The sequence below is a fragment of the Numenius arquata genome, chromosome 11 (genome assembly GCF_964106895.1).
Source record: "Numenius arquata chromosome 11, bNumArq3.hap1.1, whole genome shotgun sequence".
NCBI classification, from domain to species: domain Eukaryota; kingdom Metazoa; phylum Chordata; class Aves; order Charadriiformes; family Scolopacidae; genus Numenius; species Numenius arquata.
In genome coordinates this window covers 31,427,246-31,571,424 of record NC_133586.1, presented here as the reverse complement: position 1 = coordinate 31,571,424, position 144,179 = coordinate 31,427,246, and positions in this window count along the sequence as shown.

Below are 144,179 nucleotides of genomic sequence, written 5' to 3'. Positions count from 1 at the left end.
GAATACTCATGTATCAACCAAAAACATCCTACAGGGAAAGCTGCTTTGTTGCCTCTGCACTGCACTGTAAACCAAAGCGGAATGGAACAGAGTAAGCTAATGACATGGACATCCCCATCTAAGGTGCATCATGTGGATTGTTTGGTTTTAAACAAATGGCCTTGAAAATGGAGGTTTCACCTCTGGCAATGTTTACACTACAAGCTTATTTTTTCTGTTAAAATCGGCAGTCTGACCAGCTAGTCACTGGTTTTCTTGCAGGGGTTACATATGTTTACTTTTCTGTATGCATCACCTTCACTCTCTGATGTCAATTTCAGTGCGTTTCTGTTCACGATAGTTATGAATTCACGTGTTAGTGTTTCTTGTTAGTAGAAATGCTGTCTTACTATATGTTAACATTTCTAAACGAATTCATTTTACTCTGATTTTTAATGCAGGGAATTTAAAACAAGCTAGATAAGTTAAAAAGCAATTACTTTTATTGTGTTTGTGTGTGGACAGCCACCATTTTGAGAAATAAGAGAATTTTGAGTCCTAATAAGGTTAGGAGAAATGTGAGTTGTCCAGCATTGGTGTACAGTTTATCTAAGCATGGAAAAGTTCCAGGATTTCTACTTCCTCTTCCCTTGCAAAACATGCACCTTCAGGCCAACATCTTGTGCAGTGTCCAGTGTCACTGCAGGATGGTAGCAGTGCTTAAAAACATTTGCATCAAATGTGGTATGGAATTTGCCACAGAGATGCTTTATATAGATAAAAGTTCCAAATGACATGGGAGGGATTGAAAAGTACGTCTCTTCAAGGAAGCAAGCGGGGAGAAAGAGAGTGGCTTTCTTTGATAAGATTCCTGGGCTTAAGGACAGATACTTTGATTGGCTTTGGGGACAGGGACATTGTGGTACTTGCATGAGGATTGCTTTAATTTTTCTATTTCAGCTAATGTAGATTGGTATTTTCCTGATGGGTGACTCGAGAGGACATCTGTCACTAGGGGGCTGGTTACACTTCCAGCAGTAAGCAGCCTGGATTTTGTTGGGATGACTCAAATATGTATGTGAAGATATGTAAAACTGTGCTGATCAAAGGCAGGACCTGCCACAACATGTAATGGCATAACGATTGGCTTTGCATAACTCATCTCCAACCACTATAGAGAGAGAATGCGGCATTTGGTTACTTGTCTCCTGTGTTCTTTCTACTTGTCCTCAGCATTTCTTCTTTTGGAAGGTGAATCGTTGCCGTTATGCAAGATTTTGAGTATCTTGGAATGTTTGTTCCTTTGTTTTTTAAAATACTGCCTTTGCTCTGGTGCCAGTGATGTACTTTAAGAAGGTAGAATGTAATTTTAAAAAGGTAAAATAGTCTTTAGAAGGTAGAATCTCTCACTAAGAACAAAGAGCTGTAAAAAGGTTACAAGGCCGTGTGAAACTAGACACTTGGTATAAACAATAAATGCCTTGCTAGTGAATATACCCTTCAAGAACAGAAGGCTGATAACAAGGGAATATCCCTCCACAGGAGGTGCCAAACAGCTGAAAACAGGACAGCTCCTGGATAAAGCCTAAAGTCAACAAAGACTTGCAGTAATTGGGGGAAAGCTAAAGGTGGCAGTGGGAGATCGTGACCACCACCTCAATTAGAGGTGCACTGGACTACCACCCTCACTCCCCCTGGTACTGGCGCATGTGCATATCAATTAAAGGACCTTGTAACTTTAAATGAAAATGAGAAACTGTACTAACCAGTAGAAATTGTTAAGATAAGCTGCTAACCAATAATTATAATTAAGGGTGTGTATTTCTGTGTTTTCAACTGCATAAATATTCCTAAGAGTTTATAGGCCTGTATACTAGCTTTGTGGATTACCGCTGAGCACCCATCTTGGCAGAAATGATTTAGATAAATACTACCTCTACTCTGTATGTATATTGGTGTCTGCACACCAGGTAAATGACCCTGCTTAGGGACAACACCAGGTTAGACTGTGTAAACTGTAGAAAAATCCAACCTAACAACTGTACTGAGAACTTAAAATGTTATTGAATCTTTTAAGTGCTGTAAAACAGTTCTCTATTTTTAAGAAGTGCAGCCCATTGACACTACAAAGAAAACTTAATTAGTTGGCATTTATCACCCCTGCCTCATGGTAGAATAAGCTAAAAAGCTTTATATAATCAAGTAATCTTGAATTTAACAAACATGTTTATTTAAACAGTGTATTTTTCAGAGAAATCCATAGTCTACTTTGTAAATTCTTTTCAGATCTTTTTATTTTTATTGATTTTGATTAGCCAAGTAATTTGTACTTAATCAATAAATGTGACTCTGATTAGCTCATTTTGAACCCTTAGCATAGAAGGCTGAGATGAAGAAGGGATTAGCAAAGGGTTTTGCTGACATTCCAATCTATTTTAAGTGAATGCAAGCTTTCTAGTAAATATTTAATGGGTAGTTGTTTGTGGTTTAATAGAATTAGATAATTCTATTAGAATCCTGTTCGGAGATTTACATGTACCATACATCACTGCTGAGGACATGGTTAATAATTTAGGCTGACTAGTAATTAGAAACACAGTCAGATTAAGCAGGGACTTTTTTTTTTGGTCATTCAAGGATTTAAATGGCTATGTGTTTGCTATGTAACTGCAACTCAATTCTTAGGTTCTGTCTTGAACAGAAGAACTAATTTGGTGAGTTTGGGACAAGCCTTAAATGTGATAAAAAAGCATGAGGCCCCTGGGGTTTATTTAATATCTTATCCTCTGAGTTAATGAGTTGGAAAATAGTTCACTGTTTATCTACAGTAGATTGAGCAGATGTTGCCAATTCAATTTTATGGAAAGTAATCTCTGAGAGATTGTCTTCTGCCCATTACTTTTTCATGGTTTGAATCTCTGCTGTCCTCTTCTCAGCTTCAAGGGAATGTTTCCCACACTGGTCATGGAGTTGACAAAAGATTAGCGCAGCAGAACTTGGTGAAGCTGGTTAATATGAGGAGGCTTTGCGAAGATTGTTTGAAAATATCCTGAATTTAGTGTTTTATACTGAATGGCAAAGAAAAAGATAACCAATTGAGAGGGCACTGAGGAAAGTTAAAAGTAAATAAAATATAGTGCAATTATTTCTTTATTGCTGTCACATCAGCTTTGGTTTCAGGTGAAGCTTTAGGAATGGTGATGCAATGTGCACAGAAATCTCTGCAGACGCTTAATTTAGGGCTAGTACAGACAAAACTGCGGACAGCTGCAGTAGGGTACTGGTTTTAGTCTAGACCTATCTCACTGGATCTCAGTGTACGTGGTTTGACAAAAAAGATGTTATTTCATCTGCTGCAGCAGTCTTAGATTGTGAGCATTAGAATGCATAGCTGAGCCAAGGGGACATGCCCAGCAAGAAGCTTTGCATCCCATCTGGCCCCTTTGTCCCTTGAAATGAGCAGGCTGTCACTCACCTCTTGCACTGACCAGCAGGTGAGCTCTTGGTCTTTCCTCTGGTTACTCACATTATAATATCATCACTTCCGTGCTTCTCTCATGGATTACAGAGTATTCAGTTACAATCAATCCCATGAGTGTAGGAGATGCTGACCATATTTTGTGAGGCATTTGTTCTCACATATCTATGTTTCTGTAGACATGTGTTTTCCATTGGAGAGCCAGAGGCTGATGTTTTCAAGCTGACCCAGCACTTATTCAAAAAACACTCATTTTGTGAGGCTGTGTAGTTAGGATTGTGGTATGTGAGCGTTTGATAAAGGCTAAAAATTCAATCTTTCAAAAACTCATTTTTTTTTTTTTTTTTTAATTAAAGGTAAGCTGGTTGATCAGTGTGACTAAATAAGTATGTAGATTTGGGGAGCAGCATGTTATTGGCCGGTTACACAGTAATGTCATGTAACGTACAAGAGGATAGTTTCACAGGAATCTTTAACTTGGAAATGGTTGTATAATGATATAGGAATGTGGAAATTCAAAGTAGCACTGACAGTATTTTTTGTTTTGTTTGCATTTTTACTTTGTCCCATAGTTGTATTATTAGTTCTCAAGGTTCACTAATGTGTTACTCTATAACTCTGTTAATGCAGTAATACTGGCTTGATCTGGAGATGTGTACTACTCTGAAGACTGCCAAGCTCAGAATTAGACCTCTAGTTTGGACAATGGTTTCATTTCTTGACAAGCGTGGAGTGACTTCTCTGAAATTGCTGTCATTCCTTGAGTTAAATCTACTGGAGCTGAGACTTGAATCTGGCCCTGACTTCTAGCATATGTATATGTGTGTGCATGTTCGTAAAGCAGGTTTTGAGGCATTGCTGTTAATGCTGTACTCCCTAGGAAAAGTGAGGTTAATAGGCACTGCATTGGCACAAAAGACGGGATTAAAACTATTATTTTGGGATGTTCTTTCTTAATCTTCTCTTAGAGTGATTCTAGTCCTTGCATGGATAAAAGCGTCAGCCTGGATCCTGTGCTCATCCTGAGTTTGTCTGCTTCATTCCAGTATTATTTCTTATGAGGTGGTGATATGTATTGTGTTCTCTGGAGAACAGTTGCATTATTGTGAGCTGTTAGTTCCACTCAATATTCACTCCTTGGAAACAATGGTTTGATGGGCTGGGCCATGGTTTGTTATATTAAGCAAGAAAATAACTTGAACTGCTCCTGTAATTACTTTGCATGCAGTTAGAATTTCTGGCAAGCTCACCTTCATTTCTATGTATGTAATGTTACAGCACTTAGCATTTCTGTAACATGGCTTTACACCTTCGAATTGTTTTATAGTTATTAACTAATTAATCTCATAACACCCCTGTAAGGTATATCTGTTTGTTTCTGCTTGGGCGACTATGTGGAGGATAATAATATGTGGCTTGAATATTAATAAACACTGAAGTAGTATACTGCATTTGTGGTTGCTGGAATGGTTTTGTGTGGTTGTTTTTTTTTTAATCAAACTTGCTTTGTTAAACTTTTTCTGGTTTATCTCTAATGATTACTGTCAGAGGCAGTGCCAAAATGTAGGTTTTGAAAGATATATATATATGGTCTAATTTTTGGCTAATGCTAATGATTGTTTGCACTGCTCCAGTAATAAGTCAGAAAAAATAAACATGCTGCAATTGTGGAATCCGGTCATTATTAATAATTAGGCAAAGATTTTCATGAGAAAGATTAAATGATGGGCAGACAAACAATTAGGGGAGGTGTTTGTTATGGTTTAACCCTAGCCAGCAGCTAAGCCTCACACAGCTGCTCTCTCACCCAGCTGGATGGAGGAGATAATCAGAAGGGTAAAAGTGAAAGAACTTGTTGGTTGAGATAAAGACAGTTTAATAGGTAACACAAAGCTGCATGAACAAATCACAAAGAAAAATAAGGGATTAATTCATTACTTTGCATTGGCAGGCAGGTGTTCAGCCATCTCTGGGAAAGCAGGGCTTCATCATGTGTAATGGTTGCTTGGGAAGACAAATGCTGTACCTCTGAACATCATCCCCCTTCCTTCTTCTTTCCTCCAGCTTTTATTGCTGAGCATGATGTCATATGGTATGGGATATCCCTTTGGTCAGTTGTGGTCAGCTGTTCTGGCTGTGTCCCCTCCCAACTTGTTGTGCACCCTCAGCTTACTCACTGGTGGGGCAGTGTGAGAAACATAGAAAGCCTTGAGGCTGGAGTGAGCACTGTTCAACAATAGCTAAAACATCCCTGTGTCAACACTGTTTTCATCACAAATCCAAACCACAATGCCATACAAGCTACTATGAAGAAAATGAACTCTTATCATAGCCAAAACTGCTACAGGCTTTAAATTTGGTTCAGTTACTGTGTTAGTACTCGGCTCTTGGAAGTAAAATAGTCAACTCACCAGAGTGAGTTAGATGTTTGCTTCCCACCAGCGTCTTTGCTTCTAATGTGGAATATTGACTTGTCTGACCCTAAAGGCTGAGCACAAATGTGCTTTTTACGCAAGTGAGTTGTCCTGCAGAGGTCAGTCTGCCACAGCTGTGCAAGGGAATATTCTTCAAGAAACCCAAACCCTCACAAAATCTCCCTCCTCTTCAAAGGAAAAAAACAAAACAAAACAACCCAAACCAATAAAACAAAACACCAACAAAAGGACCCCAGAAAACCAAACCAACGACCCCACCTCCCCAAACAGCAGTATAGCTGGACTTTAAATGTAGAAAGCACTTTATTTTGTAGGTCAAGTTCTTTTTTAATGTGTGGCAGGAATCTTATCCTGGTGTTTCCATGACCTCACTCCTCAAAACTAGCAATAATTTGCCAGCTTCTTGTGCAATTTCGGTGTCCTCAAAATCTGAATCTTTGCCATATTTAGTTCTGTACAGTGCCCTTTTGCAGTAAAATTATAATTTCAGATAGGCACTGGGTTGCTGTTATAAGCAATTAACTGAAACCAGTGAGTTTTTTTATTTAATATTTTTAGAGTTTGTATCAAGTAGCACCATTTATCTTCCTGTCATCCAAAGAAGAAAAATTTGAGACACTCAGTGGAACTACAAAGAATTGTATATTTACTATGGAGGACAGACAAGGGACAGCTAGAGGAAGTATTGACTTTCATGAAGTGCTATGGCAGCTGTGTTGATTATTAAGAATATCTGTTTTGGCAGATGAGTTGCAACTGAAGTTACCAAGGAGTAGTTTGAGTAGAGACAAGCATCATTAGACATTGTTCTCTCAAAGGTTTTGGCTAGGTCACTGGACTAGCTGTAAATTTGGGTCAAGGACCTGAGTGTGTAAGGTAGCCTCATTTATCATCAGCCAAGGTTGAGATAATAATCATCAGTCCATTTGACTCTAGCTGAGAAGTGAACAACTTATTTTGGTCTAGTAATGATTTGAGAGACTCATCAATAAAATCACCAATAGTCTTCAGTGCAGTAATCTGTCCATGTCTCAGTGGCCACTGTGATTTCTTGGCAGCGGAGAAAGGAGAGCAAAGTGGGCAAGCTGGTTAAGGTTCCTTTTGTTTCCTCTTGCTTCCTCTGCATAGAGACACCTTGGAATCTCAGGACTAATTCAACAATGTCATCTAAGATGGGATTCTCTTATCCTACAAAATGGTCCGATCTTGTTGCATTGAAATAATTGAAACCTATATAAGGTATGCATACTGTCTAGCTTTATGCAGAAATTGTTCTTAGAATACTGGTATTGACACTACCATTCCTGCTTGTTTTGTTTAATTATGAACAAAATGTCTTCCTCGGAAATATTCCCACTTCATGTTGACATAGGCACAAATTTAGCTAGGCCACCTCAGCAGGACATGGTGTTTTGCTAACGCAGCTGTGGAACTCCAAACCAGGTAACCTCTGACCAGCGTGGAGGGCAGGCAGAGCAAGTCTGCATTTCTTTGCATGTAATTTGCTGTTATAGCCTGACTGCGTCTGTGTTGAGCTGTAACTGTAGACAGAGACACACTTGGGTTGATTTGAACTAATTGAGTTGATAAAGTGTTGCCGATTAGTTCAATTTGCACCAAGTCCCGCTTGTCTTGTCTTCACTTGGAACAACAGCAGCAAATGAATTACCACATCAGAGCTCTTGTTACATATGGACAAGAGAGGGATGCATTGTTTCTGGACTGGGAGACTGACTGACAGGCTTTTAAAAAAAATTTGGTCATTTGCAAATTTGACTGACCCTTAAGAGGTTGTGTTGTTTTGGTTTGTTTGTTTGTTTTTTTAACTACCATGGAGAGTTTTCTTTTCTGTAGACTACTAGTGTCCCAGATGTAGATTTTAAATAGCGGTGGTTGAGTAGCTATTGTACGCTATATTTTTCTGTTTGGCAGGTGTTTGGTGTTTGTATTTCAATCTATGCTAATTGGAAATTTTAATCTATGTTAATTCTACATTTATGCATTTTTTCATTCATGGCCCCGCTTGCCACTCTCTAAAGACATCAGTAAAAATATCTTCATATTTTCAGTGTGATTTTTGCTCTTCTCAGCTGATACACTGTAAGGAAGAAATAAGCACTTGACAAATGCTAATGATAAAAGTTGTACAACACCTCAAAGCATAGAGATAACGTACTAATATTCCTATTTTACAGAGGGGAAACTGAGACAAAGAAGGGTTAAGTGTTTTCCTTTAAGTTATGCAGGAAGATGAAGTTTAAGATGGGAATAGAAAGAAGCTAGATACTACACTGAGTACGGGGAGATGGCCTTCAAACATTAGTTCATCATTTCCTCACTAAGACTGCCTTGTTCCTGTATCTATCTTAATATATTACAGAACTGTCATATAGGGTTAAACTTCCTGACATAATTCTGGGTAACTAATAGGTTAAAGTGTTGGAGTTTTTTAGCACTGGAGAAAGGGATCTCTTCTAAACCCTAGTAGGCCAAAACCAAGAATGACCATAAATGCCAGAGAAATTTTCTTCCAAAAGTCCTGCTTGTTAGCTGCATTGCACTCATCTAAAAAGAAAGCTGCAATGGCGATTGCCTGTACTGAGTGAAGGGCCTTCGGCTGCCTTACATCAAGCAGGTGCTCACTGCATCCGCTTCTCCCTTGGCTAACTTGATACTAAAAGAGTTTGGGATGCAGCTGTATGAGTGCAGAAACACACACTCTCAACTGATTTTATTTTTATCTGAGTCTTTTTTATGTGGATTATTTCAGTTCATGTCAGAACAAGCTGTACTACAATATTTGGTACTTGAGAGTTGTCTTGCAGTCATAGCTTCAATGGAACAAGGATTCTTCTCCCAAAGTACCTTTGAAGCCCCTTCCCTTTTTTGCAGTGGAAGAGTTTCATGTCATCATTAAGGTGCATATACCCTACTGTTTAGTCTATAAAAAAATGAAACTCTTTTTAAACATAGCTATAAATGGAACAGATACAGAGTAATTTTACTTGAAATTTTGGCAAGTGTGTGGTAATGCACACAATGCTACATTTTATGATCCTTACTGATGATGTTCAGTACTTACATTCATTGATCTATAGTTTTCTATTTAGTGGGACTTTGGGGGGACCAGAATTTGTAGATGGGAGTAAATGTTGCCTTCATGCAGATCTGCCTCTTTTCTTGGGCAGGGTGGAATCTTTAAGGAAGAGCTGTAAAACTCAGCTTAAAATCAATGAGCTAAAGTTTTAAATTTGCACTGGAAAAATTGTTTTCAGTAAAACCAGTTTGTTGGAAAAGCAAAAAAAATTGTGGAGTGATCTGTTTCACATATTCGTTTCTTAAAAAAAGAAAAAGAAAAAAAAAAAAAGAAAAAGCTTCCACTCCCTTGCCTCCAAACCAAATGCTTCTACTGAAAATAAAAAATATTTTGAAGTCTCATGAGAGCTGACATTCAGTTGTTTTACATCTCCCTTCTGCTAACTGCATTTCTCACGTTGTAAAATATTTAAACACCTTGTGCATTGTGGAAGAAATAGTTGGTATGTTTTAATTTTTGAGATAAATATTTTGGTTCTTCTCCAGTTAGCTACCCCCAAAAAGGGTGAAATAGTCTAGAATTATTTCTCCTTTTGCTTATTGCTGTTTTTCTTCTTCTGTCTCCATCTGAACAGTTCTCCTTCCGCATTTGTGAGTAGTGCACTTCCCTAATCTTTTCTTCAAATTCATTGCATCTGGAAGATATTTTTCTTCCTACTTTCTGTGTTTGACAGAATTCAGTGCATAGGCAGTGTTGCTATTTGTCCTTCATGTCAGTGAACCCTCTGTGGTTGGGGTTGTTGGTTTTTTTTGTGTCTATCTTTCATGTGGTGGCATAGGAGACAAATATTTAGAAAAATTAGAAAACAGTGATTTTGAAAATGAGGAACCCCTGTTAGGAAGACCTAAGGGCAAATGTAGTACATAAAACTATCTGAAACTCTTCTTTAAAAAACAAACTAATGAGTTAAAAATGCCCAACCAACCAAAATTTGACTAAATTACAAATTGTCTCTGTCTTTTTAAGGCAAATGTAAACTCCCTCTGAAAGGAGCAGATGGCTTTGCCTTCCATTAACACTTTTTTTTTTTTTCTTGCCAGTATGTACAGCTGCCTATAAAAAGATGTGCTTGTGCTTTCTCTTCATGAAGCAGATCTTTACAGGTGGAGTGGAATGTACTGCATATGAAAATTTGGGGGAATTATTTATTTACAGTTGTGGTGAGTTGACCCTGGCTGGATGTCAGGTGCCCACCAAAGCTGCTCTATCACTCCCCTTCCTCAGCTGGACGTGGGAGAGAAAATACAACAAAAGGCTTGTGGGTCAAGATAAGGACAGGGAGATAACTCAGCAATTACCATCACAGGCAAAACAGACTCAACTTGGGGAAACTAGTTTAACTTATTACCAATCAAATCAGAGTAGAATAATGAAAAATAAAAACTAAATCTTAAAACACCTACCACCCACCCAGGCTTAACTTGACTCCTGATTTTCTCTCCCTCCTCCCCCTAAAGGGTGCAGGGGGACAGGGAATGGGGGTTGTGGTCGGTCTATCACATGTTGTCTCTGCTGCTCCTTCCTCCTCAGGGGGAGGACTCCTCACACTCTTCCCTGCTCCAGCCTGGGGTCCCTCCTGTGGGAGACAGTCATCCATAAACATCTCCAACCGAGTCCTTCCCACAGGCTACAGTTCTCCATGAACTGCTCCAGCATGGGTCCCTTTAACGGGGTGCAGTCTTTCAGGAACAGACTGTCGCAGTGTGGGTCCCCTGTGGGGTCACAAGTCCTGCCAGGAGCCTGTTCCAGCGTAGGCATCCCATGGGGTCACAGCCTCCTTTGGGTGCATCTATCTGCTCTGGTGTGGGGACCTCCATAGGCTGCAGGTGGATGGGTATCTGTTCTGCCATTAACCTCCATGGGCTGCAGGGGGACAGCCTGCCTCTGATGGCTGGCTGATCTGATTCCTGGAGCACCTCCTTCCCCTCCTTCTTCACTGACCTTGGTGTCTGCAGAGTTGTTGCTCTTGCGTATTCTCGCTCCTTGCTCTGGCTGCTCTTGGTGTTGTGCAGGCCTTTTTTTCCCCCTTCTTAAATACGTTATCACAGAGTCACTACTGCGGCTGCTGATGGGCTTGGCCAGCGGTGGGTCTGTCTTGGAGCCGGCTGGCATTGGCTCTATCAGACATGGGGGAAGCTTCTAGAAGTTTCTCACAGAAGCCACCCCTGTGGCCAAAACCTTGCCACACAAACCCAGTACAGCAATTTATGTGCTTGTTGGATATTTGCATCCAGATAAGGTTGCCCAAGAAGAGTCAACCCAAAGCTGAATCACAGTTATCAGTAACTCCCTTGTGCTCTTCCACATAAAAAGGGGATGGGACATAGTCATGTTCTGAGAATATGAGGTAAGCCTGAAGGGTTGGCCTTGCCTGTCTCACTGTTACAGGAGAATGGGAGGAGAGGAGGTGTTAACCATGGTCCTTGCTTTGTGCTGTAACTATGATGTGGCAGCACTGATAAAAATTTGTCTTCTAAGGTGCTGAGGCTTTGGATGTTAATGGTATTTCTGATGGTCTTTGGCCCAGGGCAGCTGCTTATTTTGCCTACTTGAACAGCCAAATGTTGCCAGTGTTATGTTGGAAGTGTGCGGAGGAGTTGGGAAATAGCTGAGATCTGCTTAAGGAAGTTAAGAGTATGTTGTCCAGTGGATTGAGCACTGATCGCAATACTTTGTGCCTGTGGGAGCAAGTTAGCCAAACAGAGCCACTTACGCTTGTGAGAAGTATGCCTGGTCATATCTGTTCAGGACTGACTGACATAGGGTTTGTGCAATGCTTTTTCCTATGGCGGTAGTGTATTTCTGGGGGCCTTTTGTGGGAAATACTGTACTGTCTTCTTGTAGTGTATATTCAGCACTCCAGATTACCCCATTCTTAAAGCTGTTACTAACAAAAGAAAAAAAAGTACTATTTTTTGTTTATGAAATAAATGAAATATTTTGTGGTTATTTCATAATAAACAGTATTAATAAATCAGTGTTTAATTTTGATCTTTTTATGCCTTGGAGGTAATCTCTTTTCAAAAATCTTTTGTTAAGGTGGAACAAATGTATTACTACAGGAGCTTTAACAGCATGGAGCTTGTCTAAGCTGGTGGGAGCACTGTCTTGTGTATCACTGTGCCCAGTCAATACTCTATTATTGCACATTAAGTGGTTTGCTACAGTATCCTGTGCAAAGGGTATTAGAAGGGATGTTATCTAATTTTCTAAGCAATAATGGTATAAACAGTATGCATTTTTTATTATTAAAAAAACAAACTATTGCCTCCACTGAGGTAATGCTTCTTTTATATACAGTTAGCACCCAGGAGACTGACTCATAAATCAACAGAGAATTAAATGGAAAGTGCAAAGTTTTGGAAAACTAGAATTTATTATAGACTCAGAGTCTTTGACTCTACCTGCAAACAAACTTTTACTTGCTTAATAGTATTTTTATTTGACTATTGTGTTCTTTATTGATTTTGGTCAATTAGAAAGAAGTCCAAAACGAACCCTCATCAACCTGTAACAAATAACAACATTAAAATGGAGAGGAAAAAAAACCCCATGATTTTATATTGGATGTTTACTGCTCCTTTGAGTGTTCTGTCAACTTCTATTTGGATGGTTCATACAAGCACCATTTTTATATGTTTTTTATACTATATAGTAGGATCTTTGTTCATGGGAGTAGTGTGTATTATTTTGAAATTCATATTTGTAGAGGTTTTTTACCACTCCCCCCAATATAATGACATAAAAGTGAAACAATTTGTGATCTTAAGTTTTGTTTTATGAATTTAGCTGAGGTATGTGGTTTGTTCTGTACAACTAGTGTTTCCCATCATAGGAATCATGAGACATGAAAGTTAAAATGTTAATGTCAATACAAGTGTGTTTTGGATTTGTTACTGGGGGCCCAGATAAGGGAGTCCTAATGTTTAAAACCTCAAATTTTCTAAAACCTTGTCTTATAGTTTCACTGAATTAATGTTTTGAGTTCAGTTTTTTTCTTCTCCCCCCTCGCCTCTATCCTGCCCAGGTTCATACTGCTGTTAGAAGTGGGGAGGCACTTAAAAGAGCTCCTCACAATTTTCTCTTTTGTTACGAATCATGGTTTACTTTTAGGTGAATCTGAGCAAAGTCATGGATTTGCAGTGAAAAATCATACTAGTGTTTGCAATATGGAAATAATACATGCTGGTAACTTGCAGGTAAAATAATAATAACTGGTTTTAAAATGCAGTTTTTGCAACTAAGTAATTATAATTTGGAAAATGTCCTTAGTGAGCGTAAATCCACCCTTTCACATTTCGGAGCAGTAATTTGACTTGAAAGGATGTGTGTCTGCAAGACAAATGATGGTAAGCTGCTGAGCTTGATGGGAGTTTGTTCTTCTTGGTTTACAGTGGGATGAACAGTTCAATCCAACCTTTATGCTTTAATAGTAAAAGCAAATAGAAAAAAGGCTAAATGTATATGGGAATCAAGGGCTTTTTGGCACCTTGAAGGAGTGCCAGTAATGGCTGTAGAGATGTCATAAATCAAACCTACAAAACAAAGGTTGGCCTTAGCTCAAGATATCTTAAGTTGGTATTCTTTTCCTGGAAAAATACAGAGAAGCTGCTACTAAAAGAATACCTTACATCTACCTTTATGGCAAAAAACCTGAGTTCATTGAAAACCTGGACTCATTTTCTAATGAGTTTCTAGAGGCTAATCCTAAAGCTGGTGCAGATGAAAACGTGTCGTCTTAGAAAAGGCTTTCCAGGGGAAGGGCTGTCTGTGTGCAGCATCAGAATGCATGAAGGCTTTCTGTCAGAGATTTCCAGGACTCCAGATGCATTACTTTCTGAGGCAGGACTGCAGTAACTTGCCAAGAGTTTGTGTTTTAATTACCTCTTCCCACTGCAGCTTCTTCATCTTAAAACAAACAAATAAAAAAGCTCTGATCCTAAACAAAAAAAAAAAAAGACCATCCCAGAACAGCACCACCTGCAAAACTATTGGTAAAGGTTTTGTTTTAAAACTGCACCAATCCAAAGGTTTAGAATAATTTTTAAAAGAGCCATAAGGAAAAGGGAAGAACCTTATACGAGAAATGGTGTCAACTTAGTGAACTTGGAAGTCTAATAACTGTATTGAGGAGAACTAGAAATGGAACTTCTGCCAGACTTAGGATTGGAAGAACTGGCCTGGAAGAACTGGCGAGACCAGTAGGGAAGAGAAATATGGTGAATTCCATGATACTTTTTTTTTTAACTTCTTGCAAGCAGATAAGATTATACTGGATGTAGTATGCTTTTGAGTTTGTCAGAACATGGTTTATTTTTTTCCAGTTGTATTTGTGTGACAGGCTGTTTTATCACTTGAGCATTAGTCTGGGAATTCTACACAAACTTTGCTGAGGAGCAGAGAGAGAGACATAGGCTTTGCTTGGAAAGGCTGTCTTAGGCAGTGATTGACTTTCTGATGTGTCAGTAAGACTCCAAAGTCCAGGAGATCCCCAGGAGTTCTATTAGAGTACCAAAGTAATACTGCTTGCTGGAAGTACTGGAGGAAGGTTTGTTTGGGTAACGTACTCTGATCTGGTTTTGTGTCATCAGCAGTCCTGTGTTCTACAAAAGGAAGAGATTCCAGCCAGATGTGTGCATCAGCCAGTGTGTGTGGTTACCATGGCCCACAGGACAGTATAATTCTGTGCTTTGTTCAGTTAATCACCATACAAAATGCCTTAACACTTGACCAGCTTGTGAGAAGAGAATAGCATAACAAATGGGATCTTCAAGGCAATGCAGCTGAGGTTTTGAAGGTGGAAAGCCAGGAAAGCAAGTCACATGCCTGTGAGGACATTACTTACTTCAGTACACAATATGTTAACTACATCTGGATTTATCATAATCATCCTTGACTAATTTGAAGAGAAGGGAAAAGGTTTAAGTGCTGAATAAATAAATTACTTAATTACATGTTATCAGAGAGGAACAGATGGTCAGTGTGTTTTCTGACTGCTTATGCTTTCAAGAGAGGGTAGATCTACACTGATTCTTTTACTGAAGACTTCCCAGTGTCAATAATTCATCTGTGTGTACACCAAACAACTTTTTACTGTTACCTTTTAAGTGTCCCTTATCAAGACCTATTTTAGGTGACTGAAGGGTCTCAATGTCATCAGGAACTATCATTTTACAAGGCTTTCTCCTTTCCTTGTATAGTAACTGTGTATTTATTGTAGTGCTAGTTATTCTGAAAGGTGAGAAATGGCTCAAGATACCACACCGGAAGAGTTGGATGGCTGCGTATCCTGTCACGTGGATGTTAAGAGCAAGTAAAACAGCAGAAGGGAAATTCTCTATTCTAAAGCAACAGTAATAGAAAGCAGGTTTGTTGCTATCTTCTTACGTAGTGAAAAATACTTCTCTATTACCTATTGTTTCTTAAAGGTAGCATGTTTAGTACTTCTCTCTCTCTGTGCGTATACATCAAAATAAAATGCAGTAACAAATAAATGCTTGAGCCTTATTAATACAGGGTGTTCAAACTCTGAACTTTAATTCAGAATCCATTCTTAGAATCAGCTTGATTTCTAAATTTTGGTTTTCTCCTGTTAATCCTTTATTTCTCTGATTAATCTTTTTGGTGTGTTGTTTTTTTTTTTTTTTTTAATCCTCTTTCTATATATATATATATTTTTTTTTTTTTACTTGGATTTAATTTTGAGATAAAATCTGTTGTTGAGGATCAAACCAGAAATTTAGATAGCAAGGAAAGCATTGGGCAGGAATGAGTGCAAATACCAGGTCATCACCTAATCTCAGCATCCTTAATTTCCACATTCCTGCTCTATGCCTTGAGTATCATGGCACTGGAAGTCAGGGCCCTAGTATTCAGGGCTGCTGTATTCCATGTACACACAACTCTTACAGGGGATACCTGTTTTCTAGCATGCCCGGTGTTTGGAGACAATAGCGTAAGAAATAGAGTATCAATTTCTGTTATGTAATTGGATTAATGATTAGTGTATGTGACGAGGCAGGCTCTTTATTGAATTAACTTAAAATGGGATTGCATCAATGAGTAGCAGGAAGAGGAAGGCCATGTTAGCTACTGCTTGCTACAAATACTACTTTAAACTTCTTGTTCAGTACTTGTATTCTTTATGTAAATTTAGTTGATTATTAAAGTGGATTGCACTGTAGTTTTTATTGGAAGTTGTAGTAGATTTCTGGATTGTATCCAAATGAGTGTGGGGTGGAATCCTGTTGTGTTGTTTGTTTGCCTTTTTCACTACATCTTCTTTATAACTGGCAGCTTTCAGTCTTCTCACTTGCAAAACACCAAAAACAAAACACACCACCCAAACAGCAGCTTTGAGTCACAAGCTGATTTTTGAAAGGTGAAAGACAGATGGGTTGTCTAATTTTTGATGGAATGCGTTGGAAGGAGCTATACTGAACAGCTAATGCCCCAGTGAATCCACAAGGACCTAAAGTGACTGAACATGTCAGTGGAAGATGTCAAACTCCTATCAAAAGGAAAGACCTCTGTGGGATTTGTATCTCTCCTTGCCTGCCTTGGTAAGGAGCCTTCATGGAGGTAGAAGAGTACATAGATGCTGAAAATCTAGTTATAAAGCTTTTGCAGCACTCTGATCTCTTCCAGGAGTCTCTAAAACTTTTTTTAAAATTCAGTTTTGCCTGAAAAATCTGCATACAATTTGAATGAAATTGAATATGTTTCAGGGCTCAAGCAGTGTGTCTTCCATCTGAGGCAAAATGGAGATGAATTTCAATTAGATGTTCCCTTTCTAATCTGTCTCCACCTGTAGTTTTCATCAAAATTGCTAGGAAGTGTGATATAATGTATGATCATGATTTGCCCACTAGCACAGTGTGCCCATTATCTTAGTTTAAAAAAAAAGTGCAGAATAATTAGTGTGATGCATGAGTATGTGTGTATATATATCAACTTCTCACAGTGAATGACTTAATTGTGACAGGTAATTTGTATTGGATTTGACAGTAGATGTATATGTATGTGTTTTGTGTGTGTAATATGTATAATTGTTTATATTCTTTTCATCTTCATGATGATACAGATTACTAATTAGGTTGATTAAGTGTTTGAAAAGATTTATTGTGATGTTGGCAGAGTAATCAGTAGTTACTTTTAAATTTCTATTTTGTAGTGGTGTTCTGTTCTGAACTTGATTTTTATTTGAAGTTCTTTATGCACTAACCCACAAAGTGAATCCTAACACCTTAGTATTAACTCAGGCTTATGGTCCACTCATGATGTGTCTGTCAGCAGCATCCCCCGTCAGTTCTCCACCAATTTCTGCCTTACCAGGGCTGTTGCCATGCAGGGATGTTGTGATGCTGTGAAATGGACTCTCTCTACTGCCATTTAATACCCACCACTTCCACAGTTGGGGGATATCTACTCCACGCAGGTGATGATAAAATAAATTAAGTTTCCATCCTTTCTCACTGGCTTATACAAAGAGATTTTTGAAGATGTGTCATGCACATGCAGATAGTTCTTGAATAAGCAATAACTCAGACTTGTGTTTCAGGCAATACTAATTTCAAGGCCATGTTAAAATTACTTGGTGTCTTGGGTTCCTAAGATGGCAATTGTGTTAATTGGTTTCATGACAGTAGTATGATTAAAAAGTTCCATTAGTACATGGAGTGCTTGTTTGTCTGCATGTCTTTTTCCTGAGAACGCTATAAGAGGTGTAGCTTACTGCCCTTACCCTGTCAAGCTCTTCTGGGACTGTTTAAGTATAGTGTACTAACACTGTTCATCTGCTGCATCACTTTGGAAGGTTTTAGATGTGCTATTTCTTTGTATTACCTGTGATGTAGCACTTGTAGAAGGGAGAAGTGAATTACTGAGTACTGCAGTGCTGTTGAGTGGGCTGCGTGTATTCAGATCAGCTGTAGTGATAAGAAACAAAGGTGAATGTAGCTGTGGTTCTGTATTGAAAAGAGAAGGGTAAAATTTGGTGTTGAACTGTAAGTGTGGAAAGGGAGATATTTTGATTATGTTAATAAAGTGTTCCCTGTTCAGAGAGAATTGACAGAGCTCTTTAGTTTGTTGGTGGTTTCTGTTAGAGGAATGGGGAGTATTAAGTGGAAGATGCAAATTATTATACTTCAAGAGAGACTATGGGTGCCTTGGGAATGCCATATGAAGTCTGTGAGGCTGAATCAAATCGCTAATAAGTGAATAAGTGCTTGGATTTTAGTGTGGTTTGTTTTTTGTGCCTTATACCTGAGAAGGTGGAGTTGGCCCTCTCTGCTGCTGAACAAATTGGCATCTGCTAATTTAAATCATCTTTTGTATTTTCATTGTGGGTTTCAAGGAAACTGCGCATCCTTGTGTTTGATATTGCAGGGTGAATAATATCTTGTTCTGAGCTGCCACTATGAGGGCACCAATCATTCCTTCCATCCTTCCTTATTCTGATAAATGCAATAGTCCCACTGATGGGTCACTTCACTGAAAGTCAGTCTTATCTAGTGGAGGTGTGTGCTGCAGGCTGGAGCTGACTCTGGAATTCCTGTGTATCATAGCTTCGCCAGCTGCTCACACACATTGATAATAGACTTCTTGTTAAGCAGCAACTTTGATAGAAAAATCAGGTGAGCTTAGGTAAGTGTGTCTATCTTGTGCTCCAGTGAATAAAATTCACCTGCAGGCTTGTGAGTGAAATAAGGAGAATTCAGATTTCGGTATATGCATGATGAACTTTTAGAGATGGCAAAAACCTCAGTACCAGCAACCAAGAAAGCAGGAGCAGATAAGGCAGGCATTCCCCTGAACTCTGTCATCTAGAATATAAATGTTAGAATTGTCATCCTATCCCTGCCTCAAGGAAGAAAGTGCCAGTGATGTGTCTTCATTGAGACAAACATTGCAAAGAAAACCCAGCCCAAAACAAAAATCCAAATCAATAATAAGGAAACGTGGTATGAATTCAAAGGGCCTGAGACAGTACTGGTGGCATATAGTGATGATTTTCAGCCTGCCTTACAAGGTAAATGTTTTGTAAGAAGGAGCTTGTAGCACAATGGTCTGACTGAAGAGGAAAACAAAGCATTGCTGCAGAAGAAACGAGCAGCAAGATTTCACTGAGGCCTAAGGCTTAGCAAGATTCCAAGAAATGCTGGCTGGAGAAGGTCGTCCAGAGTTAGCAGGGGTATATATTTTAAAGAGTTAAGTGGATTTTTAGAAGCTATAGGAACTGTGTCCCTGGGTCAAACTTCATTAGGGTTTGGGAGGAATTTAACTGCCTTCTTCAAGAATTCTTCTACTTCACACTACTGGCCTGTCGTCAAATGAAAATACGGGATTAAGACAACTGTGCATCTAACTGGATATATCAGCTTTCACTCTTACCACTGGATCACAGTTTTAAGGCTTTGGTGTATCATACAGATGCATGTGTATTTTCTTTTCCTTAGGCAAGTCAGGAAAATAACAAAGACATCAAGGGAAAGAAAAATACTGGTTCTTTCACTTTACCTGTGAAAAAATGTTACATGCAAACATCCTGAAGCAGATGCTCTTAAACCATTAGAGGAGATGTGAACCTAGTGGCAGCAACTAACAGGGAAAATGTCAGGAAGTATTTGCAACAGAATGTAAATTGAGGGTTTTGTAGTGACTCGTAAACACTAAGAATACTCAAGTAAATATGGTGTTAGACCCAAATGCTCAAGGTAAAAAGACAGCTCTTGAATTATTTCAAATGACCTAGTAGCCCTTAACATGAATTATTTGTTGAACAGCTTCAGTGTGTCACACTGCTGAGAACAAATCTATCTCAAAGCACCTCCTGTGCAGGGTAATGGAGAGTGGAGCATGCTCTGGATTGCTGGGCAGCATCAACAGCAAGCTTTACATGTTTGGTGCCAGCATTCTGGTCTTAAGGGGGTGTTTTGTGTTTTTTTTTTTTTTGGTTGTTGTTGTCTTTTTGTTGTTGTAAGCATTTGGATCTTCTTTAGGTAGAAATGGTTGTGTTAGCATTTCCTAAAGGTCTTCCTGTACCATGTGTTCACAGAATGTAAACTGTTCTGTCTGGGGGAAGTACAAAGCACTTAAAAATAAGGTCCAAAGAGTAGATTCAAATGGATAATTGTAAGTACTAATATCTAATGATAATTTTGAGTTGGCACATCGTCTGTCTTTCTAGAGTTGCCAAAATGTTCTTAATGGAAAACCTCACAGCTGCTGATACAGAAAAAAAATATTCGTGGTCAAGTGTTTTGGCATTTTCTTTTATTTTCCAAAGCTTCTGCTAGAAATGCTTATGCTGCTTTCAAGTGCTTAGGAAAATCTTCAGTGAGGGAATAAACTGTCCTCAGTAAATGAATAGTCTTAAGTTTCTGTTGTAATAAATACAACTCCTAAATGTTTTTTAGCAGCTGAGGAACAACATCAGTTAGTAGTTATAAGCTTGTTTCTTCCCTAATCGAAAAAAATAATATACTAGAATTAAGTGTGCTGCCGTTGAAATGTTGGTACCAAGATTTTGTTTCATTTTATTCCTTTTTGTTTTGTTCCTGACAAGATAAAACCAAATGATGTAGAGGAAAAATGTCGGACAATAAAACCCCCAAACAGAAAGTAATTTTTCTTTTTTTTGGACCATTGAAAAATAAAGGTTGCATGGGAGTCATTTCAGTGATCAAAATTTTTATTCGTGGGTTCTGACTGAAAAATGATTACGATTTTTGAGTAACCACAGGTTCTGGAATGAAACAGAGGTTTTAGAAAAACAAATTTCTTAGTCTACAGCTTCCTCAAGCTGTATTTCAGTCCTCCTGCTACTACTGGCTGTGTTTGCGTGCGGTAGGAAAAACAAATTTATTTTTTTTTTCTTCTAAAGTTGTTTACAAAGGCTATTCCTGGGTGCCTTCTGTCCTGCTTAACAAATAGAGGTCTATTTAGAAATTCATTATGGGCCCTGGCTCTATATTGCCTATTCACATCCTTCAATTGTTTTCGAATCCTTTAACCTCAGCTATTCTGAAGAGTTTATTTTGGTTTGTGGCTGTTCTGAAGTAAGGAGTTTATTTAAACTGGCCAGCTCCAACACTTAATACAGCATCTCTGAAACTGCCAGTGAACCTAAATTAGGTTGTCAGAGTCAACGTACCCATCTAGTGAGCCTATTAAAATCTTAATAACTTCTAAAATTGGACTCTGGGTAGCAAAACATTGTCCTTGTGCGTTACATTGTCAGTAGATAAATCCATTAAACTACATCATATCACGTTCCTTCTTTCTCTGTTAGAGACTGCCCAAATAAGAATTTTTAGAAATCCAGTGAGTACCTGTAATACTGGAACACCATAAACCAGTTATCATTGGACTACGTTCAACTCACCCAAATAAATTTTGCTGCGTTAGGAAAATTTTCTGCGTTTCTTTGGGTCATCTTACTGATGGAGTTTGGATTTCTGTGCCTGAGAGAGAGGTAGTTTGTTTTAATAAGGCAAAAGTAGAGGGAAGATAGCTATAGTGCTTGTTTGTTGCTTATTATTTCTGAGCCCATAGTTCGTCCTGATCTTAGTAAAGGAGCTGTCAATTACATTTAAAATCAGACTTCTGTTGTCTCAGCTTCAGTTCTGTCTTGAAGACATGCTTTAAGTCCTGTAAAGTTGTATTGCTTTCTTCTTCTCCCTCCAGTAAAGTGACAGATAACTGACAGGTGACAATATCTATAATGCATTGCCATAAATTGGAATTTCCTCCTTCAATATACTCTGAATGGGAACGAAAAGTCCTCTTATGCCATGATTCTCACATATCACTTAAGTTTTCCTTCACTAATAGATGTGAGTGGGAGGTCAAAATGGAACTTTTTAATGGGAAGAAAGTTGCAGCCTTAATTATGGAGAAAATTGTAGATTACTCATAATAATCAACTGAAGTTTGAATGTTAAGTTTGACTGGCAGAAAAACATCTGTCATCATTATTACTATGTATGAGACCAAAGCCATTTGCAGACAAGCAGCAAGTGATTAGACAGAACTAAGAGAAGTAAAAGGATATTTATGAGAAACTCCTTGTAATTCTTTTCTTTCAAGAAGGATAATTAGTGGCCTTTCGGATATTTCAGCCAGTTGTAATGCTCTCTGAAAGCAAATTAAATGAAACTAAGCATGGTCATATATGACAGCAGTGACTGAAATGAGCCATTCTGCTCTACTGTCCTCTAGTCTTTGCATTGTGTATCTCTGTGCAAAGTGGTTATTAGCAAAGAATCTAGGGGCTTTTTGCACAGCAGTTAACAACTAAAGGAGATGCAAAAGGTGGGGTATGTGTAGCACATGTGACAGATGAGTAATTATTGATAGTAAGCAATGTCTTGGAATGCAGTTGTCAATTCTTCTGTGGCAGTGTCAGAATGTGTGCTTTGAACTTTGAAGAGAATCATAAAATGTGAATTGAGGAACAGGGTAGGTAGGCAAAACTAAGGCAAAATAAATATGCCTGACCTGAGAGTCAGTCATTGAAGACTCTGAAGTATATATCAGCCTTCATGAGAATTATTGTTTTCTTGAGTCAATATTAACAGCTGCAGTTGAAAATGCCACTAAACTCACTGAGCTATTTTCAGTAAATTTTTCTGCCTTAGTACAAAAGGGTGAACTTGACTTGGGGTCTCTTGAGCAAATGCAAGTTTTATCAGCTAAGCAATCCAAATGCCAGCACTTTGTTGTCATTAAAGCCTAATTATTAACAAATTTGCATCAGAGGATATTAATGACACTATATTTTGATATTTAGACAAAGCATTCTATTACAAGCTCAAGTGAAAGAAGAAGTGATAAAGACAATTAGTTCTGCCAACTGTAGTCTGGTAGCTTATCTATGGATTTCCTCCTTACATGGTGGAATATTCCCTCTGCAATTTAGGTTTCATCCAACAAAGAAGATATGATTTCAGATAATTCTTCTGTTAAGAAAGCAATTGGTACTTTAGTTTGCCATTCATCCGCATCCACTGATCCCAGGATAAGCACTCATTTACGAGATAATTCAAAATAAAGCAAAACATGCAACTTCCCATTTACAATAAATTGGTAGGTAGGTTTTTTTATTCTCAAACACTTACCTCTCAGTGGCCATATCTCCAAGGAGATGAGTGCTATTGTAAAATATTATTTGAGTTTCCACTTCTCCAAGGAAGTGTAGCTGTTGTTGTACAGTTTATAAAATGACTGTATACTAGCCTCATTGAACACTGGGATATTTTTCTGTGTTTTTTCCCCTCATTGTTTATAATGACCAAAATAGAAGCAACAAGGCATCTGTGTCTTTGCAGACAACACAGTCCTATTACCTTGTTACTTTCAAAACTCTGATAATAAATAGCAATTAGTAGGAAGCATGGCTCTTTAGATTGTGACCCTGTTGTGCTCGGTACAAATACACTACATGAAGCTCATAATTTACTGCAAATCTTTTATAATCTAAGCATAAAACTCGTCAGTAGTGAAATTGGACAAATGGCTGGAGTTGGTGGAGACGGGAAAGTGATGCAGCAATGGGCTTTAGCGTTGCTGCTACAGGCTTCATTCTTTGGCTTGTAGAAGGTTTTGACTTGGGGCAGAGGAAGCTGTGCAGTCTGGGACAGAAAGTGAAGGTGGTGATGCCTCAGATGTGGCTAGTCTTAGTAAAGCTTGGGTTTAAGCATGAGAGAATGAAGCGAAGTATGAGAAATCTCACAAAAATTAACTGCAACACTGTAGAATACAGTATTTATAAAAAAAAACAAACAACAACACTAAAAAAACCTAAAAACATAAAACAAACAAAAAACACCCTTACTGGAGGGTCTCCAAGCAGCTTGCAAATATCCATTAATTACCTCTCAGTGGGAAATGATACAAAGATCATTTCACTTGTTTTGGAATTGGAAATCAGTTGTTGTTAATGTGTAGATCAACATTGCTACCATCTGTTAAAAGTAGGAAAGAAAGTAGAGCTTATGGACAAAGCATTAATTTGCAGTTGGACATTCATACACAGAATGTTGACCCACCTGACCTTGAATTTAAATTTAAAAAAACCTACAAGACGTTTAGTGGTTTCATGTAGTAAAAATCTTCATAGCTCAGATTTTGCGTCATCTGACTTGTGAAGTGAAGTTTGAGCCTTGCTACCTGGAAGCCAAAAACCTGCTTATGCTGGGACACGATTGTGTTTCTAACAGCCTGTGCAACCAAAAGGGGTCAGAAACTTCAGGGACTTATATGGCTGCTTGAACCTCTGAGCCTCTGCTGTTTTTCAAATTGCTTAAGTGAAATAACCACCAGCTGCAGTCTTGGGCTGTCATCTTTACATTACTAGCGTATTATAAACCTGCCCATCATTACTGTTGATGTATTGTGTACAACAAAGACCTGCTTTAATAAGGCTCCGTGTTTCAGTTCCTCACTTCTCCAGAACTTGTTTTTCTGTAAATACTGAAATAATTTGTAAACTGTGTAACTGACCTTGTCTGTGGCTTTTTGATTATACATTCGCCCCAAGACATCTATTCCTCTCTTTAAGGATCTGGTCATGATAGTAATCACAGTTACCTTTTTCAGATTTGTGAGGATATTCAGGCAGTTTTGGTTTTAGTTACTGTTCCTATGACAATGACTTTTCTATTATCAACATATCAGTTATACGAGGCAAAAGGTGAAATTGCCTTTCACTACTTGAAAAGCTGGGCCAAAGTAGCTAACAAATGTTTAACTTCAAATACTTTGTTCCATGTGAACAAGCACTTTTGTCAGCGCTGCCTGGGTAAATAATAGCTCCTATTAGGTGTTAGCCAGTACAAATGCATGATGAAAACAATCTCTCATTTTCTATAGAAATAATGCACTGGTGCCCTTGAAATAGCTGTAGGGTTTCTTTATTGAGAATGACAGCATGGGAATAAGGGGATGTGTGTGTGTATGCGTGTGCTTTACTACTCTTTTTTTTTTTTTTTAATTGTTATTCATGGAAATACTCATCTGTCTTCCTCTTCTGTTTCTCCAGGTTTGATTAGCAGCCCAGTGTATTGTAGGGAGGAGGAGTGGGATGAAGTGTATGGCTATTATGACTAACCACAGGGAAAAATCCTTTTTGTGATTTGATCTTTGAAGGTGCACAGTGTTCTTGGTTTTGGTGGAGGTTTTGGTTGGTTGGTTGGTTTTCGTTTGTGTTTTTTTGTTAGTTTTGTTTATTTCTGAGCTTGCAAGAGAAGCAACAACGTGCAAGACATTTTAAGAATGGGTGTGGTGGTGCACGTGTCACAGATGCTAGAAAGGAGTCAAATAAAGGCAAAGGTGCTCCTTTCAGAGTGTACCAAGAGCTTTAATGGCTCTGGCATGGAGGATTGGGTAGCCTTGAGTGTTAAAAGTCAAACTGTCTGATAAAGATTAATCGTGGATGTATCTGGTCATGAAAATTTAGGATACCTTAGTTCACTTCCTGCTTATTACTGACATTCATATGCTTTTTGTTGACTTAGTAATTCTGAACTTCAATCACTTAGGAATACTCTGTGGGAAGCTCTACCCCGTGTTAGTTTGTGCATGTGTGTGGATTAACTAGGATTTCTAGTAAATCTGGACTCCCCAGTAAAAGTGAGCCGCTGAGCCATTGTATTTTAACTCATAATACGTCAAGTGTGACTTCTACTGCAACTGAAGAAATACATAAGACGACACAAATTCAGCTGCTCACCACTTGGTGCCGCTCTAGCTTTGTGAACTACAGTCTCACCAAAATAACAATATCTTTCTTCCTCTAGGTTTGCCAAACGCTGTCTGAAATACGACACTGAGCAACCATCTTTCAGCTATGTTGGTCTGAGTCAGAATAGATGGTGGCTGACGGGCAGTTTTCTGATATTGCTCAGAAGGGAAAGGAGATGGTGGTATCTATCATAGGGATTTTAAACTTGAGTGTATGGGTATGAAAGCACTGCAGGTTTTTGTTTTCTATGCTGCTGTCAGTTCAAACCTGAAACTGGACTAAACCATTTCAGTGACTGCTCTGAGGCTGTTCTTTTCCTGAAGAGGAAGAGAGACAGCGGTTGAATGTACCTGCAGGTATTTGCATAACAATTACAGCGAACTGTAGCATGTGTGTTGTTTACTCCCATTTATTTAAGTACATCTTACAAAGCACATCTGTCTGCTTAGACTCTAGGATCTTGATCTGAAAGGTGTTGTGCAGCATGGGTCATTCCTCTACAGGCAACTCCATTGTCTTTGTTTTGTTTCCCAAGTGTGCAATTATACAGAAGGAGGCACACAGCCTTTTTCAAAGGGTAGTGAGGAGTCTGAAGCTGTGTTGATACTGAGAATGTATCCTCTTGCTACAAAGTTCTGTAAATGATAATGGCAAAGAAGTGAAGATTTCTTGCAAGTAAATGCTCTTATTTGCATGTTGAGTAATAACAAATTGCACTATCTGAATTGATGAGGAGCCACGTTGTGGGACAGTTGATGATGAGGAGCCATAAGACTGGCGGGACAAGAGGTTTATGACTTGGAATGGGAGTAGTAAAATCAGAATCAGGAAATGGAGAAAGACTGTGGAACACTCTCTTTTGGAAAGAGTGAGGAAGTAAGTAAAGAAAATGAGGCTGGGATTTGGAGTCTAGGCTGGAGAAAAGACAAGATGAAGTTGAGGATAGGAACATGACCAGGAATAAGAGCTTAAAACCACTCTCGCAGCATGTCTTCTCTCCTCCTGTCTCCTCCGCTCTGCTCTGTTACCCTTCTCCCTGGTTGTGCAGGCGCTGTTATTTTGTATATGCTTAACATTAGAGGAGTGAATCTAGGCCAATTATTTTTCCTTTAGAGTGAAGTACTGATATCTGATGTGTGGCTAATGGGCAGCTGGAAGCAATAAGTTCTGTAAAATAAATATATACAGGAGCTGAATAAGATTGCAAAAACGACCCTAATTACCATTTTTGCTAAGCATTTGACAACAACTTTAGGAGATTTTTCCTTCTAACTTTCAAGCTTTGACTTTACAACTGTGTAGTTTCTTTCAGTACAAGGTTTGTGTGCTAGACATATACAGATAACAGTTCATTTTTCAGCTCCTTGCTGTGCCACCTTTAGTGAGATGTTCAGCAAATATCTGTATGAGCATTACTTTACTGGATTTTAAAGCAGAGAAAACTGAATCTGGCTGATTCTGCAACAGAAATTTAGGAATTAAAATAAAATTCCAGAACCTGGAAACTGGTTTAATACCTGTATTCCTGGAGAAGTGACAAAGGAATTTTAATGGAGAGAGTAATCAAGTTATCAAAATTGAAGAAAAAAACATTTAAAGGTGGTGTTTTGCACTTATCCTTTTCTGATGCTTCTCAGAGTTGCTAGTTCTGTTGTAGGATTTATGTCATTCGGTTACCCTCCTTTCCACTAAGATATCACTCATGGTTATTTGGCCTTGATTGTAACTGTTTGTTTCAGCTGGACCTGGCATCCTACCACTCTTTTTTTACTTGTCCTGTATTTAACGCTGTTAGTAATATCAACCTGAAATGATATTTCAGTTGCAGATTTCTGCAGAAGGGGAGAGAATTGCAGTGCAGTGCAGGGTGTCTTCTGCACATCAGATTTACTTAGTTGGTTGGGTAAAGAACTCTGAGTTGTTGTACAAGTTAGTTTATGCAAGTTGGCAATTGTTACTGTTATGTTGAGAAAGTCCACACAAGAAGGCATTAGACTTTTAAGACTCTAGAGGAGTTGGAAACCAAAACCGGTGTGTCAAAAGGTCAGATTGTGTGGTGAGCCAGAGGAATGAAATAATTGTGCTTGGCTAGCGCTCAGGGAGAGTTACAACTTGATGCCAGGTGAATAGACAGCTGCTCTTGTGGCTAATGCTCTCATCTTTTGGAGTCTCCAAGTCCTTTGACCAATTCCTTTTGACCTTGCATCTCTCTCTATGATCTTGATCTAAGATCTTAGCATGGCTAATTTTGTTGGCCTCTGTTGTAGCCTGATAGTTACACTGACATTGTTGCTGTGCATCTCTTAGAAGACTCCTTCCAAGTCTTTGTTTTACGTTAATCTACTCTTAAAAAAGCAAAGAAGCCAAAGCTACCTAACAAAGATGGTTTCTCGTCAACGTTTCTCTGACCCTCTGACCAAAAAGTCAGACAAAACCTGTGTATTCAACCTAAAGCTGGTATAATTTTGCCAGATTTTGGAGTAGCTGACACCATTCTGTACTTCCCCTGAATTTCTCCTAGAGGTAATTTGAATATGCCAACACCAGAAATGCTGTTCTCTGTTTTTCCAGTAGTTATCGTTCTCCTTCTGTGTTTTCCCAAGTTATTTTCAAAGAAGCAGAATCAAACTTTAACATGCCTGAACTTTAATATATTAAAGAACAGTTACTACTGTCTGAAAGATCTTTTTCTGTCTCCATGTCCTTTAGCTAAAAGGAATGAAAATAAATGGTGTTTTTTAAAAAGAAAGCTTCATTTATTCCTTTACACTTTCAAGGCTTTGAATGTTTTCCTTTTTTCACCCTGTATCTTTAACAAAAAGTGACAAAGATTTTTAAGGGTAGATGTTGCCATGATACTAAGGAAGCAGGAATCTTTGTGTTATAAAATCATGAATCTGTTTTCAGTGTTTAATGTTTTATAGTTACAGGGTCATGTTAATATGTTTTGCTTTTTGGGCCTTTTTTACATGAGAATTAATACAACAGTCCTTTGGAATAGAAGATGTTATGGTAATGGAAAAAAAAATACTCTTTATACTGCTCCCCTTTGTAAATCTCATTTTTTTTTCTCCGTAGGTTTCAGAAATAACCTAGGACAGAGATACTAGCAAAATGTATACATTGTAAACTGCATCCAAGCTAAATTTGAAGAGGTTAGTTGGGTACCAGAAGTATTTTTTTTTAAAGGCAGCGGTCCAAAAGTCTTTATGAGCTTATTTGTCTTTCATTACTGTCTTGCTACAGCTAGACTGCTTTCCTGCATGAACTGGTTTGCTTTAAACTAATGTGGATTTCTGTACACTAAATTGAAATTAGGTCTATAGACATATCAGAAAATCTGTTCCTTCCCTTCTCTTTATTTTTGTCTGTGACTTTTAGTACAAAGCAAGTATATGCATGGAGGAGGGTGTGTCTGGGTAGACATATGTGCGGATGAGCGTTCAGGCAGGATGAGCAGAAAGCTCAGGTTTGGAATTGGCTTAATTTATCAGTTTAACTATTGCATTCATCCCACCTATTTGTATGCATAGTGCTTTGAAATCCTTACTGTAGTTTCAAAAAAAAGACTATGATACTGTTTTGCAAGCCACTTGTGAATTTGCAGTGCTGACGATTACAAACTTTCAGGGGGAAAAATGAAAAATTTTCTGCATACATATATAAAGCAGCGTGGGCTTTTGATGATAAAAGACAAACGAAGTTCCAAAGGGACTCGTGAAGTCTGTCTGACTTTTTAAGGCTGTGGTGATGAGACACATGAAACAGTATATCTTAACAATTGAAAAATAACCTTAAAATGTTCTCACGGGGTGTAAACAAGAAGACGGTTAGACATCTACTGTTTGAAAAAGTTCTGCTACTAAATAGTTGTTATAACTTGTTAGCAAAGGTGAATTTGAGGAAATGTGCCAAGACTCAAAACAGAACTCAGTGATCTATGAAAAAGTAGTTTAACATCTGAAGACTCAATTGTTGGGTTTATTACTAAGTTTTATAATCACAAAAAGTACTGGCTGTTTATATTCATGGGAGCTTAGTCTTGGCAAACAGAGTGCCATCAACAAGCACCTTTATGCAGGACATCTGATGGTGCAATCTTAGGTCAACCAGAGCTAATAATTCTGAGGTGGCATTTTGGGTTTTTTTTGTCTGAAGGAACCATTGGAACAATGCAGTTCTTCCTAGGAGAAAACTTAAGCTGAGATAGTTTCCCCATCAGACTCCCTCTGCTCCAGCAGTCCCGTTAGCAGTGGTCAGACGCCGTGTTCTGAACTGTTGCAGCAAAATGTTTTAACTTAGAATAAAATGGAACAGGCTATGGGGGAATGCGTAAAGCTCAAAACATGCCAGGCATATTATCTTCCTGCACTCTTGCTTTCTTTGTGATCATCTCTCTCTGGTACTGGCCTGCGTTAGCTTTGGCACTTGTGGGTAGGCTCTTAAACAAATAGCCAAGTATTTGGTTTCGTTGCAATAGAGGCATTAATGTTTGTTCAGCATCAAAAATGTATTAGTAATGCGTTGACATATTGATTAATAGGAAATGTGATTTTGAATGGGGAAACATGATGCTGCCACAATAACTTAAAGTATCACACCACAAAGGTTCGAAAGGGATGTTATTACAGTACCATAAATGGAATAATTCCTCAGGATTTAACTGTGTATGTTCTAGGGGAAGAAAATTGATTTGATAAATGGAAACTAGTCAGCAGACATTCAATTTATACTGTGTGCTTTTTCAAGCAGCAGTGCCTGTAGCTGTCTTAGTGTTGAGAAAGAATTGTTGGACCAATACACATTTTCCTGGACAGGCTGACTACTTGTGAGTTTACGCTGGGGATTATCAAAGAACTGTGATTGCAATTCTCAAACTGAGATTCATTCGGTTTAGCTGAATTGCTTAAGGATATGTGTGAATTTGAGGAAGAATGAAATTGTGTTTCTCTACCAGAAAGTAATTATGTAGGTTACATTGAAAGATCTGTTTTGTAGCATGATTTTAAAGCATATTAAACTTGTCCAAAGGGAAAGTTAAAATGGTACATGTGGACTCAGAGCCATTGGAAGAGCAGAAGTTTGATATCTAATAAAGAGAATGAAACAAAGTAGTAAACAGTAATAGTGTGAGGTATTAGATTCATAGGCCTGAGCAACTCAGAAAAACGGTACAGTGAGTAAAGAAGGGAATAGCCAGTGAAGAAAGAGGCTGGAGCGTGAGCTGTCGTGTCTGTGAGTGTATGGTTGCCCCGTCAATAGGAATTTATAAGCTTGTAACCTTCACTGAATTATATCTTGAATAGAGAATTAATGTAATCAAATATACAGTTGAAAAACTGTGTGAGGAGACATCTGCCAGGGAACCTTCAGAAATGCAGGAATAATCTAGTGCTGCTTATTGTGCGAGTACTTCAGGAAAACTGTCCTTATCATTTCAGTATTTGTTCCCTTCCTTTATATTTTCTGTATCTTGTTTCCCTCCTTTAGATTTTCTTTGTCTCTTGCTGCTACGTTTGCCTTTGTGAATTCAGGTGGATAGGGAACTCTGAAGCCTTACAGTTGGATCTCAAACAGCAGGAACTTGATGGAAATCTGCTTCCATAGAGAAGAGTTTTCATTGCAAACCACAAATTGTTTCCTAACCAGATGCCCATTGCTTTCCCTCTTCTTATAAATTTTAGAAAGCATTTGATGTGATTTGTTTTCTTTAGATATACTTTTTTATTTAATCAGTATGACTGTCTGATAACCTGGAGTGAAACTTCACCTCAAGTGAGCCCAATATTTTCTATGTTACTTGAGAAAGTGTTTCTAGGACAGTCCTGTGAACTGATCACATAGCTGCTGCAAGTTTCTTTAACAAATCTGTTGTTGTAAGAATATTGTTTGCTCTGTTAGCCTAAACAAACACAAATTTATAGATTGTTTGGGCACCAATTCCACAGTTAATTTTCAAGGTTCATCTGGAACCTCATGCTGTAATATTGAACATGTTGAGCAGGCTGCATATGAACATAGTTGAATAGAAAGATCATTTAGTTTCAGCTACCCGTTACCTCAAATTGACCAAGCGTTGTTTACAGACTTGCACAACATTTCTTTAACTGGTTGTAATTAAGCTTACAGGAAGTAATTAATTACCAGCAAGTTAATAGAGAAAGTAGACTGTAAAAGCAGAACTTTAATAAAATGGCTCAATAGCTTTTACCTATTGTTTAGTCCTGGCTGCAGAAGTAGGAAGAGTGTGTGTATGAGTGAGAAACAAGCTCCAGTGAAGTACGGTGTTACAGTTCACTTTGAGGACAAAATTATCTCTATTTTGTTTTATGTCTTTGAGATGAAAGATGTGTAATATGCAGGCAAGCTATTTATTAATCTGTTTACTGATTTGGTCTGTGCTCTCTACTGTAAATAAAGATTTGTCTTTCTCAACCATCCTTAGTTTGTAGCTGTTGAGTAACAGAAACTAGTGTTTCACCTCTTACCACATCTGTAGTCTTTGGGCTGTTACGCTCAGCAGCAATTTTAGTTCATTGTTCACTTCCTCTTGCAGATATTTTATTAAATAGCATGCTACATAAGCAGCACTGCAGAATTTTTGTAGCAGAAAATGGGTGGAAAGAGCCTTGAGTAGGCTTGCTACTCTGCCACTGATTTGCTCCATAGCCTAGGCTGCATTCAAGTGGAGTATTTTTAAACTGGTAGCGAGGAAAGATAGTTCAGGAGTGGAAGACTTCTACGTTTTGCAACAGAAAATCATTGTTACATTATTTACGCAACCTGTAATAACTTCAACAAATATTAAGAGTCTCCGTTGCAAAGTCTCTCTCCTGTAACAGTTGTAGAGATGAAGGTATGGGGGTTGCATCCTGTGATAAGGGGCGAGCGTCCTACGTTTGGAAAAAGGAACTTAGAAAAAAAAAAAAAAAGAGGTTGTCTTTCCTTTTAGTAGTTAGTTGAAGGGGAGTGTTGCTTTCCTTTGTGTTTCTTTCAAAAGATTAAAAATTAAATACTCTGCTTTGGAGGGATGCTTGAAGGTCAAGTAGAATATTTTATGTTGAACAGATTAGGTTTCCTAAAGAGGAGAGATTGCCCCCTTGAAAAAGGAATTGGTACTTAATTTACATTGGGTTTCTTTTGGTCATGGTTTTTGTTTCAATTCTTAACCAAGTATGATCCTTAATTGTAAGTGTTCGTAAAGAAGTTGCTATGTAGTAGGTATGTCAAAAAACCACCACCTAGTGCTGTTTTCTAATTTCTAAACAAGTCTCTAGGCTTATTGATTATACAGGCGTTCTCCTGGGTATAATGATAACTGCCTTGGATCTTTGGCACTTACCCCTTTTGCTGGCTTAGGTAATTTAGTGTAATTAATTGCAATAACTGCATTTATCTTACATAGTTTAGAGTTTACTCTCTGATATCATGATGTCCTTAATACAGATGCTTCAGGATTGTTTCCATTAGCATCACCTGAGTGTAATTGTTTAAGCACTTTTAAGTTGACCTAAACTGAAAATTTACCACAGCAATTCAAACCACAGCATCTTTGGCAAAAAAGGCTCAGAGTAATGATTTTGTAATCAATCAACAACCATTGTGTAAGGGCGGACTCATTTGCTCTGGCATCTATGGGACTGCTGTGAACAGTAAAATAATATGGGAAGAACAAGTGCAGAGGTGAAATACTGTGTATCTCCCTCAAGGAAACATCTCCATCTCTGGATGTTTGGTAGCAGGGACTTGCCAAGAATTAATTCTTTATCATAGTGGCCATGTGTAATTCTGTAAGCAGTAACTGCAGAAGCTAGGGAAGGTGATAGTCTGACAGAAATTTGCTTTGTTGTTCTAGTGAGGCTTATTCCTTCCAGAACAGATTTGGTTTTACATGGGAAAAGAGGAGGAGGGAGTTTGGTTCATACCCTACCTTAGACATGGATCAGGGCCTCCATACTAAGTGAGCCCTCCTTGTAAGATTCAAAATTGTGCACAACCTTAGTGAGGTATACTAATGCTGGTAGTCAGTGGAAAGTAAAGACAAGAACTGGAATTGCTGGCATCAGACTGAATCCAGAACCTGGTTTAAACTCTTGCCTTGATATTTATAGTGCAATGGACTCTACATCAAGCTGTTTGCTTGGTTAAAAGCATAGAGGGCAGAAGTTTTCATAATGAGTTACAGACACAATTCTAGGACTAAACCCAAGTTTCCCATAAATGCCACTTAATTACTTGGGCCCCTAGAAATAGCATTTTCAAGGTGGCAAATAGCTGTCTGTAGGTATACATGAAATGCATCTTTCTACGACAGCATATACTAAAAGTGTGTTCTCAAAAAGAATAAAAGAGGAAAATAAAGACAGCAGTCAACTAAGTACCAGACAACATATTATTGCCTGTTAGTTCAGCTGTATACTCTGAAGAAGTGAAATCAAAACCTGTGTCGCATGTAGAAGAAGTCCTCTGAAGATCCATCGTGTTATCTTAGGTCCTCTCTGCTGTGTTACACCAATGCGTTGTCTGCCAAACGCTGAGTAACTTGAAAGTTAGCAACCACTCTATGTTCAGAAGTTCACTTAAGGATTGGTTGTTGGGATTTTGTTGAGAAGGAGTAGCAGTGGGAAGCAACGAATGATTATTCATAGAACATCTGAATGTGATAAAAAGAGTTAATCTGGTATTGACAACTTTGTTATCAGGAGAGTCTGATGCTGTGTACTATGGACAGATTTTTCAGGCTGTGTCCACTTTGTGACGATCAGCTGACTCTACCCAGTATGAAATATGGGTTCAGCTGTCGATTGACACATCTCTAGTTCAGTCACCTCTTGGCTTGTACTCCTGCATTTCTTTTCACCTTTGGCCTTGTGTTTCACAGAACAGAATGTATTAGGTATATACTAATATGCAAAATATTTGCATTTATCCAAACACACAGTGAGAGGAAAAACTTTCTCTGCTCTAACAACACATGCTCTGAAAAGTTGAAATAGGGAACAGATGGAGAACTGGGGGAAGTGGCTGATAGAGCACAGGCTAGTGCTGCCAGTCCAGAGGGACCTCAACAGGCTGGAGAAATTGGCTGAGAGGAACCTCATGAAGTTCAACAAGGGAAATGCAAAGCTCTGTACCTGGGGCAGAATAACCCCATACACCAGTACAGGTTGGGGGCCAGTGGACTGGAAAGTAGCTTTGCAGAAAAGGTGTGCTGGTGGGCACCAATTTGAACCCGAGCCAGCAATGTGCTGTTGCAGCAAAGAAGGCTCATGGTATCCTGGGCTGCACCAGAAGGAGTAGTGTCAGCAGGTCGAGGAGGAGGGAGATCCTTCCGCTCTACTCACCACTGGTGAGGCCCCACCTTGAGTACTGCATCCATTTCTGAGCTCCCCAGTACAAGATAGTTAAGGAACTACTGGAGAGAGTCCATCTGGCAAGGTAATTAAGGGGCTGGAGCCTATCTCCTATGAGGAAAGACTGAGAGAGCTGGGACTGTTCTGCCTGCAGAAGAGAAGGTGGGGTGGGGGAAATCTCATCAATGGCTGTAAATACCTGAAGGGAGGGTGCAAAGATGATGGAGTCAGGCTCTACCTAGTGGCGCCCAGTGACAGGACAAGAGACTGTGGGCACAAACTGAAACACATGAGGCTCCATTAGAACATCAATAAACACGTTTTTACTGTGAGGGTGGTGGAGCGCTGGCACAGGTTGCCCAGAGAGGTTGTGCAGTTTCCATGGGGATGTTCAGAAGCCATCTAGACATAGTCCTGGGCAACCTGCTCTAGTTGACCATGTTTGAGCAGGGGGGATGGACAAGATGACCTCCAGTGTCAACAAGATGACCTCCTTTCCAACCTCAGCCATTCTGTGAGAGAGCTGGAAAGCAATTCATGTTTCAAAGTCATTGAAGTGGCTTGCTCAGGTCATTCTGCAGCAGGGTAGGGAAGAATGAAACCACAGTCATTTGACTTAACTCTACGGTGCTCTGTGTGCTGTGTTGCCTCTCTGGTTTCTCTTTGCTTCCTTTTCTCATTTTCTGGATGTAAATCAGAAAGCTTTACTACTATGATCTAGTTTCCGAAAATGGAATCATGAAGCTGAAATAAATGGTGGGAGGGAGACCTACAAATGCACTTTTAAAAAATCCTGAGACCCAAGTGCACAGTTATGCTCTCACTTGCTTGAAAATTGTAAATTATTTTTATTGGTAGAAATCACTGCGTTTCTTGATCTTAATGCCTGCTGAATAGGAAGAACATTTTCTTAAGCTAAATAACTGTCACTTTGTGTTTTCTTTTAGGATTTATGTATTTTGAAAACATTTTTTAGCTGCTTGAGAGAACTTCTCCTATACTGAGGGACTTATGTCAATGGAGAAATTGGTACAGAAGATTTCTAACTCTAAGTGTAGTTCTTAAGTGTTTTCAGGGAAGCTGGACCTGATGAGATTAATCCTAGGGAAGAGACTGGTATCTGGGTAAAAACAAATATAGTACTTCAGGATGAGTAGGGAAAGGATGAGCTGCATAATTAAAGACCAGTCTGTTTGGCTTAAATATAGCAAGGAATAATTGGATAGACATCTCCTAAGCCCCTGCCATTTAGAAAGATTGGTTACCAAGTAAACACATTTCTCAAGGGCAAATCATGACAAACCCATTTAATTTCCTTGTAAGGCACTGTTACAGGTCAGGTGGGTAGGAGAGAAGCAGTAGATACTATATACCTTGACTTGACTAAAGTTTGTTGCACTGTATTCATGGAGCATTCTCTGAAGTCAGATGAGGAAGAGTGGTCTAGAGAAGTCTACGAACTGGTGGATATAGAATTGGTTAGAAAAAGTTTTTCAAAGACTATGTATACTTGCCCAAATGTCAGAACATAGTAATGTATCGAGGAGAGCTTGTCAATATCTTATGTCTTATATTAATCGGTATTTTTATTAATGACTTGGACAGTAGAATGCAGAGTACTTTCTCAATCTGCCAGCCCTGCCAGAGTGAGAAGGATCACAAGAGCATGGGGAGGCAGGTACAGAACTCAAAATGATCCTGGGAAATGGAGATCAGCAGGGACAAGACCAGGGTAGTGCACTTCAGCAGGATGAATGAGCTGCATAAATACAGCATGGAAACATTTGGCGAAATGGTGTTTCTGTGTAAAAGGATTTAGGATTTATAGAAAATCATAACTTATAATAAGTCATTAATACAATGTAACATGATAATTATCGCCATATTAACATGCCTGTAACATTTGTGAAATAATCTCGCTGCCTTACTTGGCATCGGTGAGGCCTCTATTAGAAAACTGTTTCCAGTTCTATTTTTCAGGCAGCTGTGATCCCAATGAAGACAGCCTTCAAGAAAAACAGCAGGTCCAGAAAACATTGCTGAGAAAGAAGATAATAAAGAGGAACTAGAGTTGTTTAGCCTAAAAATAGAGAGAAGATGGATGTAATAAATCTTAAAATATACAGGAACGCTGTTTCAGGAAGAAAGGGAGTAATCTGTTACGTGTCTGGATGGAGCAAGTATGGCGCTTAAATTATAGTGTGAAAGCCATAGAAGCTCCCAAGGGCTTCAGACTCTCCCTTGTATAGAAGTCTTTAAAACTTGCCTTTAAGATTAGATTGATGACGCTGGTCTGTCTTGTATACCTGTGGAACGTATTTGCTGCAGGAAGATGTTCTCAGTAATTTTGTGGTGATTTCACCTCTGTAATTCTGTCCTCATTCTTTGATCTTGCATTTTGTACTGTACCTCTTGATGCTTATGCTGACAGTGATACTGTATGCTGTTCTGTATGTTCTGTTACTGAATACTAACACTCCTGAAAGAACAAGGAAGAGTAGCCCAGTAGAAGTTAAAAGCATCTATCCCATCAAAACCTATCATTAACTGGTGAAATGAGGATTCGCAGTGTCGTTTTCTTGTGAATGTGCGGAACAAATGTCTACTAAAGACAGTGTATTTTAATGTATTCAGGCTGGGTTCCTCTGGGATTTTCAAAATTCAGGAGGGGAACAAATATACCGTGCCTCTTCATGGTGCTCTTCTTTCACTAAGAAATATAAATCAGAAAGTTAAGCAAAAATCAGATTTTCTGGGAAAGATGCAGCTTGAAATCTGTCCAACTCATCCAAAACCCACTAAAGTTAGTGAAGCTTCTCCCTGTGGAGGTAATCCAAAATCCAAATGAGATAGTGATGGGGGGGTTTGGCTGTTCTAACCTCCAATGTAAAGTAGAAGCAATTAAAATCATGTGGAGTAAATTTCTGGTATTATTTTTTCCTGTAATAATTATTCATACATTTGTCTTTCTTACAGAGGGGATAAAATACTGTGCTGTAATATATAAACCTACCCCTCTTTCCCATTTTGAATTAAAACCATCCTGATACTGGAAGGGTTTGTAATGGCATTCCCAGAAGCTCCTGATCAGGATCTGTCAACTGAAGGCAACAACAGCTTTCACTGCAGATCCATCTTGATCAGACTGAAACCTTACCAAGCTGAACTAGCAACCATGCACACTTTAAAAAAGAAGATTCAATTTGTCAAATGTGGTTTTGGCAAGTCAAATTTTATAATGCTATGCCTATATCTATTTACTACTCAAAGTAAAGGCAAGAAAGTCAGATTACTTTAGCTTTCCAGTGAAGGAGGAGATAAAAAAAGAATTGACAAGAAAAATCAACTTCCTCAAAAATCTTATATGCATGTAAATATGCTCGTAACAGCGGAGAGGTCATAATTGCAGTAGTAGTTTCCATTCTAACCCTTCTCCAGCTATTTATAGCAGTTAAGTTCTTGAAACTTCCCATCTTTTAGGGTTGAGACTGTCCATGGTTGATGTATGCTGGAAGGAGAATTTTCTTTGGAGAACTGAATGAAGAAGTTTTCACTTGCATTTAAACACCCTCATATGCTTCCTGGCTCAAGAGATGACTGGTTTTCATTCATCCAGATAGAATCCTAAACTTGTGTAGTAAATATTATCTGTTCTCTCCTGCTCTCTCTTTTCCCTCAAAAACGGCTCCAAAAAACTAAATGTAGGCTTGTCTGGTAAATGTTGTAAGCCAGTAAAGGTTAATTTCAAAACACAGCATCAGAGAACTGTAATGAGTGAAGGGAGAGAACAGCAGCTTCTTCCTACTTCTGGTTACAAAAATACTTTAGATGCTGAACAGCGATCACTGGAATCAATTAAAAAGCAAGGACTTGTATATTTAATTTCAAAAAGTGCTTATACCTGTTGCTGTTAGTAAAACTGGGAATTTACTTCAGCTTCCGCATACAGACATGTTTTTCTTTATCGTGGTTGTAGTAAAAAGCAGGGAATAAGGATACAAATGCGTGTTTCATAGGAAAACAGAACGGCAAGACTTATGAATTTAGCCCAGTATATCCTTAGTGAGACTGCAATAGCATGTTCACTCTCAGAAGGTTTAAATTAGGGTTTCCTGCCTTCCAGTTCATAGTCTGTTTCTGTCTTCACACCGTTCTCTTACAGAGGGAAAGATTTGTGAAGTAAAGTGGATTGGGAAACTGTGGTTAAAGCTAACCTTTACTTTCTCTTTCAGCCCCCCGCCACCTTCAGTTCTGGGTTTGTTCCATCCAGTTTCTTCCCTTGGGTTTCACTGTATTGGGCAAACACTTGTGCAGGACAAGTGACTGGGTGAGACAGGAATGGAAACAAGACTGATGGCGAAGGGGCAGAATTACCTCTTTTGGTGGCACTGCTGCCTCGGACTGTCTTAAAGTGTTCTTGAAACTCAGCGTTCCATTAAATGCACAAACTGTCAACTTCTGGCAGTCTTGGCTCAGGTCTCCAGGTTCTTTGCCTTTTTTTACCCCCCGCATGTTTTTGAACAGTACCTGTAGGTGCGGAAATAATACTTGATTTTTTTTTTTAGGCATGCTTCTACTAATAAACTAGTTAACTAAGTTAGATGTTAGTAGAGATTTAGCAAGTATATCCTCATGCTTGCACTGTTGTAGGTCATGTGTCAGAATGCTGCTCCACTGTGCATGCTCCTACTGACCAGTGCATGCAACAGGCGGCCCCTTTGATGGCAATGGGCTTCTCACATGTAGTGCTGTTTCGTGTGAGGATTGGAGAAATAGTCTCTAGGATGTGGCTGGAAGCTTAAGTCAACAAGAAGGTTGCATCACTTGATTTGTCAGTGTGACAGTCAGGCTCTCGGGCATCATGAATACAACTTTTTGTGTACCTCTTGTAAAAATTATTTCTAAAGATTTAGCTTGGAACACAGATGTAGGATTCTGAAGCTTCTATTGATATTGTATGTAATAGCATAGGAAATAAGTATATGCGAATAGGAAATAGGAATTAAGTGTGGGAACAAAAGATGTTTCTTTAAAAGACTGGTGTGCCATATACATGTAATATAGGTTAACAGTAGCTCTAGTACTAGCCTATGCTAATATTGCAATGTTTAATTGTAATTTTCTTTTGGAGTATGGAATATCACAGTTGCTTTTAGTCTCGTAAAGATGCTTAACTAGAGAACCATAGATGTTGGATACTAACTTAAAAGCTCAGAGTTGATCTCAAAAGCACTATTAGTCTCTCTAAATTGGACATTTGGTATGCAGTGTCTGTGCTGTAGAGCTATGGTGAAGAGGGCTCACCTAAATGTGAATGATATTTGGAAAATAAATCTACCAAAAATAGTGTTTTATGCAGATTTGGTCAGTCTCTTTTGGTGGAATTTGCCTCTTAAGCATAGGAGCAGGGAGAAACATCAGGTGATGCAACCTGAAGATAGAGAATTCCATATTCACATGGACACAGCAGTCAGCAGGTGAAGCCAAATGCAGGGAAATATGTTGAGTGGATCATCACATACTCTTCTCATCAGCACCTCTTCTATTTCAGCGGCGACTATCTGTTTTGGATTTTTCTCTACTAGGTCTGGCTTACATATGCTTAGAGAAAATAATTTTGTCCCCTAGAATAAGTCTTTGGGTTTTGTTTGGGTTTTTTGGTTTATTTTTTGTTTGTTTGGGTTTTTTTAATATATACTATAATATGCCTGTTTTTTCTTATTATTTTTGTAGGCTATATAAAAGATACAGAGGTAGATTTTCAGCAACTGTATGGGTAAAAACAACCTCAGAGTAACAGGGGAGCGAAGTGGATAAAGTGGCTTAATGTTAACTTCACCTTTCATGGACTTCTGGACAGTGGGGGGAGATCAATGTCAGGATGGTAAGTTGTGATTTGGAAAAATGCATGTTTCAGTGTTTCATAAAACAGTGGCCTTTTCAGGCTTGTATTGCCTCTATGATAATAGCTTCTACCACTCAGAGATTAGTCAGAAAAATTTCTATCTCTTTTCCCCTGATCCTCAAAGTTTAGGTCAAACTAATTAGGATAATATGCTCATTTCTTATTATTTAAATCCTCGGTTTAACTATCTCATCTTTTGACAAATAGGTATAATTAGTTCTGTTGTATAATTTATTAACTTTCCTATTAAGTTGTGTACAGATTAGTGAGGCACCAGGCATGCTGGCAGAAAAGGCTTCCAATTAGAAGGTGATAGATGGGTTTGTTGTATTTGATAAACAGGCTTTGTCATATTTTCAAATGAAACTGGAAGGAGCTCTTTTTATTTAAATCTTGTCATATCATGAGTCTCATCTGTATTGAACTAGAGTCTGTCTTATGCATTGCCATGATAGCTTTGCAAAAAGAGAAGGAGATTTAAAAATATTAATAAGATATAAAAAGAGAATTTTGAGACTTCTTAAGAAGGGTATAGAAAAGGGTTAGAACAGGAGCCAAAAGTGGAATTTTGATCGTTGTCTTGTACAGCTTCCTGACAGGAGAACTGATGTCTCATTATGCACTTGAAAAGTGCCCCAGGAAGTGTTCTCTGAGGACACTAACACGTACCAACCTGTCGCATGACTTCTGCTGATACTGCTTCTTGCTCTCTGCTCATGTTGGGCAAAGGTAGGCATGAAGATGCCTATCGGAACAGAGCTGTAGTGTTGGCAGCAGTGTTATTGCCATTAGAGCACTGCTATTTCGGTGAAAACCTCCCAAGAGATGGCATAGCTCTTGAAATTTCCATGCAGAAGAATTTAGTGAGTCCTCAAAGGATGTCCATAAGGTGGGACATACTCTACAGTATGTCCAGAGGGATGGGTCTGGCTATGGCCAAATACATGTAAAGGGAAATGGTGATTAAATGAAAGTGGGCTTGTGACAGTTGAAAAAGCACGTCTCCTGAATCCTGGTCCTGAGCCCTGTCTCTGTTCGCTTTGGAGTACTCTTTTCTCTATATGTGTTTACACACAAAATAATACTGTAGGGCATAATGATAAAAGAGGACTCACATGAAAATATACTTATTTAATAATCTCCTTACCAATTTGTGTTTAAGATTGTCCCTATTGTGTATCATTATAGAGCAGAAAGATTTGTTGTTTACATTCCTCACCAACAGCAAAGCTACTGATGTTTCTTAAATCATCTTTCTTCTCAAATTGAAGATAAATGGTCCGAATGCTCCATTCAGCTAAGCACTGTAAATCCAGACTAATTCAATCAAAATAAATATATTTTGGTTTTAGAGAACTGGGGCCAATAGCTCTCTTCCATCAGTTCTTGTGCTGAACTTTCTTATTCTGCACCTTTTTTCATGTGTGTTTTTTTTTTTTTATTTATTTCTCAAGTGAGATCTTAATTGGCTTTGCCAGTTTGAAATGAGCACCTCTAAACCCCTATCAAAAGCATCATCATCTGAAATACTTAGATAAGTTACTAGATTTTTATTTCTAATGGTAACGCTTTTCTCTAAAGTGGTTTTGGTTTGTTTTCTTGCTTTGTTTTGGGGTTGGGTTTTTTTGGTTTGTTTGGGTTTTTTTTGTGGGGTTATTTTTGGGGGTTTTTTTTGTTTGTTAGTTTTGTTTTGTTTTTTAGAGGGAGAAGGCACAATTGTTGGGTCAGATTGTACATCCTTTTTTTTTCTGTTCTATTAAAACCTGCCATGATTTCCAATCTTTTTTTGTCCTGCTACTGACTTACTGCACAGGAGTGAATCTGGCTTCCTGAGATAATTTATCTTTCTGCTATTTCACTTGACTCTGTAACTTTGTCATTTCCCTTCAAGGGTTTTATTTACTTTGGAAGTGTTTATACAGTAGGCAACTTTTTTTTTTTGCTTTCATTCGTATCCGTCAGATTGGTTTTCATTGAGCTTACAAGAACAGTTTTTCCTTTGACCTTAAGGATGAAGGGTTATTATTTCAGCCAGTATTTCTGGTATAGCTTCATCCCCTAGGAATTTTTCTAAAGGAATAAGCTTCGAGTATGACTGCCAACATTAAATATCCAACTCGGAAGAAGTACTTGAAAGTAAAGGACCCTTGGCTGCTGCTTCTCTCTCTCTCTCTCTCTCTCTCTCTTCAAAGGAAGAGGTAATAAAAGTTTTGCCTGTTTGACTACCTGTGGAAAGCTAAAATATCTGGCTGATCTGAGGTGCAAAAACTGGAGTGACTGATGAGCTGGGCGTGGAAGTGACTTGAGGTGATGTAGGTTGCCATGTCCTAGTAAGATCACCAGCACCTTTTCTCCTTGCTGACACTTCACAGAAGTATCAAATGCTGTCTGTGGAACAGACAGAACCTGTTCAGTTTCTTACAGAGAGAGTCAAAATTTAGTAATTAGACCTTAATCTTACATGTGGCTTGTACTAGACACTAAATACAGATTTTACCAGATTTATCTAGATTATCAACTGGGAATTAGTGTGGCACTAAGATATCAACAAATACGAGTAGTTTTTGCTGATATACAGAACCCATTACAGACCCAGGGAGAGATTTTTATCAAATGGGATACAGCAATAACTATTGAATGGTCTATCTTAATTAATAGTTCAGACTTCCTCTTGCTATCTTCATTCATACCATGTCTTTTTTGTTAAACTTGAACATGGCTTCCCTGTACTGTGAATGCTCCTGAAGAACCTAGCCACCAGGTAATTTAGAGTCCTACGGTCTGTATGTCAGCATCTTACCAATAGATATGGAACAGGACTCGTTTTCAGGTCTAGTGTAGCCAAACCCCTGTTTTGGTTGCAGTTTCTCTCATTTCTCCTTGTAATTTCTCTGAGGCTCTTTCTAGCATATATACTTTCTAGCATATGCTGTTTGGTTGTCATGGTAACAAGTATGTCTACCTGATTGTTTTGTTGCTGTTTTGACTTTTCTTATGCCTTGCCCATCACCGTCATGTTTTTTCACCTGAACAGCATAAAGCTGATTTATTCTAGCATCAGACATTGTCTTGCAGTATCTAAAGGCTCAGTGCTTTCTGTCTTGTTTATTTCACAGGACCCAGCTTGGACTGTCGGTCAGACAGAAAGAGGAATAAGTACATCCTTTCCTTTGTCAACAGGGGTTTTTTTAATTGCCAATTCTCTGATAGACATTTATTCTCCAAATATATTTTGGGAAATAATGTCTCTTTTTTCACCTTACAGAGAACGTGGGTTCAGGGCCTTGATCTTACTACTTGGAAGCTCCTTTGAACTTTTCCTGTGTCTTAGCCCCTGGCCATAAGGTGGGCACAAGAACGCTCCCCTGTACTGGAGAGCTCAGATGCTGAAATAATAGAGACTATGTAAGTAACCAGCTTGCTACAAATAATGACATGGGGAGTTACTAAAGCAAGGCTTTTGTGTAGATCTAATTATAAATGTGTAAACATTTTTCTGACAAAGTGTCCAAGATTCCTGTGAAAGGATGATAGAACTCATTTGGCAAAATGGCCAAATATTTTTCAGTTATGAACATAAAACTGCCCAACTCAAGCAAGTTTTCATTTTGAGGGCTTTAATACAGTCTATTAATGATTCTGGAAACGTACTTCATTCACTGAATTAACTTATTAGATGCAGCCTGTCAAGGGGCAGGTAATTCAACTAGAATAAGGCTAACAGGAGTGTGGCTGTCACCTACTTTATAATACTATGATGGGTTTCTGTATATCCTTAGCCAAGTGTATTTAAAGGTTATGTTGCAGAAGTTTCAGAAAAAAGTTAAAATACATATAAAGAAATGATACATTGCATGTATATAATCATCAAACACAGCCATTAAAAATGTCACTTGATCTTTTCTTTGTCTTCCGAAGCAGTAGTTCAGCAATCTTTGGATTGTTCTGGCTGTTGCTGGTTTTACTGCAGTAGGCATGAACAGCATGTATAGTGTGTTCTTCCTTCTGCTTGAGGAATCAGTTACCTCTTATTACCATAGTTCAAAATATCCTCTCCAACCTTTTGATGGTTCTTGATCTAGTGGGTAAATTGTCCTTGCCATAACATCTTATAAAGTAGTGCACACAAAATAGGAGAGGAGGACTGTGTTCTGGTTTTGGTGAGTAAATGATTCTCTTAATTTGGCGGCTGAGCTTGGAACAAATGGAGAAGTGGCAGACTTGAATTTCTCTGTCAGAGAATTTGAGCCATTGTGTTCCCTGAGAGTATGCTTACTGTGTTGTATATTTGAGGGTGATAAGCCCTCATTCTTTTTAGGTAGAACTGTTTAATTTTGAATAAATGGAGAGAGAGAGCAAGCAACAACAAATATTTCTTGTTTGATCAGTAAGGACCTGTACTCGTGTATTGTCAAGATGGTCAAGGAAGGCTTTTATGGTGTTGGTTTTTTGTTTTTGTTTTTGTTCTTTTCATTTTTACTCCTTTTTTCTTTATTAACAGCAGAACATGGCTGGTGGGAGAGGCTACAAGATCCATTGCTTAGTATGGTAGCATCTGATGCTTTAATGAGAGGGAAATGCTATCTCATAAGAAAAGGAGAGAGGTCAGGATGAGTCTTCCATATCCTGAGGACGTGCCTTAAGCACTGAGTTGATGGTAAAAGAGAGCTAATACTTCTTACTCCAGTAGCAGTTCTGTGTTTCTACTCTGAGAACTGATGTTCCCAAATCCGCATCTGGGGATGTAGATTTCATTATTCTTGACTGAAGTATCTCGACACTACTTGTCAATCCCTTTTTTAGATGGAGAACGAGAACACTGAGAAACGTTAATGGTGAGATCTTGTCCAGAACCTAAATCACAAGAGTATCTTTCTTGCCTCTTCAAATATGTGCTGAATCTTAATGATTCTAATGCAGATTCCCGCTCAGCTGCTTTGTGTCTGAACAGGACTTTTTCTAGATGCGGCTCAGCTGTGGTTCAGAAGGAACTGTTACAGCATATAAAGCAACTGTTACAGCAAATACATCTTAGCTTTATTTTTAAAGTGTAAACTTCTTCCTTGTAATTTTCAGCCCCTCTAGACATACAGACAGAAAAGTTTGCCTTAAAAGTAACATCAGAAGCAACATAATAGTATTCTACAGTTGTTGTCATTTTGTGGCTTTCATATAAGCAATATTTTGTTGATTTTTCCATACTGAATTAATTGTAGTTGTAAAAAAATAGATGCCCGCCTGGCACTTGCAGTGAGATAAATGCAAAAATGATTCAGGAATAATAATTAAAAAAAACCAAAACAAACAAACCACAACCAACCTCTTCCCCCACCCCCCGAAAAACCCCAACAAAACAAAAAAAAGGAACACACTTGGACTTCAGTGCAGTTAGGTGTACCGATTGGCTCTGGAGTATTAAGTTTAGAAAAATTTAATCTTCATATCACTAGACAGCTTTACTTCACTGTGATTTCAGGGATAAATACTTTAGAGACTATGAGGCTTCTTGTATTTTAATGCTGATGAAAATGTATATATAAGGATGAATTATGATCTGCAAAGAAGACATCAATCTTCAGTCTCCATTTTGAATGTAAAAAAAATTCTTCACCTGCTCCTAGCAGGAACTGCAGTCACTTTCAAAGATGATTGACTTATGCTTGGGTTTTTTCGTGTATGTTAACAGACTCTTTAGTGTTTTATGTTTCAGTGATCTTGGGAAATAAAATATTCAGGCATTAAGGTGAGATTTCAGGAAAATTTGAATATCCCTTAAATGGGTGCCAATTACTGCAGTATGTCTCCATGGCAATTTTTATTTTTTTTTTTAATTACTGCAGGTATTTATTTTGGCTGTTTCCCTATGTGTGTGTTTATTTATTTAGGTGTGGCTTCATTTCCACTGCTTCAGGCCAGCCTGACATGCTCTAAATCATTAACCCTGTGCTCCAGGGAATTTACCCTTATGGCAGCATCTTTGATATTAGATTGGATCCCTTCCGGGCAGAATTTAATTGACTGGATTTCTAGGGGGAGAGCTGCTTCCCTCAGTCTCTTGCCACTACATCAGGCCATGATTGTTTCAGCAGCTGATTTAGAAGCCAAGTTTCTGCTGTTATATGATAGCAAAGGGAGAGCAGGCAGTGAATCAGAGGGCATAGGCTGTGCTTTGAAGCATAAGCTGATATGTTTGTTCATTTAGGTATATATTTGCTCTAAATGTACTGGCACTTTATAAGTATTCATACCAATAAGAGCAGCATGAGATGGATGAATACAGTTTTATAGCACTTGATTGTAGATTACAAGGAAACCTGGAATTCTCTCCATGGTAAGTCATGGAGACAACCGTTATAGCAATAAGGTGATGTATCTTACCTTAAGCTTGCGTTCCGTGACTGGGGTTGTGATTGCTGGCAGGTTCAATCTCTGTTCCAACTTACAGAAGAAACAGAGGATGTTGATGTTTTTTTCATCTTAGTCATGGCTGTAGAATCATTTCTTACACAAGCAGCCTGTCTGAAGTTAATGGAGCTGTTCATAGATGTTTGCTTATTCAGGCACTTTGTTGTCAGTGAGCTCTTCCAGAATCATCAAAGTCTTTGTTGCTAAAATACAGAGAAGTGGTGAGGAGAGCGGTGGTAATGGGTATCCACACACAACTTCCATGAAAGCTGAAAAGTTGTACCTTTAATTTGGTATTCTTAGTAACCAAACACAAATGTTCCCTATCCTGTAAGTGTTTCAGGGTAAGGCAAGACTTAAAGTAAAACCCAAAAGAGCCAGAAAGTTCACTGTTGGGTTATTTAAGTCAAGTGTAACAAGAAGGGGAACCCCAGGTTTTGTCTTTGTATTTCAGGATATATGTTTCTGTCTACCTCTGTTTAGATATGTCACAGCCGTTCTGTATAGCTTAGGAAGCCGCTGGATATCTGACATATTCAGTAGATACTCAGTTTTTTGACTCTGTGTGTATGTACAGGATAGGACTGGTTTTTGTAACAGTATGAATCCAGTATTAGAAAGGTTAATAGAAATGAAATATTGTCTGTGCTGCCTCTTTCAAGAAGCTGGAGGGTTTTTTTTCAGGTATAAATGGTTCTAGCAGCATTCCTGAACTTAAAGAGAGTATTAAAAAGGACATCATCACCCAGAAAACAAACAAAGCATTAAATTGGAAGAATCTTCCTAAACCTTTGAATTACTCTTTTATGTAATTATTCACTAATTATTCTATATTTTACTTAATAGCTGCTTTTTGGAGGCGTTGGATTCTAAGGTCACTGCAAGTCTCGATAGTTTTCACGTTGGGTTTTTGTGTGTTTTTTATTTGGTGATTTTTATTTTTTTTTGTAGAGTACACGTGCTAATCCAAACTTTTCTGATAACTGTTGTTCTTCTTTCTAGGTGTTTCTTAAAGATTTTTCCCCTAGAAATGTTTTCAGTTCATGTCTTAAAGCTGTTAGCCAATCTAAAATGTAATTGCTCTGACAGTAGTGGTGGACACATGCAGGTGGAGTATCTATCCTTGGGCCTCTGTTACTCGTGCAGGTGAACATGAACAGCTGTATTTGTCAAGCCAGTGTGGGGACTTGTTTCTTAATCCCTGTAAAGCCATCACTGACAAGAAAGAGGTGATGCAGCTATGAATGTATCTATTTGAACATTTCACAGGTAAAAATGACAACTGGAAATTTGCTTTGAAATGAAGATTAAAAAAACCCTTTGTTATGAAATAGGTGGTCAGATTGGTAACACACCACTTGACAAACTTGCTGTCTTCACTAGCATCAGAATTAGGTCAACTGGATTCTGTGATGTCAGACCAGACCCTCAGGAATCCCTGTCATTGAAGTGATGCACTTACAGCCACGAGTGTATGAAACATGATTTTTTTAGCTGGCATTAATTTGGGTTGTTAGTTTGCATGTTCTGAGATGACCTGTATCTGTGAACAGCTAACAGAATTTCACCTTTTTGCTCATGTTTAGATGGATTAACCTCCTTTTTTCCTTATCTAAATCTGGGGTAGTTCCATTGTTATCTAACAAGCAGTTTTCATTAGAGGAAAAATGGCTTTATATTTTTCAGACAATAATATGTGCATCTGAGTAAAAATGTGAAGTTGAAAGTCAAGAGTTGAGAGAGCGCTCGCTGCATCACTTGATCTCTATCTGAATGTTACTGGCGTGATTATCACAGTGCACTGGCTCAGCGGGGAGGAATGATGTGCAGACAGCAGACAGGAATTACATTTGTTGGGGGGAAAAAAGTGAAAAATTTCTCAGCAATTACTGTACATCTTTACTAGATTTTGCTGAATGGTGCAGATGTAATACTACAAAGCTTTTTTGGTAGTTGGAGTTCAGGGAAAGGAGAATGTGTGGAGGAGAGCATACGTGGGGATAAAAATGAGGAATCTTCAGATTCCTGTTAAAGCAGTCTGAGGGATGGGGAAGCATAGAAGTAGAAAAATGGGATTCTTGATTTCCCCCTGCCCCATAGATCTTTGGAAAGGTGAGGGAGCAGAACCTGGTCCCACGGTATCTAGCATCTTTCTATGTTCTGTCACTGTAGCGAGTGATTGGTATGCAATGAGGTGAACTGGAGCAGCAAGGGAACCTTTGTTCTGCAAAGATAAATTCAAGGTAACAAAAGCGCAAACAACAGTCATCAGACCAACTGTGGGGGATTATAAAAAAAGGTAAAAATTATGGAAATCCAGTAAAAAAAAAAAACCAAAACCAAAAAAATTAAAAACCTACTCCTATCTATAAAAGAGTCCATCTGCTTGGAAATTGCTGCTCTGTGACCCCAACACTGGCTGGGTGCAGGTTCTGCCTTTCTGTGCCTTTTCTCTGTTTCTTCTTCTGCATGTGTTTCAGCATGCATTTCTCACTGGTTGCCTACAGACCTGCTCTTTGCAATCCTTGCTCTGTCTAGATGAGCCTTGTCCTGGGAGAATAAAATGGGCAGGATGTCATTAGGCTGGAGAGAGGAGGACTTTAGAACTTGCTGCAAGGGCACCTGTTAACACTGCGATTATTCCACCAGCAGGAAGGTGGGAGGCATAAAACTAGTATCTTATTTACAGAAGCCCTTCAGAGAAGTCTCTTGGGACAGATGAAGTTCTTCAGTTAGCAAAGGTCTGAATGTTTTCAGAAAAGCTTTCAGATATTTTTCCCTAAATAACTCCCGTGTCAAGATTTAAACTCTGTCCTTCTTCTCTCCCCAATATAACATTAGAAAGTTCTTTTGAGGCGATCACCTTAAGATCTGCAACCCCAAATTTTCTGAAAGCTTCTAAATTACAGGTTTTAGGGTCTCTCATCTCTGCTGTGACTTATGTCAAAGCCCCATCATTTTACACTAACGCCCATTATTTTGCTTCCTTTCTTTTACCATCACTTACACAACAGCAGCTGTGAGATTTGCAGCGAGAAAAGGTGTCAGATACTGAATCAACTAAGTGAGGTATTTAATATTTTATGAATTTAGGTCTTTAGTGTTCATTTCTCTTGCTTTTTTTAGTTTTATTTAGGAAAACAAGTGGAGTCATTCATGTTGCCTAATGTTTTACAGCAACAACATCTGTTATATTTCCCCTTTTCTGTTTTTGAGGATGTAGGCATATCACATGTGGCACTTAGGGCTGCGTTTAACATAAATTACAGCTGATGTACAATTTGTGTTTCTCTGCCTGACTTTTGAAATAATTATTAGAGATTAATCTACATTCACCAGGGTATTTTTTTTTCTGCAGTGGGGTTTTCTTTTCTGTCCCGTATGTTTTTGTTTTCCCTCTGGTATAACGTAAACTCGGCAGCATTTGAATCAAATGAGAAATGTGCTACACTTAAAATTGGGCAGTATAAGTTTGTTTACCCTTTTCTATTCTCTCCCATTAGGCCATTTAAACAAGCTCTCATAACTTCCCATCTGGATTACTGCAGCATCCTTGCAAGCTGCTGTCAAAGCTGTATCACCCTCTTCCAGTGTATCTGAAAATGCAGGAGCTCTGAACATCCTGCCTATGATGTCTTCCCCTAAACGAACCCCGTCTCTATGCCTCATCAGATTCTTGTTTTGTTTTCTCCGGTTTACATCTTGTGCTACTCAGATTCTTTTTTTATATCATCTTTTATTGCATTGTTTATATTCTTTCTACTTCACTAATGATCATAACCCCTTTCTTTTTTTCTGCCAGTTAACTGTAGCTTTCTGCCATATTACTCCATTTGGAGGTTTTCTGTGCAGAATCACAGTGCTGCTTATCTCGTCATTCAAAATCCATACTGAGACCCAGTTCTTCTTGAAGGAAGTTCTTCTACCTGTAGTGCTTCTTTCAACAAAGATAACGAAACAGTGCAAAATATTTAACTTCCCTGGATAATGACTTAATCTTGCTGTATTCCCAAGAATCTTCCCCTCTGATCTTCTCAAACTGTCTATTGTTAGCCAACACATTGAATCACAACTGTGATTCTGTAATGGTTCTGAGCGTATTGCAGATTTGAGCTCTGTGTTCATGTGAAGTTGAATTGACAGTAATGGTCACATTCATAGCAGTTTGCAGGTGTGTCTTTATGGGCTCTTCATAATATGAATTATGCATCTTCGTCTGCGCTATGCTCTTCAGCACTAAAACTAATAATAGAACTGATAGTAACAGGGAAGATTTATGTTTTAGTAAACACGAAGTTAAACTCATGAGATGGTAATACTTCAGAATTTGAAATGCTCTAATGTAGAAATGATATTTGTAATTATCTCTGTTTTCAGGACTCTGATTCCAGATTGTGTAGGATACTGTTGAAGTATACAGTTACACTTTTTGATAAGGGATGAGTGAAATCTAAATTTTCTCTGACATTGAAAATAACACCAGTCAAGGATTAATACTGGCAAAATGGATAGTCTGATTTTGTACCTCTTGAAGAGAATGCTTGTGAAACTTTCACGGCTGCTGTACAGGACTGCCCTCAGCTAACACTCATCAGTGAACTTTACAGCTCCACAGTCTCTTCTGCTTGGCTGTGAAATTGGTGCTTATGTGCTGTTCTGGTGCTGCTGCTGCTGCCAGTACCGTTGAGTTGGCTTTCATTGTGATATGAAGTGAGCAGGAGAATTTCTCCCTTATTACAGCTCTTAAATTCAATTAGTGCCCCTTATACCATGGGAGGCCACTGCAATATCTGAAGTGGAGGAAAAAAAATATTCTTGCAGCCCTCTCTTGTTTGTACTGCTTAGTATTTTCCTAGAGCCCTGCTCTGAATTTAAATTCTGTTCACTGCAAGTGTCACAAATCAGCAGTTGTTAGAATGCATTATGAAGAAATAAACATTTATCAGATTGCCTTTTGAGAAGGTGAATAATTTAGCTAGAAAAATTCCAGCAACAACAAAAGCATGCTGCTGACTGACAATTTATTTTATCCCTTTGAGATGCAAGGAGTTGTTGCATGCTGAGTGAATATCGATCTGCTGTATACAGATAAATGAAATTCCACGTACAATTTTTTGGTTGCTCACTTGTCACCAATTAAAATTAAAGAGCATGGTCATGCACCAAAAATATTAATTAACTCTCTTTGGTTACTGGTTATCTGCTGGCCCAAGGGACTGTGGGCTGGTTTGTTTGATACAGCTGTGTCTGGCCTTCGCTCTGCGTAGGAGCTCTTTTCTGTCTCGTGTCATTCCCTTTTCACTACTTTTTGTGATGATGATGATGATGAGTAAGGTATCGCCAGGTAGAGGGAAAAAAATAAATTACTCGTCCCTTCCTCCCTCTACTTCCTTTTAGATTTATCTGATCATTGTTTTTATTTTTGTTGGATGCCTTATAGCCACTGTTCCCCACTACTAACTGCGCTGTTAGTGGCCATATTTAAAAGCTGCCTCTTTCCTGTGTGTGCAATCATGTTACAAGGCCTAAACTGAAGAAAAAAAAATCTGTAACCAAGTAAAAAATGAACTTCTAAGTAAGAGATTTGTTCTCTGGATTATCAGCTTTCATAAAGTCACAGGAGTCCTAATAGGAATATAACTGATTGCCAGAAACTTGGGTAATATTACAGGAAGAGGAGAAAATAAATGATGGAATGAAAGCTAAGGATTAAGATCAGAAGGAGCACTGAGTTTGTGGGGCAGACTATCTGGGCAGCACAGCAACGGAGGCATCTGTGCTTTTCATGATGTTTCTACCCACTGCTGCAGCAGAACTTTAACAGCCTGCAAGGAGGTTGGTCAGTGGAGAATTAAGAAGCCGTAACAGCTGTCCTAATACGAGTCAGATCTCTGGCTTCTTACCTTCCCTCACAATTAGGGGTTCTAAAAATAATGGCTTAAGAGACAAAGTAGAAAATAAATAAGGTGATGAGGCCGTATTTTGAGCAGTTTCATCTGCAAATCCTGAGTGATTCTGCTGACATCCAGTTATACAAGTGTAATGGAGATTACACATCATCTAGGCCTTGATTTGAAAATGACATTTCAGTGTTTTGGCAGCTCTAAAAATACTAACATTTCTAGTAGCTGGAGGCCATGAAAATATTGATTCAGCAACAGAATTGTTTTGTAAAGCAGTGATAGTTGGCTGGCTTCTGAACTGTAGCATGTTGCTCCAGGCTCTACAGTATATTGCTAACAAGGAAGGAGTAAGGCCATTGAAAGCCAAACGTGTTTGGTGGGGAGCACTCCTGAAGGAATCAAATATGTCATCTACTATTCATGAAGTGTTGTTGCAGCTTTCTGACTAGACATCCCATTTTCAGATAACTTGACAAAAAAATGTGTATTGATAAAATAAAAGTTGTCCTGTAGCTTAAGCTAATACCAGGCAGAGGAGGGGTCCTCAGATTCCTCTTCCTAAGGGGACCTATTAAATGAGCATCTGTTAGCTGTATAAATTCTGCACACTGAATGTTAAAATATGATAAAATCCACAGCATTTGGAAAAATTAAAATAATAAAATACCATTGGACAGAGTAAGCTTGCTTGTCACTGTCAAATTTGCATGAATCTGAGCTGTACAAAACGGAGCAGGAGCACTTACAAGTATTTACAGTGTGTGGGCAATGTAGTTATCTTTTTCATTAGGAGAGCAGTAGGGGAAAACAACAACATACCTTGGGAAAAATGTGCTTCATTAACAGTGTTTTTTTCAGAAAAAGCTTATTCAACAACCGCTGCCATGCTCCAGCAAGTACTGAGTAGATCAGTGCGATGCAGGAAGAGCATTTGGGGAGCTGCCATGCCTTGAGTCTGTGGGTGTCGGAGTAAAAGAGGCAGCCCAGCTCTGCCACTGACACAGGCTACTTTAATTCTGTTGTCCTCATATTCAAAGAAATGAAGGAGAGATGAGAGTGAAGAAGGAATCCCTTTACTGTGCTGTTGTCATGCTGTTGTAACAAGAATTTAGATAGACTGTTAATATGTGACATGATCCTTTTATGCGATACACTTCACTGCATTTACTGTTCGAGCAGGAATATGTCCTAGGCCTCTCTTTCCCTCCTGCTCTCTCCACAACTCTTAGTCCATTCTGTCCTCTGGTTAATGTATGTTTCATCACTAAAGAAAAAAATAACCTACTTCTGGGGGTGTTTTTTGATTTGCATATCTAGGAGGATTGCAACCTTTCTTTTAATCTGAAGGAACCAGGAAGTTCTTCGTTTATTGCTTCTGAGAAGCCAAAGTTAGAGGTCTAGAGTCTTTGTTCTCTTCTGTTTTAGTCCTGCCCTCTCTGGAGCTGGTGACTTCAGAGAAGGGGGAGAGTTCAGGGCCAGGACCGGGCAAATTTGATAGAGGAGTGTCATGGTTTAGCCCTAGCCGGCAGCGAAGAACTACATTGTCATGGCTCACCCTCGAACCCCTGTCTGCAATGGGAGGAGAATTGGAAGGAAGAGGCAAAACTCATGGGTTGAGATGAGGCAGTTAAACAAAACAGCAAAGAAAAGAGGAAAACAACAACAATAATACAGATAAAGGAATATACAAAACACGATTAATGTACCACTGTTCACTGACAAAACCTGGGAAGCCCCAGCATGCTCTTGGTGACTCCTGCTCCCTGCCCCGCTGCTCCTCAGCTATATACTGGGCAGGGTGTCGCATGGTATCCAGTACCACTTCAGCTGGTTTGGGTCAGCTGCCCCGACTGTGTGCCTTCCCAGCTCCTCTCCCCACTGGAACCAGGACAAGGAGTCACTTCAAAACCTGCTGAACAGGACCAAGTCCAACAGTAACTAAAGCAGTTGTGCTGGAGTTCAGTCAGTTGTCTGGATCTGTTATTTGAAGATCAGTATTAGCAAGTCTCTACAGGCTGTTCATCCAAACGTGAGCATTGATAATATCTATAGTATGAGGGAGTTGAAGGTGAGGGAAGGGGAAGAGAGACAGAAGAGTGTGATTCAGCTTCTGTTCCTATGGTAATAGCTAATCCTCCTGGTATCTGAACAACATGATTGCTCCCATACTGATAATTTAAAACTTGATGAGCCATCAAGGAAACTGCCTTGCAAGTAGCACACAAATCAGAAGTCAAAGCCAATGATTCCAATGATCATTTCTTTCCTCCTAAAAGTTGCTTGTATTCTGGGGGCAAGATTCTTCTGCTACTGTGTTACTCTGCTACTGCCACTATAGTTGCATAGAAAGAACTTACTACTTTTCATTCATTCTCCATTTTACATAAAATCAAAAGCAGAAATATATTCCCTTCTCCAAACTAAGTGTAACGTTAGAACTTGAGAGAGAGGTGTCTAAGCTGACTTTGAGGGAATCCATCTGGGTGGCATCTAAAGCTGTAAAATATTGTATATTATGTGTTGTACCAGACAAAAAATTTCCCTTGTTAATTGATAGGGGACGATTTCAGGAGCTTGTCTATAAAATTTTACGAAGTAGTTCTAGAGGATGCAGTGGATACAAATTGCGGAGAATGCATCAGTGATGGCCCAGATAAGGGAGATTTAGATTTCAAGCTATTACAGTAGTATCAGCTAGAAATTTCAAGATCTACTTGCGTCTTTTTACTGAAATGAACACTTGAAAACCACCAGAAAGAATTTGAATTATGAGATTTAGGTGTTCTAAGAATGTTAACTAGAAAAAGTTTTTTTGATGTGGGGTTTTTTTTTTTTTTTTCCTTTCTTTCTTTCTTGAAGAAGAAATCTGGGTGAAGGTCCAGAAACCACTGGAAGACAGTCTGGAAGCTGAAGGATGTGGTATCAGATCTGCTTTTGTCCTTGTGAGCTGATCCTTTCCCCGAGGACTCCTCTCAGCCCAGTAAGAGCAAAGTCTTTGTGAGGCCCCTAGGATCTTAAAGATTTTTTTGTTTGTTTGTTTGTTTAGGATATTTTAAATGTCTGCCTCACTGTGTCTGCCTGCCCCTCTTTCTCTTCTCTCTTGCTGCATGATCAGTTCTTGACTGTCTGTGAGGTGGTAGGTGTGCCTGTTCCAGCCCACGTGCAGATTGCAGAGATGCTTTTAGGATTAAGGTAGAAAAAACTGCATTACTGGAAGGAAAAAGTAAAGGAGGAGACCTTGTCCTCTTTGCTTAGTGTATTGTCATATGGTTCCTGTCCTCTCCAAGTCCAAGCGATCTGTTCTTGTGGTAGGGTAGAGGGCAGGCTGTGTAACGGGAGCTGGAGAGCTCCTTGACTGTGTCTTCCAGTCCTATATATCAACGAACTCTTACTTCTTTGGCCCAAACCTGCTAATGTTCTCATGAATAGCATACTCCTAAGTTCAGTTTTGATTGTTCATCTCAGAATATATGGACCACATCAGGCCTTTCAATTTAAACCCTTGGAAAAAGAAACTCCTAGAAAGTTGAAGAAAATGGAGATCCCAAAGAGTGTTCTCTACTGATGGGGTTGCTTTCTGCTTACAGTCATATAACTGAGGTCAGGCTCTAGTCTTATACTGTCTTTGCCTCTTGCAGTTTGAATTGGAAAGCCAGCATTTTTTTCTTAAGAGAAATTTTGATACTGAAGTTTCAATTGAAACTTCATATCAAAAGATAGGAAGAAAAGCTCTTTCACAAAAAATAACTGTGTTTTCCTCCAGATGCTAAGGAAGTGGTTCAGAAACATACCATGAAATTGGAATTTCTCAAAGTGCCTCTTAAATCTTAGCTGCAATTACTGTAATTCACAATAATAGATCCAGTACTATTTTTAAAAGCTTTTGAAGGTTGCAAGTAGCATCCATAAATTGTGGGTTGTGGGCAATCTATGAAACCATAGGTTTCCAGGGCTTTTATTTAAATGAGAGAATGAGAGAGAAAGATGTAATAAAAGTAGTTATGAAAAAACATGAAAGTTTGTTGTGCAGAACACTAACAAAAAAAGGCAGGAAATGCCTGAGCCTTTGTAAAAGTTGTCTTCAGGTTGGACAAGATTTTGCAAGTCTGGAATCAGCCTCTTTTAATCCAATAGTTCTTTTTCTAGAGACTGTTAAAATGGTAGCTTGCTGGGGGAGAAACTGTAACAGTTGAGAGAATATGAAGACAGATCTACAACAGCCAGAGGAGCCTATTTGTGCTTCTCTGTATTGGTACAGACTTTAGTATTGAGGTGAGGTAGGTGAATGGATCATCTACTTGCACCTTTTCCACCCCCACCCCCAAGTGATATTCAGATGAGCCGTACCCTCCTCTTTGAGCTTGTACCCTAGAAAGTACCTACAGACTGTACTCAGCTTCTTCTGTAGCCTGGGGTAGTTAAATGTATGCTCATGGAAGATTTTTCATCTGAAGGAAAGACTGTTAGTGTCTGTTTCTGTGCACTCTCTCTCTCCATGCTGTGGGTTGGCTGATATAGACTATAGTCTTTTCTCTAATATTGTGAACGTGTAGAGAAACATCTGAAGACTTAAAAGGAGAAAAAGGATGTTTTCTTCAGTCACCTCACAGTAAAAGTTATTAAACAATTTAGAGCAACATGCTTAATTGATAGAAACTGGTATAGCTTTATACACTTGATGAAGCCACTCAAATTTACTTCCTTGAAGGTTCTTTCCTTTTAATCCGGGTCTTGGGATCACCTACTCTATTTGAAGTCTTTTGATAGGTTATACATCCCTAGATGACAATGAAGGTGGGCCTGAAACTTCGGATAAAAACTAACTGTGGCCTAACCTTTGGGGAGGCAATACAGAAGAAGAAAAATCATGTGGTTCTTTCTTTTCCAGGTAGGGCTATAGACGAAAAGGAAAAAAAAAAAAGTGGTCCAGAATGGATTGTTTCCAAGAGAGGTGCCAGGAGGAGCTTTGTGTTACACAGTCATTTGTTCGCTCTGTTAGGGGTGGGAGGAAGGTGGTTAGAGTGGAATATTGGAAAGAAGAGAGGGAGTGATGGGAAATGACCACCAAAGAGAGCACTAGCACGGGTGATATTCATAAGGGGCCCAGCAATTGTAAAATGGTAAATAACAGCAGAAACTGCTATCAGAGCGCTATTTTTTTCACTTGAAAAACAGAGTATGAGAAAGGGATGTGTTTTTAATATGCTTAAATGAAAAGTCGTTCTACCTCAAGGGCACAGAACTGCTTTGGGAAAGATTCAAACAAGGAGTTGAAAGATTTGCAGGAATATTAGTCCCATGAGCCCCTCCCTGGAAGCATAAGAAATTATTAGTGTTTCAACAAGAAAAACAGTACTAATAGTAAAGACTACTTGATAAGGATACAGTGGCTATTAGAAGATACACAATTCAGGAATGATACTGAGGTGTTGGAGGAAGTCCACAGAGTAACCTTAAATACGTATTACAGTGAGAGATTCAGGGCGTACAGTCCATTGCCTTTATCAAAGATGGAACCGGAGGGGAATTTAATCAGTGTTGTACATAAAGAAACTTTTGTTGTCTCAGTCCTTATTCTACTGCATAGATATATAATGAGATACACACTCAGACTTAGAAATAAGGTGCGTTGATTTAGTAGTACAGGTAATTAACCTGCTGAATAACTCACTGATGCTGTCACATTCTCTGGCATCTTAATTCAAGTTTGGAAGTGATGTTCGAGGGATGCTTTGTTAGGAAAGTACTAGGACCTTTCTCAAGCAGGAGGCCAGACAAGATAGGCAGACTGTGTTTGTCTTTATAATCTGCATCTACATAACTCAAGTATGTTGTATATTTGGGAGGTGCATTATGGTTGTGAGATAATGGAAACAGCTCAGTTTGAGAAGCTGGAGCTAAGCATGCAGGTCTTGTTCAAGCTCTAGAGCACACTTGACCCTTCTCCCAATGGCACATGAACAATAAGCGCTGTGTAAAATGCCTTTCTTTTCCCTTTCCCAGTAGTTGAAAGCTTATCCCTGCTATGTGGTAAAGCATTCCTAGGACTGTTACTGAACACAAGCTCCCATAGCATGACCAAATGGACTAAAATCTTTGGTGTCTCAAGAAAAACACTAGTAAACATAAAGATGTTCTGTATTTGGTTTTAACTGGCGTTGCATGCTAAGATGTAATGAACATATGAGGTATACATTGATCCTTTATTGTACGTCAGATGGTATTTCTTTTCACCTTAGTTGCTTGATATTTTAATCTTAAGATATTAATCTTCCTTGTCAGTCTGTTCTTAAAAATGATTTCTACAATTGTTTGGACTTGAACAAAAAATCTCAGAAAAGTTTATCTTTATGAAGATGTTGTCTGATGAATCAACTATCTGAAAAAGCAGAAAAATATACATATTGGAGTCAATGAAAAACACACATGGAAGAATGGGTTTTGTGAGCATTGTAAACGGTCAGGCATGTTATCCTACTGCATATTTGTACCATACCTGACTTAAAAAAGACATGGGTGAAGTAGCATTCTGTGAATCTGAGTTCATTGTGGTGAAGGAGATTGTTTCAGTGACTTTAGTGTGTCACATGTTTTGAATAGACACATGAAAATAAATTCATGGCTAACAAGGCCTCACATTACCTCCTACCTTTTAGGGGGGTTGAGTGTATTAAAAGAATGTCAACTTTCATAGTACAAAATCTTTATCTCTCTTTTACAAATTCTTGCCTGTAAAACGGAGTCTTAGAGAGGTCAGATTGTTCCACATCATTAACTAGGACTTACTTTTCCAGGAAGGTGAAAGCAGAAGACACCAGGGACTAGTATGGTGCAGAAGTACATACGGTGATTTATAAAGGAAAAGCAGCTGCCACATATAACTTTCCACAGGGCACACAGTAAGTGGGTTCACTAATAACTGCAGTACTTGGTATTTCAATGAAATGAAGCCTCTGCATTTAACTTTGTCAGAATTTTGTCATACAGTTTTCTTAGCTTTAGAAATGCTTGCTTTTAATTTGCATATTACAATGATTGTACTCATCAACAAAGTTTGTGGCTAACACATGGAAGGGGAGGAACCCTTTAAATGTGCTAAATGGAGTTTAGGAGCACAAGTGTTCTGAATTTTAATGGTTATTGCAGACCTTAGTCTCCTGAACCACGTTTGAAAATCAACTGCAGCTTGTAGTAGTACAACCTGGTCTCCAGCAACTTTGCTTGGGAACAAAGTGGTTAAAAGCAGTATCTTACACTCATGTGCAAGTCTTTTGCTGCCTTTGGATGTTTGAGTCCACAGGCCACTACTGAAAAAGTTCTTAGTCCGTTTAACAGACAGCTAGTGTATATAATATATAACAGTCCTGAGAAATGAAACTCTTGTATTATATTACATATTTATGTTCAGGTTGGAAAACTGAGACAGGGCAAAGTGAAGTGTTCCACAAAAGACCATGCAGGAAATAAAAAAAATCAGGAATACAATATGAAGCCCAACATAATAGCATGCCTTTTGTTTGTGTTTGGAAATTCCAAATTACAAGCTGAGAAGGAATAATGGTGTACGGTATTGTGGTACTGTCCGCAATTTTGCTGCAAACAGTTCTGTGCCATGTGACTGCTTACTAATGGATAACAATAGGATATAAGAGTCAGCGTGTGGCCTGCCAAGATGTATTTGAAGGACCTGTGCAGCCTTCAGCAAGGAGAACCTATAGAGAAAAAAAAAAAAGAAATCCTGTCATGATGGCAGGCTTCTGAACGTGGTGTCTCTCTATCCACTTTGGCTGATGCGTTGTGTTAGGGTTTGTCTTGTCAAGTTGTTACAGTCATCTAGCAAGGTATGAAAGGATGTGACATAACTCAGTTGTTAATGAAGCAGCTCCTCATTGAATGCTACAACATTATCATGCGTCTTTGCTGACATGACATGAAAGAAGGGAGCTTTTTTTGAGAAGGAAAAAGTGCCAATGAGAAATGAAAACGAAAGAAACTTGAGTAAAATGTGTATTCCTCAGTGTTGCTTATTTTGCTGTACCAGTGTATTGTAGATAATTAGGTGACTCATTTAAAACAGACTCCCCACCTACTCGAATGTTTTGGTAGATGGGTGATTGCTCCCAATTGCTCCCAGGCTTGTAGGTGAATGAGTTTCTCATCAGCCATTTGGCATCCCAGGCAGTGATGTAGATCTGACAAGAAAATCAATTGCATTGCTAAGTTTCACAATTTGATTACTTTATAAAAAGTCTCTAGAGCAGCTCTCTGTGTGATTATATAGACTTACTGCTGAACTGAAAGCTTAGTCCCACATGCTTCACACTTCTGAACAATTTGTAGTAATTATTTCGATTAGACATGTACTGAAATGCTATTTCAATAATGAACAAGGTGACATGCAAATTATAGAGGGGCATATGCACAAAAGCCTTAAAAATAAACAAAATAGGGCTAAATTCAGCTTTCCAATTACTGGATGAAGCTCCCTGAAGCTTATGCTCACTGTTCACTGAATCATAGACTGTTAGGGATTGGAAGGGACCTTCAGAGATCATCTAGTCCAACCCCCCCTGCCAGCGGAGGTTCACCTGGAGCAGGCCAGACAGGAACGCATCCAGGTGGGGTTTGAATATTTCCAGAGAAGATCTGTTCTTGGGTTCAGATCCCTTGTCAGGTTGGATGTCTTTGCAAAGAGATGAATTTTGCACATGAGATCTCCTTCAATTTGTCTCTCATTTCTGATATATTTTGAGTGATCAAGTATTAAAAATAATGCACAAATAATGGATAATAATAATGCATAAAAAATGGTAAATTGGGTTACTGTTAGTGATGACCCCATTATAGGAGAAAAGCTGTAGACATATTTAAGAGAAAATATTGACTGTGTCTCAGGCAAGTCATCCAGCCATCTGGATCAATGAGACTGTTTAGTATCGTGCTCAATATAAAAGTATGGTTAAAATAATAGAAATTAGCCATGTACTTCAGAGTTTTGTATCAGTAGGAACACCTTTACTGGGCTATAGATTGGACCCTTGTGTAAAGGCATCATTTGTTATCAAGAGCAAGAATTTATTTTTGCTGAGTGTGAGTGCAGAATGCACGGCTATAGCAGAAGGGAGGCATTCACAGTCTGTGTGCCTCAGGAAAGGTTCCAACCCTCTGAAATTTTCAAAAAGAGTCTCACCTACAGGAGTATCACTAGAGCGGGCTTCTGTGAGCATGGCTCCCTTGGGAACCATGTTGCCTTGTAGAGTTTTTAAGGTTCATGGGCTACATCTGCAGAGGACTTAAGAGGGACAGAAAGCACAAGACTCAGATTTTTCAGTATGCATTTTTTTAGCATCTGTCCTTCAGTACACAGTTTCCAGCCCTTAGTCTCCCTAGGTGATGGCTCACAACGGTGTTCACACCAGCTCTGGATCATTTCAGATTTGCTTTCAAGAATGAAGGTAAGATTACTCTTTTACAACGTAACCTCAGGAGGAGGAATTGGTCATAATCTCCTTTTCATTTAACAGCTCAATATTTCACCGTCCCTGCATTGAATGCTTCCATTTTATGTTAAGCAGGTATTGAATGACATCCAGCAACTGGAACTGAAGCAGGAACTAGACACCTAGCCTTTGCTCTCTCAGCTCCCCCAGGCAACAGCAATATTCTTTGCTATTCTTTCTGTCTTTACTGAGTGATTTGATGAAAAATGGAATAGTTTCCACAAGAAGCGCATCTGGTACCCTTCCTCTCATCCAGAAGTAATTGATAGCTTGGAATGACGTCGCTGTTGTGTGAGATGAGTCTTCTATAGCAAAGACAGGACCTGGAGCTGAGAGAAGAATTGAGACCAGTGTTAAGTTTTGTGTGGAGTCCTTTTTGTTAGGGACTCCCTGGAAACTCGTATTGGGAATCAAATGCATAAGCTGAGCAACTTGGTCTTTGTGAAGTGGGATAGGTAGGTGGGGATACAGTCTGAGCTTCGCAGCACTGGCAATAATGGGTGCTTTCTGAACATACTCAGTTGCACAGTGTAAAAAGAGTTCATGCTGAAATGTATGCAGAAGGGGTGCTTGAGTTGTGTGTGGAGATACTAAGCATATTGACTTAGCTACCTGCTTCTTGTTTGGTTTTTCATGTGCAAGAAGGGTTATTGTAGGGCTAGTGGATAATTCATTTGCTCTTGCACAAAACTTTGCAGAAATTTATCAGGGAAAATGTTTGGTTTTGCCATTCTTCATTCTCCTCAAAGATGTTAAGTCGTGTGGAAAACAAAAGACTGAATTTTAGGTAAACTTGGTCAAAATAATTTGTTTCTTTGGACTGAGTTATCAATGAAACATTCCAATGCCTGCTGCAGTCTTTTGTGACAAAATACACCACAAAACTGGGGGAGGGGACTCAGTCTTGTGTGCTGTAATCCCGGGCTGCACTGCAAGTTGTGTGGTGCGGTGCAGGAGGCTTGAGGTGGCAGTCATTTATGGGAGATGGGGACCAGCCAGGGAATTGGGTAGGAATTGTTGTCTGAAGTCCTGCAGCAGCACAGACAGATTATAAAATAGTATAGAATCAAATGAGCCAAAACACTTAGGTTTATTTCCAAAGCACTGTTTGGAATAGTGTAGGGAATAATGAAATAAAATATTTCAGGAATGTCAGAGTGGTTTTTGTTCACTCTGTTTTATAAAAGAGAAACTTGTGTTACTCAGGTTCATATGTAACCAGTGAATTAAGCTTTTCCTCATCAAATAATTACTTGGAACAATTTCCCTTGAGTCAAACCTTGTAGAAAGGAAATCAAGTTCCAGTTTTAAGTCTGGTGTATCTTTTTTTCTGTTATTTTAAAGCTTGCATTTAATTGATGCATTGAGTATCCTCATTCTGTTTATCATGAGAAGATGTAGGGGGGAAGCAAAATAGTGAAATCTTGAAAAGAAAGCCAACAATTTCCAGCCCCAGCAACGTGATACCTGTGACAAACATGTTAATTAGGAACAGTTCTCTAGTTCTAAAAAGCTATTTTTGGTTTTAATTTGTAAATTTATATAATAACATTATTTCTTTTTTTTTCAATAGCATTTCTTTTTATCTTCAGTATATTTTAATGACTTACTCAGAAGCTCGGTTGCCATCACTTACAGCCATCAGGTGGTTACAGTGAAAACATGGGGATCATAGAATTGTAGAATGGCTGGAGTTGGAAGGGACCTTAAAGAATGAGTTCCAACCCCCCTGCCATGGGCAGGGACACCTCCACTAGACCAGGTTGCTCAAAGCCCCATCCAGCCTGGTCTTGAGCACCTCCAGAGATGGGGCAGCCGCAGCTTCTCTGGGCAACCTGCACCAGTGTCTCACCACCCTCACATGTTCTCCTCTCTGTAATTAGCTTGCTTTTGTTTTAAATAGAAAACTAAGAGTGATGTGTAACTACGGATCATTTACTGATCACTTCTAAAACCCAATTAGAAAGGAGAAATTTTTCATGGTATGTGACAGTAAAAGAGCTTCCAGCAGGTCTTTTTGTTGTTTCCCATCAGTATTCATCGTGCATGATTTGTTAGCTGGGGGATATGAGCCCTTAGGAAAAGACCCTCTTTGGGTGGGGAAGCCAGTGAGGAGAATAGCAGGAAATGAGTGGCTAGGTTGCAGGATCGGGCAGCTGGGGCTTTTGGAAAAAGAGTCTCTGGATACTCTTTATATGATCAAAGAGAATAAACTACAAGATCCAATTTACTTATAGAAAAGTTGGAGCGAGGTTCATTGTGGAGGCGCAAGTGGTAGGGATGAACGGTAATCTCATCTCCTCAGATATAAGGAGAAAAAAATTAATCATGTGGATGGTGGAGTAGGGTCCCAAAGAGGTTTTTGAATATCATTCTTGGAGATACTCAAAACTCAGCTGAGCAAGACCCGAAGCAACCTGAACTAGTTGGACCTGTTTTGAGTCTGGGAATGGGCTAGAGACCTCTAAACTTACCTTACAACCTGAACGGTATTGTTCTAGGGTTAGCTGACTGAAAAGATTGTTTGTGTAACAAGAAGAATGAAGAGCGTTTTCCTACAAGAAAATAAGCTTATTTTAAATAAATGGCATAAGACAAATAGGTACAAATTAATAGTTTTCAGTAGTGTATTTTTTCTTCTTTCTTGGGAGCCCTAAATGTTGTTTTCTCTCAGATGGATGTACAGGTCTTACCTTAATGAACAGAATCTACAAACTGGTTTTAAGTAGTATCTGAGTCTCGTATTGAAAAATGTCAGCAGAAATGGCAGGGGTTGTGGGGAGGAGAGTATTCATTTTGAAGGCCATTTTGTTTGAGAAATGGGTTTTAATGAATACTTCTTGTCCAATTCTATTTATTTCCCAGCAAAGACATGAAATTCACAATACCAAAAAAATAAAAATGTTGAAGTAGGATAAGAAGTTCGACTATGCAATGTGGGTTTGATACTGAATTGAGGGTGGAACAGATTTTCAGAAACCAGTGGGGGAGCATTAGTTGTTATTGTAGGTGACAACAGTGTTGGATAATTAAGGTCCTATTTTCTCAGCACTGTGGGAGAGTGTGGATATTACAATGCCTGCACATTTTCTGTCTCTTTGCTTGAAGGTTGCACTCAACCTTTATTTTATGTGTAAGAGAATGAGCCTAGTTTGAATTTATGACAAGTTCTTTCTTCATAATAGTCTGGCATAAGGCATAATTTTTGCCTTCTCTGCATAAAATTCTATGTGTATAGCTTCTCTTTTACTTTTTCTTTCCACTGCTTTGTAAGAAAGAGAACAACCATTGTTCTTTGTATGGAGAAAAGTTCAAATACCTTCCATTTTTAAAGGTGACATTGGTGGCAGTGCTAAGTGATTCAGAAGTGAATTACAGTGATGCAGATTGACTGTCATAGAACAGATTTTTTTGAACCATCTCTTAAAATTCTTTCTTGACACTTTCCTATGAAGTGTTTTCTTTTTTTTAATTATTATTATTATTCTTAATTTTAGCTCCCACTTTAGGTGGGGCCAGACTTGCCTTTGGCAATTGTCTGTAAAGGAGGTAATTTTTGCTGTCTTCCTCCTACATTGGCAAAGAATGTGCCTGTTGTTCCTTGTTAGATAATGACAACTGTATGTTTTCACTGAGTGTCTTTAAGATGCATTTGCTTCCCAGTGCTAAACTCTTACTCAGTCTGGTCCCTGGGGGGTGGTTTGCATGGGTACTCTTTAGCTGTGCATGCTCTTTATGTTGATAGACTCGGACTTCCAAGCTGCCTCGATATGATTTTACCAGCAGCCCTTCAACATTTGGCACAACGCTTTTGCCACTGAGATAATAAAACTAGTTTTTAGTAACCAAAAATTTTAACTTTTGTGTGGAAACATGAACAATACTGTGGTAGATCCTGGAAGAGGTCCATTGGATCTGAAACTGTACCCTCTAAGAGCGCAGTATTGTAAAAAAGCAGAGAAGAGAAATACAGAAAAAGGAGTCTGATCTGATTTAAAAAAAAAAAAAGGGGGGGGTGGGGGACACAAATATGCACAGAAAATGCTTGGATCTAATCAGGTTAGCATTTTCCAATGTGGGGTTTTGTTTGTTTGTTTTCTGCTGGGGCTTTTCCAGACCACTTAACTACTAAAATCTCAGTTTCACTCTGCCCAGTGGCATGCTTCACTAAGGTCTTAGAGGAGAAATGGGAGTATTCGGATACCAGGGTGCTAATGGGGAGGACTATAATGCAAATACAGTTTTAAAAACTGCCTTTCTTCCTGTTAAGAGGTCTGTTTACCTTTACTACATTTCACCAGAGCTCTAAAAGGCAAGGAAAGCGTTAATGAAGTTGGCAGGTTTCGTCAGTGGATGAAATGGACTGGGCCTTACACCATTATGTGCCTGTAAAGCATGTTGTACATCCACTAACAAGGCTGCCATTCATTTTTTCGATAAAACCTGCACAGGGGTATTAGGGTCTGTGAACTGACAATTGATTTACTGCCTGGAAAATTATTCTTTATTGATTTATATTACATGGAGGCAACCGCAAATCTATAGCGGCCTTAATCAGAGAGAAAATGCTAAAGTTAGTGTCATTCTTACTTACTCAGGCAATTACAAGTAGGAGAATTGGTTTAGTACCTCTAAGTGACATCTACATATTATTCAATTATGAATCTCAGTAATCCATGAATTACAATACATAAAAGCATGTGAGATCTGGTTAATTAATTTTTTGTAATATGAACAGTGCCCTTTGTGCAAGAAGGTGTTTTAAATGTCAGCGTAGCATTTTATTTGAAATTTGGCACCAGAAACTAAGGTTGATTTTAATGAAGATTCTTGGGACCTTTACTCTGCCTGGTATTTTTCTGATAAGTTGTATGAATTCAACAGAATCAAGAATCTGATTTCTATATTAGATATTTAAAAAATGAGTAGATATTCCAAATTTTTAGATTCTGAACTCAAAATGGATGATGTGTGACAGGATAGAGCCATCCAGTGAGACAGGGACTGTGCTCCGGGGCTGGGCGCTCTTGAACTGTCTTGACAACAGACTGAATTCAAACAGCAGAAGCCTTGAGCTCTGTGTGGACTAAGGTGAATTTTACAGCCTTACTTTCAATTAGCTCTCTAGTCAGTCTTGGATAGAGCTGTATGTACATGGCTATCTCTGCAAACCCTTCAGTTCTGTGAGCTGGAAAATTGCGGGGTGCTGGACAGATGCATGAGCCGTGCAGTACCAGAAGGATTTGCAGAGGATGGGGCTGGTACTGAGGAACTGGAGACTAACAGCTGGAGGGGAAAAGCCTCTTCACGGTGGGGTTAGGATCTCTGGGGTTTGACTGCAAAGCTTTGGGCACACATCTGGGAAGATTAATTTAGCCTTTTTAGTTTTTCTCAGAAAAATATGTGAAAATGAATGTACCTCACTCTGTTACTAAAATAGATACTTTTCTTTGTTGTTTTTGAGACATGAGTTATTCACGGGACATTTTCCTTCCTAGGCAAGGAGGTGGGGGGATTAGAAAAGGAAAACAGACTGTGTTGGATTATGTACAGCTTCAGTTTTTTAAGTTCTTTCTCCTGTAAGAGTAGCGTGGAACTTCCCCTCTGTTAATGAGTTTAACTTCTTATGTAGTAGATGAAGGATATTTTCCTGCTTTGCAGGCAGTGGTACATGTGGTACAGTCCAGGGTTTTCTATGGACCTGGTCCTGTTGGCATAACATCTTAATTGAAAGTTGTTTAGGAAAAAAAACCAAACAGATTTAAGGGAGTGAACTGCCTGTCTTTGTGGTTCATCATACTGAGGCAATTTTTCCAGGCAGAGTGGAAGTGCAGCTGCTTCTGGGGCTATTTCCATTACTTATTTAAGGCTCTTACAAGTTTGTCTGTTTTGCCACTGGCTGACATAATTGGGAGTCTTGAAAATATCCCAGGGCCTAAGTATTTTTTCCTGCTGGTCACTGTTAAGTACCTGACCCAGAAAGCAGAAATGATGAAATATGAGCCAGGTCTAAGCTCTATGAGGCTTTGTCAGTAGCCAGACAGGAGAAGCGCACAGAAATGGAGAGCCCAAGTCTCCTGCACATCCTGTGCTTCAAGCTGCAGCTACAAGAAACTATGCTGCTGCTTCCGTGTTATGCTTGGCAGTTTCAAGTAATGGCAAATTCTCAAAATCTCAATGTCCAGACCTTCTTTTACAACACAATATGTCACCATATACAGTGGGTTTTTTTCATTCCCTTACTTATTTCAAACAAAGATACTGGCTTTTTAAAAACAGAAATTTGGGAGAGGGAGTGGTGATTGTTGTTGTATACAAGCAGTTTAATGAAATTGCTACTGAAATGCCTTTTCTTCTATGAAAACTAGTAAATCAATTACAAAAGCAATTTCCTAACCCAGTGTGATTTTATTGTGTTTGACCAGGGCGTTTGATAAGCATTAGTTCTTGCTGAGAGCAAAGACTGAATTTTATTTCAAGCTTTGCTTTCATGTGCTTGGAAAAGGGAAGTACCAGAAGGGCAGTCAGACGCGTAGGTCTGATCCTTGTGTTCAGGGGATAGGTGACTCTCTGCAGCAGGCCCTTGGCTGACAGCCTAGTAGTAGCTAATGTGAATAAAGCAACAGAAAGAGCTTCCCAAAAGTATGTGGGCACCAGGCTTCAGGAATTGGTTCAAAAATGTTACTTGAAGTTTTTACCCAGTTTTGTGCATTCATTATATCCTTCTCCTTTTTTTTTTTGGCGAAATTCTGGGTACTCCTAATTATTCTGCTAGTGTTCGGTGCAGGAGAAACTTATATCTGAAAAAGTATATACTGCAAGTCATGTTCCTCCCTCCCCTTGGTAACACCTTTTTGTATGGGAGAGTTGCAAACAACAGAGGCTACTGAAGAGCCATTTATAGATACACACTATTGAAAAATATGCAGGTGATTTCAAAGTCAGGCAAGGGCAGAAATAGCACATATATGCTCTGATTTATGGCAGGAGTGTAATAGGAGTGCTGTAAGGAAATGTAAGAAAACCGTTTTTTCTGGAGATGTGCACTGAGAAGTCGCTGGAGTAGTCAATACCCATCCCTGTTGGACTTAAGCGTGACAAATTTAGGTAACTGTGATCTACCTCATGTTGATGGTACCAGAACTTGAAAGGTCAGCAGTGCTGCTGTATCCCGCTCCATTATCACATAGATGTAAAAGCACTGCACCCCTCCATCCTCTCCTACCTGCCTCATCCCTATCCTGCCCTGCTAGCCCACTCTGTCCAGGCTCTTGTCCCTACCCAACTGCCATTTCTTTAAGGAAAGAGCGAGAGTTTCACCATGAATGTTTCTGAGGTCCCTGTGCCATTTGTTCTAGTGGTGGGTTCCTGAGGGGGTGACAGGCTGTTTCCCTTCTGCTGCTGTCCCTGTCTCCAGGCAGCTCTGAATGAACAGGTAAATACGCTCTTCGTTCTTAGAGTGAAAAAAAAGAAAAAAAAAATCATAAAAACATGAGCAAATCCAGTTATGGGAAGTACTGTAAAAATGTCATTAATTGATTTCCACTTTTAATGTGTTTTTCTTTACTGGCTTTTAAAAAAAGAAAAGGGTATGCTAAGAGTTCAGAATGATTAATTTCTGTGTGACCAGAGGGAAGTCCCTAGGGCCAAATTTCAGGACATATAGAAAACACCAGTAGAGTACCTGGTTTGTTAAAAATCAAAAGAGGTTTCTAAAACAGCCATTTGTCTCTCTGGACTAGAACTCTGGGGGGTTTTTTTGTTGTTTTTTAAATTACATTTCTCTGGCTTTTGGGGATAATTTTTATGATCAAGTTGTTTAATGTCATGTTTCACAAGACAGGATGCTAATGGGTCTGTATAAATACGGTAGGTAGGAAAACACTTTCCTCCCTCTGTACCCTTCTTTCCATTCAGACTTTACTGTAGGAGCTTTAGGCAAATACTTGTTAAGAAAATCCTCTTAGCTCCTTCTTCCTGTAAAGCTAATAATTAATTTACTGGACTGTGGATTCAATAAAGGAATAAATATTAGAGATTTTTCTTGGAACTAAAAAGCAGGCAAGTAATGGCTTTGTCTCATACTGCTTGGGTTGGAGTTGCATCCCCCAGTTATGGAGGGAACTATTGCTTGCTCAATATAGCAATTAAAAGTTCACAACAGTTGCCATTAACATTTTAACAGAATGGGGATGCAGATAGTTACTACTGTGCCCTCTCATTTCAAGGTTGTTGGGGAGATCAGGATTTTGGGGTGTAGTTGCAGTGGGATGGGGCGGGGGCAGCATGTCATCCCCACTCTGCTATGGCCAGCCCACAGCAAAGTGCGTGCAGCATGCAAGAGGCTGTACTATGGACTTCAGCTTAGGGAAACTCATGTTTTTAAGAAGGTAGTTAATATACTTAAACTATTCTAAGTCCCAGCAGTATAGTACTCTATAGTAGCTTGGATTAGTATTTAAATTTAAAGCTAGAAAGTAAAGTTATTGATATAGACAGGCAGGTTTTTTTCTTTGGCTCTGGGGCTTTTCCTTATTGCCCTTTCCTAACTACAGTTTCTAAATTTATAGAGTAATACATGCTAGTTGTCCTTTAAATTTGAATAAAAATACCATCCTCTGCATTTAAGATCTTAGCTCTTCTCTTCAGTGAATCTGATTGTCGCTAATAATGATCCCTCAGTCCACTGACCAGGCCCCTGACAGGAGCCCTTCCACCATGAGCCTTCTCAGTGAGCTCTGCAATTTGACGGGTAAGAAGTCTGGTGAACGGAATCCAGCGACCTTGAGCATACTGCTTCTGGATCTCAGTGCCCCATAAATTAACACACAATTACACAATAACAAGAGAGATGGCTTTTTTCATGAGTCATCACTTCACTGCAACTCATTTCATTTTAAGCAGCAGTACTGTTCAGTATATTAATATAAGATTAATTTATGATGATTAATATTAAAATATTACCAAAGATTTTATTCTAGTAGTTGCTTTACTATTCTGAAAAGCTTTTGGGAGAGCATTGTATGAATGTATGATTCAATCATGTGTAGATTGTGGCGCAGTTAGTTTCCCACAGTCAGTAATGCTTTGTTCAGTCATCTGGACCACTTTGGAGATTCATTTCTATTACAAATTAAAAAAAAAATAATCCTTATTTATTATTCTAGATAACAGCATTTTGATCTCATTAACATGGATCATTTTCTCTAAACTCAGCTAGACTCTGTAGTATAGCAGCAAAAAGCTCCTTTTTTATATCAATTAAAATATTTTTTCTTTTTGACCTACCATATAATTAAGATCCTGTTTATTAAAGTTCCTAGCCTATTAGAACACTAATTGCATTACAGACACACTTTCTTATTTCTGAACTGTTTATGATTTAATTGACTTGTTTAAACTAACTTTCATGTCTCTGTGCAATTAACTGATTAATTGAATTTATTTACACAAGCAAATACTAATACATCACCCCATTGTACTAGTGATGATGTAAAAAAATCATTAATGTCCTAATTGGGTGAGTTCTTTGTTATGCATATGCAATGTGATAACACTACAAGTTGACTTAGGAGACCTTTAAGAGTACGCCTTCGTGCAACAAACATATTTAAAGAAGGCAGCATGGCTGTTGTGTATGAATACTGTTCCTGTGTACATTGAAATATAAACCTTGATTAAGGGAAAAATCTGGTAATTTTATGATTTTGGCAAGGAGATACCTGATTTATATTTGAATGGTTTTCTTATGCCAATAGAGACTGGGTAGTAATAAAGCATCATAGAAAGAAGAATGTGAACAATATCAGTGGATAAAAATTAGCATAACGTGACGTATAAAGGAAGCTTCTTATACGGTGTGATCCAAAGCCCAGTCTTGTCAATATTGTCTTTCGACTGACTTCAGGTGATTTTAATATCTGATGGAGGCTCCAGTCATTTCTCTAGCTTGAGCAAAAGGTCTTTGCTGTAATAAAAATTGTTTAATTCGCAATGAACCTGATGGAAGGAGTACATAGCTTCAATGTGTGCTGTGCTGGGGTAACAGCAGAGGTGTGCTCTGTGGGCAATGACAGCTGATGATAAACAAGAAAGGGAAAATGGGACAAGAACTGTTGCTTTACATCGGTAGGTTTTGATCTTGTGAATTTTCCAACTTTTACTCAAGTAATTTATAACCAGAGCATTGCAGTGAGAAGGCTAACCCAGCAGTTCTCCACACTAAAGTCTGTAATGAAATTAAACCTTGTTTTTGGAAAGAAATTCAAGGCTAAGTACTGAAGTTAAAAAAAAAAAAATCAAGTAAAAATGTTGCTGTCGATGCAGTTGACAGCTTGATAGACTAAGGAGTCATAGCACTGTTTTTTGTGCATGTACATGCGTAAAGATAAAGGTGACGATTTGGTGATACTGGTCTGTGTTTGCATATATTACCATAGGGTGCTGATCAGTATTAGGGACTCTAAAGTACCCAATGATGTTAAAGTAACTGTAACTTTTTTTAAAATTCATAATGAGATGACTTTGTTCACAAAAAATATTTCACTCCCCAGAGAGACTCACATAGTGTGGCACATACACTACTTGTGATAATTTCAAGTATCTTTTTTAGTTATTTTTTCACGAAATAGAAATTTAACTGCTACATTGATAATTGGATAGTGTAATCAATTATTTCGTTGTTTTACTCAAAGTAAAATGAATCTGCAATATGGGTCACTTTTGAACTATGGAAAAGAATTTACGTGAAACTTAATGTAAAGCTTGAGCAAGCTTTTATTTTCCCGTGAATCTCACCGAATGCATCCTCAGTTGGATAAAGTCGCTTAACAAACACAAAAAACAGAATCCAGTTGTTGGTTTTCCCCGTCACTTTCCAGCAGGAAGGGAAGGGAAAAAACACCCAGCAACAACCCTTACCACCTTGTGTCTGGATTTCTAGCAAATAAGGGGAAGATGTATATGTGGATGATAACACGTGTGATAAGATGGTGTGCAACAGAAAAGAAACTAGGAGTTAATAGGAATACCTGAAAAAGGAAATAAATTTCTCCTGTTTTAATTTATAACTTGTATGAAATGTCAGTGGTATTTTCAGAAATGAAAAATAACTAAGGTGCCCCAGTGTTTCAGATCAGTCCTCTAAAATGTTTGATCTTGTAAGCACTAGTGAGTGGAGCAGGACTCCGTAGCTCTGTCAGTGATCTTTACACATTGGAACATTTGAAAATGCTACACAGAACTGAAAGATAGCATTTATTGGGTTAACTCCACGAGGAACTTTTTCTACAGTCCTTTTTCCTTTGGGGAATAAGGATTCTATTGGGATCTGCAGTTCCACTTCTTCCCAGCTCCCAAAGACATGATCAATCTTTTTACTTTATCTCCTCTCATCTTACAGGACAAATGCCATGCATTGGAATACACAGGAAGCTTCTGAGTGGGTGCTTTTATTGTTAGTGCCTCAATGGCATGTACCATATCAGACTGTTTTCAAAAAATAAAGGATTTTAAATCTTACTGCTGCTTCCTATTTTGACAAACACAAATACTGGCTTATAAAGAAAAACACAGAACCCATAACATGGAGAAATAAATTCTATTTAATCTCTTATCTCTTTTAAAAGCCTCGAAAATGCATTCTCTTTCATGGTCCCCGTCTTAATTTATGTGGAAAGACTTGCTCAAGTGCCTAAATTCCCTAAATAGCTGCAAACTATTGTGATAAGAACAGGAAGTGCTCTTGACAATGTGTTTTTTATCAAATATAACCCAGCAAACACTTTAGGATGCTCAGGATGCAGTTTCAGTATATGATTTCATGGTGGTTGTGGTTTGCATTTTTATTTTAGCTTTTAGCTATGGATTATAAAAGGAAGGAAAAGTAGTAGAATTTCTAAACTGCATCTCAACTTTAAAATTTTATGTTTATCTTTAATGGTAGAAATACTGTTTATTCATATAAAATCAATTTCTAAAAATAGTATCTTAAATTATTATTAATTGATAAAGAGATTGACTAGTAACCTTTTTTTTTAAGAAGTCAAACAATGCTTTTCCATCTATGAAGAATGATTTTATAATGAAGGCACTCCAGTAAACATTTTCAGCATAAAATCACACTCTAATTAGTTTCCAGTGGTTCCACTGTATAAATATTGAACCAGTTGTCCTGTGTAAAGTCTTGGTCCCTTTAAAAATGCTTAGAAAAGTGGTACACGCTTCTAATGTTTTCAAAATGCGTTCAAAAGTTTTCTTTTAAAAAAGAAAATATCCAGGCACAGATTTACCTTAAAAAAAAAAGAAAAATACCAGTAAAATATAATTGAATTAAAAGCAGGCCTGTCTCAAACCAGTACAAGGTGATATCTCATAGTAAGTTAGTTTGACTTGGATAACTTCTTTGGAAACGTTTGTCGTGGTTTTGGCTGAATTTACCAAAACCGAACCGGCAGATGGCCCTTCCCCCCCCTTCCCCCCCCTAAAAGAGGAGAGAGGAGGAGAAAGAGATAAGGAGATTCAGAAGTTTAGAATGAACTAAACTACTTTAATGAGGAATTAATATTAAAATAAAAATAAAGAAGAAAAATAATGAAATAGATACAATATATACAAAACCGTATCAAGTTCCCAGGATGACAGTCACATCACCGGCAGGCACTGGGGAAGTCCCAGACTGGACTCAGTGACGAATGGGAACTGGATTCCAGCTCTGGAGTCAGGAACACACGGATCGGGATCAAAGGCAGATGAACAGACAGAGTCCTCTCTGGACGTCGGCCATCGCAGGAAAGAGGCTGACCCTTTGATCCCTCAGCCTTTATACTGAGCATGGGGCAGATGGGATGGAATACCCTAGTTGGTCAGGTTTGGGTCACCTGTCCTGTCCACTCCTCCCCACCGATGTGACCCCTCTACGTTTTTTCCGTTTCCGACCCTCTAAGGGGGCAAATAATGAAATTGGCTGACCTTGGTTGTTATAGCAATAAGTATAAGCAAGGGCCTCCCTGCATACCATTCCTTGGGATGGAGCACAAACATTGGTCTTATCACTCTGAGAACGAGCAGTTTTCTCCACAATATGCTGTTAATTTCAGAGAGTTAGAGGAGGCCTAGCTAGGATGTAAAGTTACAGAACAGAAAATTGGTTCGGTTTTACTTCAAACCGGGACAACGTTCTAGTGTTTTCTTTCCTGATGAGTTTTTCTTAAGTGCCAGTCTGGTCCACAAAGGTTGCGGTTCTTCCTGCAGTGAGTACTTGCTATAAAGCTGTATCTCTGCATGTGACAATTAGCTTCTCTGGACTAAAATTGGATTTTATAGGTATGAAAGGCAGGTATAACATGGACCAGTCTATTTAAATGTACCACAGGAAAGAAAAGGTTTTAGTTTGCTCTAGGAGTCTTTCTTGCTCTCTAGTGGAGCCTGAGATCTCATGATGTTCAAACAAAAAAACCCGTGTCCCTTTTGGCTTTGTATTGTTTTTTTCTAAGTCAGTGTGGAGATGAATGCAAAAAATAGTCCAATAAAAACTTCTTAAAATTATCTAGAACAGTGTGAAGACCATCTCTTCAAAAACTGTCCATGCAAGGGGCTTCAGTTAATTCAGAGATTCTCACTGCTTAATATTTCAGAGACGCAGGAAGAACACAGTGAAATCCGTTCTTTCCCTCTCTACTCTCCTTACTAAGGTCTATAAGTCCAATGTCTCATGCATTATTGCCCACCCCAACATCTTCATGCTGGTAAGACCTTCAGATATAGCACATCAACCTTTTATATATGTTCATGAAATTAAGTTTATTTTCCAACATTAAATACGTAAAATAATAAATCTGTTATTTACTGATGGATATGAGACATGCTCTTATGGTATTTCCTCTGTGTCTGTATGCCTCTTCCAGAGAACGCACAAAGTTTAAAAAAGCTGTAGCTTTTAAGGTCTGTATTGAAACCTGGATGTTTCTAAGTTGAGCTGGTGTGGACCACGCTGTTAATGCCACCACACCATCCAACTCAAGCATTATTTTGTAGTGTACTTGCTTTGCAGAAGCTAGTTGTCCTTCAGATTAATGCTAATATAGATAATTACTGCTGTTAGTAGAGAAGAGTGCACTGCTTGTGCTGATTCCTATGGCAATTGCTATATCGGATTATACCATGAGTGGATTTACTCTGCTGGGTATTTATTGTATACCATCTCCAATACTGGAGTTTAGTCTTGGAAAAGGCAGGCGATTCTAAAGCTTGTTTTGCCAAGTGTCTGAACTGTAAGCCTCAAGACTTGGATCTTAACAGCAGTTCAGCCTGTGTGTGGAAACCCTGTTGATTTTTCAGTTTAATGTAGACCTGTTTCCACTCATTTTCAAATTCTCTGCTCTCTTGGGAGGTTGAATTTTAGGGCTGCTGCAGCACGGAGTCCAGGGATGGATACAGCAGATTTGTGTACAGATGCTTAGAAGTTACCTACTTCTGGGTAGGGATACCTGATGTACGCTTCTGTTGGGCTCAGAGAAAGTGAAATACTGCGTAGATGCATTCGACAGACTCTACCAAATGTAGGTGGAAAGGCAGTTCAGTGTGGTTGAGTACAATCTCAAGATTAATCCCAAACATTCTGGATGTATCTTGGCGTATGCAGCCCTGTAACAGTGTCAGGCAAAACCATGCTGATATGGGAGCATGAATCCCTTCCAAAAAGCTTGCTCTTTTTTGATTCTTCCACTGTAAATACAAAGTTCTCATTTTCTGTGTAGGTACCCAGTTATAGTGTGTATAATACCGAGGCCTTGGTTCCAGTAACATCTTGTGGCAATGAGTTTTACAAGCGTATTATTTGTTGCGTGGATGATATTAGAGATACAGTTTTGTTGATGGCTAATCATATCTTTCTCATTCGGAGAGAAATAAACGATAACCCAACCCTGAGTGTGTGCTTCCACCCCCAGATACCAAACCTATCAATACTGCAGGGGAGCTTTTTCTAGCTTCTTAATTCAACTTACAGAGAGCAAAGTGCCAAATAAGAGCAAATGTTTTAATTATAAGGAATAGTTTTCTTGGGTAAGACAATTGCTATGTTTGCAAAATGAATTTAATATGCTACACAGTCTAGCAGAGTTTTTAATGAATTCTAAGTCTGAAAACACTGCATGAAGCAGCTATGGTTGTATTTGCATATTTGCTCAGGATAATTGATAGAATTGTTTAATTAAATATTGTGAAGGGCAATAGTCTAATATACTCTGTGCAAGAAAAGTAAAACCATGAGATTCAGTAATTTATCTGATTGAACCTTTTGTATATTTAAGCAGTAAGTCTCAATAGGCTATGCATTTCTGGGTAATTTTAACTCAGCTTGGGTGCTAATGTGAAACTTCATGATACAGAAGTCTGAAAAGGCTTTCACTGGATATAGGCTTCAACCAAAACCCTGGTTCCATATGAACTTAATCTTAGCTCTAAATACAAACTCAGATTGGGCTTTTCCCCTATCTAGACTTATACCCAAATTGCACTATTCAGCACAAAATATATCATATGGATCATCATTATATATTCACATATGTTACTGTCTATTATATATGATATGTATATTAATATACTAGTAATCAAGAAGTGGTAGCTAGAAAATCATTGATTTATGAACCGTTACAATCATGTTTTTCAAATCTAACCATTTTTCCAAGGAGGCAAAAGAGTAATACATATGTTGGAACATCCTTTGCAATTGCTTAGTGTCCCTGAAATAACTCTAAAAATCACTTACTTTTCCTGAAGGAATTGATTCATAGTCCTTTAGTGAAGCTAGTATGTGAAAAAAAGAGAAATGGACTTAAAGAACTAGTCAGACAAAATTAACTGGCTAAAGTTTCTGTGCTGCATAATAGATGAATTGATACAGAGTTTAAGCTATTTAACATTATCTAAAGCTTAGGAGCTAAACATGTGTAAGTGATGAAATAACTGTAGGGTACAAGGGGAAGGAGTTTGAAATGCTGATTCCTATCAGTTATTTCAGTGGAAGCCAAAGAACTTACCTAATTGAAAAGCAAAACCAAGGTGTTTGAAATCCTTTGCTCAGTTTTCTCACTGGATGGCTTCATGATAGATACCTTACAATAAATATATTTAGTTACAGACTTAATTTAAACACATTATTAGTACAAGCATTGTATATAATATGGTGTAATAATAATATATAAGGTAGCCTAAATAGCCACTTTAATCCTCAAAGCTATTTACTAACAATTTTGAGTTAGATATTTAGTAACAATTCTTGTAAAGTTATGTTTAATATGAACTTATTTTCCAAGATGTTGTCTTTTTAATAATAATTTCTTTATGATATGCAACACTTCTAGCCATGATATACGATGTTCTGCTTATTCAAGGATCACAAATCTCAAAACAAAGTGACTTTTTTGATCTGCCTTTTTTGTTAATCCAATAAATCACCTGATTTCTTTGTGACTGTGTTATGTAGACAGTCTAATTTATCTGATTTTTTGTTTTGTTTGGGGGTTTTTTTTGTTGTTTTTTTGACTGCTGATTAAGGATTGTAGCTCCTGGTGATGGAAGACAGTGGAGACAGCTACATGGGCCAGCACACCGAGTGAGGGTTATATATATATGTGACAGCAAGGGTTTGAAGTGAGGATGTTTGTTCCTACAGAGTAAGAATCTAATCTAGATGTTCAGGTTAGGAGACTAGAAGTTCTAGGAGCCTTGCAGGACTGATGCTTTTCCTAGAGCACTTGAACAGCATTCTTTGATAGGTAGCTAGACCCTCTCTTCAGCATATAAATCATGGCTTGAAGTTCATAGAATCAGAATGGTTTGGGTTGGAAGGGACCTTAAACATCATCTAGTTCCAACCGCCTGCCATGTGCAGGGACATCTCCCACTAGGCCTGGTTGCTCAAAGCCCCATCCAGCCTGGCCTTGAACATCTCCAGGGATGGGGCACCCACAGCTTCTCTGGGCAACCTGGGCCAGTGTCTCACCACCCTCACAGTGAAGAATTTTTTCCTAATATCTAATCTAAGTCTCCTCTCTTTCAGTTTAAAACCATTACTCCTCATCTTATTGCTCCACTCCCTCATGAAGAGTCCCTCCGCATCTCTCCTGTAGCCCCCTTTAGGTACTGGAAGGCTGCTGTAAGGTCTCCCCAGAACCCTCTCTTCTCCAGGCTGAACAAACCCAACTCCCTCAGCCTGTCTTCTACAGGAGAGGTGCTCCAGCCCTCTGATAATCTTCGTGGCACTCCGATGGACCCATTCCAACAGGTCCATGTCTTTCCTGTGCTGAGGGCCCCAGAGCTGGACGCAGTACTCAAGGTGGGGTCTCATCAGAGCAGAGCAGAGGGGCAGAATCGTCTTCCTTGACCTGCTGGCCATGCTTCTTTTGATGCAGCCCAGGATGGGGTTGGCTTTTTGGGCTGCGAGTGCACATTGCTCACTCATGTTGAGCTTCTCGTTGACCAACACCTCGAAGTCCTTCTCCTCAGGGCTGCTCTCAATCCATTCTCCGCCCAACCTGTATTTGTGCCTGGGATCACTCCAAACCATGTGCAGGACCTTGCACTTGGCCTTTTTGAACTTCATGGGGTTCTCATGGGCCCACCTCTCAAGCTATGTCTTAAATTTTCAAAGGATCTCATTCTCTCGTCTTCTGTAGTCCTTACATTCCTAAAACTTAATCACCACATTATTTTTAAGAGGTACTCTAGACTTTGTAGAAAAAGGAGTCTCACCTCTGAAGAGAACTTTCTGGTGGCAGTGTGTTATCAGTGCACTAGTTGGTGTCTTTCCACCTGGAATTTAATGGTTGGTTTTAACTTGTAAAGCCCTAAGATTTTCAAACTGGTCTAAAGCAAATGTGTGAAAATTGTAGTAACTGACATCCTGTTCTGTACTACTGAAAATTCCAGGTTGTTGTAGGATTCTTACCGCTTGTGTACATGACCACCAGTTGTGTGGGCTCAAAGGACCGTGGAGCTGGAGTGTCCCCTATGTTTGAAGGAAAAGCCATTAATTTAGGCTTTGGCAGAAAAGTTGAACCTAAAGGAGAAAAATGCAGTGATGGCATTCTGCTCACATCACTGATTAAATGGTTTGCGTAAGAATGCGAATCAAAGTTATAATCAGTATTGTTTTTTAATTTCCTGTATCCTTATGTTTGTTAGTGTATCTTAAGGCCACTACTGTAAGTCAACTGAGTAAGCTGGGTCAAAATCAAGACTAAAGATTGTATCATGCAGATCCAGTGATTTGACTCTGAAATGTAATACAAACTAGTTCAGTGACAGGTGCATGCCTTATAGGTGAGGCGATTACTGAAAGCCCTATGTCAACAACATAGGTTATGCCTTCTAGAACTGTTTTTGTAGTTAATACTGTATTTCTTGAATGTTTTTGCAAAAGAAATTGCATAGATAGCACAACTGGGAGTTTATCGTACTACGTCAGATTTCTTTTGAGATTGAAGCTACTGTTCAGTTAAAAAATGGGAGTTATTTCTGGATTAAATGCTTTGCAGGCTCTGCTATTTCAGATTTACGGACTGTTTAATAACAGGTATAAGATTGTATATTTAAATGAAGAAATGAGTGACACAAACATTTTTTGCCAAGGAGATAAATTACCCAGTCTGGTGTATCTATCAGGCTGCAAACATAAATTTTCTTTGAAACAGAATGGTTTTTTATTAATAACTCCATCTTGTGACTGTTTTTCTAATACATATTTAGCTTGGAAGAAGGAATAGAATGTAGACAACCTATGAGTGATTTGACAGCTCCCTGGCATTATAAAGATTGTATTATTAAATTCCTTTTCCAAGAAGAGTTACTTCACATTCCAATGGTTTCTTAATAGCCCATGGTGAGAGAGACTTGCCTAACTCTCTGCTAGGTCATCTTTGATCAGAACATGGAAACTTTATGTTTTTATACCATCACTAGGACACCCCTAAACATATATGGTTATTTATCCTTTAAATTATGACTTTGTAGGGCAATTGGATGTGATGCTGTTTGATTTATAATCATTGCAGTCTGCAAGTGAATGGACGTAAGAAGAATACAAAAAAGAACGAAGACGAAGTAAGCATTCTCAACTGCAGGATGCATTTTCAGTATCTTTCCCATCTTTTCAATATAGAAAATACATCTTTCAGTATCTGGGACAAAGGAAAGACCAGTGTAGCCCTAGGTGATTATGAATCATTTTGTTGCGTCTGTGACACTGTGAAATATACGTCTGTTAAGGAAGACCATTTTTTCTTTTCCAGTGACCTATAGTAGTAAATGAAGAATTGAAAAGGTTATCAAGCAGTTCCTGTTTGGAGTACTGCAGAGAAAAGAAACACATCTAAGGAAGTATCTCCAGGAATACAATCTGCTCAGACTCTGAGGAGTTGGAATTAAATCTGAAGCTATAGGGTAAGTCTTGAGAAAGAACCTAAATGGCTGCCAGTAAAGTCTTAATAACTACGCAGGGGACTAGTAGAGCTCTCGAGCCCTGGCTGCCCAAAACCTCAGGGAGTTGGAGAGCGAAAGGACAAAAGGAGCAGTATGGCAAATTTTGCAAAGCCCAGTGACTGCTGCTACTGATTTTGGGAAGGTGCTGAAGAAAATCTGTATGTGGCCTTTGTGAACAAAACAGTATGTAAAATGCAGTGTTCCAGTGGAACACTGATATGAATCACTTCCTTTTAGTACAGCAGTGAGTTACCTGCTTTCATAGTCGCTTCACAATGCAGTTCCTTCTGCATTCCCCAGCCTCTGGTTCACCTGACTTACCCCGTAAAACTTTGTTTTCTTTTCTTACAGTCACTAGCGCATTGGACAGATAACATACTGTATTTTCTGTAGCTTCATGTGTATTAGTGATCCTTAGATGATCACTTCTTGAGTGATGAACTGGGATGACTGATGCAGAAATTATAGAAGTATGCATTTTACAGTTACAGTGTATATGCTGATTTGGTGTGTTTAATATAGGGAACTTCACTGACCATATCCTTTCCCTTCACTGAATTAAGAAACTTATGGTCTGATACTTGGTGATTCTGTTAAGGGGTAGAAGATGAAGTTGGGTGTTTTGTATTATGGTAACTGCCATCATTCACTTGCTAGCGCAGCATGTTTTAGGGAGCTAAAATCCAAAGCATGAGAGGGATGAACCAGTGTGCACTCTGTTAGGTCTCAGTACATAATTGCACAGAGTGGGAACTGTACAAATGAAAGTAAAAACTTGTGCTGCCATTATGACTTTCTGCCAAATCCAGACGAATTGCAGAGTAATCGTGCATAAACATACCTAGAAACAAACATAGCGGACTTAATGTACTGACTACGCTGCTCAGCCCAGGACTTCTTATTTATTATTGGGGAAAATTTTTGATCAAAAGATATAAAACTATGATCTTGATCTTAAGGTGACATCTGCCTAATAGGGAGAGGCTGGATAAAAAAAACCCTAGAGATGGAAATGGAGACGCTACCAGGCAACTTTTTACTAGGGTACCCTCCTTGATTGATGAATTCTGGTAATTGTGAGGTTACATGTAGCATGAAGGTACATTTTTCCATTTTTAAATCTTCCTTATTTCAGTTCTCCTTACTTAAGTCTAAGTCCAAAGCTGCAAACTACGTTTTAACTGTGTTCTTTTCACCTTTATAAACTATACCTATACATACCTGGCTAATAGGGAATGAAAAGAAACAGAATCCTCTTGAAAATTGCCACTTAATATGAAGCTGTGTCATTCGGTTTTTGGAAGTACTGAATAATGTCTGGTTTGTTTATTTTTTTTAAGGACTGCAATATTTCCGAAAGAATACGTTGGCAATCTTTTAAATTGTAGGAACAACTCCTTTTGAAAGGAAACTGAAGAGATGCAATTAGTTTGCAAATTCAAGCATTATGTTTGAAGTCAGATTATCCTTTGATTTAGAACAATGCTGAAAGACATTCTAATGCATAGTTTTGTCCACTTGTGAACAATTAGGGCTGTCAGCATAAGTGGTCAATTGAACATTTAGGCTAAACTGCACTTTTTTAGATGTTTTGTGACTATTGCATTTGGAAATCTTCCTTTGGAATTACAGTCACAGCCCTTGACTGGGTAGCTGAAGTGGCAGAATCTAATTATGGCTGAAATACCCATGGCTATACATTTTAAAAATATATCACAAACAAACGACTCAAGAAGGGACTGATAGTGGAGGGATTGGTACAAGAAAATGTTGGTAATGGAGGCAATCTTTCAGTGAGTAAGTGGATCAAGTAATTAGAGCGGCCAGGATTTCTGCCACTGGAAGAGATGGGAGAAGACACAGCAAATGAGTGTGTTAGGATTTCTGCCTCTAAAAAGATTGTTCACTAGTGAAATGGAAGAAAATTATACATCGTCCAATGCTGCTTTTGGTCAAGTACAGACAGCTTTTGCCAGTTTTATCCTCTGTCAGTCCTGACACACTCACGCATGCACACACGTGTGTATGTATGTGTTATATGTATTTGTATGTGTGTATATGTATCTATATGCTTTTCTCCAAATACTCTGTTGCATATTGGGAAGACAGTGTTTAGACTAGTGAGCAACTCTAACCTATTCTTATAATTTAACCTCAACAAGTCTGTATAAAACAAATGACTTAATGTGGTGACTGATAAGCTGAAATTCTGCCCTGACACATGCCCAGTGTAACCTATTGATTCCTATGGTGTCTCATAGGACGTGTGCCAAGTAATCTGCATGTTTTCTGTGATCCGTAATCCAGTTTGAATTAACAGATTTGAGCCTTATTTTGACTTTTTCTGACTTTTTTTTTTCTGTACTCATTGACTTTTTTAGTGTCATTATACCACTTTTCCTCATGACAGTAAAATATCTGCTGGCGGTGGGCCTAATGACCTGGAAGTAATTAGAAGAGTCTGCAAACAAAGATAGCTGCCACATCACAAACAGAACTGATATTTTATTCACACAAGCTTCTAGCTACTGCAATAAATCTAGATCAGCTACTGTACTCATGAAGTGAAGAGATAATTAAAGCTTGTGGGAGTCTGAATAAACCACCTAGCAGAATAATACCTTTTGTAAAGGGAGACAGTAAGCAGGTTTGCAAGTTTTGAGAAGGCTTTATTAATATAAGTGAATGCTACTTGAAGGATGTCCATACAACACTGTTATTTTCCTGTCTGAAAGGACTGCATATTATAATGGGGTCTAAGAAAAACTAGTGCAAAATGATCTGGTTCTGTGAAGTATATCAGCTCTAGGTTCCATTGTATGTTTCTTACCATTAGGTATGTGAGGCTAGTTCTGTCTTTTGGATAACTTTTACTGTTCTGTGGTGGCTTTAAGATACACTTGTGTTGACAAGTAAAGGAGATAAGGGATGGTGATGTGATGCTCTGAATTGGATTTGATCCACTGTCGTGTCAATTTACTCTCTGTATTCATTGCTTTCTTCCTGATTCCTTACGGAAGGGAGACTTTCTGACTTTCTCTCTTTCTCTCTCTCTCCGTTTGTTATGAACCTCCTAAAGTGACAAGGTAGGAAAGAGTCACTGCAGTGCAATACCGTTTTTTCCCTGCAAGCCCATTCAGTAACATCATCCTCTTGGTATGGATGTATGAATAAATATAAAAACTTTATTAAACACAAAATTTAATTGCTGATTTAACCACTGGAAGAACTGCCTTTTTTCTTCAGTAGTTGAAACTGTTAGGAGTTCAGGAGTAATTCCAAGTGTGGCTCATGTTACTTGCTATGAAAATGTGGTGTAATTACTGTAAAAGTGTAAGATGTGCACTGATTTTAAATTACTCTCAAATCACGTGAAACCAGTCACTTAACAGTAGAAAATGTAGAATCTGGGCTCGCTAGGTGGTGTGGTTAGAGTGATTTTCTTAATTTTTGTTCCATAAATTGGAAAGGGTTCTACTGACAGCCCAAGCAGATATTGGGGAAAATCAGGCTAGAAAAAAACATTGTTGTATGTTCTTCCTATTATTTATGTATTTATTTATTTACTGGTGTTTGGAGCTGTAGTAGAACATTAATGTAATGACAGTACGAAACAATTGCATGGTTCTATTTTTGTTGTAATGTCTCTTTTTGTTTTGTCTTTTTAACCTCAGCAAGTAGGCAGGTAGATCTTTGAAAATTTAGTGAACTGGGTGGTAATATTCCTGTGTTCTGTTCACATCGTCAGTAAAATCTGTGTTTTACAGCAAACAACTTTCTTGAGGCCAAGTTTCTGCTTTCAGTCTACGTTCATGCAGACAAACTGAAGAGGTATGTGGTGTCAAAAGATGAAAAGAGCTAAACAGCTGATTGCTATTATGATATGTAGCAGAAGGTGTTAAAACTCTGTGTCAAGGGCTGATTAAATACAACAGAGTCAAGAATAGGAAGATAAGAATTCAGTTGGCCAAAACATTTCCTGTCAGACAGAAGCTTTAACTTTTTCAGATGGTATATTGTTTGCATCCACTACGTGTCAACTCTCTGGTGCATTTATCCTACTTGCCTAATAGCTTGTAGTTAGAATTTAGCCATCTGTCAGCAATTAAGGAGTAGGCACTGATTTTCATGTACTAGGACACCTTACAAAGAGGGCCATTTGCTGGGACGTTCTCTCTTTAATGGCAAAGGAGAAGGCAAGTAGGAAATCAATCATGCTTTTCACTGGATCAATAACCAGTGTAATGTGGGTTTTAGTATAAAAAACAGCATCAAAACCAAACATTGTCAGTGTGTAGTACATCATTGTGACATCCTGCATGGGTGTAAAGGTGATGATTTAAGTTCCATTTGAGTAGATAAGTCATGTCACAAATAGTTGAATAAGGATTCAGTCTTGAAAAACATTTAGAGGCATGATTTGTTAACTGTGATTTTTCTAAATGTAATGTGTTTTAGAAATGGGAAATATAAATATTTTTCAAAATTTAAATTTCACCTGAACAGCCTGTATGGGATTTTGATCAGTAGGAGGCAAGAAGATTCTTTGTTTCATTCTTTCTTTTGTTGGAGTAAGTTTAATATAAATGAAAGGAACAAGACTGAAAGCAAGGAGGAATGTAATTTCCTTCCAAAAATGTCCTCCAGCCCACCCAGGCAGTGGCAGTTCAGATTTCCTTTCTAGAGCTGCGTGTTAGTGCTTCTCCGTTTGTCAGAGACTCCTCTCCTGCTGATACTCATATCCAATCTATTTAGGGCTGTCCAGATGATGTAACACGAACCTCTGAGTGATGACCATCAGTACAGTATCCGTTTGATGATTTGCCTTGGTGGAGAAGTTATTTAATTCTCAGCTGCCTGTTCAACTATTTGGATCAGAACAGCCCTGTCTTTGTTGTATTTTCCCTTTATTAATGTGCCTCAATGCTTGACCTTCAGTGAGCAAGGAGGCACATCCATTTATTGTGGACAAGAGGGTAACGATTCCTAAGGTGAAATTTCTGCTCTGCTCTGATATGGCTTTTCTAAACGTTCTGCTGTTCCAAAGGGTTTGTCTGGCTCAGCATTGTCCACTGGTAGGAAGTGCCTCTTCTATGGCAATATCCTCAGGTGCCATGCTCTGTCTTTCCCTTCAGAGCACAAATGTTATAGGAAGAAAAAGGAGCTTGATTGAAATGCATATATGTGACAACTGGCTTTTGGGAATCACTGCAATTAGATGTAACTTAGTGTCTTAAACCTGCTTCAGGTCATATTTTGGTTGTTGATGGGTAATTGATAGTTAAGATGTATTACAGAAAGGAAAAGGTGAAATAAATGGAGCTACTAGAACTTTTTGTCATTGAAGGTGTTCTCAGTGAATTTCCTAGTCTTGTGCACTCTGTTTCAAAAAAAAAAAACCAAGAAACCAAACAAACACAACTCCAAAAACAAAACTGAAAGCACTGTATGTATTTCTGAAATTACTGTGTTCCTGGTTAGTTGTGAATCTGCATTTAGAGCTGTGGATTGGTGCTGTGTTTTCAGTTACAGAATTGCTTTAGTGTAAACACTCCGAACACTGTTAAGTCAATGCAAAATAATTTTGCTGTGTATCTTTGGACTGGTGCATTTACCTGTTACTTGCTTTGTGACAAACCTAAAGGAAGGTATAAAAGCAATAAAAAGTTTTCTCTCATTCAGTGATACATTCTATGAATTACAGACAAATTTGCAAATTCCATATCCTCCATTTTAAGGTAAGGATGTGATGTCAGTGTTTTAATCTGTATTTACAGGCACATTTGTGCATCCTTTTTCTTTGCAGCCTGCTGGGAAAGCTGGAATATCAAGACAATTAACTCTTTAGAAAAACAGCCTGCTTACCTACAAGCTTAAACACTCCTTCCTAAAGTAGTTGGAGTTGATAGCAGAAAAGAAATGTCATATGTAAATTTGAAGAGAAAAAGCTGCATTAAATAAAGTAGCTATTCAAGATTAGCTTTTCTGCTCCAATACGAGTATGTGAAAGTGGGAAGATGCAATAAAGTAGAATAAGAGAAATTTGTAGCAGCTGTCTGCCAAAAGTTCAGAAGATGCACGACATAGCATCAGTCACGAGAAGGGCTGTCTGCATAAACTCTGCTTATGGGGTTGGGGAAGCCATTCATTTCAGCTTGCCTTGATAAAGGGACTTACTTTTGCAGAGACTTCACAAAGAGCAATCAGTATACCTGTATGCCCCCAAAATACACCAGGTCTTGGGGGGGAAGGGGTAGAGTTACTCTCTTTTCTGGATGCTGCATTACGCACCATGGGCTACAGCCGCCTTTCATTTACATTTGCATTGCATGAAGCTGTGATTTGTACCCCTGGGAGTGCAGCGGCCTCTCCTCCTTGGTCTGTGGCAGGCTCCCTGAGAAACAGCCTCTGCAGATGCCTCATGCTGTTCGCTTGTCACTGGCCGTCTGTGCATTGGCAGCCTACAGAGCTGGTGAAAGAAAGGTAGATAGAGAACAGGGCTGCTCGGGATACTCTGGCACATCCGGATGCGTATAATGGGATTACTTGAGTTTAAGCAGCCTGTGTGATGGTAGTATATTCTACCTCCCAAGACGCAGACAAGCTCTTCCCTTTGGCATTGAATTTGGACCAATAGACTTCCCCCCGTTGTTAAAACCAACACGCGCAATGAGAAAGCTTTTTTAACACATGCTGGCTGTAAGGATACTCTCTCATTTTAAATCCAGGCAAGGTTTCTCTTCGTAATAGAATGCATTAGAATGAAAAAGACTCTTTAAGAGTTACCACAATAAGGAAGTCTCTGGTGCTGTGTAGAATTGGAGCCTGGATTGCAGGTCAGACAGAACTGGGACCAGGCAGTTCCTAAAGCGTTAGAGTGTGAGACAGGCTTTGATTCCTTGCTAATCAGAACTAGCTAGCAGGCTCTCTGTTCTTCCCTGGGGAAGATAGCTCGTGTGTTCTGGGTAAACGAAAGCCTAAGATAAGCCTTAGTTAAGAATTAACTTCTGTAACAGCTAAATTTAAAACTATGGATTTTTTATCATGAAAATATTGATGTGTTTTATTGCTTTGGGCAATGGCTTCTTAGAGAGGATTTGACTCTTTCAAAGGTATTCCTAAAAATAAAATGATCTAAGCTCTTCAAAGTGAAACAGATTGTTCTTTTTATTATGTGTATTTTTTAAGCAGCATTTTCTCTTGTAACTGAAATTTTTTTTTTTATTCTTACTGATTCAGTGAATAGGCACACAACTTTGCTATACTAATGCTATACTCTTGCCTCACTTCAGTAGTAGCAGATATAGGCACTTAGGAGAAGGTCTGTTTATATTATGTATATTTATTTAGAGAGATTAACTTTTTGCAGTGGTCCCAGGTTCCACAGATTATGATACAGAGCAGTTCACTGTTGGCCCCATGAAAAAAATAATGTATGTTTTGAATACAAAGGGTGCATCACCAACAGGTAGCATCTGGGAAAACCTAAATTTCATGTGGTGGAACACAGAGCCTAAAAATATTGAGCTCTTGTGAACCTGTAATAGATTGCCTTTTCTGTACTGCACTATTTTTCTTCTGCGTATTTTGCATGAGTATGTTAAAGTAAAGCAATTGCAGGAGAGACTGGATAAAGGCAGTGTTTCTTGAAGGAGTGTGAACCCTTGGTGGAATGTGCAGCCTTACAGGAGAAAACCCCAAAAGATAGCCATAACAGACAGCCACTCACTGTTGTCTGAAATCCAGCTAAGTGCAGTCTCCTCTGTATACCTGAAGAAGGACTTTTGGAAAGAATCTGAATGGAACTGGATAAGGAGACGAACATAGATGCCATTCAGGTCCCACACTTCCCCCTTACCATCCCTCCTCCTCACCAGCTAGTTATCTCTGGGCCTGCAAAGGTCCTTAGCCAACACAAGCTTCAGAGGACTTTTGTGAATTTCTGGTAGTCTGAATAATGGCCTAAATGCCAATCTTTATTTTAATGGTACAGGAGAAAGCTGACAGACACATCTGCCATTTGTTCAAATAGTTATCATATGCTTCTCCTTTAATACACACTACCATCTGTTGAGCTTTACTGCAAATGGAATTCTTTTCTTCAGTCTATCCACAAACCTAATTATGAATGTGAGGATTGTAGAGGTTACCTTTTAAATATACAGCCAGCATTTCTGGAAAAAAATACATCTGCAGTTCTTGTTTGTGTGAATTATTTAACAGATGGCAAAAATGCATTTCAGTTATTACAGCTATCCCTACTGTGGAGGAGAGCAGTGTTTATGTAGGGCTAGATTCTAGTGTTGACAGCATACAGTATTACTTGGCATGCTTAAATGTGATGGGGTCTTATCCGCAACTCTTTCTTCTGATTATTTATTTGATTTTGCCTATGTTAAAGTGGTTTGCAAAGCCAAGAGGCTTCATTATTTTAATGAGGGCTAAATTGCATCAAATCACTTGGAGGGTGTAGGACATTTCTATGTTTTTACTGCTTTGAGGTGATGCATCGTAACCTGTTGACCGATCTAAATCCTGAGACTGTGAAGACTGAATTGGTTAGACTCCTTCATGGAAATTAGTCTTAGTCCAATTTAAAAAAAAAAGAAACCACAAAACCAACAAGATACCCCAAGGCCTTAATAAAATTCCTGCTCTTCTCCTCTGAATATTTTTTGTCTTACTGGATGAGTTTCTGTAAAGTTGCTTTCAGGTGAAGTGGCCAGAGTTTGAAGGTTTACTGAAGCATCTTAATTTTTATTGCCGCTGTGCTTCCTCCTCTACCCAATCTAATCACTATTGTTTAAGCTCTAACCCAGCTATTATGTGTCTGAGGTTGACATGAGAGCTGAGAAGAAGAGAGCAGACTGTCAAAACCAGCTGTCAACATAGATAGGAAGAGTGTGAAATTGAAATAATAACTGGAACATCCACAGCATCTGTTCAAAGATTTTTGGAGAATTTGACCAGTTGGCATCCTCCCAACCCCAGCTGAGTGACAACATTTAATATCAGTCAGATACCTTTGTCTTTCATCTGTACGCATGATATAATGTCAGGTGCTGGTACACTGGAGAAAAAAGCTTTAAAATTATGGAGGAGGATTTAAACCTGACAGTTGAGCCAATGGGTGATTGGTAATGACAGTAGTTACTGTATTCTGAGGGCAAGAATGGTTGAAATGGTGTTTAACTTGGGCCCTTGCAGACTATGAGTTTTCTCTCTGGTGTAATATATTTGTAAATGGGCAAGCAAATAAGGTCAGGAGATGAACTGTATCACTACATGCCATTGCTAAGTAACCTATTCCTAACAATGAGAGACATTAGACAAACAGGACACGTGTTTTCTGGAAGAATTTGAAGTTTTGCAAAACGATCTGCAAAATGTAAAACTATGAGAACATTTGTAAGGCAAATTTATTTCCACCACTTGTCTATCATTTCCAGCCTTTGATAGTAGGGGGCACCTGATTTACTCATCCGTCAGCAGGAGGAGGTGACTGAAAGCTTGGAGAAATTTTCCCAAGTTACCTGATGCTGCATTCGGTCTCTTCTAGAGTCCTGGTTTGAGATTTGCATCTAGCCCTTTGTTAGTTCATCTGTCGCATTGCCTTTGATTGTTTTTATTTCCTCCTGCTAATGTGTAGGGTCCCAATCCTTCTCTTACTACACTTCTCTTTCTAGTTTGTCATTTAATCTGTCCTTTTTGACCCTTTTCTATTATCTATTCAATAATCCTTTCCTCTCCTTCATCATCAATTTATACACAAACATTATTCTCTGTAAATATTCTTTATGTTTTATGCTGTAATGTCTTAGTACAGAATTATTCTACACCAATTCATTCTGTCCTTGGATGTTGACCTTTCTGAGAATTTTCTTCTGTGTTACTACCTAGTTTAGCTTCCTTAGAATAGCATAAAGCAGCCTTAATGTTGACGAAGCACAAGTGTCTTTGCTCATTTTGTCATCCAAATCAGTTGTGAAGAGTTAGAAGACAATTTTCATCAATGTCAACAAGCTCTGTTCCATTCTTCTTACTGTGGAGGAATGAGAGTGTTAAGCGAAGTAAGGATGTAAGGTGCAAGGGAGGAGGTTTATAGAGATTTAAGTTGTGTAACCTCTGAACCTTGACGAGTCTCAACAGTATATGGGAAGAGCTGTTCTTCGCGAGATTCACCTGAATGGTGACCAATTCGATGTCCTTTAGCATATGCAGTTTTTCACAGTTTACATCTGTGGCTATAACGCAAAGACTAGTAATAAAAAATAAGATCTTGACATAAGACATGGGAGATGTTCTAGAAATTTAAACTATTCTTAAAGACATTTCTACCAATGGTCATACTTGCCTTGAAAACTGCTACATCTTGCGCCTCAAGGATAATAAAACACATTTTTCACTCTTGTGTATATGTGTTTTCCGCTTCAAATGATTTGTCAGGGGCTTTTTTTGGAAAACAAACTTTCTGCTCGGCAAAATGACTGCTTCATGCCTCACAGCTATTCTTGGGTATCAGGAAAGAATCTGGCTGGAATTAATCTGATTCCACTGACATCTTGCTGACAGACACATCAAAAGGGCTGGAAAAGATGTCATAATCTTTGGTTATGTAAATATCTGAATAAAGATTGCTCTGAGGCAAACTGCGGAGCAGATGATAATGTAGCCCTTCTATACTACATCAACAATCATTTTGACAGATGAATTTGAATGCTAATATTTCATGAATAACATTTTGGGAGGGGGGGAGGAGGAGTTGTATGCAGTATGGAAACTTATCACCAAAATACATCTTCATATCAGTAAACTATGAGCATTTTTCAGCTCTCTTTAACAATTTGTTAAGGAAAAGCAAATCTCTTCTGTCGTTCCTTCTTTTGTTCGTAGCCACTTCTCTAGTCCCCCACTGTTCAGAAATTGTACAAAAAGCAGAGAGAAGAATGGCCTAAATTTGGAGTGTGACTTAGCAGCGTCATGGCACTGCTGATACTTGGATGACACTTCTTACAAATGTTCAAGTCTCTGCTGTTTAGGGCATGATTCTGAGGGCAATATTCAGCTATTGAAGGATGTCTTGTGTTACTTCACAGCAAGTCCTCAACGCTGCCAGTCCTCTTCTTTGTAACGGGTGGGGGTTTTTTGGGCTGCAATACCTTGAGAAGGGAACACTTGGCGGGTCCTCAGAAATATATTAAGAATGAGTTTAAGTTTACTGGAAATAGGACAATAGGCAGTGATCTTTCATTGCTGTGGTCACAGAGGTGAAGCACGGTTAAGAGTAAGGGAAGCCTGTGGGATGTTAGCAGTGTAGGGCAGTGAGGAGGCATCTATTTGTGGGCTCATTCTTGCTGCTGCGTGTGTCAGTGATGCTCCCAGAAAGACAACACAACATCCTTTCTGCTTGGTGTAGCTGCCCAGCTTTTCCCGCCTTGGTTAACGCTTTGTGGGTTTTCCTGTGACCATGGGATAGAATTGTAAAAGTGCATTTCTGTAGAAGTCCTCTGATGAGGCTAGGAATCAAAGCCATATCCTTTCTCATTCCTTCCAGACATGCTGCTTGAATGCAAAAACAGGCATAAATGGCCTTGATTAAGAGGTTGGAGATTATTGAAGGGTATGGGAAACCCATTGCAGCAATTTAAACCAAAACTTCCTGTGAACTCTAGGAACGGGAGTAGCAATTCAAAGTTGTTTATAATTGGAGCCAATTGAATCCTTTTGGTTTGCAAAATTGAGCTAAATATTCATAACCCTTTCTCTTCCTTTCTTCCCCTGATCCTTTTCAAAACTTTTAAAAAGAAAGATCTTGCTATTTAATGTTAATGTTTTGTCCTCCATTATTAGGACTGAAGATGTGACAACAGAAAAACTAAGCATTGTGATCTGATCACTAGTTTTTTCTTTAGGTATAAAAAAAAAAGTATTTTGCTCTAACATGAAGTAGTACTGTTTGCCAAAAATGTAGTGATTTATCAGCTTATAAGATTACAAATTCTATGAGGTACTGAATATCTGACAAGGGGTGCATCTTACTGGGTAGCTCGGAAAGACTGGTATAGAAATATCCTGAAAGCAAAATACAGACCAGGTAACTAGGCTGGAACGGGGTCTGACCCAGGATGAGGAAGAGGAGGAATGATATCTCTGTATCAGATGGGATTCTGTGAAAAACGCTATTGGGATTCAGTGGCTTAATGTGGGATTCTTCAGTGCTGAGCCCCTGCCTTTGGAAATAAATGCATTAGCTGCAGTATGGTGCAGGGAAGAGTGGATCTGTAGAACAGAAATTGATGGTAAGGACTTCGTAGGAGTGGGGAGGAGTTTACTTTAAACTACCTTTAGTCTGGTTGTGCGGACTAAACGCCCTCTAGTAGCTGAGTGCGCTGTCAGCGGCTGGTTTCTCTTCAGCATCTTCTGAAGGGGAATCCCCATTACAGTGCGGTAAGACCAAGTATCACACAAACCAAAGTGTGCTCAGTGGAACAGCTGAGGGGCTTGCTTCCGAAGTGCACTGCTCATCCAAACTGCAGTGCTTTCTTCTAGACATCAAATCATTCTGCAGTCCTACCTGATGAGTTGAACATCAGCTTGGGACGTGTCTGCCAGGGAGGTCTGTCTTTGTGGGATTTTTTTTGTGGTAGTTGAAACATGATTTCTCTTTAATTGAATTGCCTCTAGTGCTGATCCTGAAACACTTTCAAAGAACAGCCTGGAAGGTCTTCCCGCACTTCTGAGTCTGCCACTGGGACTTAATGAATGATAAAGCATTTTAATAAGCAACTTGCAGCTGTGCATCTCCACTTAAGCTGTTAATGCTCATTCTTGATATCCAGGCTAGTTACAAAACTTGTTTTTACCCAGATGTTCTAGTGAGGTAAGTTCTTTTTATACTAGAATTTCAGCAGGAAAGGAAGGGCATTAGTATTCCCTTATGCTGAATTCAGAATCTACTGGAATGCATAATTTTTATCAAGAGTACCATTACTTTTTATTTTCACAGGTTTCTTTATGTAGCACTTTAGGTCTCAGATTTGCTGAGGGGCAAAAGAAGTTAAACTTGCACTTTTACATTTTATTTTTGCCATCCGTTCCTTTTAGTCACTGATGCAGGTGACACCATTGGGACCTGCAGAACAAACCAGGATAAATGATGGCTATTTACAAATAAGTGAAAGTGAATGCTTACCTGTTCGGGAGATAAGTCACCTTGGATGCCATCTGTTGTTCTCAAAGGGATGTCTGCTATTTTTTCCTACAGCAACTGCATTTTGTGCCTCTGAGAGCTCTTTAAAATCATATCAATAAAGCTGCTTTGTTGTGAGTCTATAAAGCATCTGAGAGGTCAGTGCCCTGGTAATACTTCTGCCTTTTAGCACTCATCTAGTCGTCCTGTGAAACAACAAATGAGGTCGGCTACCTTGCAGGGAAACTAAAGGGGTGTTTTAATTGAGATAGGATTGACATTTTTCCCCCTAATTTTTAAATAATGTTGTTCATCAATATAATGAAATAAGGCCTGGGATATTTGGCAAAAAGACAACAACAACTCCCCATCGTGCACTTCTTTGTACTGCTTTTCTACATACATGTGTTTTGCTTGCAGGTCTAATGTTCATGCCCTCTAGCAGCAGGAACATGCAGCGAGAATGTCAAATCTCTTGCTGCCAAATGATAATGAAGATTTTCTTTAGCTCAGGAGAGAGGTCTTTGAGCATCAGAATGTTTTCTCTTGAAGTCAGACCAGGGGCAGATTTCAGAAAGAGGGGCTGCATCTGACACCAAAGTTGTGTTATTTTTGGATGTCAGTGTATATCCCACCTCTGTAATGATGATTTCCCTAAGGGGATTGAACCCATGCATCACTCCACATTTGAACAAATCTTCTGTTTTACAGAAACCTGAGTTTTATGAAAACCTGCCTCTTTCTGCCACTTCATTTCTGGGAGAAAAAGACTAGACCTCCTGCAAACCCCTCGCCCTCCCTGTCTTGTGGTTCGCAGGCCCTGACAGTGAGTGTCAGTGGGGTGTCACATCACTGGCAAAGCAGTGATATTGTGAAAAATGTTTAAAATGTTGTGACTGTCAGACTGTGCTCAGGTCTCTTCTGCTGGCATCTAAACTTGAATCTGAGCAGTGCGTGCCACCAATATAATGATAGTGTTTCTGTATATATTAATAATAAGTTCCAGATACACATTTTGATGTGAGCTTGGATTTTTGTTTTTACAAGACCATAGCCTACTTGTGTGTGGCTCTTTTTTGTTTTGTTTTGGAGGATTTTTATGTGATTTTTTTTTATTTTCTTTTTTTTTGATAGAAGCATGTCCAGGCTGAACTGCTATTTTATTGGCTACAAAAAGCAAATCCCTTTTTTAATTATTTAGGTGCGTGGTCTGCTCCTGTGAATCAAACCAATTGACAACATGTGGATATCTTGCAGTGGCTACAGCAAAGATCCAGAGGTTTTATTTTTAGAAAAGGAAGGTGATCTAGAAGGAAGTCTAGCACTGTTAAGTGTTAAGCACTGAAGTACTGGCCTCTGTTGTATGCAAAAACCGAGGCCACAACACAAAATGGAGAGGGTGGAAAGGGGATTCTGCCTACCTGATCAAGGCCTGGATCTTTAAGAATCTCCTCCCAGCTTACCAGGGCTCTTAACTTCATGACCTCAAGGAAGTGCCTCATGTAGCAGCATCTGCTTTCTGTCAGCTTTCCTCCTCGTGATGTTGCAGACCATGGTAAGCAGGTGGAGCGCATGCAGGAACTGGGCATTTATCTCTCTGGGACTCCCTGCAGGGCTTTGAGGAGAAGGAGCAGGGACAGGCAGGTATGTTGCGTGGAACCATCCATTCTTCCCTGGGGAACGTGAATGTTCTAGCTGAAGGGAAAAGGCCTGAAGTACCAGAGGTGGAAGTAGGAAGAAGAAAGGAATTCGATTGCCCTGCAGAGACCTGAGGAAGATATTAAATTTGTAGGCCTCTCCACAGTCATAAACTGTGTGGGTTAGTAAGTTGCCTCTACTTAATAAGACAGTGTAGTTTCCACATTCTAGAAATTCTTCTATTTAAATAGTCATTGTGTTTTGATCAAAGCCAATGTCCAGGGTTTACATTCCTGTAGGGCCTTTAGTTTGGAAGGAGAAAATAGTTACTGAATCCCCTCTCTATGAAATCCTGCTTGTTTACAAAGAAAGGCCAAAAGACGTAGCCCCGACATGACAGGGTTGAAAGCTCTCTTTCTTGTTTCAGGACCTTTTTAGGCATCTCCTGTTTTATTCGGGGCCATCCCGATTCAGTCTGCCTAGTTTACTTTCTTGCTGCTTTTCTCTGCCTGCTTCCTTTCACACAAAGCCTTCTAAGAGGACAAGTGGTGTGTGAGCCATGTGCATGTTCTGCTTGTTTGAGTGGAGATTCCTCTATAGTTACTGCCTTCTGAAAAGCAGCTTAACTAGGCTGAACAAATACTACCAACTCTGCTCCCCTCTCTTGGTTTCAAGCTGTAGTCATTTAAATCTGTATTCAAGTATGGCTTGGCCACACTGATATTGGTCATGTTGTTACTTCCACTTATTTAACTTAGCTGGTGTTTTATATTTGTAATTGTAATGTTTTTGGTTTTTTCCCACTAACCATTTGGTGAAAGTTTTTGTGTGCTGAGGGGACTGAAAACTATTTACTGGACCTGCTGGTTGTAGAAACTGCAATAGATTCCCAATTTCTGCAGGAGTTCTGCCTAAGTTAAAAGTGTCTAAAAATACCATTTGGATTATTTTTACACATTTAAGCAACACTTGAAAATATAATGCTTTCTACATCTTTTATTTGTAGTAAATTTACTCTTAGTTACCGCTGTCACAATTAAAGGAAGAAACTAAAATCCTAATTGACTTTGGAATATATCCTCAGTCAGTTCTTGTCAACTTAATTTATCAACATCTACATGTCCTATAAAATCACTGTTAAGTACTGGATATCCAGCCGAGTATGGGTTTTATTTTAATGAACTATAGTGCGTGTAAAATGAACAAGCAATTATTATATATTCAGCTATTTCCTATTTAAATTAAAGTTGTTAAGCCACTGGGAATAAAACCTGGATATTTACATAGGCAATTATAAGATTGAAAAGGTTTTGACACTTCCAGGGACTTTATGGAATTTGTTATGCTTTGTTTCTTTAATCTGCTTTCTGTATCTTTTTCCTTCTCCCCTTCTAGTAGCAATTGTGGCTAATTACTTGCACAAAATGATCAGTGAGCAAATTAATCTTCTCCAGATAGTCTCAAAAGTCATTTTATTGTCATCTTGTGGAAGCTGTTAGAGCAAAAGCTTGTGGGGGAGAAATGGGATGAAAAGATACAGTTATGCTTTCCTTTTTCGTTGAGCCAGCTAATTTGTTAAAAGGGAGAGAAACGTATCTCCAGTGGCAGTGGTGCCAGGGTGCAGGTGTCTGCCACATCTCTTTTGCAGCTCCGACATTGCTGCTCTGCGGGGATGGGGAGGTGTCACAGTGATGGGTGAGAGCTGGTTCCTGGTGGTTTTAGGTGTTTACCCCCTGACAGATCTCTTCCCAGAAACCACACCAGCCTTTGAGAACAAGAGAAACCTCATTTCTTGCTGCTGTGCCTGACACCAAGCAGAGATAATGTGGGATGTTTTGGAATCTTTTCTCTTTATCTCCTCTTAATTCACGTGTGAGTCTTATGACATGAAACGTTTGCTTTTTACCCATTTCCATTTTTTGCCTCAAGTTAGACATTACCGTCTTTCATTGCAACAGCCAGCAACTAAAGAGCAACTGGAGTTTCCATTCTGGGCTGGTGTAAAATGCTTCAGTCCACTCATTTTTGAGTATTGAGCATCCTTTGGAAGATTATTTGAATACGTTGTTGCACTATTGGGGAAAATGTTCTCCCGAGCTTCAGTTCTTCTGAAGCTCTCAGGGCAGTCCATATGATGCTGCATTTCCTCAGCTTGGTTTTAACTTCCCTCATTTTGCCTTCACTTCTTTTGAATATATTGACTCCGTAGAGCCATTTGACAAAATGTGTTTTGCGTTTATGAGCACTTTGGCACTGTTTATTCCTCTCCATCAAGTATGTTGATGTGTATAAACGGGTGTTGATAAGCATTTAGTAAATAGACAGAAAAATAACAATGGAAAGTGCTTTGTTTCTTACCTTTTTGAAATGTACATGGATGTTTCAGCAGAGAATGGACACTGTTGCAGCATACAGTCTATGGGAAGGAGCTGGAAAAAAGAAGAGATTTGGTTATTTGGAGGAATGTTTGATATCTAGGTAACCCATGTTGCAACCAAAATATACTATATTCTGTCTCTAACTTTTCAAGGAGAAGTTACCTAAGAAAAATCTCATTAGTCTTGTAAATTTTTATTTACATAGATGAGATTAACCCAAGTCAGATTTCCTTTAACAAAGCAGAGATTACATTGGCGAATGTTACTCTTCAGTCAGCGTTGATGTGATCTCATGCTAAATAAAAGTCAGACATCTTGAGATCTTACCCTCATTAACTGCAAGAAAGGTCATCTTGGGTAGCACATTCCAGTGCATAAGATAAAGGAAGAAAGCAGCCCATCAGAGATGGAAAAGATTTAATGTCTTTAGGATATGTCTCATTACATTATTTTGTTTCAAACTCAGGTTGTAATCAGATATTGACCTTTACAATAAGAGAAATAGCCTCATTGACATTCTCTGATAGGGATAAAAAGAAATCTGGTCTTGCAGTGCAGCAGTTGTACAGTTTATCTGTGTAATTGATACCATACAAGGGAATAAATTAATCCTGCTATTAAAAAAAAAATCAGTAAGAGAATTTATCAGATAAAAACTAGATCTTAATAGATGGTAATGTTCTTTAGTAATTAATAAGTGTTGCGTTTATTACCCCTCTTGAGCAGAGGACTTCTAGAATGATTTAAGACTTGCTCCTGTTCCTATAGATCAATTAAAGTTTTGCAGTAAGACTCCAGAGCAGACTCTTAACCATGAATTGCTGTAGAGGCGCCTGTTTTCAGGCACAGAAAGCCTTCATCTTGTCATTATTTCCAACGTACCTGGGTTGGTTGTGGTGGCTTTTTTTTTTCATTTGGGGTAATATCAAGTGTATTTAAAAGTTTATTTGTAGTAAATCTGCTATGCCAAAATGTTGCTCTGAGTTGTATCTTGAAGTGGAAGGTGTGACACTTCATATCTAAGTCATTGATTTGAATTGGTATGGCTCTTAATGTTCATTAGCTTATCCAGCAGTAGCAGATTATTTCTAGTTCTTTTGATTTGCAAAATGTCAAGTCAGCTAATAAAAATACTTAATATCACAGGTTTTAGAATGAAGTTGATCAGTGGCTACTGTATCTAACATTCCTTTCCAGTTACCTTATTCTGTATTGCAACACCGATCCTTTAATCTTTAAATAATCACCTCGAACACTTGGTGTGAGTTTTGTGGAAAATTCAAGGGAGGCTTTGTTACCTGCTGTTTAAATAAATATTGAAGACTTTGCTTACTAGTGGTGTTGCTTTTCATCAGTTGCAAACGCACTTTTAAGTAACAGAGCACAATCTGTAGGAATACCTAAACTAAAACAAGTTACAGAGAACAAAGCCAAATATCTCACACTTATGGTTTTAGTTCACATACGAAACTGTGCTGTAAGTTAAAACCCTAAGGAGAGAGGTGTCTTTGCATTCCTATGACTGATCTTAACCCCTCCTTATCTTCATTGACTGTCCCTAGGTCTAGTATTTCAAGATTTGAGGAGGAGGCGTTCTGCATTCATGAATTTGGTTAGCCATGATCTCCCCAGGGAAGACCTTCAGCCTTCTTGTCTCCAAGTCCTAGCCTTTTTAGTTCTTCCTGGAAAGGCAGATGTTCTGTTTCCTTGATAACTTTTAAGTGCTAAGTCATAAGCTTATTTCTGAGCGTTAAAACAGAAAAGTATTATTCATTTTCATAGAGTTGTAGTCTGCTTTTATGTTATGAATAATTTATTTCGCTGTTGTGATGACCTTATTTCTGGTTAGATGTATTGCTTCTCTATTTAAGTGTTTGGATTATTAGAGCCTGGTCTTCTGGTGACAATTCCACTGGATTTAAAAGTAGGATTTTTTTAAACTGTACTTATCAGAGGTAGAAGTTAAAAGCATGTCTCAATCAAAGTGAAGCTCTTCTGGAAAAACACATTTGCAAGTGGCATTTAGTGTGGCCAACAGTACATTGATTTCCATGCTCAGCTACCTAAATAGTAAATGCAAAAATTATTAATTGTGGAATTAGATTGCCCGGGAAGGCTGTGTGTTCACTGAATGTTTCTACCAAAAAGTTAAGCATTTGTATTGCTGCCTTGCAATCGTACTGCATCATATTTGGATGCAAGTTCTCTGTCATGTTTGTCACATACATAACCATTGAAGTGCTTTGCTAGCTGGCACAACATGCAAATAATTCTAAACTAGTGAAACATCACTGGTATTTAGAGAAACCCAATCGTTACCTTGCACAGAATTCCATGTTCCATGTGATTTTTTTAAATTTTTTTTTGTTTTTTTTTAAGACCTGGCTCTTTAGGGTTTGATTTTTGCTATGTTCAGGATTCTCATTTATGAGGAGACCATTTCATGTAATTCTGGCATTATGAAGAGATACTAAAATGAGTAGATATGAAATGCTAGCTTTTAAGAGTTTTCCACAGTCGCAGACTGATGTTTAAAAAAACACGCTTCAGCATAAATTAGCATAAGCATGTATATTGGGGAGATACTTTTGGGATAAAAATGTTAGAAGCATTATTGTCTTTGTATAACCCAAGTGTAGTTCCTTCCTCATGCACAAACTTGTAACAAAACTACTCTAACTTTTCCTAGGTTTATATTGAATTACAATATCCACATTAACAGCCATTTTCAAAGACAAATGGTGAGTGGGACTGCTTGTAAACAGGCTCCACTAAGAGGAGCGCTGGTTTTGAGCCAGTTTAGAATCAAAGCCTTGCTTCTGAGTAAAGTGCTTCAGTGTTGCATGGTGTTTTGTAAGGCCATGTGCATTATCATTAAACGTTTTTTTTTTTTCATAGTAACATTGAATAACTGTAGGTGGTTTGATGATAAATACTAATATTGATGGGAGAGACCACCTACAGTTTCCTCTTCTCTCTTCTTTAGTATCAATGATTGGCTTTGGGATTAAGACAAGTTATTAGAAAAGCTCTTCTGTCTTGGGCAGTGAATTATATCACAGCAGGGTTGTATTTCAGAGACACAACATGAAGGGACATAGTGTGATTGGTTTTGCTCTTGGTCCATAGACCAGTTCTCATAGGAACTTTCTTCTGTAGAAATTTAGTTTATTCTGACCATTCAAAATTCCTGATAGCAGTCTTTTCAAATAGCTAAGGGAATAAATAGTATTCTCATTTTTCATATGTGGTGATCAATGTTAAAAGTGGCTGAATAATCTATTCTTGCAACCTTAGATATTACTGTCTGTAGGCAAAGGAATATTTGCTTTCAGAGCCCCATCTTCTTGCTATCATTTATCGTCCCAGCACTGGAGCTGTTTTGCTTTTGTCTGAACAATCTGATGTGATCTAATCTGTTCTGTCTTCTTATATTGAGATTAACAAGCCATATACCTTCAGGCATAGGCCAGATCTACAGCAGCAGAGCACAAATGAACTTGAACATGAGGTCAATCAACTGCACAAAATACATCACACAGTTATTCCAAGGCTCGTGCTGTGTCTATAATTGCCCCTTGTTCTGTCGTTAGAGCTCCCCTACAAGTCATTATTTTGAGTCAGCAGAGCTGCAGGGAACAGTCAGCCTGATGGTTAGTGTAGTGCTGAACAGATAATATAAATATCTCCCAGCACAGAAATACAAGGAGCAGGTATTTAGATTAAACCTAATAAAATGTGTGGTTGTTAATCCCTTTTTGACTGTAAATTAAAACAGTACTTAGAAAACTTCCAGTAAGACTGCTTATTCACTTGGCCCTCTTGAAATGGTGGTTTTTATCACTGTCAGGGTTTCTCAAAAAATAAATGGAAACTGGGCAGCAATTGTGCTATGAGGTTATGAAAACCTCATTGAAATAAGACTTAAGCCACAGAATTTCTGTCTTTAGTACAGCTCGGTGTTTTCTCATAACTCTTAACATTTTAAGTCAGCTGAATATGTAACTAGGAAAAAAGTATTAGTATTGTCCAGTATAACAGATGATGGAAGTTCATTCATTTCTGAACCCAACCCAGTTTTAACCTAACCTTTAGCATGTAAACGTGGTGTGGTTAGCTGCTCTTCTCAGCATTCATACTCTGCTGGGGCATCTGTAGAGCACTTTGTAAGCGCTGACTGGCTGGCTCTCCTGGCTGATTCCTTGTTCAGGGTCCCCCCTCGGGCTTCCTAACAAAGTACCTTCCCATTAGTGCATCATAACATGTACGCTCCAGCTCCCAGACCTTACTTTCCCGAGCGTGTGCTGAAACACCTGCATGTGCACCTGAACATACCTGTTGGGTGAGCGTGTTTGCATAGGTGGTCTTCAGACAGCCCGCAAGCAGTTCACAGGCTGGTTGTACCAGGGTCCTGGACAGGAGATCAGTTATGGTACATAAGTGCAAATTTAGATTTTAAGTACAAATGCAAAGCAGTTATTGGTGAGTGATAGAAGATAATGCAAAGTAGTAATGCAAAGCAGCTGAGTGATTTAGAACTCAAGAGAATGGTATGTGAGGTGTACATGGTCTTGGAGAAGCTAATTCCCTTGTATTCCTGTTAAAGTCAGTGGAAAGTTTCCCTTCATGGAGCTGTTCACAGAATGTGAAGTAATGGTCCATCTTCCTCTGTTGACTATGGGAGCGGATCAGGGAACATGACGTTCCCACAGCTAAAGGGAGGCAGTAAAAGTCTCGGTTTCGTTTTCAGAAACAATGTGGAGACTTAAAACAGTGACTGTTCATTTTGGGTGTGGTGGTACCATAGAAATTCAGAGAAGTTACAGTAAGACTTGAAGTTTTCTAGATAGGTGAAGAAGAGAGGTATGTGATGAACGGGTAATTACAGGTGCAGGTCCATATGTGTTTCTTAACATAGAAGATAGATTTACAAAGTCAAAATGAACACCAAATATCCATCAGAAACTCAGCACCAGAAGAATTTGAATAGGAGCTGTAGACCTTTTGGCAAAATGTGAGTCCTCAAAGTTCACTTGAGTAAAAATGTCAACAAGTTATTAATTCTTACTGTTGTAATAGTAAAAGTGGGCACTATTTGAAATATACTAAAGCAGGCCACAAGTTTTCAGACTGAATATAATAACATGGATTTGCTGGTGCTGCTGAACTTCGTATTCTCTTCGCAGTCTTACTCATAACAAATGGGTATACCAGTGACACAGCCGGCTTTATAAAGGAAACCAATCTTGCTTCTCCACCTAATAAATACAGATTTTCACTGTTCTACAATAAATGATAAACTAACCAAATCCCAACTGAAAAACTGAAACACAAAATGGCACTTAAGCAGTTCTTCCAGTGATTTCTTTGAGCACAGGAGGAGAAAAAATTTTGTTGTAAGACTTCATTGCTCTTGTGTATTTGCAACAACAGATGCAGCTGATTTTCAGCCAGTTAAAAGCAGGATTATGTTTATTGAGATTACAATCTGTAAAAAGGATGGTCCTTCCTACATACATCTTGATTCCAGGAGGATCTACAAAAGGCCTGGAGGAAAACCAACACTCAGCTTTTAAATAGAGCCCTAAAATGTAATAAGCTGTAGTTTGGATGCAAATTCGTGATGCCTTTCTCAGGTTGTTACTTCTGAACAGTATTACTGCATTACAAGCAAAAGCCCACTGAGGAAGAAAAGCTACAGTTGGTTGTCTTCTGAGGTCATCCTTTAGAATAGAACAAGTGTCAGTTATCACAAGGTAATCTGCAGTGTGATCAAAATCAAAAAGCTCAAAAGTAGTGACTCATGTCTGCCTAAAATATGAAAAGATTTTAAAACCCTGCTATTTAATAAACAAACAAGTAGAATAGTTTCTCTTGATTTGTTGCTGAAGGTGTGAATTCACAGTCCATGTTTACCAGCTTCACTCTTATGATAGGTATAGGGAGCCCACTTTTGAAATGAAAACAGAAAATCTTGAATGTAGAAGTGGAGCTATTAAAAAATCAAGCCAAAATTTTACATATGTATAAGGGAGTTGTGAGAATCATGAGCATTGGCATTTCCCCACAGTGATATTGGAATTATGGTACTTGTATGCTTTGTATGAAAGTACAAAGCTTTCAAAATATCCTGACGTGGATATTTATAAACCAGTATTTATATCTAGTATGTATATGTAAAAATCTGACTTCTCATAGGACATATTCAACAAATGTTATTGCATCTCCGTGCTTGGGTGGAGAAAAAAGGGAAGACAAATGCTATCACCCTAGTAAGTTCCTATGTCAAGTCACAAAGCAAGCTAAAGCCCCTGGCAGCTTATTTCAGACTGGTAGCTGAATAGCAATGCTAATTTTGCACAATTTATAGAATTCTGTAACTATTACAACTTACCTGTAAAAAATTCATGAGGCGAAATGGAAATGTTCTCTAATGTATTAACTGTTTTTGCAACCACTGTATGAGAGAACCATACTCGACTAGGATAGGAAAAAGAAATAAAAAATCCAGGCATACAATGTTTCTGGTGCTTACTATGAAGGATCCTTATTCATAAATATATCAACTTTCCTTGAAGAGTTTGGGAATTTGGAGTGAGGATGAAAATTTTTGATTTGTGATGAGAACTTAATTAAATGTCTCCCAGAAAACCGAAAAAATATAGATCTATTTTAGGGCTATGTCCATTTTTAACGACTTACTGTTATAAATGCTCTATCTGACTTCTTGCACCCGCTAGGTCATTATACTATGGACCTCTTAGTTTGACTGTCAGGAGATGGGTGAGCCTATCCTTGCACATCAATTCGTATTTCAGAAATAGAACACATTAACATTATCAAGTGTAATGAATGACATAGGGATCTAAAATATTTAATAATTCTTGTTTCTGAGCTCTTTTATTTTAGGCATCCTGGGCACAGAGGGCAGGGAAGGTTTCCTCTCTGAAACTTGGCTCTTGTATAGAAATTCTATAGTATAGAAATTCTATTGAGACCTTCCTGTATAAAATGTAAGAACAGAATTTAGGATCTATGTTAAGCTAAGTTTCATTATTCATTTTTCCTAATATTCTCTTATGTTGCATCACGACAGTAAGTCATATGAAACCAATATGTTGTGTTGTAGTCTTTATAGATTACTTTATTGATGTCTTAAATATTCTAGACTGGTCATTGTGCACTGGTCAGTATCATAGCATTGTTCAGAAATGCAGAGAACGCTGATGTGGACAAGCTGGTCAGTCAAAATACAAACTGCTAGAAAGAGTCAAATTAGTACCTCATACCACTGTAAATTAAAAATTGGCTGCGTAGCAATTGATGCCAATACAGGAGAGTTGCATTCATGTAGTGTTGTTTCAGAGATTATTAGAAGACTGGAAAGCTTGTGTTAAGTTAACATACAGTTGAGGAGCTCAAGCGATGGATACTGAAGCTGGAACTGGCTTTCCAACTTGCAGTACTAAGATTCAGGAACCTGACTTGCCCTGGAAACAAGGTTTAAGTCTGTGTTTTGAGTTCTGTTTTGGATTCTTGCAGTTCAGTTCGCCCAGGTATGACCACCATGCTAAGCAAATTTAAGTTAAGACAGAGCTGATATCCTAGCTCTTCAGAAAATTAGCTGCTGAGAGATCATTTGTCTGGTGCTCTCTGTTTGCACCACTGCTTCTTGGTAATCCATAATGTGTTGGATCAGTCAAGATTTCAGTCTAATGTTTAAAGGACACTAGTGAATTGAATGAAAACCCCCAGATACATGTCTACTTTTCTGACACTAATCCCCTTAGAATTTGCAAAGTGGTCAGCTTCAGGAGAGAATACGTGGTTGAACTTTCTAAACTCATGGCAGAATAGAAGGCTGACCACAAGCATCAAAATGGTTGAGAGGAGTACAGATCTGTCTTCCTCCACAGGATTTTCCACAACTGCCACTAAGACAACAGAAAAAGCAAAGGAAGTGAAAGACAAGATAAAGACAGAGAGAAGGGATAATCGGAATTGAAGGAGAGAAGATGGGGATAAATATAAAGCACAGTATAGTCTATATGAAAAATAGCACAGTGACTTTTTGTGACTTTCCTTATAATATTTTGAGATGCAGTTGGTTAATGGGTGACAGGCTCTGCTACTGGAAGAAAAGAAAAAGGAGATTCTTACAGACTCCAGTTTTCGATGATCAATTGAATTTGAAAGACGTTGTATTTCTGGGAAGACTATAAAAGGTGTTTTTATGTGTGCATTTTGGATACCTGTTTTGCCTGGCTGGCTCTGCAGACATAAAGCTGCGTATTTCGATATGTAAGTGAAGTCTTCTCTGTGTCATGTTTTTTTTGTTTTTTTTTTTTTAAAGAGAGATTGAATAGTGCACATGTCAAGAACTGAGAATCCTCTGCATTTTCTTTCAAGCCTTTGTGTACATGATGAGCTAGAATAACCTCCCTGAACTGAATTATCCTTCCATACTATGGTTCAGTGAATATCATTATATTTCAGCACAGCTTGAGTGATTTTTAATGCCAAAAACATCAGCAAGAAATACAAATGTTACAAAAATATTGAAACAATACCATAAAAAAACCCCAGGATCATAAATACTTTACTTTGCAAGGTCTGGAAGGTCAACATAGCTGTAGTGTGGAAAATTAAAATGCTCTCCGTGTGAATGCCTTTGGAAAAAAAAAAAAAGAAAAAGGCAGTGTTTTACCCTAGAAATACAGAATTCATATTTGAAACCAGTTAAAAATAAAAACTGTTTTCCTGGTAGTTGGAACTGATGAACTTAATTCATGCATGATTTCTTTTGTGTTTGTTGCTTGCATGTTCTTAAATACAATATAATTAAAGCAAAATTAGATAAAGTAGAAAATTGGTGACAGCTTTCATGCAAGTGATGCACTGCAGAGGTAATACACATCAAGCGAAGATTTTGGCAGAATGAAATCAAACATATCCAGGCAGGAACTGGTGTTTGTGACAAGCTCTGAATTTGGAAGCCTTCCCCTTTGCGACCAGGTGTTCTGTCGGTGCACAGCCGCTCTGTCAGAACACACAGGAGCAGTGAGGGGAGGAGGGGAAAGGGAAAGCAAAGGAGAAGTTTTGCTGCATGTTACAGATTGCTGTGGTGGAATTCAACAATTAATATTTTACCCAGTCTTCTTTCACTCTCAGTTACTACTTTGCAACTGGAAACTTCCCTTTGTCCATTAGTCTTGCATCGGCAGTTGTTCTCTCCAAGCTGATGAAATTCCTGTTTAGCAGAAATGAGGAATTAATTATGTTTTCAGTAACTGACCTATTGAGCCTGTTTTGTGGAAACATCTTATGACATACTGGATGACGATATCAATCTGAGAAATAACATGCAACGAATACACAACCGTATAATAAACATTTTTAAGAACACCCCTGCACTTTTTCTGATCTCTGTTTCCAATATTTTCCAGCTCCTGACAACAGAGTGCTCCGTTTTCAAAGAGCATTGTCTTACAATGTCTTAAAAATTTCCCTCCCAGGTGTTTTCTGCATAGACATCCTAAGGGAGAGCTATGAGAAGGATTCAGGAACAAGCCTCTCATTACCTTCATGTTATATCTTGGAACATCAGGTAAGTAAACTGTTACACTTCTTTCAGGAAATAGGAAACTTTATTTGCAGAACCATGAAAACCAACAGATTTATTTCAACTAAAGACTTGTATTCTAAATGCATAACTTTAATGAAAGGATGCCTTCATTCAGCCTTTTACTTAGTTCTTCACATGCAAGCTCTGATTTCCCCCCAATAGACTGCCAGCAGTTTTATGCAGTAATATTCACAGTGACGTGGATGACAAGGCAAGGTTTGATCTGCCCTGAGGGTGCAGGAGGTGAGAGGAAGCAGCCATAGTCTCATTCTCCATGCTGGCCTATAGAAACACTGGCACCAGGATGATGGAACGGGAGCTGTGGTGGCACCAGTGGTTAGGACAGTGCTGTGCTGCTGGTGTAGTGGAGGCACATGCAGGGGGTATAGCAATAAGGAGCCTCAATAACTTGCTTGTACATCATTCTTCACTCTAATTTAAGCCTCGTTGGTATTTTTTTCCAATCCTACATTATAGCAATAAACAGAAAAAGACACCAGTTTTGGGTAAAAATTGCCCTAAACCATGCTTCCTGAAGCTTGAGCCAGATCTAGAAGGTTATTGTGCCTTTGTACACAAGCAAGTTAGATTTTAAAATAGTGTGCAGGGGTAGAACCATTTGCCAAAAAGTTTTTTTTTTCCCTTTGTATTGCCTGGAAAATGTAAGGCAATTTCTTCGTGAATAGCAACTACATTAAAGGGAATTGGAAATGAAAGCAAGTCTTTATTGCCTCAGAAATATCTTTTTTTGCCTTAACCTCCCCATAGTAGTACATTTTGCAAACATTAGGAACCTCCCTGGCCTTTTAAACTAAGAACTGTAGGCAAACAGCTGATACTGTAAAATGAATTGGAGTTCAGCTTTTTACGTGGTTGCTTCTATTCTGTGTAATTATGCTATCAATGGGAATAACATTTACTACCACTGAAAGTGTAAAAAGTCAAAGATGCTGTCTCAGCATCTGAGCTGCGTATGCTACAGAAGGCTGCACACTTCTGCTCACAGGTAGCCCTGTGCCAGGACAGACAGGCATGTTAGACCAAGTCATCTGGCCCAGAAATTATTGCAATTTATGAAGTTATTCTTCCAGAAGAACTTAAGTACAGGTTTTTCTTTGTTTTGCTCAGAAAAAAATTGTATCCCTGATTTGCGAAATAGTGTTGGTCTTTTTTAAGAATGCCATGACAACTGTTGAGTTTGTAATAACTGTGTTTTAATGGAATTAACTTTCCCTCCTTTTGCACTCATATTGGAAAATTTGTTGCTTACCAGATGTATGGTGACATTATTACACCAGCTGGTACATGTTTCTTTGTACGATATAAAATTCATTATCAGCTTTTTAGATCTTGGAAGGACACAAGCAATTACTTTGCATTTCAACCTTGTGAAACCTGATAAGTAAATCATTAGGGAAATCTTGCATTTTTTCAGAATCTCATATGAAGTTGATATGCATAATTATTGTAAAATGCCATGATGCTTATGAAAATAAAGACTCTACACAGATAAAAGTGATTTTATTTTTCTTGGCTTAAGACACAACACACACTCGGAGGGGTTGAAAGCCCTTGACTGCTGGTCATTACTAATTTAATAAGCAGCCCTCGCACTTCTTGCAGATACAAAGGAATCTGGCTTTACATGTGTAATATGCAGTGTGCAGAAAATACTTAGTGCTGTTCTCTTTGAAACCTAGAGGACAGTTATTAAAATTTTATGGTTCAAATTAAAATTTAAGATTAAAATACAAGATCAAAAGAATCAATTTTTCCCCTCAATGCTATTAGGAATAAGCCTTTTGGAATAGAGGGGCTCAATGTCTTAAATGTCATGTCCTCCTCCTCCAGAGAGCTAGATGAGAACTAATCACAGCTGAGTACAGGAACGTAACTTTCTGTATTTTATTTTTTTTTTTTTTTAAGAGAGGAACAAGCTTTTATTACTTTTTAATGTATTATGCTACTGTAGAGTCGTGAAGGAGTAAGTGCTGCTTGGGAACCAGTGTGACAGTTTTTGAAGAAGCAGTTTGTTTCATGAGCAGAAGGGAAATCCGTGGTTGTGGAACTGTTAAAATGAGTTGGAGGATGCCAGAGGATTTGATTCTTTGTCAAAGCATAGGGGAGCAAGGGGAGGCTCATGCAGTAGCTCGGTCTGATTAATAACTATCAGAGTGCCCATTTTTCTAAGGTACCATGCCATTAATATGTCTCCCAGTGTCAAATCTGGTTGCCATTTCTCTTGTGAGACACTTTAATAATAAACTGCAAAATCAATGACACACAGAAGCAACCTTATAAGGAGAAAGTGCCCTGCTATATCTTAACTTGAAACACAAAGTCACAAATCTGCTTTCTGCTTTATGTATTACTTCCCTGAAACTTTACCATGGTGCTGTACTCTCTGTGTAGCTCAGCTGTAAGGACCTGGTTTTGCTGTTCCTGAACAGCTATTTGTCACTGTGAAGTCATAACCAGTTCTGCGATATAGATGACAAGGGAGGTGGCAGAGTGTTGCTTAATTTCATCATGGAACTGACACAGAACTTGTCAAGGTCACTAGAAGCGCTGCTATTGACTTCAATAGAATGTGGGTAAGTCCTCATACACACAGCTCCCATGGGAGGCTGTTGGCACAGGCTATGCCTGACATTGAACACGGTGTTTGTTACATGTAACTTCAACAACTGTGCTCTGTGCTGGTGAGCACTCTAAAACCAGAATGCTCAGGGGTTCTCTCAACCTTTAAAAAAAAATAAGAAAAAAACGTGTGTATATACACATCATGACTGTTTTATCATGCAAAATTCACCTTATTCCTGGAATTTTACGAACACTAACTCATTACTGAGGCAAAACTTCAGCAAGCTCTGCCATCCAGTGAATGGTTATTCACCTATTTCAATCAATGGATGAAATCTGTTAGTTTCATTTTTATGCAAAATGTGGATGTACCTCTTGTTATCTTCCATTACTTTAGGGCTGAACCATGACAGCTATAATTCTAGGATATTTTTTTAAAACTAGAGAAATTATGGGATTGACATAATGTAAAAGAAAACAGTTTTCACAGAACTGATCAAACAGAATTAAGCCTTTATGCTGTCTTTATAAATCTTCAAATCCTAAAGCAATAGAAAATTATTTAAGCTCCTGTTATTTCATTGAAGAGCTTAAGACAACCAGATGACCAGCATGAAATGCAACATAGCATTAATTGAACAAATGGAGAACTGGATTACTCCAAATCTGCTGAGAACTGCGGAATAAAGGACATTATCAAGGGTTCAGTGGCAAATTCCCCTTACTGACAAGCATTTGTTTTAACAGTGAAAGAAAAGCACTGCATGAAAACCGTAAGCTACAAAATTCATTAAGAAAGATCCTTTATAAATGAGGCCTGGGAGACTCTCTGTTATCACAGAAGCCAAAGCATAGCCATCTGTGGTTATCAGATTTTCAGACTTGTGTATCATTGAAGTTAGATTGATGCAAAAGCTGACTATACCAAAATGGAGAAAGGAAAAAAAAATAGGTTGTTGGGTTTTTTTATATGAGGAAAGGAAAAATGGACTGAGATAATGAAAGAAAAGGAGCTGAGAGAACAAATTGGAAAGAAAAAACTTTGTTATTTCTATAAATGGGGAAAGTGAGGATTGGCTAGAGGAAAATGATCAGTTTCAGGGACAAGATCAATATATTTACATCTCATATCTCATATAGGTTTTCTTCTTATGTATGTAAGAGCAGCAATTCCCATTCCTTTGTAGAGCAGGACAACAATGCAGTGTGCCTTTAACAATATCTAGAAAATAGGATACCTCTTACCAGAACAGAAAGACAAGTGAAGCAGCCATGATAGAATGATTTCTCTTTTCATTGATCGTGGAGAGGACACACATCAGGTGGCTCAAGTGCCAACTGTAAAATAAACCGCGGTATCTGGTCTGCCGTCCTTTTGAAGGAAATGTAGAGGAGCAGCAAACTTGATTGTTTTTCTAGGTGAAACTAATGACCACAGATTTAATCACAGGCAAGTAGATGGTAACAGAAACTGCTATCCACTCAGCCTTTAATTCCTTATAGCAGATGGGAACTATTTAGGATTCAGGCAAACTCTGGTGTGCTTCACCTTTTGAATTAACATCTTTGCTTGTTTATAACCCAAATGTCAGCAATTTTTCATAAGATCATTGCTACATGACCTACTTTACTAAGAGGATGTTTTATAATGATGACACAACACTTCTGAGTGCTTCTTCTCTGAGGTCGATGGAACTGTAATCAGCTGGTTCAGTAGAGGGAAAATAACATTTAAATTTATTTTCAGTATACTTTACAGGGATGCCTTTCTCCGCTGTCCTTTACTCTAGCAGTTGTCTTTGTCTTTGGCCCAGTAAAGAGAGATGTCAGAATTCAACTGGGTGGGCTTTGGTTGCATGCTTACTTTGATTAGAGCTAGTAAAGAGTAAAGATTAGAGCTAGTAAAGGCCTGAAGAGCCCAGAAGCATTTGGAAAGGATGGGATAGGGAGTGTAAGTTCCCAGGCAGCCTCCGTAGCTCTTCCTGGAGCCGTAATGGAAGTTGTTTTGCTGTGTTATAATGCGGTACTTAATGTGTCTAACGAGGCCTGAATCTTTGTATCAGTACAAAGGGAAAATCTTTATTAAAGTGATGTTTGGTCCATAAAAGACTGTTTTACAGAGTATCTAAAGAACTGTTAGATCCGACAGCAGCCTGCATAATTTATGACCCAGTAGCTATTTGCGTTTAAATTTGGATACTGTTCCTATAGTCCCTGCAGCAGGAGACAGCCACCAGGAGAACCTTAACAGCTGCAGGACAGTGAGTTTAAAGGGCGTACTAGAAAATGAAGTGTGGGTAGATGATTTCTGTGGCAGGACGAAGTTGGAGCTGGAACTTGGAGAAGGATGAGTAGAAGGAAGTGTTCAGATTTTCTGTACGTATTTAACATGAGAGCAAAGGAAAATTAAAATGGCCAGGTAGTAACAGGGACCATCTTCCTCCCCACTCAGAGGCTCCTGCTTCTTGTGTGGAGCTGTTAGGGGTGAAATGTGCACATGAGACATTTGTGGCTTTATTGAGGAGTACCATGAAGTGTTGTAGGCATCATATAAAATCAATATGCAGATTCACTAAACAACAGCCAACCTGTAACTGAATTGTCGTTAACACAGTCAGACTTCACAATGCTCTTGAAATCACTAACTTTATTTTAGTGGAAAATTAGCCTACTTGATGTAGTATGCAGTAGCTCATTCTTTTGATTTACACCTAGTTATTCCCACAATAATAAAACATTAATACTCTGAATCTTTCATTTGGAAAATATTCAGTATAATAAACTATGCATTAATGTATCTGCTTACTTTTTTATTCTCTAGTTCTCTACAGTTTTCATTTCATGTATGCCAGTTTTTCATTTCGTTTTTGAAATTAACTCTCCACCAATCCATTTTTCTTATAGTCTTTCTAAGACAGCAGCATCTTAGATTGCTGACACAGTATATCCGTTCTAGTAGCTGCTAATTAATATCTTTAAATTCCAACTCCCTGGAAAAGGCTTACTGAGAAGGAGAAGCCCTGAAATATTTTCTTTTTGGCGACTTGTAGAGTATGCATTTACTTTTACTGTATGCACTATTAAAAGGTAACAATGTAATTTAAAAACAACTTTTACAGATGTTTACTAGAACTTTGGTAACAGTTGAATGAGAATTTCATATCTTATGTGGATGTTGACAAGGGTTGCAACTAGAACTGCAAGTAACTGTAAAATTTCTCATTTTCTGTTTACACATCATAAAGACTTCTAGTCTCACAATATAAAGTATATCCTTGCAGAGGAATTTGTAGATAGAAAAACAAACATAAGATCAATAGTAGCTAAATGGGCTGGACTCAGGTGAAGTTAAAGACAGAGGAGGGGAAACATGAGTGACAGAAATAAAGTAAGAGATGGTTGTGACAAAGGAAGTGTTAAAACATGCTAACATTGGCTGGAGCAACCCATGTAAGCATAGCTCTTCATATGTCCACAATTACCTGCATTACCTTTAAAGAGCTAGTTCAAAGTGGTGGACCCCTAAGAGCATGATGTCCTGCCTGAGCTGAGCTGCTCCTCTAGAGGTAGCTTCTTCAGGATGCTACAGTGTTGTGGCTGCATTGTTCTTAATGTTCCTAACCAGTTCTTCAGATCTTGCTTGGGTGTATGTGCACAGCATGTATGTTAGGAAAATGGGCCTTGGTAAAAAAACTAATTAATCAAACAGCTTCCAAAATATACGTTTAAATACCCATGCAATTTCCCCCAAATCAACAAAACCTCTCCCTCTTACTCTGTGAGATCAGTGGTGTTGGAGAAGAAAAACTGAATGACCTGAGAATTGCATTTATTCTCAGAGATTCTTTGAATTGGTATTGGAGTTGTTTTAATAAATAAAGAGGTTTATGTAATATTTTTCTATTTTATTTACATATCTCTTTATTAGAAAATATAGACTTCTGAAATAAAAAAGGTTGGAGTCTGATCCTAAGGCCACTGAACTAGATAGAAAACTTCAGCTTCGGAATCAATGGTGTCTGAATCAACTCCTGTTTCTTCTTGCTGTTTGGAGAGGCATGGTCCAAAGCTCGCAGAAATCAGCCCAGGTCTTTCTGTTCAGTTTAGTGGATTTTGAATTAGACCCGTTGCAAAGGTGGATCGGGGGGTGAGGAGCAGCAGACAGAACAGCAGAACCGGCACCATACAGAACGTGGGGTGTTCACCACAGAGCATGGGCCCAGTCCATGTCTATAAGAGAATCTCACGGAGAGCTAAAAAGAAAATTGAGTTTTGCATTTTCAACCAAGGAAGTTACTTTGAATACATTTGATTAAACAGAATATTTCATTTTACTGTTTTAATAATAAATCATACACACTGAATAAATGTAATATTTGTAATACCATTAAAATGTAATTTCTTTTGTACTGTGAATGAATTACATGATAGGTGTAGCATACTTTTTCTTTGTTCTTAGCAGAGTTTTAGCATGTAATTATTTTCCAATTATCTGACTGTTTCTTGAACATTTAAATCCCTTTTGGAAATGGCACTGAGGAGTTTCATTTCAATGGGAGCAACGGCTTTAAATGCCACCAAGGGCTTGGGCTTAGTTCTAAAACTTCTACAAGGCACTGTTTTTCAGTGTTAAATAGATCGGAAATGTATGGCCCCTAAACACATCAAATGACTTTTTTCAGCTGCTGTAAATTCAAGCTGATGCAATACAGCCTGATGTTAATTTTCTTTCCCTCAAGATAATGATGTCAGGTCATATCTGCTGAGGCCGTAACCTGATGGTCCTGCTCCTGATTGTGTTCTGACTTTAGGAATGGTCAAGATTTTTTATATTTCAAAAAGACTTAAAACTTTCTTCCTGGCAAAGTGGTTAGAAGTTGTGTTGTGCAGCTTTTAGTGATGTTTGCTACCTTCCTGTCATTTCAGTCAATACAGAGCAAAATGAAGAAGAGTGTTTGAACAGGCGTTATTTCAATGGTTACTGCAGACATGCAATTTGAAAGCATTTGGGTGTTTGGTTTTGCAAAGTTTTTGAGAATTCTTCCTCTAAACTTCTGGAATTAGGCCTTTGATCTCCTGATGGTTGATTTCAGCAGATAACTTACCAGTAAGGCTTCTCTCCTGTCTGGCACAAATCCAGTCTGTGACTACATTGGTATTAAACAGCTTTTGTTACCAGCTCTCTGTTGATCTGTTCTGAGGAGGCAAGAAGAGTCCAAAAGTTAAGAATTGCAGGCATAAAATTGAAATTGCACTGGAAGACAGAATCTTCTGATAATGGAAATTTTATGGTGACCTAGCTGCTTCCTGTGCAGACTAATATACACACTCTGTTATGTGACAGTGAGTTGCATCTTTATTTTCCAGGGTGAATCACTCATCACATGGCAGCCTGTCTTCTGTTTCTGCTGGCTGTAGTGAATGTGATCTGATGGCACCTTCAACATCTACCGTCCCTGTGTAGTTGCTTTTAATAGCAGGTAACTAATGCCATGCATATGTGGCATGGGTGCATCAGAGGCTGATGGCATGGGATATAGGCAGTGTGGGCTGGGTGACATAAAAGGTGTGGAAATGACACATAAGAACTGTATGTTCTCACGTCGTTTCTCAACTCTGCATTCACCTACCAAAAGCCAAGGAACTCGTACCCTGTATCAGTGAAGTGGTGCCTGATATCAGGCTTGGCACTAGACCTCTAGTGGGCTATAAATTACATTATATGGCAGTAAAATACTACTTTCCTATTGTATGTAGTCTGATGATTTGGAATGAGTCAATGCTATTTCCTCCCAGCTCAGAATTTGGTGGGAGTGAGGTTGTTGACAGAGTAAAGGTGATTAGTTAATATATTTCTTTATATATCAGTTTTATTTTCTTTAATCCTGCAACGGGATGAGAGAAGGAGCTGCCTCCCAGATAGTAGCCATCTTTTACATAACTCGCTACTTTACTTTGATACCTAATGTACCTTTATGTTTGAAAAGTTTATGTTCTCCTTTTATATCCTGGTGCTTGTAGTGTGAACATGTTTGAGAAGACATACAAAAGGAACAGCTGCATATTGTTGTGGGTTTTAGTGTGATTATCACATGTGACTGTGAAATAAGCAGATTATATAACTTCATTAGAGTAAAATAGGCCCTTGCAAATTCTTAACTTTATGTAAGTGAAATATAAAGTCTCTATGGAGCTTTCATTTGTAATGTTAGGAAAATTGCACATTTATAAACTAATAAAAGTCATTCAAAATAAAGTGTAAGAATGGTAAATTACAGAGCGAGGACAGCTATGGACAAAACAGCTATTGAAATATTAATTATATTTATAAAGAAATCAAAGCAACTTAGGAAAGAATAAAGCTTCTTCATGTCTATATGGACTTTAAAATATAATTGTCATGGTTTTCAGATTTTTCAGTGTCTATTCTTCTTATATCTGTAATTGTAAAAATCTCTGTTTCTGTTATATTGTCGTGGTCATTTATGTTCTCATTGTAATAAAAGGACAACAATATAATAGCGAGTCAATGTTTTCTAATAATTTTTTTAAAAGCAGTTAAATATTATTTTATAAAATACTCAGTGGATATTAAAGTGCAACTGTTAAACAAAATAAGGGAAGAATAACAATTTCTTTATTGTTTGTTTAGAAATACTTCAGAGAACATTTTTCCACTGTTCAAGGGCGGTCATTACTAGAATACATAGGGATCCTTTATTCTGTCAATGAAAAATGGAAGCATTTTGTGGAACTGACACTGTCACCACAACAACGTTACTGAAATAATTAGTCGTCCCTACTCAGATACAGGATCATTGACTTGGTGGATATCAAATTGACAAGTCATCCTGTTAGATTTCAGTTTGTTAGTTCTTATTAAAAACTACTTCTATCATTCTCTCACAGTGTTTTGATATATGCACTTGGTGTTTCTGATATCACTTAAAATTGGAAATTGGTTTTGCTTTATTTCTGGTTTCTTTTACTGCAATTCACACATTAAAGCTTACCTCAGTACTTACCATGTCATTTATAAATAACTATTACTAGTTTTTATTTGATCTTTCAGAGGATCTCATTGTATTATACAGGCAATTAAAAAAAAAAAAAAAAAGATTCTGTTGCAAAGCTGTTACTTTTGGTTTTCCAGAAGAAGAAGATACTGAGTGCAGATGGTTAAACCCTGGACAGACACTGTGCCAAGTGGGTTTTTGGAGACTGTGTGGCCTGAGGCATGTTCAGACCTGGTGAAGGCTTCTTAGCGGAGACTGGTATCTTACACAGAGAGCAAAGGTACGATGGCTTGGGGATGGAGGAAGGTCATACAAATTATACTTTACACATCCAGAGACCCTAAAGCACCTTTAGATTTATCTGAGGCTGGTATTAGTGTATAAAGGGATCAACTTTGCCCGTCTTAGGTGATCGTGCTTTCTAGATGAGTTAAGATTGCAGACATATTCTTACATTATTCTTTTGTGTGCATCAGACGATGCACATAGGCTTCATTCCCATAGAAGCAAATTGTCACTTAGATTTTTGACTTGAAGTTTTGAAGTGCCAATGCAAAATTAGTCCAAAAGATGATATACTGAGTTTTCAAAGTAGGTAAAAATCCTATCGTCTTTCATCCAGACTCCCTTCGTAGCTCAGCACACAACTTACATCCATACATCCTGTAGAAATGAAGTGTGTTTCCTTACAGTAAAAATGTTGTTGAAAGAAAGTCAATTTATGTTCGTGTTTGAAGAACTGGGAGTAAGTCATCCCTTGGCAAAGGAGAATGATTGGTATCTCATTAAGAATTTAGAAATCTCATTTTAGCCACTTCTTGTAGCAAACTCATGAGCATCGGGGGTGTTTGCTGTTGGTCCTGAAGGCATATTCTAGGAAGTAGCCTCTGTAGGAAAGAAAGAAAGGAACAAAAGGGTACACAGAGTATCACTGTGCTGGAAACTAGATCAAACCAGCACTGTCATCTGTAAGGCCTGAAATAGGATGAGACTAAAGAAGGCTCAAAATTGAGTGACTACCCATTCAATGTTATTTTTTAAAAAAATTGGGTTGATATCTAAAAATAAAAAATAGAGAAGTAATTTTTCCCTTGCTGTTCTGCCTATTGTGTCTTCACAAATGTGGGTGATGAGCTGTGAGCTACAGGTGCATGAGGACAAATTTCTCAAAAGGCTGCTATTCTTTTGTACATTCAGTTTACTTCTGTTGCATTTGTCTCTGTGATCCTCTGCTAGTAGCTCAGTTCTGGGAACAAATCTGGCTCCTCGGACTGAAAATTTTTATGGATGGTTGTGGTATTCAGCTGCCAATCAGATGCATGCAGATGCAAATTGGGCAGTTAGATACACAAGTACTTTGATTTGTCTGTAAACCCATCTTGAGCCTGTGAAGTCTCAGTATGGATTTTTGTAGGTGGAATTTTTGCTTTCTTAAAAGGAAACTGAACCTTTGAAACACTTCCACTTGGTGGTTGGTTGGGTCAGTTTGTTTATGCTTACTTTCTAGATCGTGAGAATCTTACAGGCCTGAAGCTCAGCCTGAAAACATACTGCTGAGGCTAAAAATACTTGAAAAATAACATAACAGATAAAGCTCTGAAGAAACAGATTTTATTTGACAGTCTTGAAATCTTTTTCAATGACCGCACAAAAGCGTTAAATGGGAATGGCCTGGGGACAGGCAGTAAATCAATAAGCACCAGTAAGTTTGTGAAATCAATTTTTTGCTTTTCACATACACAAAAATAGATGCAGCCAGTGCTGTGTAACTCCCATTAATTGCCCATGGTGACAGAAGATTCATCAATTGCTTATTGACTTCTTTGAAGCCATAGGGGGAAAATGGAAATAGCTGCAAAGTTAACTGTGTAATATAGAAGATATCCTTCCTGAGTTGATGTGTAAATATAAGCACAGTAGATTCTCTAGAGCTTCACAGTTTTTGTGCCATAATACATGTTTGCTATCAACATTCCTGCACTCAGAAGCAGAAACAATGTTATTACAGTGGCAAAAGGTGTATATAGATAATATGTATTCAACATGTAACATACAGTTGACATCATGAATGTTACAAAAGTATATCATATTAACAGTCAGGATTTTGAGAAGGAGCTACCTGTTCTGCGCTGTCTGTTCTGAGCACAGACTTGGGGTCTGCAGTTGTGGTGTATGGAAATGGACATCTGTACAAAATCAGTTTTGTTCATGAAAACTTTTGCCTTCAGCATCTCTGTTTTCCCTTGACAGTTTGCCTGCCTTCCCACGCAGAGCAATGGGCACTGATGACAACTTTCTCTTTTACACTGTATTTCACTTTCTTTGGGCTGAATATAATTTCTATTATGACATAATAATGAAGTAATTAATAAAAATTGAAGTATCTTTGCTGAATCAAATTCTGTTGAATTGGCTTCTTCCTTTTTGAGTTCCCACTCTGGAAAAATGGAGTTAATGTTCTTGCTGCTATCCTTTGACATGTATTATTCTTTCGCGCTCAGTTGTTCCACAGGAGTTCCTGTTCAATTTAGTAGGATGACTTGTGGAGAAGTTACTCTTCCCCCCAACTAAAGGCATCTCCCCATCAGACTTTGAACATTTATATAGGGGCCACAGGCTCTAATTCCTCGGTTATAAATAGCACATTTCACATTTAACAGCTATAAAATCAGCGAGTGTTTCTCATGTGCCCTACTCATCTTCTTACTTCCCCTGGGTATGAGGTGTGAGAGAGCTCATTAAATTTCTAAGTCAGAAAAGAGAAAAAAGTAAATAAAAATAAATATATAAATTAAAAATACACCATCTGTGGTATAAACAGGGCACTCTGAACTGTTAGTTAAGATTTCCATAAATGTGACATGATAAAAAGAGCAGTAACACAAAGCAAAAGAAGAAAGACTTTTAAGGCTAATAAACTTTGCACTGAAAAGTGACACCTGACACTTCAAAGTGAAAGAACTGAGGGTTACTTATGTTTTTGATGTTTTCAACAGATAACAAATTAATAGACCTTTTTTGCAATATTAAATTACTTGAAAATCTAACATACATATATAACATACAGTGGAGCCAAGAGTGGGAGGAAGGTTTGGCATAAGCTAGGTTTTATATTTTTCTCTTTTTTCTTCAATACTGTCTAAAAAAACGATTCTCAGTCCTTCAGTGTCAAACTAATCTTCTTCCTTTTATCTTTAACTCCCTTATGACTCCTCTTTGAGGAAGTAAATCTATCTAATACCCTTAGTCTGGATGCAGACAAGCATCCTGGAAAATAAATCCATCAAGCTCTTGCTTTCTGTCTGGTCTTCCCTGTTTTCTAGCATAGAAGCTAAATTTCAACAACTGATTGAAAATAATCTTCTGTAACAAGATTTTAATGGTAACAAATTGTGACTTCTGCCTAAGATTGAAATCATGAATGCACAATACAGTGACATAATATACTCGGGGAAGTTAAATAAATATTTGTGGGTGGTGTTTATGTAAAGAGAATGAAGCAGCTTAGCATCAGTTGAAGGCATTAAGTTAGCAGTCACAGCACAAAGTCAAATTTAAGTTTCACAAACTAGTAAATATTCATCATGTATTTAGAAGTGAGAACATACTGGTTCCAGATTAAAAATCAATCTGCAGCATCAGCAGACATACAAGTGTCCTGCCATAAACCCTGTAAGCAGAAACTCTTATAATCCCTGGACGCTGAAAAGGACAACGGAAATGATGGGGAGGAGGAAAAGAAGCAGATTTGGCAAGCTGCATCTTGATGAGTTATTAGACTTAAGGGTGAGGAAGTGGGAGAGTTGCAGCTGAAAGCTCTGTCAACCTGCTGAATGCTTTATCTCTTCAAAAGGAGCAGATTAAAAAAAAAAAAATCAGTTATCTTTGGAGATCCACAGCTGTGTAAATAGAAAGCCCTTACCCTCTGGTGAGCGCTGTCTCGAATGTGCTCCTCAAAGGGTAATCAGGAGGTTGATAATGGAATCGGTGGGTTATGACATTATTTTGTGACTGCTCGTTCTGGGCTCGGTATCAATTTGGCCCCACAAATAAGGCAGGCTACAGGAGTGTGTCACACTCCTGGTTCGGTTAGTTTGCCTCCGTGCGTATGTGTCAGTGAGCTGGGGGGAGTGTCGGTACCCGTGGCACTGCTGCCCGGGCAGGGCTGCCAGAGGGAAGGTGTCAGGGCCCCGGCCCATGGCCAGGCCCTCGGTGTGTCTCAGTGCTCACCACACAGAGCCCCTTCCCTCTCTCCCTCACCTGTGGGGCTGTTCTCTGACCTTTCTCAGGTGTTCTTCTAGTTAAACAGAGAAAAAAAGAGGAAAAGGGGAAGCTCAGCCACCTCAGTCACTGCCTTGTGACATGCCAGCACACCTGAGGGCATGAGGTATGTGGGGAAAGGGAACAAGTATCACAAGTCTGAGCTGCTTTTTGGGTTGTAACTGCTGTGAACCTACACATGTGTAGAAGTGTGAGGAGAGTGAGCAGCCCTGTGAAATTTTCATGAAAAAATAGAAGGGGACACACTTTCACATGTTCAGTTTTTTGAGGATGTAGCGTCTTCCAGCACTAGAGCTGGTCAGCAGAGAGAGCTGGTGCAGGTCACCGGGACTCTGATGGGCATAGGCAAGAGCTAAGCAGTTACTGCCTTTACATTGAGATCACACCATACTTTTGTGGGTGTATGTCTATATTGCACCATATAATGAAGCCTCAAGATAGGCCTTGAGCCCCTCAAACTACCAGAGGAAAAGAACTGTCCCCGTAGCAGTTTAAGTGGCCCTTCCTGAGTCTGGCTGCCGAGCAGTTAATTACGCAGTAACTATACTTTTTCTTTCTGTTATAGTATGTTTTATGGACTAATTTGAGTCTGTGGAGTCCCTACCGTGGGATGCTAAATGACAGCCGTCGCTTTAATACGTAAATACGGCAAAAGTGACGTGCAAAGGTGTGACAAGGTATTTAGAGTACATGAAAAATATGGGACTTGATATTGTCCTAGAAGTGAGGCATTATGTTTTAATAGTGAGATTGATATAACCAATTGAAAATTCACTGAGAAACGAGACAGAATATCCATTACTGAATGTCTCAAAATGAAAGTGGGCATATTTCAAAAGATATAAGATAGCTGGAATAGACATTATGGGCTCACTTCAGGAATAAATTGGTAAAACCCTGTGGTTGTCAATATGCAGGAGGTCAAACTGGATGATGATAATGGCCCATTTCAGTTCCTAAAAATCGGTGAATCTAATAATTTCAGTAGCAATGCTGGCTCTGGCTGTCTTTTGCACTGTGACCTCTTCACATCCGTCTGGAAGTGTTAAGTGGCCTTAAAGTGGATGCAAGATTTTACTGACTTTGTCTCCTTTCTTCACTAGGAGAACAATAAAAAGGGGGTGTGTGTAAATAGGATTGAGAGCTTTATTCCAAAGCTTGTTTGCAAGTTTTTGGGGTGGGAGGAGAGAGTCCATCTGTAGCCTATCTCCTTATTTATCAAATTTTATATTCTCAGGTCCCACATAGAAAATAATGTATTCTATGCTGAATGTAAAAGAAAAGTCACTCATGCATTTTTTCATTGTTTTTATTCAGAGACAATGTTTTTGACCTAAAGATGAACCAGATTTTAATCTTTTGTGGCCTTTTTTCACCTTGAATCTTTTCCTGTATTTTTTAAAATATTCATACTTTGCATTGAGAAGCCGAATTTTTCAAGGTGATCCTAGGTGAATAGGATTAAACAACTCAGGTCAAACTACTTACTTAATCACTGTATATTCTTCATGCAGTTGGCAAGAAATTATATTTCATACAGCATTCTTTATAGTCTCAAGTTTTAGTATTCTGAGAGAAGAAAAATGAAAGGCAAATATCATGACCTTTTGTATCTCAATGACCTGAAACTGGAGATGGGTTGCAATTTAAATACAGAATTCAATCCCACCTTTACAGTATCTGTAGGCACTTGTAAAATATGTCTGGGACATTCAGAATGGAAAAGATATAATGTAATATCCTTCCAGGGAGAAGAGCTCTGAAAATTGCCATTTTCCCTTCACACATTAAGGAACTTACTGATGAAAATTCATGCATTTGATTAAGAGAAAGTCATAATTTCTTGCAGAAGCTAAGCTGTTTTCCCTTTTAATTGCTTTATTTGTTTCTAGTGCAGGAGAGATGACTCATGCTTTGGGTTTACAACAGGAAAAAATGCTGATTTTTTTTGATGTTTTCCTATGCAAAAATGTTTCATTTTATTAAATTATCATCTATTAATGACATTGCTATGCAATTCTACTCAGTATTCTTTAATAGAATGAATTCTGTCAGTCAAACATCAGAATTTAATCTAAGCACGTACCTGAGTGTCACTAGGCAAAAAAACTAGACCTTTGCAGAGGTGTGCTTTTTCTGTCTGAGCGTGTGCTCAGCCCCATGGAAATCAAAAAAGGAGAATAATACCTGGAGCACAGAGAGTAAATTTTTGGAACAGATAGTCTTGAAAGGAAGATCTGTTTCCCCCTGAAAATATACTAAATGAAGACTTTTCTTGAATGTGCTGTGTGGGCCTAACAGGTTGATGAGTGCAGTGGGATAGACGTGGCTGCTCCCTGCGGAGGTGGCTCGTGTGGTGCAGCAGCCCCAGTGAGTGCCGGCGCTTACCCTGCTTCAGCCTCAGATAATCCCATCTTGAGGGCCCCTGCGGCTCCAGGAGCAGAACATGAAGATTTCTCACCACACTAGTTTTGCAAATGGAGGAAGAGGATCTTAAAATCTGACCACTGAGTTGAACTGCTTCATACTGGGAAGTACCTCTCTTGAGTACCCTCCAGGAGGCCTAGATTTTCAGAAATTGCTAAGCACCTACATTTTAAAAATCAGGCTTTGCTGGAATTTTTAGTGTAGGAGTTCAAGTTCATTACTCACATCAAAATCCTGAATGAAGGCAATATTGTTTTATCCCTGGCATTGGATAGAACAGAGGATGGTCTGGCTGACCAGCAGGAGTGCAACGTAGCTGCGATGACACAGGCCTGCATTAGGGGATCTCAAGTGATGCAGATGATCCAGATAGGTTCGGAAGTGTCTTTCAGCTCCTCATTCAAAGAAGCAACAAAAATGTGTCTGGCAGTCACGGAAATATAGCACTGCAGTTATTCTCTCCTTTCCATCTGGTGCCAGACAGATTCTTAGTCAGTGGTTTGTACCAGCTGTGCTTACACAGTTCTGCCCAGAAGGCAATGAGAAAATGTTTCATGATTTTTCTGACTGGAGTGGAACAAAGGCAAACATCTGGACTGCTGCAGCAACAAGATGGGCAAAAGGAAACCTGCTGGCAGTGTTTCTAAGAGGGCAAAAAGTAGATCTCATGGCAACAAACATACCAAATGTATGCCATACTAGCCTGGAAACAGCGTCTAGATTAGGCTTCTGTTTTTGTCATCATGACTGACAGCTACAAATATAAGCCTGGGATGGACATGTGTGCCTCATAGAAGAAATCACTGTGTTGAAGGTGTTAAAAGAAGTTCTTGCTATTTGTTTCTCTAATATTCCATTGCCTTCATAAGACAGGTGAGGGCACTTTACCAATGAACCCATAAGCAAAGTATATTTGTGCATAAGCTTTCGGAGAACTTTTTTCAAGTATGAGAGGCTTGCGTATGCAGTGCCAGGGAGGTAAAAGTTCTCCAAGTGAACACTGATATTTTTTGGTAAGATTTGTAGACATTATGAGTGCCTAACCCACATGTTAGTAATGGTATTTTTGGAAGAAGCAGACAGAAAATGCCGGAGTTGGAAAAAAAATGGGATCTTGAACAGTGTTCTGTGATTTTTGTTGTATGCTTACCAGCAGTGCTCGCCAGCATGCAAATCCCAGGAATAATCATGAAGACACAAGTGCAGGATGTAAGAAAAGAGGTTGGTCAGCTGCGACTTTTGGATTTTTCTGACAAAATTTGTCTCCTCTAAGGCAGTTTGTCTTCAATGTTCTCTCACAATTATTTCCCTAGTTTCTATTTCCTTGCAGTATTTGGTATTACTTATAAAGCTCCAGCTGCCAGGCTGATACGGTTTTGCGGGAGCCAGCTTTCATTTTTTAAAGTGCATTTTTTTTCTTCTCATTGTTCCAGAGAAAAGTTGAAAACATGAACTTTAACACCAACGGAAAAAAAAAAAAGGAGGCAAAATAAAGAATGGATGCCAAAGCCATTATTTTGGAAACAAGATCTTAAGACCTTTAGAAGCTTGCTCGTAATTTGGAGGGAGGGGGAGAAGTTTTTATCACTTGGAATTAATGCGTTTCCTTGAAAGGAAGAACCATGTCTTTCAGCAGGAGTGTATCACAAACATTTATAGGACCAGTGAGACCCATATCTCTTTTACCACACTCTGAATGTAAGGAACAATAAACTGACAGTGGCAAATTAAGGAAAGCAGAAGGAAAGCAAACGCAGAATCGGGTCCTAAAGAAGCTATAATACTATAGTGTACTACAGAATGGAGCATGAACTTTACTTGGATTACTGAGAAAAATATAAAGTAGAGAGAAGAAAAATTATGAATCGTTGAAGAAAACATTTGCCTCTGTATCAGTTCACCTTTCTTGTGCTATGGATAGAACACTTTTCTTAAAAAAGTTCTGTTGTTTTTAAGAGGTTAGGATTTTTTCCCCTATTTTTCTTTAGATCCTTCATCGGACCAACGTTTTTATTACTATAAATACAACAGCTCAGGAGAAAATTGCTAGTAGTCTGTAATGCTTTTGCAAAAATTGCTATGTTATTCAAATGTTAATCAAATTCTGTGCATTTTTTGTCTTTTCCTATTTATTCATCAAGCTCATTTCACACAATGAGAGACTTGGTGCTTGGAAACTGTTTTGAGATTTTGGAATTAAAAACAATTGTTCTAAAAATGTTAGTTCTTTAAAGAAAGAGGAGCTTACCTCTTACGAAAAGAAACGCCGGCAGAAATAATACAGTGAAAAGGAAAGACTGAATCAATTGTTCTGTGCTTCCTTCCTTAATATTGAATTATTCATTATTTTCTTTAAAAATGCACAGGAGATAACTTTTTTTTTAATTAATTTAAGACCCCCACTGAAGTTGCACATTGAACAAAAATAAATCCGTGCCCAGGAAGCATCCACGGGTTCTGATTAATTAGCATACTTTGAGAGTTACCTGTTTTGTGACTTCTCTGGGTTTATATTTGAAAGCAAAATCAGATGCCATTTCCCAGCTGAAGTGCAACCTTATCATTGTAATTACTTAAATGTTTTTAGATTATGTTCTTTTATCATATTCTTTTTTGGATATGGAGATAATACAGTTTGGTCATATTTCAAGTCCACTCATGTCTGTATCAACTGGCATTATCCTAAATTGTCAGAGTAGGAAAATAAAAATAAGCGAACTTAAAATATTAGCCTTAAAAAAGCATAGATGTGAGCTGCTGGGTAAAGGAGTCACAGTGTTACAGAAAGGCTGCTTGTAGGAGGGACATGGGCAAATGGCATTTGTCTATCTATGAATATAACCACTGTTTTTGACAGCTTAGTATACCAGTAGTAATATGTGAAGGATGCAGCTCAGGATATAGTAAACATCTTTTCTGTATAGAGTATTTGTCTATGAAAGAATCAGACTCTCTGTGCCAGTATTAAGTAACTTCAGTAAACAGGTAGAACTGGTTACTTAACTCGGAGGGCAGCCGGGCGCTGCTAAACCAGAAGCTTTTGCAGTACTTTTTTATGTGACCTTCCTTTTGTCTGTGATGTCTGCAAATTCTGTCATTTGGAACAATCTCTCTACAGCTTCCACTTTGCTCTTCTCTCTGTCCTGCTGTTCCCTGCAGGATGTTGTTTTCTGGCAGGATCTAGGGTGTAGAGAGTGAGGCTGTTTAGGGTACGTGAGGCTGACCTCCATGAACGGCTTCATGTAGCGGCACAGCATCTAGTGTTTTTTCCTAGGGAACCCGAGAAAGTTACAGTGATATGTATTTCTGATTAAATATTTTCCATGTGATTTATCTGTACTCAAGGTAGATGCTGTGGGGTCTTCCAAGGGTGGGAGTGGATGTGAGCGGGGCACTGGCATTGGAATGTCTTGTCTTGATGGCATCGTTTTCCTTGGCCTTCCTCTGCTTCGAGCCTGGGTGCTGTTAGACTCCAAAGCTTTTATAGCAGGGAAACTTGGAGCTCTTTTAAGACTGAATCTTACCAATGCTTGTAGAAGAGAGATGACATTTCACATTAGAGGCAGATGGAAGAAATATTTATTTGGCATGTTGATTTCAAGTAAATGATGGATGCTGTAATCTGCTCACTGGACTGGAATGTTAGAGTAAAGCTCCGGGGAACACAGAATTATTTGGCCAGAGAGGCAATAAAAAGAGCATAAATAATTGATTTATCGTATGTTTCTGCAACTTTTCCCAAAGTTTTCACCTCCACACACCAAGATATGTGTTTATTATCATATATGATATTTCACAGAAGTACAGTTAATGCATACAAATGTATACCGGAAGCTCATACATAAAACACCATAAATGTATTACAGAAAGAAAGCAAGCAGACTATTAAAATTTTAGTGATAAATATAGCATTATATATGGAAGTTTCTTATGTGGAAGGGGACAGGGGAAGAAGAGTAGGGCAGGGGAAGTGTTGCCAGGTCATAGGTCTTGTACTGGGAATGTGAAGCTTTCCCTGGTCTGCAGTGACTGTTTTCTTTCCATCTGAAGAAAAATTATTTTCATGTCATCGATATTCAACCTTCACAGTGGTTAGTGAAAGAAACTTCATTTGCATCTTTAGATAATTATCCCTCTATTTTTTTCACCAAGGAAACAGCTGCTGCCTTGTCCATTGTGCAGAGGAAAACATATTTCATCCTATTTATGTTCAGAGAACGTCTTGCACAGTATTTTGGTGTCTTAATTTATGACCTATAATAATCATAGCCATCATAATTTTAATGAACTAATTAGATTAATTACTGTTATTGCACAGTATTATTATTATTCTTACCATAATCACCATGGGGAAAATTTTAAGTATTAAGAATCAAGAATTGTATTATTGCAACTCTAATTCATAGTGTGCCAATATTTCCCCTGTAAGCCCCAATTGTGTGGTCTTAATAATTGAATTAGTTCAATTCATAATTTAACTGCAACATTATGAACAGAGTTTCTGGCTTTTCAATATTTTTGAATTTTGTTAAATTCTTCACCCATTTTAAACAATATCATGGTGAGCTAAATGTCGAGGGAAAAAAAACGAGTCCCTTTTGTATTATTAAGATTAAATTTGAGTGCTTATCCTCTGAAGATGTTTAGGCCCGGTATTTCCTTTGAATGGAAGAGGAGTTGTATTACTGCATTTTGTGGGCAGTAGGTACTCACAGATGCTTGTGGCCTGTATCTTATATATAGCTATACTTGGGTTTGTTTTATTATTGTCATAATCTTACAATGGATTGTGCTGTGCAAGAGTTGTCATTTGAACTTTGCTCATACTGAAGAAATAAAGAAATAAAGTAAAATAAGAAATAAAATAAATAAAGTGAGACAAAATGTAAAAATCAGGATAGTTAAAGGCTCAAATTATGTAACACCGGAAGTCAAAGAAATGTTAACCGTAATACAAAAAAAATCTGCTGAAGTGGAACTATAAATAAGAACGGAGTGCTCTGAGACGAGTAACATGAGTCATGTTTGAAAACACAGAATTGTGATTTCTGTTTCTCCCTTCCTGACTACACAGAAGCATCCGGATACAGCTGATTCTAATCAGTTGAAGACTTTAATCTTACATTTCGAAGTAGATCAATGATGTCTATAGGAAAAAGAAAAAAAAAATCTCCTTGGTACCTTTTAATGAAGGATGCATTAAAATTAATAATCAGTTGAGTTGAACAACTCAGAAATTACCAAGTGCAGGCAGAACCTGCTGTCCTCCAGTACAGCAAACTAACACTGTTGTAAGGGGAGTCTTAATTTCAACAGAGCTGCTTCGTTATGAGCAAGTGAAGACAAATAGTCTAATCATAGGCACATAAACATACTGTTTAGGTGCACATGAACAGATTCAAGGCTCCACAGTGCTTCGTGCTCCCTTTTCAGTTATTGTAGTGGTCTTAATGATCTTTACTAATTTCTTTTTAATTAATTCCACAATCATCACTTTCAAATAGTATTGTTTGATAAAACCAGGAAAAAAAACTGATTTTCTAAAATGGTAATCATCTCACAGATAAGTCTAAAAGTGTTTGATGCTCCTCTGAATAGGATATCTACTCAGCATACTATCCTTCCATTTTTACAGTTGAACATTTGCAACATAGTTTTCAAAATCTTTCTTTCTTTTAGATGGACATACAGTTTCGTGTATTAATGATCGGATGAGCCACAATGATGTACACCAGGATGCCCTACATAATAAACCCAGTGCTTTTAAGAGGCCTCATATTTAGGGCTTTTTTGAACACGCAGATTTTACTCTACAGATGTGTGGCACCTGATCTGTTTTGTTCAGTAGAAATATCCAGGATTTCCAGACATACAGCAGTGCAGTTGTACAAACCAGCTTTCCAGATGTCCCTGAATTCCAGACAAATATTAAGCATTCTTGAGTTGTGCCATCCATGTTAACATTCTGAGCAGAAAATGGAGCCATGCCAAGGGAGAGAGTCACAAAACCTCTTAAAAATTTTTCTTTCCTTTATAGTAACTGAATTCAAGAAAGGACAAGCTATGGATAATCTACATACTGTGGACTATTTTTTGTCCACATTCTCAGATCCTTAAGCCATGTTTTGTTGTTTCTGATCCATGTCTGTACCATCATTTGAAAACAGTGGTATGCCAGATACTGCCTTCTTGCTCTCCTTTTTAAGAAGATCCTTGTGCCTGACTTTATAAGGTCTTAAAAATCAATTTTTTGATTGATGTATGCAGTGGACACCTCCTTCCCAGCAAGATTCAGTGTTGCTAGAGCCCTTAAGGACATGATTTTCTTGGGTATAACCTGGATCTTGGTTCAAAGAGATACCTCATTCTGCACTTTGAGGACAAATTTGCCCAGGCCTCAAACTAAGCATGAGCTTTCAATAAGCTCTGGAGTTTGGCTCACTCTGAAATAATTATATTCATCAACTGGAAAATATCTGTGCCATGCAGTGGTGTACAGCCTTCTGATTTCATGAAATAAATCGATTGTGGAGAAAATTCTGATGTTAAGCTGTTTCAGATTATCCATAGATACCATATCTGAAGTCATGCCATATATATGGTATCTGTGCTGGTCCTCCACATGTCTTTCATGTATCTTCATGTGGACAGCTAGTATTGGGATTTGGAAGTAAATATTAGCTTTTGTGTGAGTAACTTTTAAATGTGTATGTGCTACTCAATTTTGTCTGTTTTCTTCTATGTGTCTTTGCAGCCTTATGTTTTGTTGGTTTATGCTTATAGTAGGATCTCTCTTTGCCTTATTTTTTTTTCATTAAATAGATATAAATGCGCTTTTTCAGGTTGAAAAAAGTTCAGACAAAATTGTCAGGAAAAAACCTGAATGCGTATGTCACAATAAATGAGACCTCTTCCTTTAAGTCAGGAAGAACATCCAGTGATTTTTCAGAACCCGTTTTTACAGTCTTTCAACGTGCACACAAAGTGAGCTCTTTGAAACAGGAAAGGTCTTTTGACTGGATGTTTTGTGTATGTGTCGAATAGAATGAGACTGTGACCCTAGGATCAGTTTTGCCAGTAGCAGGAATGGAAATGATGATGATAATAGTTAGGCTATTTCCTTGTGTTAACACAGTTTTGTAAATCCCATTGAGACACTCTGGTAAGACGTCAGAGCGTGTATAAGGAGATGCTGTGAGAATACGTTCAGACTGACATTAAAGAAGCTGGGAGCCTGAGAACAAGGGAATGATCAAACCCTTGCTTTGCAAGGAGGGAGCAATAGAAGGAATAGAAAATTTGGACCACCGCAGAAAATAGGTGTAGCACTTGATTCCTGAAGAACTGCTAAAAATGTGTCTGATGAACAAGCATTGTATGTGTTTGGGCAGGCTGTGAGGGCAAGCCTGTATCAGAGAATGGCAGGGGAGGGATTGTTCAAGAGAAGATGGCTCTAGCTGGAGGGTAAGACTGCAGAAGTGGTGCTCTTTCACCGTTTACTAAGAGAAACAGTCAATGGCATATGAGTTTGAGTGGAAATCAAAAGTGAGACCTGTTTTAGATCCCAAGGATCCATATTTAGAGACTAGATTGATTGAGGTGAAATTCATGTAATGTTGAGGAAGTTACTTGAAAGATTAATTACTTAGTTTTGTCCCAGCTCTACCTCTCTAGTGCATGAGAAAACAATTTCTTGTATTTCTTACAGTTTCTTATCTCTGATTTTAGTTGAACAGGACAGGCTATTTTTTATTTAGTCTAAGATGCATGATACAAACCACGTTCCTTTGTCCTTGAAGTGGATAATTCTATTGTTGAAGCCAAGCAAACTGGCCTTCAGATTCTTGCCTTGCTTTTCTGTTTCAACCATATGGTTTGTAAAGACTTACCTTGCCTTTTCCTAAATTACGAATGAAAGGACAGTGGAAGAAGATGAGTACTTTGACAGTGTGTGAGATGAAGATAAATAGTGATAAGATTGATGATTCATATAACTCATCTGTTTGTGTTTGGCTGTGAAGACACTCTCTACTCTTACGTTGGAAAAATCTCTAAAATAGATTGGTAAACTGATAATAAAATCCTAAAATAAAATAAAACCCATTGCAAAGTTGTAGCATTTCAAAATTGACTGTAAAGAAGCCTTTTCATGTGCAATTTCACTATCACTCAATAGGTAAGTGGAACATATTTGATTTAGTTGTGCCATTTTCAAATTGTGTTATCTGACAAACTTAGTACAGAATACATAATTAGATCATACTGCTGTATTTATGATAATGAATGCTGCATTCGCAATACTTGAAGCCTCACATTAGGCGGATATTTAATTTTTTATAGCTGTTTTTGACAGGTACCATTTTTTATCCTGAACATAAATCTGTCAGGAATTCTATTTGTACTAAAGGCTTACATGTAGTATATTACAATTTTGATTTTTAACTGGCAAATTTGTACAGGCATTTTATTTTCCAAGCAAAGTAGCTTTAAAGAAATACTTTGTAATTACCACTCCTTTATTGTATGACCTCATTTACAATATAAAGCAGGCTTTAAAATACTTAAAATTATGGTATTTATCAAAATGTTATATATTCCACAAATAAAAGCCTTGTGATACAGAAAAAAACCCCACTTCGTAATAGTTGCTGGCAATTGATAGAATGTGAATGAGCAAAAGCACAAAAAAATGTGAGCTGAGATCAGACAACTTTGAACTGAATTCAGTGGATGAAAGTGCCTGTGTGTGTTTTCTTTCTGGTTAGTTTTATTGGGTAGTAAAGAAGTGGAAAATATGGCATGGAGAAGAATAAAAAAAAAGTGAGAAAACCCAAACATGGTACTGAGTTTCTGCCCCAAATGTAAAATTGAGGGTTCTGACATGTTGCGGGAATTGACTTGTATCTTCTGAACGTAATCACTGTACTATAATCCTAAACAGTTACTGTTCATTGCTAATTAATTACTCATAATACTCAAGTTTTGATGCTCACTTGTGCTGGCCTGCTAGCCTGTTTTGCTGAAGGAGGGAAATACTGTGAATATTTTTGTGTATGATACTGAATAACTGGATTCACAGGGCCAAATTTCTCTTCTAGAGAAGCAGAAAGTAATCTACCTTAGTACCAGATTTCATCTTCTGTTTATCATTAGAAGTATGAATGTAGTGAAAAGCAATTACTTTTGGATGTGATGCAGAAAGCAGTTTTAAAGTATGTAGATACTCTCATTGTAGTTTCAGCACTTGTGATTTCTCTAGTTATTTTGGTTGCCAGAAAAACGCGAGATGGCTTGGAAATCTCTGGACAGTCGTTTTGGCTTCTGCAGTCCCAGGCTGCATTTACCACAGGAAGATAATTTGAAGTGGGGGAAAATAATTCATCTCTGCTGCAATTGCGTGGTTTGCTTTCATAATGCTTGTAGCCTCTGTAGGCTGAATAATCAAGGACCTAACTGAATGCGGATTCCATTTGCTGGAAACACTCTTGTTGATTTAGTGTGGACTTTGGATCAGGCCCTGAGCATGCAGGGGAGAGCACGGCCCAGCAGATGAGGGTTTAATAGACCTTTCTTTTAAGATGCTCTAGAATGCGTGGAAATACACACTGGGGAGCCTGGAGAGTACACAGATAGGTATGTGGAATAGAGGCTTATCTACAAATAAGTCCAAGAAGAGAAAGATAATATTTATCATAAAGCAATTGGGAAAAGCAGTTGCCTGTGAATCGGACGCTACATCTTCTCTTTTATCTGTTGAACCGATAGCGGAAGAAACGCTGATATGCCCTTGTCTGTGAAGTTTGCATTCCTGCCTCAGGATGGAAAGTCTCCAAAATCTGTGAAACAGTGACACCAAAGTGATGATTAACTTTATAGGCTAAATCACCTTCATTAAGTTTCATTTGATCAAATTAAAGCTCTCTTTTTTTAAACACTGCTTTAAAAAAGAAACAATTAACACTGCTACTCTGGGGCCTTGAGTAAAGATACTGCAGTCCCACAGATTGGATACTGTCAAAATTTACTGCCTGTATTGTCTGAAATATGAATATTTTATTCTAAATTCTTTGGTTAAGGCCTGCTTCTCACGGTATGGTAGAATTTAATGAACATGCTTTCCTAAATAATTTTATGTCATTTAGTGCTTTAGTGAAAAGGTGAGGGCATATAATTCTCAGATGCATCAGGCAAATGCATTGTGCCAATTATTTAAATTGCACTTTGAATCGCTCATGCCATATCTCTGCAGCTAATTAATAACTTCTACACCTGGCTTTTGTTAAAGACACACATATTCCTATAACCCCAATTTTGTTTCTCATTTGTAAAATTCTGCTTTGTGCGTTCTTCCTTCCAAGACTGAGTGTTTCCCATAAATTTGACAAAGATCAACAACCATGATGAGCGCAGATGGACAAAGATGATGACTGTGGGTGGCAAGTGGGGATTGGAAGCGTAATGGTACAATTTCAAAGACTATTTAGCCATTATCTGAAGGAAATATTTAGTTACCAGTGTGGGATACAACAATTTCAGCCTACTGTTTGAATAGCAAGAAATCTTGTTGGTGGCTGATGTGGGCTATTTAAATAACACCTTGCTTCCTGTGCTCGGTATCAAACAGATGGATGACAAGGAAGTGCCTGTGGGACTGGGTGGAGAAGTGCTGGGTGAGCTGGGAAAGCTCAGCCAGAGCCCCTGGAGGGAGTGACCTCACCCTGCTAGAGAGCTCTGGCAGAAGGCAGCCTGGGAGCGCAGAGCTGGTAGGACATAACACGTACAGATTTAGTAGAAACAGACTTCTCAGTTTTTCTTAACAGGAAAAGCATTCCTGAAGCCATGAAAAAAGTTAATTTCTAACCTTTATGCTGGGAAGATGGAGGCTTGTTGTGAGTCTGGCTCTGGAGGTGGTTGGGAAAGCCTCATCTTGGGGTGCTGGAGGGATCTGTTGACTGGTCCTTGAGAAGCAAAAACCCAATCCAAAACCAAACCCAAGTAAATGTGGGGCTGGTGTGACCCACAGCTGGGAGTGGGTAGCCCTTCTGACCCTTACCAAGCTCAAGCAGTTTCTGCTCAAAGTCACAGACGAAAAATGGACCAGCAAAACTGAGCCACAGTTGAACTGTGACTTGCAAAGGAAGCTTGCAAGAGTTCTAGGAGGTAGTTGCTAAGAAGATATGAACTAATGAATTATGCTTTTTTAAATCACATGATTTTTAGGTGGCCTAATGGCACGTGATTGTCATCTGGTTTCAGAAATAGAAACACAGGTAAATTAATAAGTATCCAAACAGTCTTGTGGCTGATAACTTTTATTTGCTTGTTGTTTCTTTTGTTCTTTCTTCTCAGGAAGCTTCCTTGCTGTTCACTGTTACCAAACATTTAAGTAAGCCAGTTATTAGACATTATAGCTTTAAATATAAAATTCAGGTTTTAATCTCTGTAAAGAAATTCTCCTTGTCAGGAGAAAGGTGATGCTGTATTGAAAGAAAAGGTTCAAAATTCATTGTGTTTTGATTGTGAGCTATGTCTAGATTGAGAAAGTTGGCCAAGAATTTAGAATTTAAGATACTTATTTGAGCGTCTTAGGAAATCTTCAGGACTTAAGAGTAGGTTGGACATCTTTGCAAAGTGTATTTTTCAGAAAATGTTTGGTATTACCAATTTTTGATCTAAGTAAAATTTCATAAAGGGACATATAGGCTTATTTGACTTCCTAAAATCTGTGTTTTCTCTGCTGCACACGTTCACTAAAGCTTGATTGCAATGTTCCTCAGTGTGGATTCTGTATAGTACAGATTGTGTGTGTCTAATTTGGTTGGTCTGGTTTTAGTTTGGATCCAACTGATTGTTTATCACAACAAGGTTTCCCTGTTAAAAAAAAATTGTCGTACTTCTACAATAATTCTGTATTTTTAATTTCAATTTCTATTGCTTTTTGTTCATTTAGGCAAGGAAATGGGATCTCAGCTATCTTGGTTCTTTTTTGCCTCAGGAATACCTGAATTAAAGTAGAATTCAGTGCTATGTTTTTAAGTAAGAACTTCTGTGTGAGCTGGCGAAATTTTAAATTTTTTTTTATTTTTAGCAATTCTCTGAAATGACTGCAGGCTAAGTAGTGCACCTGCAGGAGTGCAATTATGTCATATTTAGTTTAGTGGTGGACTTGGCAGTGCTGGGTTGATGATTGGACTTGATGATCTTCAAGATCTTTCAACCTAAATGGTTCTATGATTCTATTGAGCTAAGGACCTCTAGTAGAATTGCTTGAAGTGTTATTTACGAGTATTGCAGTCCCTAAGCCTTGAACACTTCAAGATATAATATGAGTAATCCTGTGCCATTTTCCACTTTATCTTGGTGCAGCATTATTATAGTTACAGCTTTCTCATTGTAACTGCACTAATGGGGAAGGGGGAGAAGGAAAGAGAAGAATGAGACAGACCGATGACAGGAAGGAAGCCCCTTTTTTCAGCAAGGGCGAAGAGCAAAAGATTTTCGTGACCTCTTTGTTGATGTCTTCGTGCTGATGTAAGACCCTGTTCAGCATTGAACAGAGGCCACTTGTGTATATTTAATTGTCAGGAGCTGTTTTAGCCCCAAAAAGCAAACATTAGTCTTGTGGTTATCTTTCAGGTAGCCAAGGACAACTCTGAAACACACTTTTTCTAGACGTGTCCCTCTCTCAGGTGTGCTTTCTGTGTTCTGCTGACACAGATGGCATGAAGAGTGGGAGAGGATGGTATCCTGGGGCATAAATACACTAAAGGCAGCACCAGCACAAGTTTTGGATGGCACAAGGCAGCACTGACACAGGCCTGTGGCTTGGGAACTGCAGCATGTTGAGAGAAGCAGCAGAATCCAGGCGAAAGTGGGAACTGGGCAGGAATCCTGCTGGGCAGCTTTCTGCGCAAGGTCCTTCTTGCCCATTTGACCCCTAATTTGGAAGGAAGTACACAGTTTGTCATATCAATCTTCAGAGGTTGTTGACCCCTCTTATAAAGCATTGAATAACGTGTCAGCTGAAAGCCTTCTTTCCAAGCCATTTGCAATTTGGCTACCACAGCTACTTCTTTCCCAATTGGGCTTTTCCATTGCTTTCAGTAGCAATTTAGTAACAGAACCAGTTCCAGTTCCAGCTGTGTTAAGCAAGCTTAATGGCTGGTTGTTTTTTCTTTTTTCTAATGCTGTTGAGAAGGACTGCTTGCTGGTGGTTTATATTCTCAGACAACTGTTGATTATTTTCTTGTCATTTTCAGTTCATTGGCTGAGGAAAAATGGTTCTAATAAACAGTGACAACTGTTGGTCTGGCAACAAATCCCACTTGGCTTGGGACCTTACACAATATAGTCCCCCCGACAAACCCAGTGTGCCACCCAGAGGCTAGTCCTTGTTTTCCACTGGTGAGGTGTAGCCGCAGTGTAATTCTTAAGCACTACTTTCTCACCCTTACTCTCTTTGAGGGTTTCTCTTTGTGTTCACATCATGAATTTCTGCTCTCTTGGTCCTAATCTGGCAAGCTGGGTAGATGGTGTTAGAATGGCGTGTTTATACAGATCATAGAACATACATATCAACAATCAAAAAGTAGATGGCAGGTACACAGAAGAGAAGATGTAGATATTTTGGGGGAGCTCCGTTGATGATACATGCGTGTCACATGGGTAATTTATAAAACAAAGTATCTCCCTGGATGTTATTAAAAGTCAAAACCAAGTTGTTCATTGGAAAATCTCTTTTAGCAAAGAGTGCCCTCAGGCAGTTCAACTTTTAAATCTTGATTTTATTTATTGAACAGAATGTAAATAACATATCAGCAAGATTAGAAGGAGTAAAAGACAGAGAAACTCAGTTACCTGTATCCTTTATGTGATACTGAGGAACTAATTTGTTCAGTCAATTGAAACATGTTTCTCAGAGCTGCAGGGAAGTTGGACATTGTTTTGGATACTATTTTTCAAAAAGTATTGTTAGATATGTAGACATCTGAATTGGAGGAGGGGTGGAAGAACATTGTGTTCCTAGAAAATAGTAACTTTTCATCCAGTGTTGTCAGCATACTCTGATTTTTCATTAAGATGTGTCCATACTTAAGTGATGAAGTATCTAGATAAATCTCCAGACATGAAAGTCTCATTTCTGATTAAAAGTAATAAATTCATGAAAATATGCTGCTGTGATTTGCATTTGCTATCAAAGTTTAAGTCATGCATGAGTCTGTGAAATGGGAGTGAATAGCAACTCTGGTAAACTTCAAACTTAAGAAAGAAAGTGGATGAAATGTTCTCATAAACAGCCGAGAAAAAAATGTGAATTTCATGTGGAAAATGAGAAAGCTTTCAGGAATGTCCTGCTGTAAACAGGAATAATCTTGGATGCAGCAGACATATGTGGCCAAGAATAATACAGACAGATTGAGGTTTCTGGTGTGTGTTTCTAATGTGACAGCATTATTCATAGACCTTTTGCTGCTACCTAAAGATCTGAGTAATAATTAGAGATAGGACAGAGGAATGACTAAGCAGACTTGCTTCCCACAGAGATCTGATTGTCTAGCAAATTGACAGAAAATCCGATTTCCAAGTAAAGTAAAATTTCTCCACCTGAAGAGAAGCTTAATACTGCTCTAAATGGCTAATACCTGGCTATGGGCCACTTGGCTGACATTCATCGTGTTCCACGGGAACCTGTAGCAGGACCAAAACTGCTGTAGCCCAAACTAGGCTAGAGTAGAGTTTGTCTAGTGGCCAGTGAGGTCTGGGCAGCACTATCTGCTGTAACTCTTTTCAAATGCACTAGTAATCCTGTCAGTAAGCAGATGATAACATATTTTAAGTGAAATGTCTTGAATCTGAGTCACTTAGCTGTTGTGTTATATATACGACTTTTTGTTTAGCTTAACTTTTTTTTCCAATGTGTGAGTCATATGAAATAAGTTTGTACTTCTGAAGGTACTACTCTACGAACCCAAGAGCCTATGATCAAGATCTTTTTATATAACACATTCTGAAAATGGGGTAGCACGAGGGCTTTTCTTTCTTGTGCTGCTTCATAAATACATATCTGTAGTAAGACAAGTATGCATTCCTTTAACCCTGTAGGTGTGGGGTGCGGGAGAACTTGACCCTTTGCATCTAAGTGAGGCAATGAAAGTCTCTTTGTGAGTAAACATCTGTATCACCAATATTGTAAGGAAGGCCTAAAAGTCAGTCAAATGTTTATGATTGCTTTAGCCTCTAACTAGGGGAAAAGAGGATGGAGCCTGTGAGTCAAGCCATTTTCTGTCACTAGCTAATAAATATTCTCTTTTACTTTGCATTACAGAACCCTCTCTTGTGGTATGGGAAAAGTAGATGATGACGCTGGCGTTGTAGATGTCAGAGTGACTAGCAACAGATTCCTATAGGATGACTGGAAAATACTGAAGCTTTAGCAACTGGAAATCAATAATAAAAATGTACATTTTCATTTTTTAAAGAACAGAAATGCAGAAATGCATTGCTGGAATACCAGCATATTCTAATAGCAGCAGTAGCCTCTTGAACAGAAGCACTGTGGCTTCTCTCTTTTCAACTATGGAACTAATTAGCTGTTGCTACTTCCAATTTTTAACCTCGGTCTATTGGTTCATTTCATTTTTATTCTGCCTTTAATCGTAGCATGTCCATCTCGGCTTTATGTGGCATCCAGGCTTAAAATGCTGTGAATGAGTGAAAGAGCAGACAGGAATGCCTCGAAGCTGAGCATACCCTGTGTGAAGGTTGTTTTCTATGGAATCACTGTAGACACCCAACAGAGACAATTAGAATATATCTACTCCAAAATACCCTCTGGTAGAACATTGGTGACTAGCTAATTAGAGGCACTTTTACAGCCCATGGAGATAATGAGACTCCACTGCCACCTCAATAGAAGGGCTCACAATGGGCCAGAAAATACCTTGTGCTTAGCTTACAGAGGGCTGAAATCCGGCAAAGGACTTGCTTCCTTTTAAGGCTGGATCCTTTACTTTCTCGCGCTGATGGCACATCTGCTACATGGGCTCTACTGGCTGTCTTTTATAGCCTGCATTATTATATAGCCTGCCTTATTACATAGCCTGCATTATTGTCTTCTGTTGCATTTCTGCTGCAAGACTGCCTTAAAGAGGAATGTTTGTGCCAAACCTTTTGAGTGCTGGTCTCTCAGAGTATATATATTTCTATACGGTCTTCTAGTGTGCTTTTGTGAATCTCCATGTTATTCCAGCAACCTACTGCAGATTTGTGTGGGAACTTTGAAGCTTTTCTTATGCTTTATTTTTCACCAGGTGCATGAAATTAAAAACAATAAATAGAGATGATTACACAGGCTGTGATTGGATGTAATTGATGTTTAGTAGCTAGTAACACAGACTAACGCTTGAGACATTAAGTTAGTATCAAAGCCTGTTTATGAACTGGTCAACTAGAATTCAATCAATAAGGAGATTGATTGAATCTTTGCAGGAGAGAATTTAAGCTGTTGGTGAGCTCCTCAGGACATTAATAAAAGGCGCAGCATGTGTATAAGGCTGCAGAGTTGGGGACATTTTTGGTCTGTAACTCAGCAGCGAGGCCCTGGCTCTAGTGTGTCTGTGTAAGCTGACTCCCAGTCTGAGTGCTGCTGCTCTGTCCTAATCATGGAACACGGAGTTATATCCTGAAAATATTAACAGGTACGTGTTAATAAAAAGAAGTGGTAGAGGCTGGGAGCCCACCTTTCCCACCAGCTTCTTCAAGTATTACAAAATGTGTGTCTGGAGAGGCAGCACAGGGACTTGTGCAATAAATCTAGATTGGCCCTTGGCCAAAAGAAGTTATCATTGAGCTCAAGGATCTGGGCTTCTCCTGAGGAAATAAAAAAGCTTCATAGTCTCGTGTTTCTAGCTGCACAGTTTACATTAAATTAAAATATGTTTTATCCATTTAGCAGTCTGAATAATAAAAGCTGTATACAGCTGCACTAGCACTGTGCTATGCATTTTAATGACAAGCTTGTGACTACCCTAGAATTGCAACTGCAATTCAGATGTTTCTTAATGTATCCCAAATATTTTATTAGGGCTTCTTTTAAGTATGCATGCCAGAGAGGGAGGGGAGAGTAAGAGAAAATAGCATTTAAGATTTTAATAATTCTTTGTTAAAGAGAGTTAATGTAAGGGAAATATGGAAATTGTATGTTTTCAGGCTGACAAGCATAATCATTTTGCCAAAACATGATTCAAATAACTGTCTAAATATTTGGAGTGTCTTCTAATAAAAATATACTCAACCTGTTTTCCATACTCAGATTAATTTGAAAGCAAAAATGACATACAGTTCAAAAGAAGGCATTAAATCAGAAAGGACCACATTGTTCTCTCCTGGAAATCATGAGTTAGTATTCAGACTAAAGTCTTAAATGTTTGTGCATTTTGCCAGCTGTTTAGCAGCTCGAGGCACTTTGAATAGTTTCAACAAAATGACAATAAGACTGGGGCAAAGTAAGATTCATTAGTGGAAACAACAGGAAAAAGTAAACAAATATGACAAAGAGGGAGGGGGGAAGGAAAAAGGAAAATGGCAAACTCCTTTCACCTCATTTTTTTCCTGAGTTTGAGAAGAGTGTGTGTGTGTAAATTGGAGAGCATTCTGCATTCAAGGGGAAGCCTATAGACTAAAACTGGATAGTTATACATGGCTTGATAATCTGTGGGATGAGTGGCTGTTCCTTATGGTGACTTTTCCCTACAAATACAATAAAAATAGTTTACAAAGAGATGTTTCAGACTTTAAAAAATAACAGCTGCTTACTGCATTAGCTAATAACAAAGCTTTAGGCAACCAACATTATTTATGAAAGAAATGGATGAAGTAGGAGGTGCCACACGTTACAGTATGTCACATCCAAACAGAGCTTTAACAACAAAGAACTTAGCTGCATCTCAGCTCTGCCCATGACACAGTATACTTGTGGCTTTTGGCCTTTTGGTCTTAAGGCTGTTGTATAGTTTGTGAAGTATTTTATGTGAGCACATGAAGTGAGTGTTCTGATTTAAAAATGTGTTGGATGGTTGTCTGCAAATGCGGAATTCTCGATCAGGATGGTCATTGGTTCTTCTGTCTTAAAGCTTTGAAGGGGTTTGTGTTGTGGATTCATTCTGATCATGCATAGTGTGGTTTATTTGGGCTGCTCCTACTTGGCTGTTGTGTTAGATTTATCTTGTGTCGAGGAAGGTTTTCCTGCTTAACTTGCAAAACTGTTCAGTCAAGACTGAGGGATTTATGTCTGTAGGGAGAAAGCATAAGAGCAGTCATATGTGGCCAAGCCGGAGGAGGTCCATAGCCACCCTGGGGAGCATCAGAATAGGGTACTCTTAGTACACATGAAAGTCCACAGAATAATAAAGCTTATTTACTCCTTATCACACTGTATTGCAAAACAGCATTAAATAAGCATGTTATAAAAGTTGCATAATAAAATCCACTGCCATGAAACTATAGAAGCCTACTATAGTAGGTTTGAGGTATTAATACAAATTTAGAGTTCAGATTTCAGCCAATGAAAAGCTGAGATTTATTTTGCTCACCTAGCCTTGGAACTGAATGGTCTCTGATTTGAGGAATGTACATTTTGGAGCCCTTTAAACTAAATAGCAATTCAATATTTAACAGCTCTCATAACCTTTCCACTCTCTTTGCATATAGAATGATGCTGTACACATACTCACCGCTGTTTCTGCAAGGATCTAGTTACCTTT